We start from the raw sequence: 135,659 nt of genomic DNA, 5'->3' as shown, positions 1-135,659 counted from the left end.
TATGACTGCACACCGACATACAGCTCCAACCTCTTCATCAAGTTTGCAGACGACACAACTGTGGTGGATCTCATCAGCAACGGGGACGAGACAGTGAGGTGAGCCGCCTGGCCGGGTGGCGCACGGACAACAATCTCTCCCTGTATGTGGAAAAAAACAAGGAGATTGTTGTGGACTTCAGGAGAGCACACTCTCAGCATGCTCCCCTGAACATCAACGGTGCTGCGGTGGAGAGAGTGCGCAGCACCAAGTTCCTGGGAGTGCACATCACTGAGGACCTCTCCTGGACCAGCAACACCTCATCAATGGCCAATAAAGCTCACCAGCGTCTCTACTTCCTCTACAAGCTGAGAAGAGCCAGAGCCCCGACCCCCATCATGTGCTCGTTCTACAGAGGGACCATAGAGCGCATCCTGACCAACTGCATCACTGTGTGGTATGGAGCCTGCACCACATCATGCTGCAAGGCTCTCCATTGCATAGTGACGGCAGCTGAGAAGATCATCAGAAATTCTCTTCCCTCCCTGCACCCGCCTCACCCGCAAAGCCCTCCCGATAGCGGGGGATGCCACCCATCCGTCACACAGCCTCTTCAGTGTGCTGCCATCAGGCAGGAGACTGCAGAGTCTGTGAGCCAGGACGAGCCAACTCAAAGACAGTTTTATTCATCAGGCGGGCAGAAATCTGAACTTTCTGCCCCTTCTACCTCTTCTGTCCTCTGCTCACCTGAACTCTGACGCCCCGCAAACATGTAGATGCACACACACACAAAAACAGACACAATACACAAATGCGCACACTCACACGAGACTCAGGGTCACATCAGCCACTTTAACAGCATTGGGGTTTTGTCATTTAATTTATAAATGTTTTATTTGCCTTGGTTCTCTGACCTTGACTATGTTGCACATGTCACCTGACCTTTGATATCTGCACATTAAATTAATACTATTTATACTGTATATACTGTAGTTTATTTAGCTTTTATATTTATAATATTATTTGTACTGTCTTTTGTAGCACCGCGGGCCCTTGAGTAAAGTAATTTCATTCCTCTGTATGTTACACATATTGAAGAATTGTCAATAAAAGTATCTTGTACATATATAATTAACAGCAATTTTTACTTCTGTAAATTCATTATAATCTGTACTTGTTTTTACTTAAGTAAAGGAGTTGAATCAGTATTTACTTTTTACTATTCTATTTTCTTGAACAGGTATTTGCTGATTTTTATGAGCTCACACTGTCTTCACGGGACTTATGCCTAAACCCACATCCTGAAGTGCTAATTCAGTGTTTGTTTTAAAGAAAGACAGACAGACAGACAGACAGACAGACCGACCGGCCGGCAGGCAGACAGACAAACAAGAAAGAAAGAAAGAAAGATAGAAAGAAAGAGAAAGAAAGAAAGAAAGAAAGAGAAAACGAAAGAAACAAACAAAGTTTTGAGTGTCACAGTGTCATCAGCAGGATGTAACACAGACTGCAAGTCAAAGAATGAAATAGAAGACACATAATAATTTGTTTAAAAAAAATGTCGTTTAGCTTCTTATTGAAAAGCAAGTTATGCAAAAAGCAGTAAAACATGGACATGTGCATTCAAAAGTTTAAAGGAGGTCAAATTAAGCTCACCTGTAAATGTTACGGTGCCTTTTAGTTTAATCCTGAGATTTCCTACAGTGGCCTGGAAGTGCAAAAAATTGTGAAAAACTTTAACATTTCAAGAAACACAAAAACAAAACACTTGAACATTTCAAGACAAACAAAAACAAAACACTTTAACATTTCAAGAAACACAAAAACATTTCAACACAAGAACACAAAAACAAAACACTAACTTTTCAAGAAACACAAAAACAAATTGCTGGCACGGTGGATGACTGGTTAACACAGCTGCCTCACAGTTCTGGGGACCGGGGTTCAAATCCCGGCCCCACCTGTGTGGAGTTTGCATGTACTCCCTGTCCCTGTGTGGGTTTTTCTCCCACGTCCCAAAAATATGCGTGGTAGGTCGATTGAAGATTGCAGTCTAATGAAATGACAATAATGGTATTGCTCGTTTCCATTTTGCGCCGCCTTGTGGTCGATGACGTCTATAAAGGGCGTCTCGCGCTCATTATCGCAGGGGGAGGGAGCTTGCAGTCACTGCCGCCGGCGACGACACCGATTCTCCAGAGTGAAGGTGAAGGTGAAGGCGGTGGACGTGATGTGGAAGGTGATGTTTCCCTTGTTGCTCCTGCTGCTGCTCGGCCTGCTTCGGCCTTCCGACGCCGAGGGAGTTCCGCTCACTCAGGTACCGCCGAAATATGGTACTTCCTACCACCATAGACTTGTTAAGTGTTTGGCGAATTTCCAATACTAATTTAAGGACTTGCGTCGTGATAATTAGCAGTGGCGTTTTTTTATGGAAATAACGCAGCTGTTAGGTAAGCCAGGACAACTATAGAACCTAATCTATGACAGTGGAGCTTAAACTTTTTACACCAAGTATCACCTAAAAAAAATAAAATAAAAAGCTCCCCAAGCACCACCATCATGACCAACATTAAAATACAGTAGCGTACTTAAGCGTTCATGAAAAAAGGATGCAGGTGCTTTATTCCTAAAAAATAACTAATATTATTTTAAGCTGCTGTGACATTATGCGCAGTTTGAACATTAACACAAATATTAGCAAATGTTCCTGACAACATCAAAATGTTCCTGAGAGGTGATGATAGGGATTGGTGTCTCTGCAACAGTAGCACTGACTGTAATAATGACTAAGTAAACAAAATTGCCACAATGAGCTACAAAAGTCACAAGTGGCAACTGCTAGCCAGTGATAGTAGACTTGCACATTTTGCACATGGAACCACCATTGACTTTAAGTCCATCAAGTGAGGTCGGTGGATTGGGGGGGGAAAAATGAGTGCCAAGCATCAGCCTCTGGTGCGCCTTTGAGAGCCAGACCAAAATTCTGTGCACTCGTGACTATGGTGCACGTACCACACTTTGAGAATCACTACTCTATTACGCTGAAGTTCCAATGTCTCTTCACTTCAACACAAACCATTTGTGAGTTATTATAAAACTACACAAATGTAATCGAAAGGTACCATCTGGTGGCTAGTGATTTAGTTCAACAGAACAATCTGAATCAGAATCATCTTTATTTTTCCAAGTATGTCCTAAAAACACACAAGGAATTTGTCTCCGGTAGTTGTTTCCCTTGTCAGGTTTTAGGCTACTTAAGTTCAAAAGGAAGTATAAAAGAATAAATAAAATTAGCAATTACCAGTGAGCCATGTAGGCTGTTTGATTGACATTGGGGCTGATAGCACTGTGCCTGTGGACAGGGAGCCTATAGGAAAGGATGCCAAGGAAATTGCTCCAAAAATAACAACATAAGGACCATGAAACGCATTTCTGCACGCACACACAGACACGGCAAATAATAATTACGATCCCTCACGCCCTTCATCAATCAGAATTTGTGTGTGTGTGTGTGTTGCCGCCAGCGGTGCAACCCATCCGCAGATGGCACCATCTACAAATACCAGGCAAAGCCCCTGAATGGCAGTCGTGCCATTAACTTCAGCCACTACGCAGGAAGGACTGTCCTTTTTGTCAATGTGGCTACGTACTGAGGTTATACCTCTCAGTACGTGGGTAAGTGACTGTACCACAATTTAAAGTTAAGAATATAAGATTAATAATGATATTTGAAGTGTACCTTTTATCTGAATGCAGAGCTGAATGCACTTCAGGAAGAGATGAATATCCTTGGACTCACCATTCTCAGCTTCCCTTGCAATCAGTTTGGGAAACAGGAACCTGCGGAAAACCACGAGATCCTGCCAGGTTTAAAGTAAGAAATTGTAAAATTATACTTTTTGTTTTAAGTTTTGAAATAGTTTAAGAAGGGAAGCTCTATGTGTGCTGTTAGAATTTTAACATGACCTCACACTGCTAAATGTGAAAAGGAATTTTCAATTACTCTAAATCATGTCATTCAACAAGGCTTCATTTAACCCGCTTGCTAAAAATCAGTCATTGTCCCAGTGGCCTTTTGCTGGAGAATTCCCATCTCATATTCCACCAGTCATCTTCGAGGCAGGACAGCCTGTGCAGTAGACTGTAGCTAGGAGGGAATTTGGGCTGGCTTCCAGGGTGCAGCTCATGAAGTGTTGAAAGACTACTGTCTGATAAGCTTCTACATCTGTATTCCAGGCATGTCAGACCCGGCAACGGCTTTGTTCCAAACTTCCTGTTGTTTGAGAGAGGTGATGTGAATGGGAAAAACGAGCAAGGAGTTTATACCTTCCTCAAGGTAGGTTTTGCCAGCTCGCTTAAAATGTATTGTAGATGAGTGTGCCAAGGCATAGATTTTATCCATCCATCCATTTTCTGAGCCGCTTCTCCTCACTAGGGTTGCGGGCGTGCTGTAGCCTATCCCAGCTATCATCGGTCAGGAGCCGGGGTACACCCTGAACTGGTTGCCAGCCAATCGCAGGGCACATACAAACAAACAAACAACCATTCACACTCACACCTACGGACAATTTAGAGTTGTCAATTAACCTACCATGCATGTTTTTGGGATGTGGGAGGAAACCGGAGTGCCCGGAGAAAACCCACGCAGGCACGGGGAGAACATGCAAACTCCACACAGGCGGGGCTGGGGATTGAACCCCGGTCCTCAGAACTGTGAGGCAGACGCTCTAACCAGTCGGCCAGGCACAGATTTGACATTACAAAAACATTTGAAAAAATCTCACAGCACACCACCGAACAAAAATGACAAAAAGTATGAATACTGAAATAATAATTCTCGTCTCAATTTACTCACAACTTAGTGTGAAATATGGGGCTGTTTAGTTAAACACAAAACTAGTATTCACTTTTAATGGCAACAGGTGGAAACATTAATTGTACCTGGGTTTTGCAATCAAGTATTAGTTTTTCTGCATGTCACGATACTTTGGTGGCATAAATAAACAAAGATACATTTGTAGAAAATCAATCAATTTTTTTTGTAAAGAAAAGGTGGGGCTTTCTACAAGATGTGTAGAGATTCGTAAGAATAGTATAAATCATCATGGATGTTTAAGAGAGGGCCTGGCTCACAATCTGGTCTAGTTCATCCAAACGTTCTTTGAGTGAGGATGTCAAATTTTCCACACCAAATGTACCCAACCTAGATTATGCTTGTAGAGAAAAAGGGCCTTTTCCAAAACATTCCCACATGTGGAATTGTAGAAAAATATCTTGGGGAATCAAAATGTAACTAAGGAGTCTAGAACAATCCCTGGAACAGTTTAAAGATGTGTATCCCAAGACATTACATGCATGTGTACATGCATATGTTACATTATCTCTGGAGTTGTAGTACAGAATGTCACAGATGCATGGTGTAGTCCAGTGATGTCATTACCAGGGTGCTGTGGCATGCCAGTGTGCCTTGAGATCATCAGAGGTGCTGTGGGAAATGATGCAATTTCCCTTTGTTTGTCCAAAAGTTATCTTTGTTCGTCTATCTGGGCCAGTGACAGTGACAGGCAGAACACTTACACTGGGTACGGAAAATATACAGACTGCCTTAAATTTTTCACTCTTTGTTATATTGCAGCCATTTGCTAAAATCCTTTAAGTTAATTTTTCGCCCTCATTAATGTACACACAGCACCCCATATTAACAGGGAAAAAAAGTTAAATTTTTTGCAGATTTATTAAAAAAGAAAAACTGAAATATAACACAGCCATAAGTATTCAGACCCTTTGCTCAGTATTTAGTAGAAGCACCCTTTTCAGCTAATACAGACGTGAGTCTTTTTGGGAATGATGCAACAAGTTTTTCACACCTGGATTTAGGGATGCTCTGCCATACCTCCTTGCAGCTGCTCGCCAGTTCTGTCAGGTTGGATGGTGAACGTTTATGGACAGCCATTATCAGGTCTCTCCAGAGATTCTCAATTGGGTTTAAGTCAGGGCTCGGGCTGGGCCATTCAAGAACAGTTACGGAGCCACTCCTTTTGTTATTTTAGCTGTGTGCTTAGGGTCATTGTCTTGTTGGAAGGTGAACCTTCAGCCCAGTCTGGGGTCCTGAGCACGCTCGAGAAGGTTTTCGTCCAGTACATCCCTGTACTTGGCTGCATTCATCTTTCCTTCGATTAGAACTAGTCGTCCCTTTCCTGCAGCTGAAAAACACCCCCACAGCATGATGCTGCCACCACCATGCTTCACTGTTGGAACTGTATTGGACGGGTGATGAGCAGTGCCTGGTTTTCTCCACACATACTGCTTAGAATTAAGGCCAAAATGTTCAATATTGGTCTCATCAGACCAGAGAATCTTATTTCTCACCATCTTGCAATCCTTCAGATGTTTTTTAGCAAACTCCATGCAGGCTTTCATGTGTCTTGCACTGAGGAGAGGCTTCCGTTGGGCCACTCTGCCATAAAGCCCCGACTGGTGGAGGGCTGCAGTGATAGTTGACTTTCTCCCATCTCCCGACTGCATCTCTGGAGTTCAGCCACAGTGATCTTTGGGTTCTTCTTTACCTCGCTCACCAAGGCGCTTCTCCCCCGATTGCTCAGTTTGGCCGGATGGCCAGCTCTAGGAAGGGTTCTGGTCATCCCAAACGTCTTCCATTGAAGGATTATTGAGGCCACTGTGCTCTTAGGAACCATAAGTGCAGCAGAATTTGTTTTGTAACCTTGGCCAGATCTGTGCCTTGCCACAATTCTGTCTCTGAGCTCTTCAGGCAGTTCCTTTGACCTCATGATTCTCATTTGCTCTGAAATGCACTGTAAGCTGAAAGGTCTTATATAGACAGGTGTGTGGCTTTCCTAATGAAGTCCAATCAGTATAATCAAACACAGCTGGACTCCGATGAATGTGTAGAACCATCTCAAGGATGATCAGAAGAAATGGACAGCACCAGAGTTAAATGTGTCACAGCAAAGGGTCTGAATACTTATGGATGTGTGACATTCGTTTTTCTTTTTAAATAAATCGGCAAAAAAAATGAACTTAAATGATTTTGGCAAATGGCTGTAATATAACAGTGAAAATGGAATTCATACAATGGAATACGTCATGGCTTCTATGAGTACTGTATATCAGCTTTGCTTTGAATTAAACTGGCCTAGATTTCATTTCATTTTGTGAGTTAATTGAGATGATAACATAATTTTAGTATTCATACTTTTTGTGACATTTTTCTAATGTAAAATGGGCGCTTTGGCTCAGTAAAGGTTGTTATAGTCAATATTGTGGCTATTTGTTGATTCAGTGTACATTACCTCCAGGCAAATGTTGCTTAAGAGCTTCAGGATTTCTAGGTATATTAGCGTACTGTATACTTTGTTGCTTTCATTACTCACCTATGTACATCCGCCTCTCTACAGAGTTCCTGTCCTCCAGTCTCGGATAACTTTGGTAACCCCACCAACAGACTGTTCTGGGATCCGCTGAAAGTCAGTGACATAAAGTGGAACTTCGAAAAGTTCTTGGTGGGGCCAGATGGAAAAGCTGTGATGAGATGGCACCCGGCTATCAATGTTTCCGAGGTGCGAGCTGATATTCACGAATACCTGCTCCGACGTTACACAGAAGAGATTTTCAACTAGAAAGTCCAAACAGTAGTTTCCAAATGTAGTCAAGTGTGAAGAGCTGTAGAGCTAGCTGTTTCTCTAATTTGTGAAAGTAGCATGTTAAATGAAGAAGAGGTTTGAAAACACAAAGTCTGTGGAGCTTCTTTGGAGTCTGAGGATCAAGGCTAGCTTTTTAGTGCATTCAAGCTGTCTTGTGATCCCACAGCAACATGTTGTTTTTGCAAACCGGTAACTGCTGGCATTTACAGCCTCAACATCAACTACTTTTAATAAATGACAACAGCACACTTGTTTGCAATCTTTTACTGGAATGAAGATTATGTGTGAGGGGTGTGGAAATTCTGTCATGTTTCTGCCTTGAAATTAATAGTACACATAACAGGAGTGGGAGACATTATTGCAGTAATGGGCCATTTCAGTCCACTGAGAGCCATAGTAAAAATGATTGAACGAATGTTTGTTATAAACGTTTGTGGTTAGTTATTCCTGGTGGGCTGCATATGCCCCATGGAATATAGGCTCCCCACCTTTGTATACCTAGATTGTGTCACTGACAAAAGTGTGTTCAGATGAATTTAAACTAAACAAAAAAAGGGTGGCGGGGGGGGGGGGGGGGGTGTCATTGTCACCACAGACAAACAGAATCCTAGATTTCTACTTTTATTACATGTGAAATTTTGTAAATCATTTGCATAATCTTGCTGTGTCTAGCAGACAGTGCTACTGCTAACATACAGTAACTTCTTGAAGGCTGAAAAATGACAACCGGTATAGATGATCATACAATATAAACATTTAGAATAGATTTATTAAGCCAGTCAAATACAAAAGGCCTCACATGTGCTTTTGCCTACAGCAAAACAGAAAAAGGGCTGCAAACCAAGAAATACAACCGCCAGTAATAAAAGAATACCTTTTTGAAAAGTGCACATTTCCCTTCACTTTCCACCAATCCGATTCGGTTTCCTGTAACCTAAAAACTTAGTTAAAAAATGCTTTTTCTCAGATTCTGCACAATTTTAGAAACCCTTCATCTGACTACCTCATAACACCTTGTGAGCATTCGGTTCAGACATTGGTATTGATTTGAGATTGGGAAAAAAAAAAAAGAAAAAAAACCTAAACTGAAGTTGTCTCATGCGCATTATATCAGGGCTCTTGACTCAGTGTCATGGGCTAGTTGGCAAGGCAGGCATCAGATTAACCCAGACATCCTCTGTTGTGAATGTCTCTCTACTGTTTATAAGTTAACAGCTATTAAAAGATTGCAAAACTGTTAGGTACTACACAGGGCTAACATGTTCATGAGATTACTAGAGTGACATAGGCGGTCAAATAAAAAAAAAAAATTAAATCATAGAAGAGCTGTGTTTAATGAGATTAGGTCCATCATCATGGTGAAAAGAAAGGCTTATGTGTTGTATACTGTGTCTGACACAAACATGTCAATAGCTACAATTATATCAGGAATACACTAACAACATTGAGCAGCATTACTAAAAGACAATGATTCACACTTAGTCAATGCAACTATCAAAACAGCAGGTTATAAATAAATTATCAATCACAAATATGTTTTTGGTATGCTATGTCAAAATCCCCTCTACCTACCTCCCAAATGTTTGTATGCAACATTTTGAACACTTACACATATGGGACATTTCTATCACATCAATGTACTGTGGAAGTCTTCTGAAGTCAATTAACATTTATTTTGTAAATTCAGAGATTGAATTTGGCTACGTTGTCATCCATTGTTGGAATGATACATTTTGCTCATTCAGGGGAATGCTTGCTGTAACCCTACTAGCTAAATCAAGTTGTTGCAGATTATAACATAGGAAGTTATATATTTTCTGGGGGGAAAAAAGTGTGTTAAGTATATATAACAAACTATAGTACATGATTTAAAAAAAAAAAAAAAAGAAAAACAAATCAAAATAGTTCATGTTTATATTCAGAATAGTGAAGTGTTCCACAAATAGCCTTATAAAACGCAAGTATAAACAACATTACAATAGGATATCTACAGTTCAGTAGGAAAATTATAGATCAAATTACACCTTTTCAAATCAAAACATTGATTCCATGCTACAACCCAATTTCCATGACACGGTGATATTTCAGTGCTTTCCAGGATCTATATTTTGTCGCTCCCTTTTTCCAAATCCTCCTCCTGCTGCGGCCGCCGCTGATGCTGATGCTGCTGCTGCGGACTGGTCTGCAGGTAGAAACAAGGAACAGTACTGTCAAATGTAGATTGTGCATTTCCCCACTCTTTGCTACTTCTCAATAAAACATACTTTACCATTGTGTGGCATCACAGCAAGAAAATAAAAGACGACCGCTAATGGGCCGATGTTCGACTGATTACAGCTAATTACACTGTGGAAGCAGTGGAAAAGTATTTTAATAGCTTTTATCAGACTAACTGTGGTGAAGGCCTGTAATGCAGAAGGAGCAGACCCACCTCCAGACAGGCGCATCAATGCAATGACTTACTGTCATTTACTCAGCTTGCTTGCTGAGTAAATGACAGTTCTGCAGCTCCAGTTTCACAGCTCCAGCTCAGTGGTTTTTCAGTTTCTGATGTCAAAAATCTTTCCACAGTACTGGTTTTGATACTTTCATCAACCATTCACCTGACACCAAGGTCAGGTTTGATTCCTATTACTGCTGGCGAGCATTGTCACAATATTCACGATACTGCGGTATTAAAAGTGCCTCGATATCATCGTGGTCTTGGTATAAAACTGCTACAGCGCCCCGCTTCCTTATTGAAGAACAGTCGTGCTTAATTTTTTTGCATACCCTGTATAGTATCTTCAGAAATAAATGGAAATGTTCCAAACTTATATCATAAGGATCTTTTAATTGCCAGTCCAAAGTAATTTAACAAAGATTTTTTTTTTCCAGTTTAGACATTGTAATTTCACAGAAAAAGAAAAAGAAACAGAAAACTCCAAGTGCAGCAGAATTCAGCCGTCCCAAAGATTTTCAATTGGATTGAGATCACGACTAATTTCCAACCATTATGAAAGAGTCAATTTTTTCTATTTCAACCATTCCTGTATGCTTTGGGTCTGTGGCTTGCCGAAGGACCCATGATCTTCAACTCAAACCAAGTTTTCTTAAATTGGGTAAGGCATTTCGCTCTAAAATCTCTTGATAATTTTCTTATTTCATGATACCTGTGATACGTCAAGGCCTCTAGTACCAAATGTAGAAAAGCAACCCCACAGCATCATGAACCCTCCACCATGCTTGCCTTTTGGGAGGGTGTTCTTTTCCTTCTTGGCTTCCTTGTGCTCTGCAAGCATACTGTTTGTATGTATTGCCAAAAAGCGCTATTTTTGTTTCAACCGTCCATCAAATGTTTATCATTTGCTCTTTTGTATCAAAAACACATTCTCGATAGAAAATTGTTGTTTCACTTGTTTCATTTTATTCCAATAATGGTGAGCACGACTATGTACCTTTTCGTTTCCCATCTTTGTACGGTGACCTTGAGTGCCCTGAACGGGGTCTATAAATCATATGAATTATTATATTACTATATGCATCTGATTGGCTGCATATCTTGTGATCATGTGACAACAACAAGAAATACACTGATAATTGGCAGACTGGCCCACATGATCAAAAGGCTGCGTTTGGATGCCGCTGCTTTGCCGGATTTAACTGCAATACCGTGAGCTTTTCCCATGATATCGCAATAATCATCGTACTGTACCCAACTGTGAGTTCAGGATATTGTTACATCCCTACTGCTGGCCTTTCATGACAGAAGGACAAAAAATGTTTTGTGTTCTTAAATTCCTGTTTTACAAATATGGCTTGTCCTACTATACTGTATAGAGAGTGCCGATGTGAGTGGTGCTAAAACCTCTAACATACGCTAAAACGACAGCTGAATTAGCCGGCACACTTATTATATATAAAATGACTACATACACATGTGACAGGCTAAAATTGTGGCCAATGAATTAAGCCCTTCAGGTAGGGTGAATTCACGACAAGGCTGTGTTCGGAATCACTCCCTCGCCACTAGTGATTAGGGAGAAGGGAATGAGTGAATGATTTCGAACACCGCCTAAGACTCACGCACTTGGTCAGGGGTCGAAAACCCACAGCTCCAGAACCATATGTGACCCTTTAATCCCTCTTCTGCATTTCCCGGTGAGCTTTAAAAAAAGTATTCAATTTAAATTTAGAAAACATTATTGGATTTGTAATATTACAATAAACGTGCTTAATTTTTTGTAGCTCAAATTATGCGCAACACCCAGCATATCTTTCAGCCCCGATGTGCAGATACTGTGCGTTCAAGTTCAGGAGCTAAAAGCACATTAACCAGGTAAAACAAACATTTTAATTGGCAATTATTTTGCTAATACTGTACATATTTTACATTGTTCGGTGGAAATCTTTTTTTATTCAAGTTGACAGCTGACTGATTCAAACCGCTCTGAGTATTTAAGGTGACGACCCCTGCCCTGGCTACAAAGTGTTGATGTCAAGTTCCACAGTTTTTACCTGCATTATCTGGTGCTGGTCGTGAACTCTCCCCCACTGCTCTAGCTCCTCTGGGCTGTAGAAATGACGATGACTGCCATGGAAAACCCTGAAGACACAACAACAACGTAATTCAAACTACTAAAAATATATATACCATAATTTCTTGTATAATGCGCACCCCCAAAGTTGACCTCAAAATTCTGGAAAACCCTTCAACCTATGTATAATGCATTTTTACAATGCATGATTTTGCTTCTACCCATATGATAAAAAAAACTAAAAGTATTATCTGTATTTTGTTATTTTTTTCAAATAATTATTCTGAAGTACTTTATTTGAACACATAATACTTTATTTTTATTTACTTGCTCTTATTTTGAAATTCACAGTCCTACTTTTTAGTAAATGAGAAAACACAGTTGTGATCATATGTTTGGTTACCCAGGCAGAATTTGTAAGATGTGTACAATTCTTATAAGAAAACATTAAGGACCAAGCGAAACATTTAATTATATTTTAATGGGATTCAAATTAAACTGTCAAGCATTTCAGAAAAGCATTATCATTAAACAAAACATAACCATAGAGAAATTAATGATGGGTGTTGTTCAGTCATCAGTCGTATTTAAAAAAAATATATATACATTTCACAAATTCTGCCTGGGTATGTAAACTTATGAGCACAATTCTACATATATGCAGTCATATGTACCCTTGTCATATTGGAATGAAAGTCTAGTCTACACCTTTGTCGTAACCTCTAGGTGGGACACTAGAATGAAAGTGTACAACTTTTTCATAACCTCTAGGGGGCGTGGCATAGTGGAATGAAAGTGTACAGCTTTTTCATAACCTCCAGACATTATAAAATGTGAACGATATAGGAGAAAATGAAAGTCTATATATAATGTGCACTATTGACTTTTGACAATTTTGGGGGGTAAAAAATGCACATTATACACGAGAAATTACAGTACACTGCATTCACCACAACCAGTCTCCATCATAATAATAGATGTACGTAGACCCTCGTCAATCAGTATTAATCCGGTATATGCACAACGTACTTATGCATTCAGCAAAATGAGTCTCAGCGCTTCAGGTGAATTGGTGAAGGGGGCCGTGACAAAGTAACCTTATGGACTTTAAACGTCTACAATGCCATTTTTTTATTTTATTTTTTTTTAAACAAGATGTCACCACAGAGCCACCAAAGATATCAATATTCAATGTTTAGGCTTAATTTGTGTTTACATATCATATTTGTATAAATAAATGATATACATGTTTTTAAATTTTGTGCAGACACCAGCCATAAAATAAACAACATTTTAGAAAGTTCGGCTTCAAACAATCACCGTACTCAAGCTTGTTAGCATGGGATACACAAGAAGTATTCCTTTTTCCGGGTTTGGTCATGTGACATTCCGCATACAGCGATTTGGCGGAACAAAGACCTTATTCTGTCACCCAAGTGTTGCCCCCAACATAAAAAGGTCGGAGAGGTAGAACAGAGAGCCTGGTTCTGTCAGTGAGACAGACAGGGACCTTTGAGGACCCTTACCGGGGTAACAGGCTGGAAGTCTCGCACGTGGGGTGGAGCTGCGGCGGCTGCCGCCACATTGGGCATCCGCGGATGGAAGTGTATGGGCCACCCCTCAAGGCCCTGCGCTCCCACCTGCACAAAGGGACCACAGTAGGGGGGGCTCAGCGGGCCGTTCTTTGAGCCCGACGTGGGGTCTGAGGTACGTCGTTCCTGTTGCTGCCCCTACGAGGGATCACAAGTACACATGTGATCCCCAGTCAGTGCATGGACGCTAAACTGAGCGAGCATAGAGATGGCCTGGTTATGGTGTGGCCCACTGCTGAAACCCTGATGCACTGACTAACATGAGCACTGCAGTCAGCCTTTTGTCTCGACCCAGTACAATTAAGAATGGCTTCCACTGGTCACAAGAGGGCGCTAGTTTTCAAGCTTAACCATAAAATCAACCAGTTCATATTTTGGGGCTGTCCTGACGTACTCTATCAGGTATCAAAGCTGGTGGCACCCTTTCATTCAGGAGTCAAACGAACACACGCACAAACCTTTTCACACACTGACACTTTCTCACACTATCGCTCACGCACTCACACACACTACCTGCTTATGATGCTGCATCTGCAGTCTTTCTAGCTTGCATCTTTCTGTGTGTTCTCGCTGACACTCATTCTGTGCTTGATGCAGCTGAAGGACAACACAGGAGAGAACAAATTCAGTTCAGTGAGATGTGTTCCTGAAATCATTATCATCAACATCAGCTCACTCACCTGATTGGTCAAGTTTGTAATCTGAATCTGCAGTCGCTCCACTTGCCGCCTCAGGTCTTCTTTTTCCTCATTCATTCGCTCCCTGTCACTACGTTCTTTTCGGAAGTCTTCTTCAAAGATTTTAACCTGATTTTGCAAAAAGATAATAATAATGAATATCAGATGAGGATATGAACATATTATTGCAGCAACATTTTTGTTTTATATTTTGTCTGACCTGTTCTTTTAGAACAGCAATTTGAGTGAGTAGTTCCTGCTTCTTCAGGTTACTGGCAGCATCCTGACCAGGTTGTTGTTGGGAGGATGAAGGGGCATGCAAATTTAAGGCTTCTTCTAAAGCCTGGAAATAGAAAGAAAAAAAATAATTTTTCAGATTTTGTAAAACGCAAACCTGTAAAAATCCTGGGCCTCCTCTTGGATGTCCCTTTCACTTACCCTATTGAGGCGTTGGATTTCCTTCTCTTGGTACTCTCGCTGTTTGCTGAGGGGCAACAGCTGGTCCTCCAGGTAGCGAACTTTCTGCTTCAACTCGGTCGTCTCAGTATTTAGACACTCCTTCTCACCCTAAAACACAGCCCAAGTATTCTCAAAATCGGTGTCTTCAGACTTGGGTTTCTGCTTTGAATTTATTTCTGATCGCATGTTTACCTGCACATTTTCAATCTTGGACTTTGCCAGGAGCAACTTCTTTTCGTAGTCACGCTGTCTCTGCTCTCGCTCCGCCTCCAGTTCAAGCACAGTCTTCTGGGAATCTGCGAGCCTCTGTCTAAGGTCCGTGATCTGCGTCGTTGAGTTAAAAAGCATTTATTGTGAGGGTATCAAGTACTAGTATGTCCATTAAATACTATATTCTTGTCGCTTGACTGCCCCAGTCAAAGTGTGTGCCATTCTGTTAGGGATAAACATGAGCTAGGTAGTCAGGCAATTTGTTATTTGAATTAAACCACAGTAACAAACACATCTGCAATGTCATTTCAGTTTGTGTGTGAAATAAGAAGCCTATTGACGCAAATGGATATAGATAGGTTTTTGTGGTTTAACGCAAAGCAAGATGGCGTGCCCATCACAAAGAAGCGTCAAGTTTGTTTGTGATAGAGGGTGTATGATTATGTGCGTCTATCGGTCTCTGTCTGTGTGTGTTCACCCCTAACTGTACCACAGTAGGTCAGCAGATACAAGGGGAATTTTCACTGACAGCGCATGTGGTAAATATGCTCAGATAGCTTAGCTATTGCAAAAGTGTATCTTTTCCACTGTGCAAGAGCACAGCAAACAGGTGCTATACTGCAATGTGCTATTTAAAATCGAGGTGTCATTTATTCACTTGAGCCTTCAAAATGCAAGTCTAATAACGACTGTGCTATTAACATAATGTGAATTAAAACCATTACAAAAGGTCTAAAATGTAATTGTTGAAAAGCTGATAATGCTAATCTATTTTATAACAGAGCTTGCACTTGTGGTATTTATTTTCTCTCTCTTTGGGCAAAATAAAACAAGGCATACACAACAATATAGGATATAAGTTAAGACAAAGAACTAAACTATTGTCACCCATTCATAGCAACCAAATTTAATCAATATCATGGATTTTGTTTTGTTTTACTCCAGCTGGGTAAGGCTACAAATTAAAAACATTTGGACTAAATGGCCTTAAAAAAAAAGCTACAGAATATTACAGTCATGAATTTGAGTGTGGTAAAATTGAAATATGGGCTGTAACAGAGGGCACAGCAATGTTTCCTTTCACCCTCATAGCAACCTTAGTCATTACTGTACCTTCTGTTCAAATTGTGACTTCATTGAATTCCACTGAATGTCCCACTGCTTATTCACCTCCAGTACCTATGTAGTGTATGAGACAAAAACAAATGAGCATATATATATATATATATATATATATATATATAGGAAACTACATCAAATACACTTAAATAGTAGGACTATGACAAAAAGAGGCTGAGACTCACATCTTTTCTTTGCTTCTCTAGGAGCTTGATCTTCTTTTCATAAACCTCAACATCACAAGGCTTGCTTGGGCTTTTGTCAGCAGCTTTTCCACTCTAGAACATAAAGAACATTGCTACATGACATACACCCGACAGTGGGATCCATCATACAAAGAAAACAACTGAATGAGTTTGTTTTGAAATTTGTGATAGTGTTATACCGCACTATCAAAAGGTTTTTGGCCTGGCTACTACAAGCTTTCTGGTTTTAATTACATTAAAGGTTATTTGGACATAGTGAAAAACGTAAAAGCAGCTAGGGTCCTACAACATACATTGTTGTTTTGGTTCAATTGGTGTATTTTTTTCTCATGTACTTCTTAGGAAGGGTTCAGGTTTCTCTGCATTCTGTACATGTACATTATAATTATATGTTATCACTATGTACCTGACAAATGTGTTGTGAAAGGTCAAACTAAATGTAAAATCATCATCATTCTATAAACAACAAATTTTATGACCTGAGACTTTTGTATAGTATTGTCTGCAGTACACCATGAGTGACAGTTTAAATGGTAAAATAAATAAATAAATAAATAAAATACAGCTGAATCATTTCGTTTTAACTACCTTCTGAGGGGTGGAGGCTTCCACCTTTGGTCTCACCGTAGCACATTCCTCTTTAACTGGCTCATCTTTGGTGTCGGGAGCTTCAGTGTCAGACACTGCCGTAGATGATGAGGATGATGATGATGATGCTGCTGCAGCTGCTGATGTTGATGCCACTGCTGCTCCTCCTGTCACAAGTTCCTTCAGTTTCTGATTTTCCTGCCTGAAAACACCAGTGCATTGAGCTACTCAACAAACAAGGCCCTATTCCAGACTTTGGTCCAACTTCAGGATGTCTTTTGGTAATACCCTTAAATGCCCAAAAGGCACAACAACACCTGCACTGTGCTAAAATATCCCCCTACAAAAGTGAAAGCGGGCACAACAAGTGGCAACGCCCCACTAAATAAATAAATACATAAACAAACAAATAAATAAATAAATAAAAAGCAAACAAGAAGGCATGGGGAAGCGGTCACACAATAATGGCTGGAACTAAAATTTATTTTCTAAAAGTGGTTTGATTACACTGGTCAACAACCAATTTGTCAATTTATTTTTTTTTTTTTAGCCGATTGAGGACAATTTTGAAATGCTGAATCAAAAAATCACATTGGGTTTGCTCAATCGGGTAAACGTTTTGAATTATTGCCGCGTTTTTGTTTACATGTACAGGTATTTTTGCTTTTGAGGTAACATTTAATTTACATGTACTTACTTTTATCAATGTCTACTATTCAATTTACAGTAAGCAAGATTTATAACAATTAATACAATGCTAACAACTAAAAATCTGACCTGAACAAGAGAAACGGATGTCATTTTTTGATTCAACGATGCAAAATTGTCCTAAATCAGTTGAAAAAACAGACAACTTACAAAAAAATAATAATTACGTTTTATACAACGCTCAAGAAATCAGAACTGTCAAGAGGGGCCAACGGCTCCCTGCATGATGTCGTGCAGTTCGACACCACCGTAAATTACAAACACAAAAATAAACATATTGTTAAATAAACACTCCCCTAAGTGTGTCAATCATAAATGAACATGATTAATTTTTAAAGATACATACACTTCCATTGAAGCTCTTGCATTAGAGATTAGATTGTGAAGGTAGTGATAATATTGCAATTTATCAACAGTAATGAAGTGTTGCAGATTAATTTGATACTACTACTGAGTCATTTTTAAATTTATGATGACTTAAGATTGTTGTTGGTAAAAAAAATTACAAACAGTAAAAGGAACACAAAGTGCAGCCAAATTAAAAGAGGGGGGGGAAAAAACATTACCTCAGCTGTTCCAAGTCTCGATTCCTGATATGATGATCCTCCTCCATTTTCTTCCGAAGTTCATTGTTCTCGTGTCTGAGCTGCTCACACAGAGTCTGCAAAACAAATTTAGGTAGAATTCATTGCCAATTTGTTATATGTCATCTAGCTGCCAACACTTAAGAGATCAAACTTTAAGTGAAAGGCTGTATGAGCAAAATTAAGAAATGCCACCCAGCCTTATGACGTATGTACACACACACCAGCCTTCCTGTGACGTGCAAACTCCGTTTTTGCTCTATAATTTGAATACACATAACTAGCAAAATCCATTGAGCAATAAGAAAAAAAACATAAAAGCCTTCAATTGCAGCTACACAACTATTTTGTATTAATTACTATATCACCTGATAGTATTGCTACCGTGTTTAGAAAATGCATTATGAAGTACAAGAAAAATCAGTATGAATCTGATACAATAAATACAAACACAGAATCAGCCAACTAAAAGAAGTTAAAAGACAATCTGCCATTAAAAGTGTTCAGGACTACAGAGAAATTATGTCCTAAGCCAAAATGCAAAATAAAATATATGAACTGAGGACTGCAAGGCTGGTTTAAACATCACAGTATATCATACAACCACCCCAATAAATACCATGCAAATATGCCCCCTAGGGCTTTGCACAGAGGGAGCAATTTGGTTGGACACCAGGTGTTTAACGCCATACTCTTTACAAACAGGCAACACCCTGTCTCTTGTTAAGGCTCTGATACTGCCGCAGAAGGCAGAAAATTTCCAGGTCAACTTCATAAGCCCGTGTTTGTGGCAACTAGAACAGTATTTCCGAACCAATCGAGTGTTTGCACTGAGAATCGTAAAAGCTCATCTGACCTAAAAGAGCAGCACATTTTTCTCCAAGTTTTAATGTGTTTATCAACAGCAAAGTTATTCATGTGATAAAAATCACAACAGCTTTATGTGTGAATGCTCCTCTCTAATCTTTCACACTATAAACTAAGTATTTATTTTTAGCATTTGTGATGGTGGAGTTTCTTTATTTCTAAGAAACAAAGCCTGTCACATACCTGAAGGAGGGACGTCCTTTGTTCATTCTTTTGGACCTTAGAGGAAAGATGGTGAAACTCCACAGCCATTCGTCCCAGGTGAGCTAACAGCTGGTTTGGATTGGACTCCTCTGCGAATATGCTGAAGGAGCTCTCCAGTTTCTTCAGCTGGCTCGCTAGCTCGACGTTCTCCTGAGGCAGGAGGGGGATTACACCTACTGCAGATCGGGCCTGAAGATACCCACACCCACGTGGTAACAATCAGTCAATCTTTCCTTTCAAGCTGAATCAGTATTATATCATATACATTAGGAGTCATAGTGTTACTACTTCTGATAAGTCAAACCAGTTGAGTCAGCTGGATTTAAAAAAATACAAAATAAAAAAATAAACCGGAAGATGGAAGCAGATCACAGTGTGTGTGCAACAATCCAACCACAAATACACAGGTCACATGTGGTACTATTACCAAATTTAGAATAGTACCACATTGACATTTTACACCATATGTGTCTGTAGTATTCTGGTGGAGTATCCAATGACCACATTCCTTAGGATGCAGCATGTGACTGAATCATGTGTGATTCCAGTCAGTAATAATCCTGGACTTTCCCCAGGTTGACTCAGCCTACAACTGCCAGTATTGAATGAGTGACTGGGTTACTTCACTGGGATAGGTTTCTATTGTTGGGAAAATGGCTATTTAATAAAGAGTGTATATAAACACACAATAAAGAACACTTTTATCAGAGACATACAAAAACTTACGAGCTTAAGAAACTTAAGAGCTTACGGTCTACTTCTAAAATTGAAGTTAGTGTTAAAATAACATTGGTACATACAGTCAAGGCATCTGACGTCCTCCTGTCCATATTGACCACTTCAAACTCTGATAAGGCCTCCTGTAAAAACCTTATAGTTAGGCAACACCAGCAAAGACCCCGCAATAAAAGTTCCACCAGTTGAAATCCTCAAAAGTTCACACTTACACTAAGTCTGTTGGGCTGAATGGCCCTCGCTAAACAGCTTGCATCCGCTTCCTTCGGCTCAGCAGCGGGATACAAAAAAGGTTTACCTTTATGTTGGGAGGGCGGGGCAGACAGTCAATGCCATAGTTATGTAAATATACAAAAGCATACCACTTATCAGATGTTTTTCACAAAGATCAAAGCATCACAGACTGAGACGTACTTTGTGTTTCGGTCTGAACGTGTCCACCTGCGCAAAGACTGGCTGCAAAGCTGGAGGACTTGAGGGCCTCGTTGTCTCTTACAAGTTCCTCCACTCGCTGACGAAGCCTCAACGCTTCTAATTGAGATTCTTCGAGCAAGTCACCTGCACAGACAGAGAAGGCTGTTGAGTTTCACCAAGCGGAGAATTATCCCCTGAGGCCCTCACACACACTGCCACTCTGGAAGTATGGTATCAGCCACAAGAATCAAACAGGATACTTTGACAACAACTACCGCTAACACTCCTTCCATGAGTCATAGGCACGAGGATAGCCAAACACTACCCATGTTCAGGTTTTACTACATTTTTGTTCAACTTGCTGCTTGTCAGTCGCTCCTACATTTCATTCATTTACCTTTGAGGGAATCTGTTGTGACAGAAATCATCATCATGTGAGTGCAGTGAATGTCCAATTTCATACGTTTTACCATTTGATTCTCTCTCTATATAGCATTCAAAAATAAAATACTTTGTTTCCTTAACGAGAACATGGAAATTGAAATGAATTACAATTAAGATAAATTTCTGTTTAATTTGATCGCTCTGACATTGTCATAATAAGGTTATAGTTTGAACTAGAAAATACTAACTATAATCTGTTGTTAAGGGTCCCATGCCATCAGAATCCACATTTTGCTACTGTTTTATGCATAACATAGCCCAAAATGAGTCTGTGATCTTAAGTTTGACATCAATGCGGTGTGTAGATTGAATGCAATAGACTTTGAAGACCAAAACCACTGGCAAAGGACAGGATATGAAATCGCCAACGGTGTGACGCAGTTATGCCAATTAATAGTTAATGACCTGCCCACAACGCGGCTGCATCTTGTGCAAAGCTTAAACTTTACTTCACCTGCCAAAGTCAGAGGAGTTGAGAAAGGAATGCCTTCAATTTTATTTTGGGAGAAATTTGAACTATTGTGGATGCACAATAATAACTTATTTGTGCATATGGAGTAAAAAAGTAAAAACATGACGATAGCTCTGTATTGAAAAAGTGCATGTATAGTATATTATACTATTACTACTATATTTCTTTACTTATTAGGGTTGGGGTTACAATTACTATTTGCAGGGTTTTTAAGTAAGACGTAATTAAGCAGGATGTTTGCGGCATTGTGATAATTGCCGGTACTTTCTTTGTCAAACCCCATTAATTTATTGCCTCTGTCAACAAGTTCAGTATATTGCTCCGTGTGGCTTCTGTTGCAGGGGTCTAGTCTGCAGAACATTTAACACTAATTCTCACTCATTAGAAATGAAATGAGAAGTGAAGTTACTTACGTAGGGGTCAGCCAACTTCAACTCCAAAACTGCTGTCTTAAAGGCTCTTTCACACTCCACTTGGCAAGGCGTCTTAACGCCCTCGACTTTCCCATTCATTGTGTGTGCGCTGAAGGGGCGTCAGCACGCTTTGACATGACGCCGAGCGTCGCATCAATGCAGGGGGCGTCTGACGCTCAGTGTCGCTTCATCGGATAGAAAAAAAGTTCTAGTCGGGAGCAATGACGCGGTGACGTCAAAAAGCTTCTCCAACGGGAGCGGGGCTGGCGGAGTGATTTCTGAGAGCTATTTTGGCAGACTTGTACTGTAAATGGCAAGGGGGAAATGGAGGAAGGCATAATAGTTGCGATGTCCCACTATCCTGAACTTTGGACCAATAGAAAAAAAACTTCCTTTCAAAGCTCCCTGCTCAGCCAGAACTACACCTTGAAGCACTTTCCTGGCTTAACTCAGAGATGCAGCCGTGAAATTTAGTATTGGATATTCCCATTCCATTTTTGCTGCTGTTTCACCTCCTCCCCCTTAAAATAAGCAAAGTTAGGGCTTTCTTTTCAAACAATGAAAAATACAGATTGCCGACTTGCGGTCCACTCGGGGAAAGCCTTCCAACTTCCTTTGAGGCTGTTACGTCACCATTTTCAAATATGGGATGGCCACACCCCCGTTGCCGCCGTCCTTGTTGCGCTTTGACGCAGGGGCCTTTCTCACTTCAAGTGCAGTGTGAAAAGTTTTTAACTCTGTGTACAGTATCGTGGTGGCAACCTCTGACATGTTTTCGTATTGCATATCGTGGTTTGAGTCTTTTGTCCACTTCCGGTGGTCCAGATTTATAGAGGAATCCAAAATGCACCCAAACATCACATTTAAGTAGAAGTTGTTTGCTTTCACATTGCAGCTGTTGCTGCTTGCTTTAGTCACCATTTTGTTGATCGAGTCCGTACAACATGAATCACACACAAAGCTCCTCTCACTGGCCAGAAGGGGAATCGATTCAGAGGATTTGCTGAAGCGATAATGAATTGCAGGGGGATGAATTGCAATGCATTGATGAATCAATATTTTTACCCACCCCTAATATTGCATATCAATGAGAAATCCAGCTGTCTCAACTCCCAGGTGAATAGCTTGAAAAAAGACTTTCAAATAATAATAATACATTTAATTTGCATTGCACTTTACATACAAATATATAAATGCTACAGAGAACCAAGTAAAAATGTATCATTTCTGGGCATTTTCAACCCAAATTATCTTGCAAAGCCAATAAAAGGGCGTCAAAGATTATTAAAAATAAAAAATAAAATCTGATGGTATGGGACCTTTAAGAATCAATTCATTATATGCCAACAACACTGACTAATGACTCGAGTGAAGTTCGCCAGGCACATCAATAATCTTAACTTAATTTGAACGCCGCTTCCTAGTTACAACAGACTTCATAGAGCAGCAGGCATCCATAGTGGACACTCATATGAGCTTACCTAGGCTTTTAAGACCCTTCATCCTCTCCCTCAGCATGCTGTTCTCCTCCAGGAGCTGTCGATAGCTGCTTCCTCCTGCAGCTTCATCCCTGGACTTGACGTCACTCCCACCCGGATCGTAGATGCGGTAGGGGCCTTTTCCTTCCATTGTTTGGTTCACTTGCTAAGCATGACCCTCTAAACTGCAGAGAGTAGACAAAAGCATTTTAAATAATAAGCCATTGTATTAATGTTAAAGAGCCAAATGATGATACCAGTAGTATAAGACCAGAACGGTGATTCTTTACAGAACAAAAACACTAATAAGTTTCTCTATCACTTTGTCATAAAATACACTCACAGAACAAAAACACCAAGTTTCTCTATCCCTTTGTCATAAAATACACTCACTTTTTTTACGACGATCCTGTTTGATAACTATGAAAAAATACACTTACTGCAGGCAAACATGTTATCATTGAACTAGGGTTGAATACAAAAGCAGAATTACTCTAAGTTCTCTCACTCCATCCAAAAACTCTACTGCAGCCACAGCTTTTACAATTACAAATACTTTTAATAGAGCAATTGCATTTACACTATTCCCAGCATGCAATGAAAACACTACAGATCGTGTCTTTTCTTTCTTAGCACAGAAGGATTACAAGACCATTCATTTCAAAGCACCACAAAAACACCTAAATCTATAATGTAAAATCCTCCAAAGAAACATATACCTAAAAGGCCCGACACAAACTAGCTAATTGGTTGAAGCAGCCTTGATATTAGTTTTCGCTGTTGTCATGCAAATGCATAGCAACATCTCGTTAGCTGTCGGCTAGCTAACACCAGATAACAATGGGAGACAGGAAACAGCTCGCAGCTTTTAAGCCCTCCTATAGACACTTTTACCGAAGCGGTCCGTTAGTCAGAAAACGTAGAGTGTTACGTGACAAAACAACAAACAAAAGCGGTGTCCTTTGGCAGAATACCTTTCCACTAGCGGAGGCCTATCGTCTCTGTACTCAGACAACTACTGCGGAAGTGGTCTGCTGATCTATGCCGTAACATGGGAAATTCCACCTTGCAACGTTTGATGTAAACAGCGATGACTGACAGGCAAAGCGGCCAATCAGCGCGTACCAAGGAGGAGCGTCGTTTTTTTTTTTTTTTTTTTTTTTTGGGGGGGGGGGGCTGTGGCAGTTGGAGTTTTCTGTATAAAACGTTTTAACACTCGGATATGAAGTGGAGCAAAACAGTACCATAAACTGAGGTAGGCGTTTGAAAAATTGTCCCTTATTACCAGACAGTCCCTTATTACCCCAGATTACAAAACGATAAAGTGACTCGAGACGAGGATATATTTTCTTAGAGATTGAATTGATGGGGTTTGTAAGATAAGTGTGAATCTAGCCAAAGGCCTAAATATTTTAATTAATCTTTTTGTAATATTGTTCCATCCTGAAAATTAATACACCAGTTTTGTGGGAAAGGCAACAAATCTGATCAAGTAAAAAATAACATGAAGTATGGACTCGACTAAAATCTAATTGTAATGAGTGTCGAATTTGTAAAATGTCCAAGCTAGAGGAGTATATTACTGTGTCATCAGCATATAAATGAATTTATATGAAGAGATTTGTGGGAGGTCATTGATGACGATAGAGAATAATAGAGGACCTAAAGATGAACCTTGCAGTATACCTTTACAAAATCACTAAAATCACCTTACAGGGTCTCTGTAGACTTGACGATTCAGTCTTGAGAACGTGAGGCCATCTCTGATTTAAAAAAAATAAAAATAAATGTAATCGAACTGCATATTGTTGATGAACATTCATTAATTCATTCATCTTCTGTTCCGCTTATCCTCACTAGGGTCACGGGTGGGCTGTAGCCTATCCCAGCTATCTTCAGGCGAGAGGCGGGGTACACCCTGAACTGGTCGCCAGCCAATCGCAGGGCACATATAAACAAACAACCATTCGCACACTCACATTCACACCTACGGGCAATTTAGAGTATTCAATTAACCTACCCTGCATGTTTTGGGGATATGGGAGGAAACCGGAGTGCCCGGAGAAAACCCACACAGGTACAGGGAGAACATGCAAACTCCACACAGGCGGGGCTGGGATTTGAACCCTGGTCCTCAGAACTGTGAGGCAGATGTGCTGACCAGTCCTTCACCGTGCCGCCTGTTAATGAGCAGTTGAATTCAATTCACTTCACTCATAATACATTTTGTGGATAAAAGGCTTGGTGGTGTTGACTTCTTTGATTGCATCGAGGATTTCCACTGAACTACAGACTCAGCGCGATCATGGCCAAGTCAGCAGTACAGTATTTGTCATCAGGATGTAAAGATGTAAAGATACATGTGAAATAGTGATTTGACACTTTGTGCATCCTGTTCTGTGAAATGTCAGAATATTGCAAAATGAGGCTGACTTACATTATATCTTAGACTACATTCACAGCTGTAAGTTTGAGTAGTTGTTCTCAAAATATTACACCAAGAAAATGCTAAAAAAAAGAATGACCAATGTAAAAATACAGTAGCGTAGTAGGCCCAAGTGTTCATTTAAAAAAATTAGGTTTTATTTCTAAAGCGTATATTTCCTATTATTGTAAGTTGCTTTAACACTATGCTCGATTTTAACATTAACATTTATTCCTCTGGGTGGATCTCATCTGCCACTGAGGGGCTTTTTAACCATCATGGTGACCTCAACCCCACAGATAAGAGAGACCTCCTCAGAGACCCCAGACTCTCTTTCCTCGCAGGAAGGCCTGTCAGTGGAATTTAGGAGGTTGTCAAAGTATTTTCCCCACAGATTCACAACGTCCTGACTCGAGGTCAGCAGTGCCCTGTCCCCACTATATAAAGTGTTGATGGTGCACTGCTTCCCCCTCCGCTGATGGCAGATGATGGACCAGAATTTCTTAGAAGCCGTCTGAAAGTCATTCGCCATGGCCTCACTGAACTCCTCCCACGCCTGAGTTTTTGCCTCAGCGACCACCAAAATTGTGTTCTGCTTGGCCAGCTGGTACCCATGAGCTGCCTCCAGAGTCCTGTATGCCAAAAAGCACTCCTTCAGCTTACTGCTTGTGTCCACCAATGGGTTCCGAGCCAAAAAACTGCCAGGTGGTGTTCGGTTGACCGTTCAGCCCCTCTTTTCACTCGAGTGTCCAAGACATGCGGCCGCAAGTCTGATGACACAACCACAAAGTCTATCATTGAACTACAGTACGGCCTAGGGTGTCCTGGTGCCAAGGGCACATGCGCACACTCTTACTGTACTTGTCTGAACAGCTTCATTACTTTGTAAACCAAATAGTGTTATATAATCGTATGAAGTATAATATAATATCGATCCATGATCACCCAAAGATAGCTGGGATATGCTGCATCACGCCCGCGACCCTAGTGAGGATAACCGGTACAGTGAATGGATGGATGGATGGAAGGATTCATCCATGAGCCTGAGCCTATTCCTGCTTATCCCACTTGGTCAAGAGGTGGTGCAGATCCTGGTCTGGTCGTAAGCTAATTGCAGAGCACATATAGACAAATAAACATACCCACTATGGACAATTTAGCCTTAAATTAACTTGCATGTTTTTAGAATGTGGGAGGAAGCCAGAGTACCTGAAGAAAATTCACACAAGCACACGGAGAACATGCAAATTCCACAAAGGAAGAAGCCCGGAGCCAAGATTTGAACCAAACCTCAGAACTGTGTCGGACATGCTAACCGTCATATAGTGTATAATAGACATTGTGTCCTCATAGAAAACTGAAGCCTTATGGGACTTTATGTTAGTTTGTCCATGACTTTGTAAAGACACTGCATTGATATTTTATTTTATATTGAGACAGTAAAAGGTTGATAGTATGTTCTAAACTTAAATTAAGCCCAAAACTGGCATTTTGGAGCATTGTGAATCTTGTGAGAGTGACCATACATTATGGATCATTTAATACAACTGTGACATCTTGTGGCAATAATCAAATTCCTTTGGCTTAGTCCTCAGTGAGTTGCCAAAATTCCCATTCCACTGAAACTTCAAAACACACCAGAACACAGAATTGAACACACGCAGTATAATTTTAAGGTGAATTGTACAAGGTATTTACATTAATGTTATCATAAAACAACACACATTTCATTCTGATGCAAGTTGGGTCATGGTCCTGCTTATCCACAACGCCCAAATTGCCATCCATGTTGAGGAGGTAAACTAAATTGGAATAACACAGACTCAGGTAAAACACAAAGTCTAATATGACGAACACCGATTGGAAGTGTAGCGATACTGGAGTTTTAGGATAATGCTTATTGCTGCTTAAAAGGTAAGCACCTTCATAAACTAATAATGAAGTCAAAAATACAGTTCATCATAGATTATACAACCCCAATTCCAATGAAGTTGGGACCTTGTGTTAAACATAAATAAAAACAGAATACGATTTGCAAATCATGTTCAACCTATATATAATTGAATACACTACAAAGACAAGATGTTTAATGTTCAAACTGATACACTTTATTGTTTACATCACCTTTTCTTTTAACAACATTCAATAAACATTTGGGAACTGAGGAAACCCATTGTTGAAGCTCTGTAGGTGGAATTCTTTCCCATTCTTGCTTGATGCACAGTTTCAGCTGTTCAACAGTCCGGGGTCTCCGTTGTCGTATTTTACGCTTCATTATGCGCCACACATTTTCAATGGGAGACAGGTCTGGACTGCAGGCAGGCCAGTCTAGTACCCGCACTCTTTTAGAACGAAGCCACGCTGTTGCAACACGTGCAGAATGTGGTTTGGCATTGTCTTGCTGAAATAAGCAGGGGCGTCCATGAAAAAGACCTTGCTTGGATGGCAGCATATGTTTCTCCAAAACCTGTATGTACATTTCAGCATTAATGGTGCCTTCACAGATGTGTAAGTTACCCATGCCATTGGCGCTAACACAGCCCCATACCATCACAGATGCTGGCTTTTGAACTTTGTGTCCATAACAGTCCGGATGGTTCTTTTCCTCTTTGGCCCGGAGGACACGACGGCCACAATTTCCCAAAACAATTTGAAATGTCGACTCGTCGGACCACAGAACACTTTTCCACTTTGCATCAGTCTATCTTAGATGAGCTCAGGCCCAGAGAAGCCGGCAGCGTTTCTGGGTGTTGTTGATAAATGGCTTTTGCTTTGCATAGTAAAGTTTCAAGTTGCACTTATGGATCTAGCGCCGAACTGTATTTACTGACATTGGTTTTCTGAAGTGTTCCTGAGCCTATGTGGTGATACCCACATATCCTTTACACATTGATGTCGGTTTTTGATGCAGTGCCGCCTGAGGGATCGAAGGTCACGGGAATCCAATGTTGGTTTTCGGCCTTGCCGCTTACATGCAGTGATTTCTCCAGATTCTCAGAACCTTTTGATGTTATTATGGACTGTAGATGATGAAATCCCTAAATTCCTTGCAATTGTACGTTGAGGAACATTGTCCTTGAACTGTTTGAAAGTATTTTCTTACGCACTCGTTCACAAAGAGGTGAACCTCGCCCCATCTTTGCTTGTGAATGACTGAGCAATTCTTTTATAACCAATCATGGCACCCACCTGTTCCCAATTAGCCTGTTCACCTGCGGGATGTTCCAAACAGGTGTTTGATGAGCATTCCTCAACTTTCTCAGTCTTTTTTGTCACCTTTCCTAGATTTTCTGGAACGTGTTGTTGCCATAAAATTCTCAGTTAATGATTATTTGCTAAAAACAATAAAGTTTATCAGTTTGGACATTAAATATATTGTAATATATTTAATATATTGTAATACATAATATATTAAAAAGGTTATTCTTTTTTTTAATTGGTAGCATTATGAATAGGTATTATAATCATGAGAAAGTTAAAAGTAATAACATCGCATCGTGACAGATGCGATTTGATTACAGATTTGAGAAAAATTAAAGCAAGACTTTTTCAAATGTAATTTTTACATTTTTCTGTACCTAATACATTATCTTTTGAACAGTATTATGATTGTTAGTATATTAGAGGGCGACACGGTGGACGACTGGTTAGAGCGTCAGCCTCACAGTTCTGTGGACCCGGGTTCAATCCCCGGCCCCGCCTGTGTGGAGTTTGCATGTTCTCCCCGTACCTGCGTGGGTTTTCTCCGGGCATTCTGGTTTCCTCCCACATCCCAAAAACATGCGTCAATTGGTGACTCTAAATTGCCCGTAGGTGTGACTGTGAGTGCGAATGGTTGTTTGTTTGTATGTGCCCTGCGATTGCCTGGCAACCAGTCCAGGGTGTACCCTGCCTCCTGCCCGATGACAGCTGGGATAGGCTCCAGCACGCCCGCGACCCTAGTGAGGAGAAGCGGCTCACAAAATGGATGGATAGTATATTAGAATTGAAAAACTTATAGTATGTCGTTTTTGTAATCATTATATTTATTATCTAGTTTTATTTACAACACAGGAAACGTCCACAGAAAATACGTATTCAAATTTGTGGCGCCAAACATAATATTTCCCCTAAAATACTGAACCAGTCAACAAAATGAAGACTTAAGTTGATGTGTCGAATTTAGTTGTAAAGAAAGACAGTAAATTATGTACATTTTGACAGACAGGGGGCATAAACACAAGTCTTTTTTTGTATTTCTTAACAGCAGAAACAAGCAGCTGCCAGTCATTAAACATGAGCTGCTTGCCTTTTGTTACTGCATATATATAATTTTTTTTTTTTTTGCAGAATGTCGAATTTAATCTTCTTCCATGTAGTCTGGAGCACATAAATAAAAATAATTGTTTGCTATAAGCTTGGACAGAACATTCTGATATGTTACAGGGTTTGGAAAATGATTCTTAAAATGATCTATTTCAAATAATGAATTAAAAAGTTCTATTACAGCACATTAAAAGGTACTGAACAATACAAAATTATACAATGTATTTCTTTAACATACTGTACTATGTTGATTCAAAGAAAGAATAGAGCTAATTCAACAGAAGAGGATGAGATTTCTTAGAGTTCAACATAGACAACAGAAAATCGTGTTAGGTCATTACAAAATATTAAACTGGTACAAACAGCAACTCACCCAGTCATTTGGTTCGTGTTTGAGAGGCACTTTTTAAGAAAACTGGTGACTAGGGGGTAAACAATTTCACTGTGAGACTTGGGGAATTCCCATAACCAAGCAGAACGCCTGAGACTGTAGGCCCAGTGTGAATAGAACCTGGTGTGTGTCCAAACTTTGTCTTCTTCCTTCTGAGAGTGACTCAACACATATTGAAAACAAAGTAGTAAAGTAGTAGCTTGGGGCCTTAAGCCACGCTGCAAATACTGATGTGTGCATTTAAATGCATGAACAGAAGGGGCCACAATTACGTAATGGTAAAAATATGTGCCGTGTAGAGAGTTTAATAAAATCTCTTGTACATGTCAAAACCAAATTAGAATGATTGGGGAACTATTAGAACAACAGTACTTGCAATTGCTTCTAATTGTGCAACATGCTCACAGCGCTGTAATATAGTCCCCTCCCAAACAAATAAGGCAATACAAAAAAATTCTGCCCGATTTTGGAAAAATTGCATTTCATAATTCAGCATTAAAAGTCTATTTTATAATCTCACATAGTGATCATTGAATGGAGCATGGACAGGCCAGGGCATGACATTAAATGTTTTTTGGGTTTTTTTTTTTGCCTTGGATTTTGGCTTTCTGCAGGGGATTTCCTTGCCATATGTGTCTTTTTGTCTTCTTTCCTCTTTAACACAAAGAAAGGCTGCAGCAGCTGCACTCACACATGCTGCATGTTTGCAGTGACCTAGAGGAGAGAATGTGTTGGTCTAGTATCATGCTTATTTTTGGCAATCAATAGCATCAAAGTACAACAACATGCAGGGAATTGATTGTAAAATGCAAATATGGTACATTAAAGCAAGGTTTTCTAAACTTCAGTTTGGGACCCAAAATGGGTTGCAAGGCATTTGTTGGACTGGCACCAGGTAAATACTTTCTCAAGCAGGCACCTCACTTCTAAGTTTTTATTCATGTTTGTGAATTCTTGTCCGATTTGTCCTTCATTACAGTATGTTCCAATGTTAGTACACATTTGGGTTCCAGGGGACTAACATATTTCTGCAATATTAAAGTCTAACATTGTAATAAGCCCTTGCACATCTAATAACACTGTGTTGCTGTACTATTCATTATGCTTTTAATGGCCACTTCTTGATCTAAAAAAACCCATGCTCATACTTTCATAAACCTTTGGCGGCATATAATACAATCTATAAAGAGATACTGACTTAGAGGGAGTTTCCTCATGGCAAATAGTTCCCGTTCTGCTCAGTACAATGTCATTGTGCCAGTAGCAACACAATAAATTAATGAACTTCACGCTAATATGCAAATCTGAGCACTTGTTCTTTCTATAAACAGGATGTGATGAAAATAGACATTAGGGAAATTTGAAGACATTCAACTTCACTTATATCAATAATGTAAGACACCAGATAATATTGATTTTTATTTAGTTATACATACTCACAGTGATTTGATTTAATGTGTCTCGGGGAAGCACTGTTGCGCCTTCAAATACTATAGTATTATATATATATATATATATATATATTATATATATAGTATAGTATAGCTCTAGAATAAAAAAAAAGTAATGCAATGTCCTGACAGAGGATCTTCCACGTGACCAGAAAACTGCCTTGAAAGATGTGGACATATGGTAATTTAGTTTGGCAGACAAGTAGCACCAATTTAGTGTGCTGACAACAGATAGTGACCACCACATTTTCACTGTCCTGTTGGTGGCTGGCCTTGTCACTGTGGCCTGTGAAAGAAGGCTGTGGAGATGCGCTTTCTTTAATCCTCCCCTCCACATAGCACTAGCAGGGTTTTGCGATAATCTCCTGAAGTGTCACCCTGATAAAAGGAGGAGAGTACACAAAGTATTCAAATACATGAAAAAAATATTCATGCATCTCTGCTTATTATGACTACTCTCACAAATACACAAAATTTTCCCGGCATGCAGGAAGAAGAAGAATAAAGAACATACAGTACACACCAAGGCGCCAGTCAAGAAATTGTTCTAAACATATAATAAGGATCAACCTTTTTTTATGGTTGAATTAACACAAATTTAAAATAAAAACAAATACCTAACTAAAAACTAAAAATCAAAACCTTTAAAAAAAACAAACAAAAAAAAAAAAACAGTTTAGAGCTTTTATAAAAGACTTTCAAAACCCTTTAACCCATAAATACTCATATACTATACTGTAGTACTTGTTTTATCTTTGTTAGTATTTATTATGGCCCTCAAAGGACTTCAAAGTATCCCCGAGCCGTTTTATAACATTATTTAAAAAAAAAAAAATGTGAAGAACTTCAAAACTAACAAGCTACAATAAGGGTTACATAGCCCTGTTCGAATGGCAGGTTTTTTTATGATATAGAAAAGCTACCATTAACGGTCACATTAATATGACCCATAACGTGTACAACTCCACTGAAAAAAAATTTCCTCTTTTCGAGATGGGCGGTAGAGCTAAACAACTGAGATAATGTGGTTGCACAAGTCTGCACACATTTTTTAGAAATGGGTTGTGGCTATGTTCAAAATTAATCACGAACACTCATGTTAAATTGGAGTCAGCACACACCTGCCAGAATTTAAAGTGCCTCTGATGAACCCCAAATAAACTTCAGCTGTTCCAGTAGACTTTTCCTGACATTTCAACAGGGGTGTGTAGACTTCTTATATCCTGTGTAAGAATGAGAGTGCTTGCCAAAAAGTGAGCCTGGATCTGGATGCACTGCTGCCATTTGCCATTTATAAACAGTAGAAGCTCATGCTATTTTAACAGAAGAGATATAAAAGGAAAAGACTGAACGTGCTGAAGAGTGAGCCATCAAAATCGAAAAGTACCCATCTAACTATAAGTCAAAGTACTCCCTTTAATAGTCGTGTTTGCTTAATGTCAGTGTGGCCAACAATTTAGCCACACAACATAATCCCTTACACAATAACACTGTCTGCTGCATGATACACAGCAGCATCTGGAAGTGGTTTCATAATTGGAAAATACTTTTGCAAAGTCAATATGAAGCGATGTGCTTATTTGTTTGTATAAATGTCACAGTCATATCATTTGGAAGATACTATCGAAATGTTCCCGGGTACTTCCTGTCTCTAGAGTTTTCAGCCAATCATGCTAGAGCTATAGAAAGGAAGTTGAGCATACAAGGGGAATTCTTAAACAGCTAAACAGAAGCCACAAACCCACAGTCCATCGCAAGGAAGTTACAGATTACCGCGGTCCATCGCCGACTGCGTGAGATACTCTCACACAATGCAGCAGAACAAACGGTTGAGGACAAAACAAAGCAGAGGGAGTGTTAGTGAACACGGAAGAAGACTTACGATCATTGTCTCTACCTTGATGAATTCGTGCAGGGAGGTGTCCTGCGTTTCCTTGAACTCTTTACGAATGTTGAAAAGGTCAATCTCGCTACGGGACACCATGATGCGGATCAACGCTCTGTCGTCTGTGCCGAGACCCTGCCCACACACAATTACAACAGATATCAACTTTGATTTTACTAACTAATGTACACTATCTGGGCTAAAGTGCCGTTGGGCTAGACCTCTTAGCCCCCCTCCCTCTCCAGCTTTGGGAAGCGCTTTTTCTGTTCTGGCATGACTGCGCCTCAGTCCACAATGAATGAATGGCTGATAAAGACATACTTTGATACATCATGCACCATCACTAAAATATTTTAACCTTATTTTGCTATTGAGGCCACGAATGCGTCTCGTCATATTCAATGCACTGTGCATACCTTCATGGCTTTGTACAAACGGTCTGCAAAATAAGAAGGCTGGTTCTTCACACTGCGAACTGCAAAGGAGAGAGACTATGATGAGGTGTGGTGATTCCCAGAGGCGGGTGTTGCTGTAAAGCACTGATGGTTTATTGTTATTCATGTCAAAAGTCTTGCATTACCTATGGCATAAAAGGCATTTTTAACATCTCCTGACATTTCCTTCTTGATGATCTGCTCGATGTCCTTATTGGAGAACCGGACAAACTCCTGGAAAACTAATAAAGCAGCAAGTTATAATACCAAATTGGAGCCACTTTGCATTCGCTGAGCCCTGACTACATCGATTACATAGATCTACTGTAGAGTAAACCCTTGTTTATCACGGGGCTTATGTTCCAGAAAACCTCCGCTGTAAATGAAATCTGTGATGTAGTAACCAATTATTTATTGTGTTAGTATATATATTTATAAGTTTCTTATATGCATTCCAATACCAATTTGTGAAACTGCACTTAAGAGACAGGTGCAGGTAAATTATTTTTCAACTCGGGCTCACCATGCACACACATAACACAAGTAAACGCCTACTAGGCATGCCCTGCTTGAATGATGTGAACAACAGCCCATTTCCTGAGTTTACCATTATCATTGCTACTCACACTCACCTTCCTGGCAATGTAGTCAGCAAAAAGCATTACGGGTACCCAGAATTCATTGTGGTGATGTTTTAAACTGCAGTACTGTAGTTGTAGAAAATCAAGCTACACTTTGCTCCTTACTTGCATTTGTTCCTGTCGATATCGTTAAGCGTGTGTGCATTAGCTATTCGTCGAGCTCAGGCTGGTATTTGGGAATTTGTTTCATAAAACTCTGACTGTGGCTTGTGTTTCAAACAGATAAGGTAGTCAGTAAGTTTTATTTACCTGCTAGAATTCATCTTCTGTGTGTCGCTGCCACTTTTAAATCAACTGGCCTATAAAGCTGACTGAATCAGAGATCTGCAGATGGGCAATTTGCACTACATTGACCTTTTTAAAAAAAAATCTATAATGTAGTGAGGGATTATTGTATATGAATAAAATTTAACATGCGTCTTACCTTTCCTTAGATGAGTGAAGCTCCTGGTGCACAAAATACTCATGAACTTCATTACTCTGTCATCAGAATCAGCATTACATGCATCAGCAAGTTCCTGTTGATAGTTCAAATGGTTTAAAGGTCCCATGCCAACAAAATAAAATAAAAAACTACTGTTTTATGCATAACATAGGTCACAGTGAGTCTGTGACATGGTTTAAGTTTGACATCTATGCCGTATGTTGATTGAATGCAAAAGGTAATAAATGGTATAACACTTGCAAAACGGATGATTTGAAATCGCAATCGTTGTGACGTAGTTTCATCAATCACCATTCAAGTACCTGCCGACTACGTGGTGGGTACCCACCCACTCAACTCAGCTGAACAGCAACACCACATTTCCGGGTTTTAAGCGAGTAAGTCTAAGCTGCTCCAAAGCCATAAAAATACAGTCTATAAAGCATACATATGTTGTGTTTTCCATCAATACTTAACTATATTCCTAATTTATAATGTAACTGTGGATGAAATGCGAAACTTGCAATCATTGTCGCCAAAATGTCCACGAGCGATGAACGTTGGGAGCGGAGGACGAGCCTAAACCTCAAAATACCCTCCCCTCTTTTTATTTTCACCCACATCCCCTTTCAGCTCACTTTCCCTATTAGTGGGCCACAATGGTGCTTCACAATGATAGACCCCACATAGAAGGATCCAAACGCGATGCCACAAGCCAAAAGACGCTCTGGTATTACCAAGGATTAATCAGAGCATCAACCACCAACTAGAATAGTTTGAAAAAGGACATCCAAGGCATTTTCATCCCAAAATATCTTGCAAACCCCATAAAACAACATCAACGATTATGAAAAATTAAAAAATATATATATTATTGCATGCCCATTTTTACCTTTCTAGATCCATTACGTATGAAACTTTTACTCACCTGAGCATCTGTATTAGCCCTTTCATAATCTGCAGGGCCATCTTCTCTTGCACCCTAAGCAGGGTGAAAAGGATACATTGTGTAATCACACAGTAATGTTTTGCAACACAAAAGATATTTCCCACATCACCATTTCTCAAGGGAGAACAAAATGTTCCTGTCATTCAGGATGGGTGACTTATTATTCCTCTTAGTTCGCTCAACCTTTAATGGATAAACTACATAGGACATTTCCAATAAGATGGTGTCCTGAGGAGAGCATGGAAAGGATGTAATGATATTGCTAGAAGATCATACCACTTACTAATCGCACTGCTCTTACAGTAAATTATGCCAATGCTGTTCAGCCCTGATTTGCATAATACCTGGGTTGTGATAGTCTTTTCCTTGGACTTTTTAACATTGTGAAATCTTCTCAATTTCTAAAGGGAATAACCATTACTAGCACAGTGGGGTAGTGAAAGGGATTTCTCTCTCAAAGCTTTTGGTTCGAATCTCGGTTCTGGCCCTCCTGTGTGGAGTTTGCTAGTTTTCCCCATACTTGCGTGGATTTTTCCGGGTACTCCGGCTTCCTCCCACATTCCAAAAACATATATGTTAGGGTTAATGGAAAACTCTAAATTGTCTATAGGAAAGAATGTGAGTGTAAATGGTTGTCCATATGTGCCCTGCGATTGGCTGGAAACCATTCCAGGGTGTACCCCACCTCTCAGCCAAAAGTCAGCTCGGATAGGCTCCTGCTCACCTGTGACCCGAATGAGGACAAGAACTACAGAAAATAGATGGACGCAATAACCCCTACTAGTTAAGGATGCTCAGCTTTATTGAAAACTGTAATATTGTTGTTTCCACCACATCGTGTTACAATTGTGTCGAAATATGTAATGCAATGCATAATGATTAATAAGTGAGAGCGATCCTAATTGAACATTACCTGCACAAGCGAAACGAGGATGCGGCAGAAGTGACCTGATGTGTCAGATTGAATTGCTGACTCCATAGACTTCTTATAGGCTGTGAAGTTGAGGTGAGAATTAAGTGTATATCACATTTAAAATGATTCCAACACAAAGATGTCGTCATTCCTGCTAACAAACTCACCTTCCTGATAGGCAGCGTTCATGGCTTGTATTTCCTCATTGTTCCTGGTGACCAGGATCTCAATCAGCGCGTGTTCATCTGTGCCTGCGCCCTGTGGAAAATGGCGGAAACTCTCACAATGAAAGCAGTGTCTCGTCAGGTATGACAGCAGAAAAACAGTTTGAGTTTCACATCAACACACAGCCTATTGGGATTTTGCGTCATGTAACACACACAGCCAAAGAGTGATGGAATGGCACTAGTTCCTATTGTAACAGGAGACTTCATGCACTTTGGCCATTGTGTAATTGAAGGTAGGTTTGACAGACGTGAGGGGGAACCAGGAATTAAAGCAGATCTCCTGAGACATGCTGCCCCCTGATGTGGTTGCATGGTACTCTCATTGACCTGAAAGATGCATGTGTTTATTATTTTGCATGATTTCTCTGCCAACTTAAACACTATCAGAAGCGCTGACCTACATTTACAACCTAAATTATTTTTCAACTCCATTCCTTAGGCTTAACTGACACTTAGGGGTAGAAACAGCACGGATCACATATCGACACGAGGGCACTGTTTGAGGGAATTTAGGGAGTTTACATGAATGAAGTGTACGTCAGCCCTTCTGCGCCGTTGTCCATTTTTGACCTTTTTTGGACTTTGATGTTCTCCAATTATAAAACATATTTTTCAAAAATGTTTAAACCTTAGGTGTTAAAATGGTTTTCCGATGAATACTGAATGAATCTATACATTGGGGTGTGAAAGACATAAAAAATACATTTGGGGTGTATTTACACAACCAAAACCACCAAATGGAACCAGAGACCAAACCATTATTATTGCACATGCAAGCTGCTTATCTCCTATTTCTAATAGCTTAGAAATGGCGCCATGGTGCCACTTTATAAAGTTCAACTTGTTCAAAACTGTGTGGCCAAATTTCAGCCCTCTAACCTTTGATTTTAACTAATTGATCTTTAAATGGAAAACATCAAAGTCCCCCAAAAAATGTCAAAAAAAATGCACAAGGGTGCATAAGGGGTGGACTACAGTTCATTCATATATGAACATATATATATGTGTACATATATTGTATATAGAGTAATGTACAGTTTAGGCCAGTGTTCCCAACCTTTTCTATTCCCTGCACTCACTCTTGCACACCCATCAGTGTTCATGAATTGAGCTGAATTTATTCACAGTTTAGGCAAATGCATTTAAATGTAGACATCACCTCTATGGCTTTCCTCATCATTTTGGCATCAAACTCAGCTGGGGTCAACATAAGACCAATGATCAGTCTCTCCAAGTTTTTTGACAGTTCAGACTTGAGGTCCTTTATCAGATCCTGAAATCAGTTCACACAAAATTAACTCTGAACTGTTTTATTTTGATGCTATTACACATACAGTTTATATTGTAAAGAAATATACGGTATATGTATCCATTATGATAGGTTCATAAGCAATCATCTCTTACCCTCCCCAATAGTGATTTGAAGGTCTGTCTGATCTCTTGTCTCTGTGCATTACTTCTATTTGCAACTATGTCAATAATTGCATCTTCATCTGTTCCTGTGGGACACGTTGACATTACAGTAATGTTAGTTATTCTATATACATTTTTTAAAATAAATGTTTCAACTGTAAAAACAAGGTTACATACCAAATCCTTTCATGGCTTTTCTTAAAGCTTGTGCATCAGCAGCAGGGTCAAAGTTGGGTGAGGGGACAACTGTTGGCCTCAGCTGGTAGTGGAATTGTAAAAATGCACAAATTAGATTCTGGTTTAATAAACACATCATGAGGTTGTAGGTCAGACAAGGTTTAATTCTTTACCTTGACAAAGATAGAGGTGTTAAAATGGCAACCACACATACAAATCTTACATAAATGCACATTGGTCCCATGCTATTTGGTGAGTAGAATCAACATTCTGTATCAGCTCCTTAACATTTTTGGAAAACATGAAATCTTTGTTAGAGGTTAGAGACCATGACACAGCCAACAATGAAATGGGAGGCCCGAAAACCCAATTTTTTTAGTCAAAACTGTAGAATGTGGACTCTTCCAAGATAAAGCAAAGCAAGAGAACATTAATGCAAAAATATACAGTAACTGCAATTTGCTGACTCTATCGTAGCCTGTTTTCACAAGGCATGCATTAAGATTATTTGTTTTCACTGCAATAAGGAGATTACTGCAAGGCCAAGCCAAACCATGACAACTGTAGTTGCAGCACAAAGGAAGGCCGAACCTTGACTTTGGTCATGGAACTTGTTTCCCACATCTTGTAGGCTATCTGAGCTGCTTCAGGGAAGAACTCGCCAGCTAAACTGCAACAATCAGTTTGACACAACACAGCACACTGAGTATAGCTGGAACCTCATTTGAACCACTTTCAGAAGGACTCTGACACTTCATTTGTGGGGTTGTGTTTTACCACCCCCCATCAGGTTGCTACTGTAATTTAACATGATACATTTACTTACTCATCATCACCTCCACATAGATTCAACAGAGTCCTCTTGTAATCACCCGATGTGTCATCCTGTTTGCAGCAAGCACAATATTGCACATATCAGATAAGTACTCATACAAAGACAGGCTCTTCTGCTTTTCCATTACCTTGATCATGTTATAAAGTGACTTTTCATATCCCAGTCTGAAACACTCGCGAATATCCAACATGTCTATTTCAGAGCGACCAATCATGATCCTTATCAGTGTGTTGTCGGCTGTACCGAGACCCTGGTAATAAAGCACAGGTTTATTGTGTAGCCACAACAGTTTGACTTATGTAAAGTTGACCCTGGGCTCCAATGGGAATGATCAGACATTTTACTGTACAGTATATTTACCTTCATTGACTTGTAAAGGCGTTTGGCAAAGAACATAGGAACACTGCGTATGCACTGGACTGCAAGACAACAAATGAAAGTTTGTTACTTCAAAATCTAATACTGTATGTTACATTAGTAGTTGCTGTATTTATAAGTAATTATGGTACTTATATTGCAAATTAACCATCTGTGTTTTGTGTATTGTCTTACACGACTTCTGCACTACGTTTGAGTTAATTTTACCAAAACAATCACAGAATTATTCAGGACATTTAACTTTAACACATCAATGGCCTGTTGCGAGACAACAATGACAAAACAGACAGAAAAAAAACAAAACAGGCTTACTTAGTACCTTTGAAATTTCATTCTTTTTTCTCCACAAAATTCAATGTTTTTTTTTTTGCAGCCACAAATTACAATAAAATAAAAGTCAGTAGCTGAAGAAAACAAAAACCCTCTAACTATCAACCCGGCACAAATGTATTTTGTCTTTCTATTAAATCTTTGGCCTTAAACAATTTGAAAAACAATGTACTGTGACACTAACAACAACATGTAACTGTAACAATTAATGTACATAAATGCAATAGTTTTTTTCATTGCATTATTTTTTTGTCTTACTCTCAACACTGTTCGTTAACAGCTTCTTTCAATTATAACAGCAGAAGCTGAAAAATAAAGATCAGTCCCTTACCAACAGCAAGCATCAGTCTCTCGAAGTCTCCAGACAACTCGCTCTTGATGCTTTCCTCGATGGATTTCTCTGCAATCTTCTCGTATTCATCGAAAACTAAATATTTCAAGACACATAGTCCATTATGAAGGCATCTTATCTTTGAAATAATATAAGAAAATAGACACGTGTTTTTTTTCATTGATTTGCCATTCTTTAGGGCTGCACGATCATGGCCTAAACGATAATCACAATTATTTTGACAAATATCGCAATCACAATCATTAATCATAATTATTCCTCATGTTAGGGAAAATATCTGTATTCTTTTTGCACTACTGTTGTCAGTGCAAAATGAAACATTAAATAAGAATAAAAAGTACAATTTACCCCCATATTTCAAATTTACTATGTACTAACTGAATAAATATGCATTGCTATTACAGAGTGCAATCACAAAGTGCAACTCAAAGGAAGCATATACAGTTTATACAAAATAGGCAAAAAACTTTAGGTTTCAAGCACTGACTTTTCATATGAAAATCCCCGTCAATGTAGTGAATTGTGGAGAACAGGTATGGCTCCATTGTTTTGCTTGACTGTCATGGTCGCAAATAACTTTACAGTTGTGATTTCCCTCTTTATTTACTCCTGGCATTTTTCATACAGTATAGGTTAGAGCTGTGCAATATAGACAAAATGTTATATCCTGATAACGATATACAGTATATGCCAATATGGTATTTTTCATTTAAATTAAATTGTCATTGTCTGTGCCCTGCAGTTCCTTTTTTGGAACTTGGGTGGCGCTTTGTGCCTCGCCTTTCCCTCTCTCCCTCCCCAGCAATCAGCGCCTCCTCGTTCGCGCACCTGTTATCAGCACTCATCATTGCCTGCATATAAGCCTGTCAGATCCAGGAATCCCATGGCGGAGTATTTACGCTCGTTCGTGGTACACTGACTGACTCTCATGATTCCTTCTCCTTGGCTACCTTCAATTGTACTAATACCCTTGCGTCCTCCTCCGTCCCCAGTGCTCCTTCCGTGTCTCCCGCTTCGCTGCCCGCTCCAGCCACGCCGTCAAACTCTTCCACCTGCCCACGCTCCCGCTTCCTGCACCTTCCCTGTTCCAACGGACCACTATTACTCCCGTGATAGCCTACCCCCTGAGCTGTTAATTAATAAACCATTCTGATCTACTTCCTCCGCCTGCTTTTGGGTCCAGTCCTATTTCATACGATTACCAATCGTGATGTACATGATATAATTGGGAATTTTCTATTACCTTATTCCATTTGTTTATGAAACATATTTTTATAAAACACACAAAAATAATGAAATATTAATAAAACAAATGTCTAATGAATGCCGAGGGCCGAAATGGGTTGTGACAAAGCAACTGTTGGAACTTTAAACGTCTCCGATGTTTTTATTTTTATTTTTTTTGACACAATGTCACCACAGAGCCACCAAAGATTACAACATTTGATGTGTTTACATATCGTATATCATATATTTGTATTAATAAATTATATACATTTATTTTTGCACGAATGCAATATTTACAATGATATAAATGATATGATGACGAATTATAATATACACAAAATATACAGTGTATGAAACTGTTAATATCCATAATGCGTATGTATGTATTTCCATTGCATGTTGTCACTTGAAAATTATAGACATTAAAATAATGAAAAGTAAATGTACTCATCATAAGGTCACATTCTGCAGTCACATTGGAACAATGAGTGAAAATTGAGATGTATAAACAATAATGTAAAATAATACCAATTATTATTATCGTAGGGCTTTTCCTAACATATCTTATACAGTGAAGTATAGTAGTAGAGTCTGAAATTCACATTTTAGACACAGTCACACTACAAATGTCTAAATGCCGCATGTGCATGTTAATTCCCCTTGCGTGCACTCACCCATGCGGAGGTGGGTCACACTGCGGTTTCCCAGTATCATGATGAATTTGGCTTCATCTGTCCCCCACTGCTCTTCGCCAGCAGCATAAAGGTCCTTTTGTTGAAACAAGTGGGACAAGAGAAGGCAGGATTACAATAACACTTCATTACAGTACAGTCATAAATAGAGGTGCACGTTCCCAAGCCGAAAAGGTCAAATGTAAAAGAATTTCCTTTGTCGACAGGATTGAAAGCAGCTGATTTTCTTGTTTAATGAATGATGCGATGGTGGACACAGGACATTTGAGGGCTCCCGACAGTTTCAGGCCAGTGTAAACTTAAAGTACATAGGTACCTCTGAGGCGGCACGGTGGACGACTGGTTAGGACGTCTGCCTCACAGTTCTGAGGACAGGGGTTCAATCCCCGGCCCCACCTGTGTGGAGTTTGCATGTTCCTCCCGTGCCTGCGTGGGTTTTCTCCGGGCACTGCGGTTTCCTCCCACATCCCAAAAACATGCATTGTAGGTTAATTGAAGACTCTAAATTGCCCGTAAGTGTGAATGGTTGTTTGTTTATATGTGCCCTGCGATCGGCTGGCAACCAGTTCAGGGTGTACCCCGCCTCCTGCCCGAAGATAGCTGGGATAGGCTCCAGCACTCCCACGACCCTTGTGAGGATAAGCGGCTCAGATAATGGATGGATGGATGGAGGTACCTCTGAGGTAAAACACAGTGTATTCTGTGGCGCTGGTGGATTTGTAAGTTGGTTTAATTTCCAACCATTTTTCCCATAGAAAATTCTGGAAACTCAATTTTTTTTCCAGACAGAATTGTCCCATTATAAAGCATTTATCTAAGGTACAGACAAGCTTTTAGTAACATTCAAAATATAAACACAAGTTAACCACTGGATAATAAAACTAAGATAAGTTAAAACTATTCACTCTTTGAAGAAGCTTGACAAATACAAAATGGAGAATCTGTCACATTATTTAATCTGTATTTATGGAATTAATAAAGCCTCGTGTTATTTAACTAACTGTATTGTCAATGTTGTACAGAGCAGTAAGCTCGAACTTCCATTGCCAGTTCAACTGTGGTTATGGTTATCCTCTCCTTTTTTCCATCACGCATAACCTATTTATGGTGGGAACAAAAAAGCTAAGGCAAAACAACTTTATTGAGTTAATTCTTAGATGCTCACTGAGCTGAAGTCTCTGAAAATTTGCTGACCTCTCGTGTGATTTTGATTGAAACTCTTGGAGTTCTTGGAGTTTTAATTGACTTTTGAGACATATATTATTCTGAAAATGTTGGTTAAACTCTAAATACTGTACCACTGTTAGACTTTTTGATTATGTCATTTTCTAACACTGCAGTATATAAATAGTTCAGATTCTCACTTGTGCATCTTGCCCCACCAGATTTGCATCCACAACTCCCGACCCATCTCTGGTCCCCTGAAACCATGACAACAAGGTCAACAGGAAGCCACGACGACGTATTGCTGATCATCAGAGGATTTACTTACTGCTGACCACATTAAACCCTCAGATAACTGACCTGAAGTAAAACAACCATCATCTTCTTAAAGTGACCTGACGTGTCGCCTATCACATCCTCCTCCATGTTTCTGCCGTAGGCTGGAAAGACATGCGGACGTCAGAGTAAATATGGAAAAAAAAAACAACAACAACAAAAATATTTTTTTTAAATGTGTGTGTCAATAATGGACAAAAAAAGGCCTCACCATCCTGGTATGCTTGAACCATGTCATGTATTTGTTTGTTGTTTCTCGATGCCAGAATTTCAATCAAGCTCCTCTCGTTGGTTCCAGCTCCCTTATGACAAGGGTAACATGTTTAATAGAAATATGACTCGCCTTCCCTGACGTTGGAGTTGGCTAAGTGTCTTACTTTGAGCGCATCTTTTATTTCTTTGGCATCGTGGTAGGCTGGTGCTCTCATCAGACACACAATGAGACGCTCAAATTTACCCGTCAGCTCATATTTCAGATCCTCAATAAGATCCTGTAAAAACAGTGTTCTCACTTAGACAGGTTATTCTGGAAAACACATATGCTACTCACTCCAAGTTTGGGATACAGTGTTCAGCTTCCAGGCGAAATTTAAGGATCAATCTAAATTGCACTATGTCCTTTACAAGTGAACTTAAATATACTTACCTTCTCTAAACTTCTGAATGTACAATTCCAACTGTTCAATGTTTCATGACTTTTTGACATTCTTGCTGTTCTGAATGTCAAAATTCACAACATCCATGAATTGACCAATACATTTCCAGGAATGTTCACGTCTATGCCTTTCTGTCACTCATCCAGTTATTCTGTATCTCCAGTGCAACCTGATGATGACACTGTGGCACTCGAAGCTACAAAGTGAGACTCTGAACAGTTAGATGTGCATTAAAAGTTTTGAAAAGGTCAAATTAAGTTAACTTGTAAAGGGTAAAGTGTATTTTAGGTCCATCCTGAAATTTCACCCAAATATGTCCCTAATGTTTTGTGATATGACTATAAATATGATACGATGTACCTTTCCAAAGTTACATTTGTACGCCGCAATGACTTCCTGCCTCTGAGCATTGCTACGAGAGGTGATCAAGTCCAAAATGGCTTCTTTGTCACTTCCTGAGAAGAAAATCATAAACATGTGAGTCAGAGACTGTGGAAAGCACCGAATTACGGGTATACATCATGTGTACAGTTTGCAGACACTCACCCATTCCTTTCATTGCATTGTAGAGCGCCTCAGCATCGGCGCTGGGATCAAAATTGGGACCATCTGTTATTGTGCCTCTGAACACCTGAGAACAAATAGGCAGTTCAATTTAAGCACAACACAGTACTGTTCATGTGGCACATTTAATTGTCTATGTGTTTTTACTAGAATACAAAGATGGGCACATAATTCGATACATATTACAAATAAATACATACAAAAATACAAATTAACCAATATGAGATAATGAATTATTCTCTGATTGAATTATTTAGAATGTGATTCGAGAAGGCTTGAGCGGCAAAGATTTACTCACCTTTTCAAATACTATATAAATACTTTATTCGACCTCTACTGTAGCCCTGAGTGTTATATACTTATCTTCCTGTATGATAACAATTAATGAGGACTCGGGAAACAATTATGCACATCTGCATAATACAGTACATAATGTATCACTCTCCAGAATGCAACAAAAGCATTTCCCAACAGATTACATCAGGGGTAGAGGGAGTTGGGCTACGGCTATTTTGAAAGGACAAATTTACGCTGTACACAAAAACGTGTGTCGCATTAACTAATGCACTCAAATACACGATGCCTATTATGTTAAAAATGTATGTATAAGTAAAATAACAGATGGATGAAAAACACATAAGTAGTGTTGGGAATGTTAACCTTTTTTTATACAAATTGATTGAGAACAGATTTTCATTTGCAATGCCAACCTGGCTGCAGACAGCAGAGGGAAATAAAGCAAAATAAAAGAAGCAAAATAAGATTTAAAGAAGGGTTTAACTTTAAATCTGGCAGGACTATTAACCTGCTCAATACTACAGTACATTTAAATACAGGTACACCTTAGTATACCTCTGTGCTCAACAGAGCATAGTTTCTTTTTTACTGAAGTTATTATAAACTGTCAAAACAATAAATCAGTGGGGGGAAAAAAGAGAAATGTGTGTTGGTTTTCACAGATCTGTTTGATGTTTTCTTGTATTTTTTTTTCACACCGCAATATTGCTGGGTCCCAAAAAATTACAGTCATTTTTTTTCAAATATCCTGAAGCCCTACTGTATATGCTTACTAATAATTACACACATGTATACTTTGTGAAAGTTCATTGTCAAACTCACTATTGAGTTCCGCCCACCACTATTTCATCACCATCCCATGGATTTGGTTTTGCATTTGTAATCTTCAGGGGGCTCCTCTGAGTAATATGTGACTGGACATGAGCTGAAGCAATTTGCCGTGAAAGCTTTTGACCACTTGCAGCTGTCTGACCCCCCTTTGCAGAAAAACCTCCAAAGAATGTGTGTGTGTGTGTGTGTGTGTGTGTGCGTGGGTCTGTATGTGAGTTGGTGCAAGGACAAAGGGGTGGGACAGTGGGTGTGCAGCAAGGAGTCAGATTACACACAAAGCAGCTCCATTTGTGGGGGTATTTTTCAAATGTAATGAATACAGGTCCGAATTTATCAACAAGCCCCTGTGAAGACCATTCAGTTGTTCCTCATGGACATGATTTTAGCCCAGTGAAGAAGCTGCGAAGATAAATGCAAAGTCATCATGTGGTGCAGGAAAACCGAGTGGTCAATGCAGCAGCAGCCGTACAGATCGCTGCTGTTTTAGGGCAGTCAGCCGAAAGGCACTTTCCACTGCACATTCACAACCAACCGCCCTCAGTCCCCACGACAGCTGGACAGCTTCACTGTCATAGCAACAGGGCTACCAAACAAGCCCCCAGTAGCAAGCTTTGAACAAAATCCTTAAAGTGGGCCTTGCATGAAGAATAATAGTTAGGGTTTTCATCTCATGCACACTCACTGGACACTTTATGTGGTCTTCCTGTACTCTCTGATGAGTTGTATGTAAAATGCTGTCCTGTTTGGAGGTCATGTATCTTAATTAATACACCTGTTTGATAATCTAAATCAATACTGCGCATTACTAACTTTGTAAACACAGGATGTTGTGTTTAAACTCTGCAAAAATGCTACTTTAGGAAATTACTCGACAGGCGTGAAGGCTGACACCCTACACCACAGGTGTCAAACTGGTGGCCCGGGGGCCAGATCCGGCCCGCCACATCATTTTATGTGGCCCGCGAAAGCAAATCAAAATTGCTCATTGTGTTCTGGTGTAATACCATTGAGATATTTGCAAGCATTTTTTGTTACCAACCCCACTTTGAAAATAAATGTAATAGTCAAAAAACATGTTTTTATAGGCTTCTGATTTCAAAACTGGTTATTCATCAATGTGTTGTGTATACTGTATGTAATTACATTATATGAGGTAATCTTTCATTTATATGGGTTCACAGTTGTAGCGGCCCTCCGAGGGAAGTCATAACTACGATGTGGCCCGTGACAAAGATGAATTTGACACCCCTGCCCTACACCGTTGCCTTAATGGTGGCAGGTGGCAGAAAGAAAAGAAAACACTCCCACCTTCATTCATACAACACAAAATCCATCCATTTTTCCAGTTGTGTGGTCCAATCCACAAGAAGATGACACAATGCGAGAGCAGAGTCCACTTACCATTTTTAAATTTGCTCAGCTGTGTCTGCACTGTGGAGGGTTCAATAGCCTGGGGCCTGCAGAGAAATCCAGATGACAGCAATGCAAAAACATTCCTGCAGTCAAAGGTGTCATTCCACTTTGCATTTACTGCAATTGTAGTCATTATTGTAACATGCAAAGAGTCGCCATATGCACAGGGACAACCCCTCATCTCAGCGGAAATCTCATCTATTCACTGCATTGCCTCACACTTGCTTAATGGGATTACTTCTTAAATCTAGTGGAACACAGGAAAGAGAACATTTCGAATACAATATATATATATATATATATATATATATATATATATATATATATATATATATATATATAATTCAAAACTGAGGCTTTGGAGACAGGAAAATCCTTCAATGCAGTAAAATGAACATGTCATCTTCATCTGTGAGTGGATTATAAGCAATAAGTATCGATAAGTAAACTTAAACTGGTTGAGGCCGACTTGGCAAAGCTTTAGAAAAAAAGACAGCGATCCCTATAACTTTTCATGTGCAGCACTGTTTGCTTTAGACACGAGTGAGTCTTTCCAAAAATAGCAACAGAATGCAGTCTAAGGGTCTGGGCCTCTACTGTACATACAGAGCCACGCCCTTCCCAGTACCCCAATCCTTATGCATCAATAAAGTAGTTCTCAATTAGAAATCACCTCCAAGCACGACGGACTAGTTGTTTCAAATCTTTTTAAGCACAACTATCTTCCATGAGCTGCAACGTTTGCATGAATATACAGAAATAGCTGAGAGCAAGTTGCGCTGTATGTATTTTCTCGGAAGGAGTATTTAAATCAGAATAGATTACCTGTTCACGCGGGTTGTGGCGAAAATGGTGCAAGACTGGCTCGATCTTTGCGGACCGTTACGTGTCCTCCTCTGGTATGACGCAGAAACTGCGGCGCTCGCACGCACGGCCTCCCCTGTACGTGCGCGCGGCCGGGGGGAAGCCACGAACAACAGGCCAATCTACAGGCGCGCGCATTACGCACAACTTTGCACGTTACTTTACGGATCTTTTTACGCCCAGTTGCTGCGCAAAAAGAACATGAAAGCCGAGTTGATTCCATCACGTTTTATCTGCCACGTTTTATCTGGCACATTCAAAGACATCTAAAATAACTGGCACTTTAAAACAAAAGCTTCGAATTTCAGTTAGAAGTTGACCTTCGAGTAAAAAAAAAAAAAAAAAAAAAGTTTACAGTCGGCAGGAAAAATATGCTTAAAAAACAGATCCGACTTGGAATTTTGAGCTTGTGCTCACCTCACAGCTCCACAGCTCTCAAGTGTGATTTGCTTTTTTTTACTTTTTATTTTTCTTAACACACATTGCTATATAATGCCACTAGATGACAGTATTGCTGCGCAGATTTACACTTCCGTTCCTCCTGTCTCTATGAAGTCGTTCTCAAAGAGTGACTAGTTTTATTTATAAAAGCTGTATTTTTATTTTCTTAGGTGTAGTTAACATCTCTTCATGCATATTTTTTTTAATATCTATTTAATTGTTCTGAAATGCAACAAACCAGCATCATTGAACGGAACTGTTTGACTTGGGAGGTTCCACCCTATACAGTTCTGTGAAAAAGTATTGCCCCCCTTCTCAAATTCTCATAATTTTGCATAGTTTCCCCACTTTAATGTACATCACAAAGCAAATGTAAATATCAGACAATTATAACCGTAGTGAACTTAAAATGCTGATTTCATCCATCCATCCATCCATCCATCTATTTTCTACCGCTTATCCGAGGTCGGGTCGCGGGGGCAGTAGCTTTAGCAGGGACACCCAGACTTCCCTCTCCCCAGCCACTTCATCCAGCTCTTCTGAGGGGATCCCGAGGCGTTCCCAGGCCAGCCGAAAAACGTAGTCTCTCCAGCATGTCCTGGGTCATCCCCGGGGATGACCCAGCCACCTCATCTGGCTCCTCTCGATGTGGAGGAGCAGCGGCTCTACTCTGAGATCCTCCCGGATGACCGAGCTTCTCACCCTATCTCTAAGTGAGAGCCTGGACACCCTGTGGAGGGAACTCATTTCGGCCGCTTGTATCCGGGATCTTGTTCTTTCGGTCACGACTTACAGCTCGTGACCATAGGTGAGGGTAGGAATGTAGACCGACCGGTAAATCGAGAGCTTCGCCTTTTGGCTTAGCTCCTTCTTTACCACAACGGACCAATACAAAGTCCGCATCACTGCAGACGCTGCACCGATCCGCCTGTCGATCTCCCGTTCCATTCTTCCCTCACTCGTGAACAAGACCCCAAGATACTTAAACTCCTCCACTTGGGGCAGGATCTCATCCCCGACCTGGAGAGGGCACGCCACCCTTTTCCGACTGAGGACCATGGTCTCAGATTTGGAGGTGCTGATTCTCATCCCAGCCGCTTCACACTCGGCTGCAAACTGTAGCAGAGATGCAATACTGAGGCCACCAAACCGGACCCCCTCTACCCCTCAGCTGTACCTAGAAATTCTGTCCATAAAAGTTATGAACAGAATCGGCGGAGTCCAACCCTCACCGGGAAGGAGTCCGACTTACTGCCGGATATGTGGACCAAACACTTGACTCCGGTCGTACAGGGACCGAACAGTCCGTATCAGGGGGTTCGGTACCCCATACTCCCGAAGCACTCCCCACAGGACTCCCCGAGGGACACGGTCGAACGCCTTCTCCAAGTCCACAAAACACATGTAGACTGGTTGGGCGAACTCCCATGCACCCTAGAGGACCCTGCCGAGGGTGTAGAGCTGGTCCACTGTTCCACGGCCAGGACGAAAACCACACTGCTCCTCCTGGATCTGAGATTTGACTTCCTGATGGACCTTCCTCTCCAGCACCCCTAGGAGAGCTCGACTCAGAGAGCCCAGACTCTGCTTCCTCATGGGAAGGCGTGTCGGTGGACTGTCGGTCCAATTACTCGTGCACTCACTGTAGTAGTCTCGCCACTCTGCACAATTTGCATATCTGTTGTTGACCAATACTGGCCACTCATGTGCTTGAGAATTATCTGCACCATTTGCACAATTGACATTGACCCAGATTATTGCACTACTAGTCACTATAAACTGCATACATTTCTTAAAGTCTCTGCTCCATTTGCAAAATGGTCACTGCACCAGACTATTGTTCTATTAGTCATTTGAAACTCTAATTGCGAGACGACTCGGCATCATTTTGCACAATTTTCAAAGAAAAAATAATAATAATTGTACCGGCATTACCACATTATGTCTCAAAAGTGCGGCACGGTGGACGACTAGTTAGAGCGTCTGCCTCACAGTTCTGAGCACCGGGGTTCAATACCCGGCCCCACCTGTGTAGAGTTTGCATGTTCTCCCCGTGTCTCCGTGGGTTTTGTCCGGACACTCCAGTTTCCTCCCACATCCCAAAAACATGCATGCTAGGTTAATTGAAGTCTCTAAATTGCCCCTAGGTGTTAATGTGAGTGAGTATGGTTGTTTGTTTATGTGTGCCCTGTGATTGGCTGGCAACCATTTCAGAGTGTACCCCCCCTCCTGCCAGATGTTAGCTGGGATAGGCTCCAGCACTCCCGCAACCCTTGTGAGGATAAGTGGTTCAGAAAATTGATGGATGGATGTCCCAAAAGTATTCTCTGTCAATTGTCTGTTGTCGTACTAGAGCGGCTCCAACTACCGGAGACAAATTCCTTGTGTATTATTGACAGACTTGGCAAAAAAAGATGACTATAATTCCGATTCTGAAAATCAGTCAGTCTTTAGAACATGAGAGCATTGCGTTGGATTGAATTACATTTCAAATAAGGACCATTAATAAAACAATATAAATTTAGCACAAAAGCATTTTTGAGATTCTCACTGGGATATTTGGGTCACAGCTGTGACTTTGCAATAATGAGCACATTATGATCCCAACAATGGAGCAAGAAAGGCTACTTTGTGAGTAATTCCATGGAGTGGGAGGGTCTCGCTGGCCACTCTTGTATATATTGCAGTAAAAAAAAAAAATCATGTTGCCTTGATCCAAGTCAGCAGCACTGATACTTATGCCTGCCAATGGCAACTCCTCATGAGACAGCAAGCAAGGTACAGTACCAGGATATGCATGTCTGTAGAATGAGAATGTCATCTGCTGAGGAATCAAAACCTGTTTTTGATTTGCGAATGTGAATGTGATCTTGATGTGTCACGGGCAATCTTTATCTTATATAATATAATATAATAGCGGTGACAAAAGTATTTGTCACGTGTGCAGTTGTTGTTGTCAATAAACCTCTTATCTCGACTGTGGAATAGATAGCTCAGTAGATAGCAAGGTCAAAGGTAGACGGAAAGGTCTGCCCTCCACTCGCCTCAAGCCTGCTGAGGTGGATGCCAGGAGGGCTTAAGGGGGGCTGAAATCCCCCTGGTAGTGGATGTAGAGGCGAACGCTACTTCTCATGGGGAAAGTGTGCAGCCTGCATCAACATGACTGCTTTGTCCTCCTGTGTTTTATTAATATATGGACTCTCATGGTCATTACTTGGCATGTGTCATACATTTGAGTGGTGACATCCTCAGTAGAACTATCCAATTTCCTACTGAGCTGATAATCAGTGTCAGTGTTTATTCCACTGTATTTTAGTAATCGTATTGTATTTACGGCGGCACGGTGGCCGACTGGTTAGAGCGTCAGCCTCACAGTTCTGAGGACCCGGGTTCAATCCCGGGCCCTGCCTGTGTGGAGTTTGCATGTTTTCTCCGGGTACTCCGGGTACTCCGGTTTCCTCCCACATCCCAAAAACATTTACACAAAAAAAAGAGTATTTTTAGTGGTGCTTTTGGCAAGGCGTGATTGACAGTTGTGTTTACATGATGAAAGAAAAATGTGTCAAAAACCCAACATACACTTTCTTTTACTTTTGAAATGACACTGCATATTCACCACCCAACAAATATATATATATATATATATATATATATATATATATATAACCACTATCTCTCAGTGTGATCCTCATTTAATGTCTTTATTTGTTTACAGCTGTGATTAAACAAGTTATCCTGACTCCATCTGTGGTTATCTTCTGGCATGATCCGGCTGTGGTGAGAATATATTGTATTGTTAGCACGTAGCGGCACGGTGGCCGACTGGTTAGAGCGTCAGCCTCACAGTTCTGAGGACCCGGGTTCAATCCCCGGCCCCGCCTGTGTGGAGTTTGCATGTTCTCCCCGTGCCTGCGTGGGTTTTCCCCGGGTACTCCGGTTTCCTCCCACATCCCAAAAACATGCATGAATTGGAGACTCTAAATTGCCCGTAGGCATGACTGTGAGTGCGAATGGTTGTTTGTTCCCATGTGCCCTGCGATTGGCTGGCAACCAGTTCAGGGTGTACCCCGCCTCCTGCCCGATGACAGCTGGGATAGGCTCCAGCACGCCCGCGACCCTAGTGAGGAGAAGCGGCTCAGAAAATGGATGGATGGATGGATGTTAGCACGTATAAAAATAATAGGCTCATAAAAAAATTAAGTTGCAAAAGCTTGAGTGAAGGGCCTTTTTATAACACCTCTGTGAGTTGTGGGTTGGTGAGTGAACCATTCTTAGAACATGTGAGTAAAAATAAATGTAGGTTTTAATAAGTCTGTTGTATCTTCTATCATGTATTTAAGGGCAATATAAGAATAAATGAATTGATAATTGTTGCACAAGAAGAACACTGCAGTACATTTCAAGACTTAATGTAAATTTATTTTTCAAAATCATCAAGGAAATCAAATGGCTCTAGTGACTAACATTATAGTGGGGCGTACATTTCAAACAGCAAATGTTGTTTCTTGCCCTATACAGGGCTCCATAAATAGTATTCTATTGAGATGATGGCCTTTTATAAAGAGGGTGAGTCCTACCAGAGGTCTGCCCTGACAATTATTCATTGACACGTTGAATGACCCGCCCTTGCTACTCCTCTTTGCTGTCTTTGACTTGTTCTCTTCACTCCCTCCCTTCTTCCATGACATCCAGCTGCACTTGCACCTGCGTCTTCCTCTTCAAATCCGGCATCTTTACATCCTGAGCCTAAGCATGGCAGGGCTGAAGTCGTTCTTCGTGAGCCTGTCGAGGACGAAACCTCTGGAGCCCGATGGGGAGCAGTCCACCTTTAACCGATGCCTAACCACTCTGGACCTGGTGGCGCTCGGTGTGGGCAGCACCCTTGGAGCCGGCGTCTACGTCCTCACCGGCGAAGTGGCCCGAGAGACGGCTGGACCCAGCATCATCCTCGCCTTCTTCATCGCTGCCCTGGCATCCATATTTGCTGGACTGTGCTATGCAGAGTTTGGCTCCAGAGTACCTAAAACAGGCTCGGCATACCTGTACAGCTATGTGACCGTCGGGGAGCTGCTGGCTTTTATCACCGGATGGAATCTGCTTCTCTCCTATGTCATAGGTAAGTTTCTTTTATCTTTAGCAATTTGATGTGAACACTAATGGTTAATGCCGTGTGGTAGGGGAAATGCTTGATTGATTCATTTCCCTTTTTTTTCCCTATGTAATATATTCAGAGAGCACCGAACTTAAATGATAAACCATCCACATGTTCCATCTTCTGACTTTCCACCTGTTGTAGAAGCAGATTTTCCAAAGATGATGCACATATGTATAATCTTGTCTTACCGCCATGTAGATAAGACCATAAACCTCCAAAGTCTAAAGTTTAGCGGATGCCAGGAAATATCAACGTGTATTTTCTGACTTTATGACTGCAGTTACAGTCATCGGTTTATTGCATTAGCTCACTCACTTTCTGCTCAGGGACGTCCAGTGTTGCGATTGCATGGAGTGGCACGTTTGATGACCTCATCGGGGGTGTCATGTCCAAATACTTGGCAGAGAATGCAGCAATGGACCTTCCATTCTTGGCACCCTACCCAGATGTCTTTGCTGCTTTTCTTATAATGATTCTATCTGGTAATGTCGCTTTACTAACTCAGACTTGGACAGCAATATAAAAAAAGCATCAAACGTCAAATCTAATATCACCTCTTCTTATGTTTCCTCTGAAGGCTTACTCTCCATTGGCGTGAAAGAGTCAACCACAATCAACAAGGTCTTTACTGGGGTCAACATCCTAGTTCTGGTCTTTGTCGCCATCTCAGGCTTCATCAAAGGAGACATCGCTAACTGGCAAATCAGTGAAGATGATTTCCGCAACGCCACAGCACAGCTCAAGTAAAGTCAAAGAGTTACAGCTACAAGTCTGTTTGTGTTTGGGTGCATGTAGCATCCACTTGTTAGCAGATAAGACATTATCATCCTCCAGATTACAGAACATTAAACCCGCCGACGAGATAATGGGCTCTCTTTTGTGCAGTAACCTGAGCACCACCGCCAATCTGACAAGCAACTTTGGAGTCGGTGGCTTTTTTCCCTATGGTTTCAGTGGAACCCTGGCTGGGGCAGCAACATGCTTCTACGCCTTTGTGGGCTTTGACTGTATCGCGACGACAGGTGAGAAGACCGCTTTCTATGCAGATGCAACAACATGCTTCATCCATCAAATGTGGTTTATTAAATCTATATAAATCACTTTATTGCATATTGCATCACTAAAGCAAAACAATTACATACAAGCTGAACATTCTGCCCCCCCCCCCCCCCCTCCCCCCAAAAAAGAACAATTTAATTACATGTCTTTGCCTGGTAACCTCGACTCACCTGCTGTACTTAATAATCTGTAAAATTGTTGAGCAAGATACTCTTGCTGCACTAGCATCAGTTCTAATGTTATTGTTAAATCATTTCCAATGCTTGTAGTGTAGGAAGATTTTGGGAAAAGTCAAACATAATTTATTCCTGGATGCTCGTGGTCCTCCGAATGGATTACATTTTGATTTCTTTTCTACATGGGAAGTCATGTAAATCTTGGTTTTAAGAAACTTTTTTTTTTAATTCTTCACTATTGTACAGGTGTAATAACTGTCGGCCTGATTGACCAATAATGAAAGTGAAGAGGAAGAGACCCGGTTGTGCTTTGGAGTCGAGTGTCTTCACATAAAGATAAATACAGCTTACTTTCTGGTGTACATTTCATTTTTCTCATGTTATTATTTTTATCAACTTTGGACCGGGGAGCCACTCTCCTATGTCACAATAACCTCAGTTTCCAGTTCGATGATGATGATCGCACGTTTGCAAAAATACACTCACAAAACACTTGTTGAGTTCCTCTTTTACTGAGCCGAAGTCAGCTATGTCGAGGTCTCTCAAAACGTCATTATCAACTCTGACTTTTTTAACTTCTTCCTTCTTTAATCATTGGCTTTTTATTTAGTATAACTATGTCTGTTTTCGCGGCTCTTTCTTTCAATTGTTTAAATCAGTTAAAAGATTTTGCTGAGAATTTTACTGGCATCGGTGTGCTACTCTTAACATGTTATTAAGGACATTAGATTAGAATAGAATAGAACAGAATGGAATGGAATAAGCCTTTATTTATCCGACAATTCGAAAATTCTGGTTTTACAGCAGCAGAGTGGACAGAAGCAGCACGCAATAATAAGTATAGTAAAAAATGTATATACTTACTGCACAAGGTACCCTGAGCAGAATGAGAGCAGTATGTGGCAACAGTACTTGAATAATAGATATATGCACGATGTCTCTTAATAAATTGGATTTTATTTCAGTAGTTAAATTCAGTGAAATTCCAATAATAAATAGCTTCACTACACAAATAGGTAAATATTGCATGTTTTAAAATTGTATCATTTTGCTGATATAGCTGACAACGAATGAAAAACAGAATTCACACTCTCAAGAGATGTAAATATTACATAAGAAACCGAATTTGATATAATTGGCCTTCTAAAAAGTATTTTCCTATTTATAATGAATCTGTATAATGTATGAGTAGTTTCACTTTTTTAAATTGATTTTTTAAATGAATTAACATTTGTATATTTGAATCTATTGAGCTGTGCCTGTATTATGTAGTAGATGTAAAACACTTGCGATAAGTAGATTGGCAGCTATACAACAATGAATAATATTTAAACACTACTAGACTATACTATACTATACTATACTATCCTATACTATACTAGCATCTTTAATATTATTGTGACTTTTTTCTGTTCCTATTAGGTGAGGAGGTAAAGAACCCTCAAAAGTCTGTTCCAGTGGGGATTGTGGCCTCTCTACTTATCTGCTTCCTGGCCTACTTTGCTGTTTCTGCCGCGCTCACACTGATGATGCCTTACTACATGCTCAGCAAAAAAAGCCCCCTTCCCGTGGCCTTTCAACACATCGGCTGGGGTGCCGCCAAATATGTTGTGGCTGTGGGGTCATTGTGTGCCCTGTCCACAAGGTATATGCGCAAACTCGAACTTTCATTTTAATGTTTGATTGTCACTGATAACAACAACACCCTGTTAAGGTGTTTATTGTTTAAGACTGTTTTTTATTGGTCTGCGCAGCCTTTTGGGCTCCATGTTCCCCATGCCCAGGGTGATGTTCGCTATGGCAAGAGACGGCCTTCTTTTCCGACCGTTGACCAAAGTCACCTCCAGGGGTAGTCCTGCTGTGGCTACCATATCATCCGGAACTGTGGCAGGTAAAGATTTGTATGAGGGAGTTAGGATTTCAATGCTTGCGTACGATGGTGTTTTATATATTTAAAAAAATTTTAAAAAAATGATGGCGTACCAGCTGCATATTTTGGCTCCATTACTCTCTCTTACTGTCTGATGTGCTTTTCCATTTTCTATTCCAATTGCAACGTGATGAATAACGCAGACAAGAAGAATCCTTCATCCTTTCAGCTCATGAAATGTCGATGTTAACATGGATAGCAAAATAGATACTGTAGATAGATACAGACAGATACAGTTCACATCAGTGGCAGGCTGTGCATTCGGTAATTTAACCTTTAGTGGGAATTTACCCACCTTTTAAATCCACCAATATCATGTCGTAAATATAGAAAGTTTTTATACCACACAAAAAGACAATAAAACAGCATGCAACTGTGCCACATGCATCATCTACAACAGTTCAAAATCAATATTTATCTAACAACATGGAAAAAAATAAAATAACATACTCACCTGAGACTCACCTGATTATTAAATGCATTCATGTGTGCAGGTGTGTTTTGCTAGTCAAACTAGTTGGCTGTAACAAGGGTTTTACTCAATCAGGGCGCAAAATGCTGACGTCATCGAGAGGGATTCATTTGTAATCTGACTCATTAAACGTTCCCATTGATAATGTAGCAAGCACTACTTTTATGAACGGCCCTGGGCAGATTAGATTGAAATAGTAGAAGCACATTGAGTCTAAAATCTGACTGGACAAAAACATCTCACTTTCACTTACGTACAGGAAGCAGTGAAACCAAAGAGAAATTCTACAAAATAAAGAGAATAGACTGTTGGGAATGGAGGAATAAAATTTCATGGAACAAATATTAGGTCAGTGCTTCTGATTTTTCTTCTGCGTTTTTAGGCTAGCAAAGAAATGGCTTTGCTTGGCTCTTCATACTTGATAGACAGGACAGGAACTAAAATTTGGAAATACAAAGAAAATTACTCCAAAAACAACTTTTTATTTTTTAAATTTTGCAATTGAGTTACTACTTTGTGTTAATTCTCAATTACACATGGGAAAAGAAGAACAAAAACAGCGCCACCTACTTAACGGGGGAACTACCACCCCTTGCTCCAATGTAAAGTCACATCCACAATATGAACTGTATATATTTAATGAGTTTTACTGACTGACCTTTCTTTAATTTTCAGCCATCATGGCTCTGCTGTTTGACCTGGACGCCTTAGTGGAGATGATGTCTATCGGGACCCTTTTTGCCTACACACTTGTAGCGATATGTATCCTAATACTGAGGTGATTATATCTTCATTAATACTATGAATGCTTTGAACGACATCCTTTCATGTTGTGTATGTGTATGTATATGTGTCATTCAAGGTATCAGGTGACTCCATCTGATGACGGACAACTACAAATCATGGAATCCAACACCAAATTTGGCTTTATAAAGTCTCCATCGTCTCCAAATTCAGACACGTCAAAAAGAGTCACGAGTCTGATTTTAGTCTCCAGTAAGGACGTGCTCTTTTTTATTCTTATTTCGGTCCTCGGCATTCGTCATTGTGTTTCTTATGTTGTCTGGGTACAGTTGTGTGTGTGGCTGCTCTGTGCATCACCCTGAGCCTGGCTATTGATGCCTTATACCGCGTGGAGGCATGGAGTGTGGCGCTCGTCTGCATCCTTTCCATTATCCTGCTACTTGCCGTTTTTCTCATCTGGAGGCACCCACAGAACTCCCAAAAGGCATCCTTCATGGTGAGTGCATTTTAGAATATAAATATGAGTAACCAAGCGCAAGATCTCAATGTCAACACATGGATATTCATGTGCTCAATAGGTGCCCTTACTCCCTGTACTGCCCATTGTGAGCGCTCTTATAAACATCTACCTCATGTTCCAGTTAGAAGGCGCCACGTGGTTACGGTATGCCATCTGGATGGCAGTAGGTGAGACTACACTTGTGATAAGAAAGACGTACAGTGTAACCTCCAAAGTCGAACCCCCCAAAAGTGATATAATGTGTGTTGTTTTCTAATGTCACTTTGAAAAGGATACCAGTGATGGCAAAGAGGAAAAAGGGTCATGATAACCATAAAACAGCTCAGTGTAATATGATGAGTAGTGCACAGTTATCCATTTTGTGCCCCGTTTGCCCTCATAGGGTCACGGGTGAGCTCTCCATTAACTCATTCATTGAAAAACGTACTTGACAAATATGTATATTCATCAGTGGCAGTAAATGGTTGGATTATGAGTGAATTAACATCACAGAGCTGATCGTGTTTAACTTTGGAGGTTCGAGTTTATTCTTTTGGTCAAGTCAATGAAGCGTAATATTTCATCTTTGCAGGCTTGGTCATCTATTTTGGCTACGGGCTGCATTACAGTGTTCAGAACCAGCGTCACAAAACCAACCTTTCAGCAATCGAAACCATCAGTGAAAAAACAGACAAGGACATGTTAAAAGATTGCCGATTATGAGTGCTCGCGGGATAGTGAGAGATGTATAGAGATGTTACTGTGAGTCACTGTTTTGTAAATGTGAGTTAACTATAAACACCACTGGCGTTCCTTCTTACAGTGTTAAGCATCTGTGGTTCACAATGACTTCATCACACGTCCGTGCAGGTAGAGCTTCCATGCACATTTTATTTAATTTTCTCCACTGTCAGGTTCCACAATATGTTTCTTATTCATCATATTTACCTGTATTGCCGAATTATTGTGAAGTCGTTCCTGCACCCATCTGCTTCATAAACTGTAGAAAATGTAAGCAGTAAAAACAAATCAGCTGCTAATTTATTTGTACTTTTTAATTTTGTTAAGATTATATGACGTTGTAATTCGGATTTATAGATATCATTTTTTACACAATTATTTTTATCACCCGGCGGACGTAAGAGGTTTTTCTGATTTTTGTTTTTGATGTATACGCGTTTTAGTATGTTTCCTGTATCAAAGTGGAAATATGAAGAGTTTAAATTGTGAATGTATACTTTAATTAAAGAGAAACTAACGTCCTCAAGATGTTTACAGTTTTTTTGTCCCGCTTGTGGAGCATTAGGAGTAAAAGTTACTAGGATAAAGAATTTACTCCACCCACACTCAGATTTACTGCATAACAATCAAACCTTTCATTTCAGATTACCGACTGCATGCCATGCTCAAAGCTGTTGCTTAGTTTCAAAAAACGATTTCCATAGTTTCACTTGGGTACCACATGGCGCCAACCAAAATGCAAAACATCCTTGAAACATCGGTAGAAACAATGTCTGGGCAGTGATACTGCCACGTCCCTGCTGCCAATACATTTTCTCAGGATCCAGTTCCATGTGCAGATTGATTTGAATTTGAACCACTTATTTTGAAACAACACCTTTCTTCAATGCAGGCAGCGTGGGTGAATGGTTGTCTGTTTTTAATATACTGTATGTGCCCTCGGATTGATTGGCGACCAGTCCCGGCTGTCTGCCTTTCACCAAAAGTCTGCTGGGAGAGGCTACAGCTCCCCGCAACCCTGAACAGGATAAGGAATTATAGAAAATGGATGGCTATTTTGTAACAGTACGTATCATATTTCAAAATGTTTTGTTTGGTCGTCTGGAAGGCAGCACAGAACCCTCGTGGTTAGCATGTCTGCATCACTGTTCTGAGGTTCGGGTTTTCAATTTCAGCTCCGGCCTTGCCGTATGGACTTTACGTGTTCTCCACTTGTGGTTTTTTGAGCGGGTACTTAAGACTTCCTCCCACATTCAAAATACATGCATGCTAGCGTCATTGAAGAATAACTACTTACAATCAAAACATTTTGGGGGGCTTAAGACATTTTTTCGGGGTGCTTCAGGCCCCCTAAAATAGGCCTAGCGATGCCACACAGCTGAAATCAAAATAAACAACAAGGCTAACTGAGGAACACAAATTACAATGTATAATGCCTGGAGAAAAAGGAAATTCCTTGGGGGGGCTGGGGGGGGGGGGGGATGCATAGCGGTGTCACCGGTGTGTTGCAGTCTGTCACAATGTCGCCAGTACAAAAAAACAACACGACAATGTCAGAAGGCATTACTCTTCCAGCACACCAAATGCTTTGAATAAATCTCATCTGGCTTGTGTTCAGTGTTGTCGTGTCATGCTGCTCACAGACTTCCAGCGCAGCAGCTAAGCAAACAGCCTGTGCGATTTCACATGGAGAGGCCTCTGCTTTTTTTTTTTGCGTCCTCATTGGTCCAGACAAGCTTGAAAGCCTCCATTGAGCCAGTCGGCAGGAATTTGGGGTGCTAATGCCACGCTCAGGAGGCGGAATTTGTGTGATTCTAGACACGAGCTGACCATTCACTTTGCGAGTTCTGCCCACCTCCTCCTGTAACTTCTCTCGTTCCCTCCTTGCTCCTTTTTACTCAATTTGTGTCGAAGTGTGTGAACTAACAACCCGCTGACGGCTTTGGTAATCCAGCATCATGACTTTGACAAACTTGTTTGGGCGGAAGTGGAGGCTGGTGCTGAGTGCTCTCCTTATTTGTATCGTCATCTCCGAGTTAGGTAAGTGAGGCAGTTCCATTACTAAGCAGTTCTGTGAATGTACACTACTGTGTAGAAGCCAGAGGCCGCCATCAGATTTGTTAGCAATGCTACAATGGGAAAATTGAAATACAATGTTACTAGGTAGAATGCAAACCTCCAGCAAGGCCAAACAGTTTACAAAAGTTATACAAATTAGAACAGAGCTCTGTATTTATTTTGGATTGTCCATCTGTTTGTTAGCTAGCAAGCTACTTCCTGGTTCATTGAGCATGATGAACAGAAGTAGGATATTTCATAGAAATCAGTCTTTTATATTTTGCGTAATCCTGCGAACCGAATCGGCCCTACTTCTCATTTACAATATCAAAATGTTCTGGGAGAAGATGATTACCTCATTGCCTGTTCTCTGATGCCACGTATTGTTGTTGTCGGCCACTATTAAAGATAGTCATGGTTATCACTGTAGCACCTGTGTATGGGATGTTTTATGATGTTCTGATTGCTATCTAGCTTACTGTCATAAAGATGCTCGAGAGCAGAGGAGGAGGCCAGGGAGGAAGGCCAAGCCTGGCAAACCTAAACTGGCCAAAGCAGCACAGAAAGGGACCCTGGGTTCAAAAGCTAAACCGAAAGTTAAAGCATCGACGCAGGCTCAGGCCTTGCTTACACAGGTAGAAGCCCTTCTTTAGACGCGACCCATTACTCTTTCAAAGTGAGTGACTCTGGTTTGTATCTGACACCCAAAGGTGATTAACAGAGGTAAGTTCATCAAGGTGGAAGAGAAAATAAGTGTGCACGTTGGAGACGCTCTGGAGTTGAGGTGCAGGGGTAAACCCGTCCAGTGGGGCGTCCCATCGTACCTGGAGGAAGATGATGATGGCAGGCTCAGGTAGGCTTTATGCTTGATAAGTCTTGAAGTGATCTTAAATAGACGAATACACAGAAGAAATAGAACTAAATAGGGTTCATCTGTTCCACGTGACTGACAGTGTGGTGGTTCCCTCACCTGATTAAATGCAGACAGTGTGAATTCAGTTCCCACTCAGTGACTGCGTGAATGTGAGTGTGAAAGGTTGTCTCTCCTGTATATGAGGCCTGTGATTGCCTGGTGACCGGTCCATGGTGAAGTCTGACTTTCACCCACATCAGCTTCAGCTCCCAGTTATGTCAACATAATAAGTAGAAAATGAATGGATAGATAATCTGGTCTAAGTTTAGACTGTTGACATCATCCATCCATCCATTATCTGAGCCGCTTATCCTCACAAGGGTCGCGGGAGAGCTGGAGCCTATCCCAGCTATCATCGGGTAGGAGGCGGGGTACACCCTGAACTGGTTGCCAGCCAATCGCAGGGCACATATAAACAAACAACCATTCGCACTCACATTCACACCTAGGGGCAATTTAGAGTCTTCAATTAACCTACCATGCATGTTTTTGGGATGTGGGAGCTGCTGACATCAGTAAACCTTTATTAACTTTACTAACAATGGTTCATTGTCTCAATTTAAAAGAATTCCCAGATGTCTGTGTCAGAACACGCCAAGAATCAAGAATTATTGCACACATCCTGTCTGATGCAAGTGAACGACTGTATACCCCACACCAAAAACTGCTTGGCCAATGACGAGTCTGACTTTTGTTACCTTGACGACTGAGGGCGGACTGTGTCATTGGGGCAGAGTACAGTCCAGACTGTTGGGGGGGGGGGGGAGCAAGCGCCTATAAAAACAATAAATACATTTATACTCATTGAGGCAGCAATTCATACACAAAACTGTGTTTGGGTCACATGGACACAAATACCCCCACCATTGCATCGACAACTTCACCGTGCAATCAAGTATGCACTGCTTATTTTAAAAAAAACACAGTACAGCTCTGCTTACCTTTTGGCTTTGAAATTATAGAGGCTGTGGAGGATGTGGATGTTTTTGCATAAAAGTGCCTCTTCATGATGGTGTTTTACGCAGTGCAGTCTGGAAGCCGGACTTGAAAGTGGCTCTGGACTTTTGCTAAGCCTAGCTGATCTTTTTATTTGTATTTTTATCCTGTCCTATTCAGTTATCTTTTTATTTTTATTTTTATCCTGTCCTATTCAGTTATCTTTTTATTTTTATTTTTATCCTGTCCTATTCAGTTATTTGATCATCCAATCCAGTGTGTCTGCCTTTTTATGCCGAAACAGTTTTTCTGTGCAACGGGAGTGGTTTATATACTCATTATGTGGTTATTTGTATTTCAATGGACATTTTGGGGAAATTCTCTTGGACAGAATGAGATATGAGAGGGTACAGACAGAGGGGAAAAGTGAGAACAGAGGGGGGGGGGGGGGGAAACAACAGAGAATGATTAAATTATAACAACAATATGTGACAAACATTATACTGTATAAGAGTTGGATTTTATCGATATGTAGACTAGGAAGGCAGTGTCAAAGTTTAAATTTTTTAAGCTTCCTACCTGCCATAAACATTTTTAAAACGAATTAAATCCCTGGTAGTAAAACTCACCCTTTTATGATGAGCGAAATTTGCGGTAATGAATTAGGAGAGGGAGGATTATTGAAGGCAAGTGCCCTCACATTTTTACATTGTCAATAGTCAAACAAGTTAATTGTTGTTAATAGTCAAACAATAACATCCATAAATGGTGAGCTAAGCTTTAACTTTGATGATGACGAGTGTACTGCTTTCCTCCGTCCTAAAAATTTGGAGAGATTGGGTTTCCACAGTATTTTCTCTTTCTCCTCCACAGGATTGTCCAGCATGAGCGTTATGGTGTTCTGACACTAGTCAACACTACAGGTGCAGACACAGGGGAGTACACCTGCTACCCAATGTTCTGTGAGGACACAGATTGCAGAAAGAAATATGACAAAGCTGCCAAAGTCTTTGTTTTCTTCCCTGGTATGGTTAAAAAAAAAAAAAAAAAAAAAAAACATCTCAATAGCATTAAAGCCCTTCAATTCACCACGACAATGATACTGATTCTCTGTTTACTTGTCTTGTCTGTACCAAATAGACCCTCAGGAGCTTTTCGTCCCATCGTCTGACTACTACGAGGTAATCCAGCTGAGAACCAACTGGCCGACTCGCCTGCCCTGCCAGGTGACATCGCCCGCTGCCAATGTGACGCTGCACCGTGAGTTTCCGCCAGTGGAGGTGGCAGTGGACGGGACGGAGATCTCCTTCGATGTGCAGAAAGGTTTCACCATCCATCGACCGCGGCCCCATCATGCCGGCGCCTTGTACTGTGTGGCCAGCCTGGGGGGCCTGAGGCAGAGCTCCACCAAGTACATGCTCATCTATGTCAACTGTGAGTGACATATGACTGACTTAGTGTTATATATTGTTGTTTAAAGGACTAATGAGGAACGAAACAAGTGAGTCATCATAGCTACAAAGGGCTGGGATATCCCTCAATCCATTTTCTACACCACTTAGGGTGGCGGGTGAGCTGGAGCCTATCCCAGCTAACATTCACCAAAAGATTGCAGGACAAAGTTAAAATGTTGACAGATAGAATTTAGTTCAAAGTAAAAAAAAAAATAATAATTAACAGGTCAAGTTTATTTATATAGCCCTTAATCGCAAATTAATTTTACGTACAATTAACATAAAAAAAGGAAGTTTAATGAAAATGTGTCATATAGTTTTATATGAAATTGTAAATATGTTTGAATGTTATAAGATGTCACACCATTTTTTTAATGAAAAAAATATGTAGACATCACACTAATAACCATTGGCCCACCATGCTGGGATATCTTTAGTGGAAGAGCATTACATAGTGGATCTTTTTCTTCAAGGTGCGTCGACCTCCATTTTATTTGGATTTATAAAATGAAATTTTAATTAAAGCTGCAAACAGTGATGAACGTGCCTTCACACTCAACAAAGTGGTGATTAATTTAGCATTTCCTATCTGTCTAGAATAGGTAGTTCAAGTGGGTAGAAATTGTACAAAATTGTTTTTGAAGGACTGCTAAATGGCCAAAATGACTGCAAACTGCTTACTTCAAACCAAAATTGCAGAGCTTCTTTGTCTTTTTTGTGGGTCTACTCAGGATAGACATGTTTATGAAATTTATGTTGCAAAGGGAAATCGGAAACGACAAAGCAATTTCAACATACAACAATTTTCTCATAGGAAAATAATTTTAAAAAACAAATTATCTACCATCATCATAAAATATACAGTACAAGCAATGTTTTAGGTTACACTTTAACATTCTTAACTGAATACAAGTGTAAAAACTAAGCTTCTGCAAATATCATAAAAAATTTGGAGAGATTAAAATTCAGTTGTTTTTTTTTTACCATAAATGAAAATCAAAACAACAGCCAAATTGTACAATTTAGGGGCGTTGGACTTGTGTATTTCAAAGCAAGAATCGTAAAGGATAGCTAACCTACGGTCTGTTTGTATACATACTGTAAGTATGGAAACTAACGTTTAAACCCTTAAGTCATTGAAGGCCATTTCCTGTCAACAAAGATGTATGTATTTAAAGAACTTATTTATAAGATATATACTTTGCACACTTACAGTACTTCTATATTTTTCTGTAGAATGGTGAACTGCTGATTAGGGTTTGTAAGCTTTCCAGTGGTCCTTCAACGTGTCTGGAAAAAAATAACATACTTGTAAAAATGCCACCATATCCTTGTACGATACTACAATTATGTCATTGTACAGAATCACAGCTGACGTTTTTCCTGGGCAATGACTCATTGTGGGTACACCAAAATCCCAACACAGTGAGTCTGTTCTTCACATTTAAAGGGAAGGATAAGATGTTGTTATCCAATGCTGTTGGCTTTTAAAATTGACTTTGTTCCTTTGGAACATGTAGTAGAATTGTGTCTGTGTTTAGCACATTCTAATATGCCATCTTAAACATTTGTTTTAGACCCCAGGGCACCCCCCGCCCCAGTGATCCAGTCCAGTTCGAGCTCTTTGGCAGCTGGTGACAATCTACGTCTCAGCTGCACTGTGATGGGAGAGAGGAATGTGGCAGTGGAGATCACATGGGAGTACCCTGGACAGCAGGTCACTTTGCTACATATCAAAAACATTTTGTGCTTGTTAAAACGGGTACACTCAGTTTATTATTGTAGATAATATAATAATATTGAAACATGGTTGATTGAGACTCACATACTGATAAGTAAGAGTTTGGCACCTATCCAATCTACGGCTTCTAACTTTCTTTCCATGTGGTTTGTATGTATCATTTTACCGGTTTTGGGAGCAGATAGGGAGGCCTCTGTACACGCTCGAGAGCATCAATCCTGTCGGCGGGGGCTCAGATGGACAGCAGACTCAGTCCATTCTCCTGGTGGACGAGGTGAGGGACGTGGACCAAGGAGCATACACTTGCACTGCTGAGAACCTGCAAGGATCCAAATCCGTGTCCACCACAGTCAAAGTGCTTCCCAAAGCTAAACCTCCCAAACCGTGAAGAACTTCTTGACTGACAGAGGGCAGCATGTTTCACTTTTGTATCCAACCAGTCCTGGGAGGACATAATCCCAGCAGAAAAATAGTGGGGATGCATGTAGTTGTTCCATTGAAATGTATATGAAATATTGTGTATCGCGAGTTTAGATATTAAACTGCTTTTCAGACATGGCTACTCTTTCAACTTCTTTGTACTTTTTCATGATTCTTCATTGACTAACAATAGTATTTGTTTTGTTATGAAAACAAAAAGGTGCTTAATTCATGTCTTTATGAAGTCTCCTACGCTACGCACAACACAACGCAGGGGTTGCTCCGTTCTTTAAGCGGCCCACTGTATTTTACATGATCAAGAGTCGTGTAATATTTGTTTGCATTAATCTAGCATCCCCCAAAAATGGGTAAATATTTTTGAGTCATTTATCGCATTCAAAAATTGGTTAGTGTATTCATTGTGAAGAATCAAATGAGAAATAGTTACAAATATATATATATTTGTAATCATTTGAAAAACAATATAGTAAACAATTTTACAAATACATTATATATTTTTATTTGATTCATAATTGGTTGATTATTATTCAATTAATTCTAAATAATGCAATTCAAACAGAGTGAATTAGTATTATATAATAATAATAATAATAATCATCATCCCGTGAGCACAAGTTTGCCCTCCCCTTAAATAGTGTAAGTACAGCTCTGGACACTAGATGTCGCCCTCCCCTCTTCAAACATTGCGCACAGCCTCTCGTGTTTCCACTCTGTGCAAAGGTTTGAGAGGGAAACGCTTCTTCGTGCCAGCGTGTGTGTTGCTGCAAGCACCAGGCAGCCTAAACGCGCTCTGCTGCATTTACAGACTCCGGGAAATTATCGTTTTATTTGAATGGTGAGAGAGAGAGAGCCAGGCCGAAGAAGACATGTCCTGCATGCGGGATATGGTGAGCGACAAACTTCTTTATCGTTTGATGTGCTTCCACGTCTCGATCGCAAATGAACGTGTGCATGCGTGCACTGTGCTGGATGATGGAGGAACGTTACGTTACGATCAAAGTGAGCGTCAAACTTAATCAAGAGTAATCAGTCCTTCCTTGATATACCCTATATTTAACCACGTCTTCTGTCACTTATTAAGCAGTGTTAATACTACTACTACTAAAAGAAATAATCATAATTTTAATTATAATGCTGTGTTTCCTATCTTTTATTGACAGCAACAAACAAAAGTGTCACAAAATTATAGGCTGTATCCTGAAAGAATGGTGATAGGTCGTGGTAAAAAGAGCATTTAATTGTTGTGTTTGTCGCTATAGTCGCTGACACAAATAGATGAACAAAGATACATTATTTGTTGGAAAGAATTCTCTGAGCAAGTAAGTGGAATTGGTTTGTTACTCACAGTGGTTGGGAATCACTTCTGTAATGTGTTGAAAAGCGTTTGCGGTGCACAGCTGTAAATGTTTGGATTGAGCTCTCTCACACACGCACGCACAAACGCACACAATAGGGTTTCTTTTGATGCTCTGGAGTTTGGGGACAAAAGTTGTGTGTCACTCACTCAGTGTTTGTGTGCGTGTGTGTGTGCTTGGGGGGGGGGACTCAGTGTTGGGGACTGCCAGGCTGTCGTCGTGGAAACCAGAGGCCACTGGTGACCTCTGACCAGGAGGGCTCTTGGAGCGTCTTTTGAGCGAGGTGGCTATGTGTGTGTGCAGGCTGACGCTAATGAAGGATCAGCTCGACAATAAGGCACAATGGATGTTGTTTCGAAGAGTGTGTAGTGTAGTCGAGGGTGGGCTATAGGTACTTTTCCTGCATGTTTGGCCATCACGTGGGGGGGGGGGATTTGCCTTCAAGTTCTTTATCCCACTCAGTTAATGCAGCGGCAACAATGTGTGACTGTAGTGACCATCACGTTAATATGTTCTTGCCTTAAACATCTGCAAACTGCTGTTTATATTGGTCTTTACCATAGGAAAATCCTTATTGGAGTAAAATGTGATTTTATAAAAGTCATCAAGGCCTGTTGTAATAAATTCCTGTCTGTTTGGTTTAAAAGGAGAGATGATGCATTCCCATCAATTTAAAACATTTCCCAGGTGTTTTAATAACATGTCTGTAACTTGCTTCAATCAAAATATGCCAAGGATCAAGAAATATAGGATGCTTTAGACCGCCTATTTTTGTCTTGCTGAAAATAGACCGCTTTAGGGGTCAGCACAACTGTATACCCTTCCCCATATTCTGCTGGGCCAGTGGCAAGTTTGGCTTTCTTTACCTGGACGACCAGGGGCAGAGTGTGAGTCTTACGTGTGTCTTCTACTTGCCCAGAGTGGGGGGAAAAGCGAGTACCCATAAAAGACAACAAAGGCATTTTACTTGTGTAGGCAGCACTTTATACACTACACTGTGTAGTGTGGCCATCTAAACTCCCAGGTGAAATAGACTCAACTTGAATAGCTTGAAAAAGAGCATTTTCAACCCAAATTATCTTGCGAAACCGGTTAAAGGGCATCATTTAAATTTTTTTTTTTTTTAAAAGTCATCAAGTGGAGTAGTTTTTCTAAAACTGAACTTAACTGAGCATTATTATCATTGTAAAGGCAGAATATTTGAGGCATTTTTTGTCTAAGGATACGGATGGTGATGAATATCATATTTTTCAAGTTTACCTGTTAAAGTGGCCATGACATTACTGTGTACGTGTCAATACGATGCTATGTGTTGTCAGTTTCTCAAGTAAATGCTTCCTTTAATTCACTACTAGATTGGGAATTTACTGCAGGTGCCATAAATCCAAGGATGACAATGACAATTGATTCATTGTGTAATTGCAGTCTTGTGCTAAACAGCAGAACATTTTAGTACTTGAGAGAGTAGGCTTTCTTGCAACAACTTTGACCATTAGTGCATCCTTTTTCTGCAAGACAGCTGATGCTACGTCGTCATTCAGCTGTAAAATGCCCCAGGGACTCGTGCCCGCGTGTGTGTGTGTGTGTTGTCCTGCTTTAAACACCAACAGCTGATGTAACATTGTCCTACCGACTGTTGATGCCCGCTGACCATTTGTTTCACAAACACAAGCCTCACAAGGGGGTTATTTGAACTTGTTGACTTTCATTTAAAATCCAGAGACATATTCGTAATTGCCAAGTTGCATGCACGTGCACATCAGATCATTCATGCATCCTTGGAGTCCAGCAGATGGTCCAATCTCACTGTGGTGAGTCAGAGAGGTTCCCCCCTCAAGCCAGTCAGCAAATCAAAAAGGCTAAGCAGCCCTTCTTCCCCACCTCCCGTTTCTTTCTCTACTTGGCCCTTCCGCTCCTTTCAAATCTTTTTTTCTAAGTGTTGGGCCTTAATCCTGAGGTTATCCTCATCTCATAGACTCTCTCTGAATGTAAAACTTTCCACTCTTTGGCTGCGTTCATCTTTTTTACAACTATCTGCTGGTGTGCTTAAAGAATGGCACTGTGGGAGTACTTGGCCTTTTGTACACAGTGCTACCACCATTAGACATTCCACTTTAAACCATCCTGGAAGTTCGGTTATGGTTGGTTTTCGTTATGACAGATCAATTCAGGTATTTTTTTTTAGTTGCATGTCTATGAAGTTATAGAGTTATTTGCAGCATCTCGGCAGTAGAACACGCCTAAGTTAATCATTATCCTCAAATAGCAGGCGTTTCCTTATAGCTAAAGAAGGATGTTGACACTCCAGCGAGTTTCTTGTCTGGAGGGAAGACTGGACAAGCACATGAATTAAGATTAGAGGAATTAAACTTGCACTATTCAGGTCAGTGAAATTTAGCATAATTTGCAACACGTTGTAGTTATGATATGAGGGAAAATATGCAATATGTGAGTGACTGCAAATTCTCCCTCTAAAATGTCACGTCATATAGAGTACCTGTTCATTCAATCTTATGTTGATTTTAACATCAAGTGTCAGCGTCTTGGGTGCAGACTGCACAGTGTGAGTGTTCATGTCTGGGTTTGGCATGCTGAAGTGACCCAAATGTTCATTTCCATCCATCCAAGCCTCTTTCGGCAGAAGAGGAAGCAGATATGAAGACACAGCAAAGTAAACAATTGAAACAAAAGTGATATGGGACAGGCAGGACCCACTGACCGTCAGTGTGTATGTGTGTGTGTGTGGGGGGGGGGGGGGGGTCTGCAAGTGCAAGAGGGCGGACAGACCCCTCACTGTGTCCTTTGTCCCAAATGTAACCAACTTCAACGAGAACATCTCATTGCACTAAAACTGACAGCGCCTCATGCAGGGACTATTGTCTTATTTTCTCTATTGTGTCATTAACCACAGTAAGCCTCAGTGTGTTTACCTCAGTGCCGCCTTATCGTCTTTGGATTTTTATTGATCTGCTTTACCTCCATTAGAGGTGTGCCTCCACTCATGTGCCTCAGTAGCAGCGACGGTCACTCACTGTATTGTTTGAGTAAAAATCCAAGCAAGATAATAAGTGTGTCACCACACTGTGAATTGCACTGAAAGCAAAGCATGGTTGATTTCATGATGGGTTTATCTCAAACCTGCAGCATGTACTTGCTGGTTGGGGTCAGCTTTAGGTCATATGTCTCCATTTATCTGTGTGCCTAGCCTTGCTATTTGCACAGCAACTGGTTCTAATAAATGATACAATTTGGGCTGCAACTAATGATTATTTTAATAATTGATATATCTGTCAATTATTTTTTGATTAATCTGACTGGGATTAAGAAAACCAATTTCCATCCCTTTATTCAAAAACAGGGCATTATTTCAAATGGGCAGTGCAGAAAATGCACAAACATAAATTGATTATAATTGAGGGACTGGTTTGGTCCGTAATATGTCAGAAAATGGGCAAAAATGTTGATCATTGTTTTGCAAAGTAAAAGATGTTTGCAAATGTCTTTTTATTTTTTGGATGAAACATAAAGATTATAAGTCTGCTTTCATGGAGGAGTACAAAAATCTCAGAATATTTACTGTTGAGAGGCGGAAATTCTGAGAATTTTTATCATTTGAAGTAAAACACAGTCTCTAAACAATTAAGCGATTACCCAAATAATCCATCCATTTTCCAAGCCATTTCTCCTCACAAGGCTCGCGGGAGTGCTGGAGTCTATCCCAGCTATCTTCGGGCAGGAGGCGGGTTACACCCTGAACGAGTTGCCAGCCAATCACAGGGCACACATAAACAAACAACCATTCACACTCACATGCACACCTAGGGGCAATTTAGAGACTTCAGTTAACCTACCATGCACTAAATGGACGTGGGAGGAAACGGGAGTGCCCGGAGAAAACCCATGCAGGGACGGGGAGAACATGCAAACTCCACACAGGCGGGGCCGGGGATTGAACGCCCGGTCCTCAGAACTGAGAGGCAGATGCTCTAACCAGTCGTCCACCATGCCGCCTATCCAAGTAATGGTCAATTAATTTGATAATCGATTCTGTTCGAGCCCTGATTGTCACAATTTAGAATTGTTCCCCTATTATCTTCACACAAGTGGAAAAAGTGTAAAAAGCGGACATGTGGTTAGCACGTCTCCCTCCCAATCTTCAGGTTCTGGGTTCAGGCCTTCCTTTGCAGTTTTCTACGCCTACATACTAAAGTGCACCCTCCGATTGGCCAGTCCAGGGTGTTGAAGGGAGCTGGAGTATATCCCAGCGGACTACACTCTGGAGTGGTGGCCAGTCAATCACAAGGCGCATATGGAGACAGATAGCCACACTCGCATTCACACTGCCCTGAATGGAAACTGAACCCACGCTGCCTGCCCTGAAGTCAAACGAGTGTACCACTCCACCCTCAGTGTGTTCAATGTCAGTCACATCAAATTTTAAATACAATTATTGCGCAGAAGATCAGCGTGATCTTCACCACTTTTGATCATACTGTGATGGCTTCGCTACAGTGGGTTTCTGACCTAGGCTAATGTTATTTCTCAATCACCAGACAGCCTATCTACTTCCTGTAATGTTATTGTCCAGGGGAGCTTAGACAGAGGAAATGAGTCCAGACTCTCCTCTCATCTCGATGACAGGTCCAACAGGTACAGAATCTTTAAGCAGGCTTCAACAGAACCATGTCTTGAGTGTCTCCTTCTATAGATCTCTGCATACATTCTTGTGTCAGGCTGAAAGTCAGTCTGGCAGATGATAATCTCTCGAAGCACAACTGTATGAGCCTGTGGGGCTCAGAGGTAATGATAGGGGTTCAGCATATCATTGCAGGGGTCTTTTCATGTAGTATTTGCTTTTTTTTGTTGTTGCTTTTTTTCAACCTAAAATCAATCAAGCCCAAGAATGTGTTTAATAGCCTGCCAATCTTGGCTTAGCGTTTTATTAACTAAAATTCCTGCATGCCCACCCATTGGTGCCGTCTTTATGAAGTCAATATAGTCTAATGAGCTCTGCTGACCCACACCACCAGTGAAGAAATACAGAAGTAGTTTCTCTGCAGATTTAGAGAACAATGTCCTCTCTTTTCTTCCCTCTGGTTTGATTCATGTAACCTGATATGGTGCCGAACCCATCCGGTAGCCCATCTGACAATCTGACTATTGTCCAGGAGTGCAGGCTGGGTTCACCACTTTGTGTACCACTTTTTGTATTTTCCTTCATTCCTCTTGTGGCAGTCTTTTAGCCCAAGTCAGATCCTTCATCAGAGAGTAAATATGCTTGTGCGTTGGTGTTGTTTGTCCGATGAGGCTGTGTGTCGTTGGTGTTGTTTGTCCAATGAGGCTGCGTGTGTCAATGTTGGCTCTGGACCGTCTTGCCTCCTAAGCGGATCCACGTGCAGGACTTTTGTCTGCGGGAGAACAGGCAGAACAAGTCCGACCACACGGGCCCCTAAACTGAGTACACAGTGCACAAAGCGATGAGCAGGTGGAGAGCTGGAAAGTACCAGGCACTCTATAATAGCCAATTTAGTTGACTTGGTGTTAGGTTAGAACAAAACGTGATTCTGCACAGCCGTCAAGTACAGCTTAAAAAGTAGCTCAGCCTCTTCTTTCAAACCGTGAAGTCCTCCTGCAGGTGATTGTTTAGGGCTATGCAGCTCCTTCCCTCCCATCACACTGACAAACAGGATGTCATGTGACCTGGTTATCAGTCGGGGAAACACAATATAGGATAAGTCGCAGATTCAATTGGGCGAACAGGTAAAGTGATTTATTTTCATGCTTTTTACTATATCACACTCACAAATCAAATGTCCTCAAGAGTTGTAGGTCACACAATTCAACACAATTGTTTTGTTTGCTTTATTTTGTTGGTTAAAGACAAACAAGTCAAGCTTATCCAACATTAAATTAACTTTTACTAGCATGAATAATAATGTAAAAAAGAATGTGTCTTTATATAGTAAGTATGAAAAAAATGTTGAATAAAGTCCACATACATTATTTATGTTTTTTTTGTATTGACAACATTGGATTCTGTGAAAGCTTACAGTGAATTAATGTATATACTTGGAATAGCAAATTTTACATTACCTTTTTTTAATTCCATGCTGTTCAATCTTTTGAAATACAATGTATTTGATTACCGCACTGTTAATTTGATTTGTAATTACAATGTTGCACAAAATTGAACTGTGACTTAATACAAAAATATTCAAATTTTAATTAGTAAGTTAATTAGATTTGGTTATTTGTTTCTCTGCCAGTTTATTGTTTAATCAACAAAATTTAAAAGCCTTTATTTACCTTTATTTTTGTGTGTGTTGTGAGTTGGTCATTTGTGCGTCCCACTATTTCATTCAAGGTCTCAACTCTGAACATGTGCATGTATTTTAGACTGTTTGTGGAAATACTTATTGATATGCCAATGAGATGAGCACAGTGAGAAGTCACGGAGCAACGCACCAATTTAGCCGCAAAGAATTGTTTGTAGAAGAGCGCTGAATTAGAATGAGTAAACTTTGACTTTTGAAGTCATTCCTTGCAAGCAGATGACACACTAAGCAGCCTCCCCATTGAATTAACATGCAGAGATATGCCTTTATTTACATTCTTTTGTGTGTTTTTATAAATAATTCCTGCTCTGATGGTCTAGTTGTGTCTTTGGAATTTGTAATGTATTTTCTTCTACCCAAGGTGTCTCAGTCATTAGGTTGCTTTTGTTGTAACAGTGGTTTCCATAATGGTGCAGTCTCATGCTCACTGTACTGTTGACAATAGAAACAGTGTGAAGAACTTTTTTCGACTTTGCTGTTTCTCAGCACAAATGACTAAATGCACAGCAGTAAAAAAAAAAAAAAAACAACAACAATGGTGGTATTGTGGATGCACATTCACTGCAGCTGTGGACTGAGCAGACCTGGTTCTGGTGTGATTCGATGTGGGAACCGCACACGATTTGTGTTTCCACAATTATAAAACGGTAACGTCTACGTGAACCGTTCCAGAGAACAAAGAAACTTTACAAAAGGGAAGGAAAACACCCCACACTCTCACTAATGAATTTAATAAGAAGCTCAGCTCGCTCTCCCGTGCTTTTGTCTAATCAGTTCAGCCCCCCAACAGCCCCACCCACACAAACTCACGCACACACATAGTATGATTATCTGGTAAAATGACCAGTTATTAGATCTCTCTTATTGCCTATGTGCGGTTCTCATGGGTCTTTGCTTTTTTGAGGCCATTCTTAAATGACCCAACACACAGCGCAAGCCTCCACTTTATTTTCAATGGCAGTGTTTGGGTTACATGAAGGCCCATTAATAATTAGCCAGGGAGAAATGCTAAGAATGTGCATTTCTTTTCTCATATCGCTCTCTCGGTTCAAATTCTTCTCCCTGAACAGCTGCTTATTAACAAAGTGAACACAAACCACATACTGGTTTGTATATTTATTTATAATCATTTTATTCTGTTTTTATTTACATTGTACACAACGCCCCAACTTTATTAGAACTGAGGTTTGTAATATCAGGCAAAATATTAAATTTTTGCTGCACAATGTGTTACAAGATACTGAATTTTTTTCCCCACCACAAAGCGCTATAAATCTCTTTTGATTATTCAGAGAAAAATGACATTAAAAATGTTTAAAAAAAAACATTTTTAAAAAAGGCGGCAAAGTGAACGACTGGTTAGCGCATCTGCCTCACAGTTCTGAGGACCAGGGTTCAAATCCCGCCTCGCCTGTGTGGAGTTTGCATGTTCTCCCCGTGCCTGCGTGGGTTTTCTCCGGGTACTCCAGTTTCTTCCCACATTCCAGAAACATGCATGGTAGGTTGATTGACGACTCTAAATTGCCCGCAGGTGTGAATGTGAGCGCGAATGGTTGTTTGTTTATATGTGGCCTGCGATTGGCTGGCGACCAGTTTAGGGTGTACAGCGCCTCGCACCCGAAGATAGCTGGGATAGGCTCCAGCACACTCGCGACCCTAGCGAGGATAAGCGGTATGGAAAATTAATGAATGAATGTTGTAAAAAATACAAAAACTATTTATTTTATTAAAAACCTAGCTCAGTCTGAACGCGTTCAAAAACAGATGATAGCATCTGTACACAATGAATGTCATGGAATGATGAATCTTGTTTTAAATTTTAAATTCTTTTTTTCTCCTTTTGGAAAATAGCTCTTCAAACTCACATAAATACCCAAGCCTTGAAGTTTGATGAAACTTGACTTGCGCAGTTGTACCTAATGAAATATCCATTAAGTGTATGTTGTAAAAACCTACTGTTCCTTTGTCTTTAATTGTTTAAATGGTATAAACGCATAATTGCCTCTATAAACTTTCACTCTACTCAATTAATGTCCCTAACATGGCTCAAACAACCCCAAAAGCACATTTCAGAATATCAGTGACAAAAACAAAATCACAATCAATAATATATACTTACGATAAACCGATAGTACAATGATTTGAAAGGAAAATGTGTTGATTGGGTAAAATGCATTATAATAATATTAATAATAATTATTATTATTATCATCATCATCATCGTCTTTAATCATAGTCAAGTGGTAGTAGTAAAAAAGGGATCTAAATATTTGATGTTGGTACTTTGTCAATGATACTGAGAAATGTATCACACTATACTTGAATTGATGTATGTTTGGTGGAGTGGGTTGTTGTCACACCAGTGTGATGTAGTGGTTAGCACGTCTGCTTCACATTCGAGAGCTTCTGGGTGCATTCCTGCAGTTTGCGTGCTTTCCCCTTGCTTGCGTGGGGTTTCTCTGTGCACGGCTGTTTCCTCCCACATTCCAAAAACGTGCATGGTTCAATGTAGACTCTAAACTGGCCATAGGTGTCAATGTGAGTGTGAATCCATGCTTGTTTGTCTATTGGTTCTCTACGACTGGCTGGTCACCAGTCCTGGGTGTACGTTGCCTCTTGCCCAAAGCAGATGGATGGAGAAATGCTTTGTTTTCACCACTTAGGCTGATTACTGTAGAGTAGTCCGCGTGTGCCTGTGGGATGGGTGCAAAGCAAACAAATGCCAACCCTGGGGTCAGGTACTTATCCTTATGCCCCTAGAGCTAATCTTACACATGTGCGCGCGCACACACACACACACTACATGGGGATCAACGCTCATTATTTCAAATTGCACCAAAGTCAGGTGTAATGTAATTTATCCTCTCCCTGCTGGAAAATAAACAAGAGTGCACGTGACTATTGCCATAAATAAGAGTGCATGTCCTACCTACGCTTTCTCGAGGGAGCCACCATCTTACACTAAAACAACCTTACGTAACATTTGTCGGATACATATTAATATGGCTCCATGTAGTAGCATCAGATCAACTAGCAGTTACCCCAAATAACCCCACATGACTTCTGTTGGCTTTTTTGCAACACTTATTCTGAAACGCCGATGGTGCTAAGAGAAGAAGAATATCTACGATGCCATGAACCAGAAATGGGGACCTACAGTAAGTCATTGCGACTTGGACTCGAGTCAACTTGAGTCACTGTTTTGATGACTTGTGTCTTGACAAAAACTAAGACTTGATACTGGACTTGGACTTGGGAGTTAAAGACTTAAAGACTCGAATTGAGATTTTATCCATACATGTAGGTTAGAGAAATTGGCCACTAATATCATTATTTGACCTTATTGGGCTTCCCTCTTAATGAAGACCAGATATTGCAGGTAAGACTGTGAAATTGTCCATAGGTGTGATGTGAGTGGGAACAGTTGTTTGTCTCTAAGTGCCCTTTGATAGGCATGGAACCAGTCCAGGGTGTATCCCGCCTCTCACCCACTTTGATAGGCATGGAACCAGTCCAGGGTGTATCCCGCCTCTCACCCAACTGTATGCTGTTGTATTATGCCAATGCTGCTAGCAGCACTTTGGGAGCATATTTGCATGGTATCCGGGTTGTTGTGGTGTTATAGTCATCAATAAAACATCTTTCTTGTGCATTTTGACATTTGGCTTTGATCAATTTCAAAGGGAATAGATATGATCAACACAAGTGATCAGCCTCACAATGCTGAGGTTCTATGTTTGAATCTTGGCGGTGGCCTTCCTGCGTGGAGTTTGCATGTTCTCACTGTGCTCGTGTGGGTTTTCTCATTAAAGACTAAATTGTCTTTAGGTGTGAATGTGAGTGTGAATGGTCGTTTGTCTATGTGCCCTGTGAATCACATGCGACTAGTCCAGCCTAAAGTCAGTTGGGATAGGCTCTAGCTCACCCACGACCCAAATAAGGACAAACGGATGTAGATGGTAGATGGATAATAATATATGGAGATAGGCTTTGACCACAAAGTAGCTGCCAAGTGACTTTCTACTAGAGCTACGAACGAGTCGGTGGTGAGTCAAATCAACTCACGAGTCCAACCAAAAAAAACAAACGCTGAATCAATATTTTCGCATTCGAATCACAACAATTCAAATAACAAAATACTACTTGTTTTATTTTGATGAGAGCTGCAGTTATTGCCTCACTGCATTTACTTTAAAAAAAGAAAGAAAAAATTACACGTTGGTCTGCCTGTGTTTACAGCCGCCAATTTGACTTAGTGTGCATCGCTTCTGCAGATGTACACATTGTAGCTTCATTGAGATATCCGCATATAGTTCATTTAAAAAACAGGGGAAAAAAAGCTCTTCGCGGAAGGAGGCAGCGCCAAGGAGCAGCACGGATATTCACGGAAGCGCCACAAGCGAAGCCGGAAAGGGGCCACTGGACGCCGACCACAGCAGATTGAATTTGAGAAAGTTTATCCAACACAGCATGAAAGATGATGAGAGCCAGCTAGCTAGCCAGCAGGCTAGTTAGAAAGGCGGCAGTTGTCCAACTAAGGCAGCGAGGATTTACGGCATCTAAACGGGCGCAAAACAAATACGGGCGTATACCTTTGGCCAAGGTCTGACGAAGAATCCTGGTTAAAATAAGCCATTTTAAAAATAAAACTCCAGAGGGGGACGTGGCAGCTGAAATGTATCAGCCAAAACGTGCCAGCAGATTTTTCATTTGTAGGACTATTATTTCGGAATAGTACAACGAGTAACGATTCGGTTCTGATTCGCTGGTCAAATAGCCAATGGGGATTTAGAGGGCGAGTAGATTCTAGTTTTCTAGTTTTGCATTTTCAAAAACGGGCAATTGACCTCACCGAGGGCCTACAAGCAACATCCTCGACAGTCGAACAATGTGAAAGTAAAGTGTGATTTGATCATGTTCTTACTGTCAACACTTGTCAGAAGCAGCAGAATGAAGTGCGCTGCAGGCTTTGGAGAGAGCAATCATCTCCTACATGAGGCCAACGAATGCTCCAATGTGCGAATGAGTGTTGCATGCGAACGTAACCGTGGGGCAGGACTGACGAAGAGTGTTCAGTTGCAGCCTCTAATTGTTAGCTAGTTATTCATTATGGATGGGAGACACAGACGAACCATCTGGCTAGAAAAAAAGGACTTTGAAATGCTTCTTCTTTGCATCTGAGGCCAATTTGTATGTCGTGTTGTATGTGTGAAATATGACATGACACAAGCTACACACGTACATGGAAATGCGGTGAGGGACGCCTGTGGCTAAACCGAGCCAATGTCGTTCTCGTCTTGGGAGTGAGCAGACGCCACTTGGCACAAGCGGTTCGCTACCGTTGCAAAACACAGAAGACGAGAAGCAGCCTTTGTGGGAGACACGGAGCATGACTCAGTGGTGGTCAAGAGTGGTGGCGTTAAAGCACAAGTGTTCTCTCTCACACTGTCTTCATTGATGGCGTCTGCTTGAGTCACTACAGGGGTCAAACGGGTCGTATTTGTTCATCGCTGCAGAGAAAAGCTGCTATTGAGCACTCGAAGTGTAGACGCCAGACACAAAATTGGGAAGTGGCTATTTTAAGGTCCTGGCAACTACAGTGGTGTTTTTATATGAGGAAAAAAAAAATGGCAGGACCCCAACCATAGAGGTAGGCTATAACCAGGAAAGGAAAAGTGATCTACTTTTTCAAATGACTTTCAATATCTATTCCAATGGCATTTTTATTGCGGCTACAAATGTTATTAATTATTTCTTTTAAAACTTTAATCAAATGTTTCATCTCTCAAAATGTTTTGATTAATTCTGCTCAATATGTGTGAAGCATGCTTCTTGACCTGCTCAATATGTATAGGGCCATAAGACCACTTTTGTTGTGAATTGCCACAATATCAATAAAATTGAATTGAATTGAAAATTAGTTGCTGTGTCCCCACCCTTCCTTTCCTGACAAAGGCAAATAGTTCCCCCTATTAATTTTCAGTTTGAGGTCTGTCTAGCTGATACAGCAACATGGATCCATAAAATTCTTTGTCCTGGTTACACGTATTCTGCCGGCCTCATGGTGTTGCAATCCACAGTTCTTTGGGTATAGTAAGCCTAACTACTACATTTAAAAAAAAATTAAATCTCTCCTGCCAGACTGTTTGAATGTCAATGTTTGCTTATATGTGCCCTGCGATTGGCTGGCGACGGGTTCAGGGTGTACCCTGCCTCTCGCCCAAAAGATAGCTGGGATAGGCTATTAAACCCACGACCCTAGTGAGGATAAGTGGTATGGAAAATGAATGAATGAATAATTTTAAGTTTGAATTCATTGTTGTTTACAGATCAGCTTTGGTGATCTTAATGGTTTACTGAGTGTTGCTCTTGATGAGTGCACCAAAATTGTATTTTGTACGATGTATTATCATTATTTTTCTTATTGTAATACGACTGGATCATAGTCTGCCATGCAGACTGGCGTGGACACTGCAGTAACTAAATATGGTTCCTTGCAAGATAAAGTGTGGAACATCTTTAAAACGTAAGGCATACAGTGGTCAATGAGAGGGAAAGTAGAGTGATGAAAAGTCTGACAAACTCACCATAAACCAAAAGTATGGAATGTTAAGGAGCAACCAATAGAGAAAACCATTTTACAGGTCTTAGATACCACCCACATCGGAGATAAAAAAAAAAAAAGCTGTCCATTGACTTTCCATTGCATGAAGGTGTTTGGCTCTTTTGTTACATCTGAAAAGTGGTGCAATATACTGACATCAAAAGGCTGAAGAGATAGTGTACACCGGTACAGTAAGTGGATGAACGTTATGATCCTGGTTAGGGTTTTGAACAATGCACCAAAATCACTAACTTTTTCTGTCCCCCTTCCCCAAAAATGGTACAATTACGTGACCTTACATCATCCTGCATTCAGCACATTATGATTTGTTAGACTTGTTGTTTATGTTATGTTTTAGTTTATGTTTGTGTTTAGTTTAGGAGTAACTCGTCTGTTAGCAGTAGATGTTTGTGTGTTCCTTTCATTGCCATCTCCTGTTTAGTTCTTGTTTTGAGGACACGCTGTTCATTGCAGAATTTGACAATGTGCAAATTTTGTTATCAGTTCCACCTTGGCTGGGCTCCTTGCTCTACTGAGTGCTACTCAAGTGTAGGTTGCAATCATTTACGAAGGTCGTATACATACAGTTGCTATTGTCTCTTGTGACTGTCTCTGTGTTGTTAGTTTTTCTGTAATTGTGTTGTGGTTAGGGAAGTGAGGAGCCAAATGGATAAATGATCATTTCTCATTCAGAATGAGATGACATGGAACTAAGTGTAGCAATATTGTTTAGGTGGAACAAGGAGGAAAGGACGATATATTGTCTCAAAAGCTATCACGATAAACGATAATGTTTTTTTTTTAATGCTTCTGAAATCATGAAAAATAAGAACCATCCTTATTATTTTTTATTTTAGTTTTTACTTTTAAATCGGTATTGATATTATTATTATTGTTATAATTTCCTTTCTTGTTTCTCTATTAAATTGTTTTTCTTTACTCTGTGATATGGATCTCCCTGGGTCTGAAATAAAGAATAAAGAGCTGCAAGACTAGCCTGGTTTACATCGAGCTTTCTATTCCGATAATAATCGGTTTAGAAGCCCAAACCGAATGAAAATGCTCCATATAAACACCTCAATCGGCATATGCAGGCCGAATCCGAATGGAATTTCATTTGGTTTCACAGGGGTGGGATATTTTTTTCCCCAAACCGATCAGAAGTACATTTTCTCCATGCATGCCGTCATTTGGAATAGAACGGGGGAAAGCTGTCTGCCCATGCTTCGTCTCGACGTGAATGCGTGGTGACGTCATCGTTTACGCATGGTGTAAATATGACGCCTCCCAACAGAACTCGTATGTGACGGAGATCTTGTTTTAACTACTTATGAGTTGTTTTTATCTTGTGGGGTTTTTTTTACGTCATTGATCAGATCGCCGAATTATGACATTAAAGCCGATCAGGATAAAATGCCAATTATCGGCTGATATCGATCAAGCCAATCAGATCGGTGTAAAGTCTAGTTACCAGTTGACCAGAGATGTTCAATCGGAATGATTTCTGGTGTAGTTGTGTCTATCATACTCGTCTAATATTCCTCATCTTCCCCTCATGGGGTTTACACATAGTCTTCATCATCCATCCATTTTCTATACCGCTTATCCTCATATTTATTGTCAGTGTTGACCAGCATGACTAAATCTCACTATATCACTGTAGTTGTTTGTGGAACAGATTAAGTGAGGCCAGTGGATGATTTGGGTTTTAGCACAAGGTCCAGCCTTCACAGAGCTCATGTGATATAACCGAGTGTGCGCTTGTGTGGGAGGTAACCTGCAAAGTTAACCCACAAATGTAAACAAACTTTGATATGAGGCAGGGGAAGGCGATCTTCATGGGGGTAGAGAATCCGGAGCTGTTTTTTTGTTTTGTTTTGTTTTTTGCTGAATGATCCGCACGCATTAACCAGTGTGAGTGAAGTGTCCGTGGGAGTGAGCGTTCGGTGCATCCAAAAACCCGACAAGTTGGAATTTTGCTTACTCTGTGCGTTGTCGTGGTGCTGCTGACTGACCCAAGTGTCTCTGAGCGTCTGAAATGTCCTCTCTTCACAATCAAGTGTCAGACCTATTTCTGCTATTTTAGGAGGGAGTTTGTCCTTGAGAACCTCCACTTGAAAGCTGAAGGTTTTGTCATCTTTGTGCTTGATGTAGATGTGGCAGTTGTGTGGGTTGAGGTCAAGAAACCAAAATTTCCATCGAGGAAACCATAGTGAATTTTTTTTTTATACACTAGCTATGTAATGAAATGCTTCAAGTCCTCTGATTTGTGCACATTTAAAAACATTTAATGAATTGTCCATCAGAAAATATGAATTAACGCAAGTGTCTTAGTAATATTTAAAAATGTTCACTCTCATCAAGTGTAGAAAGAAGTGAGCCACTATATAGTAAAACATTAAAATCAGTAAATTGTGAACTAACACTTTCATAATGCTGACAGATGCAAAGCATATGGGGTAGTATGCAAAAACGTTTCCTACTGTCATACAATTGTAAAAAAAAAATAAAATAAAATAAAAGCCTGCTATTCATCACTTTCATATACTGTTACTCTGATTTTTGTTGGATCAGAATGATCGCAGAGTGGAAAACCATACTGCCCTTTAGCAAGAAGCATAAATCAAGAACAAAACACTTTTTTTTAAAGTTGGGATGTGTTTGATGAAGTGTGTTGTTTTTTGGGGCAGGGCTTGGCTAGTCCGGGCTAGCTTGCTGCTGTAAATCTTGCCATGTCTCTGTCTGGTTTGTTCAGGCTAAAAAACTGAAGTATTTTCCCTTCAGTTTTTTAGCCTGTGGATGCAAATGTCTTCAGTCCACCAAAGATTGTGCAGCTGATTCTCACCCTCACATCTCAGCTTCCTGTTGAGCATCGATCGGCTTGTGGGTTTTTTAGCTTGGTACTTGCTACGAAACCAGTGGAATATTCTACCTAAAGATACTGTCAGTGTCAGACCTTGCCCAGGCTCGCAAAAAAAATATAATAAATCTTCAAACCGGTAACATTTAGTGGTGTAGTAACACTCCATCACTTTTCTGGGGTAGCAAGCTAACAGGTCAGCACAAGGCTGCAGGGTTGTGGCGAATGTGCCTGTGAGTGAGTGACAAATGAGACTGACACCTTGGTGAGTCACACCTTCTGGCTCTGATTGGTTGTTTTTACTCAGGCGCAGTACTTTCTTGGATATCAAATTAGACTCACGAGACTCAAGATGGGGCCAGCAGATTTTTTTCACAGATCATATTTATTGTACTACTGTCAATTCACAGAGAGTGTTTCATAAATATGACAAGAAGTGCTTTTTTTTTTTTTTTTTTGGTGGATGGGTGAGGGGGAATTGCAAACTCAACCTTTCATCAAGTCAGCACATGCGCAGTAAGAAGATGGACTAGTCTGTTGCAGGACGGTTAAAGGGGGAGCATTCAAAACGATAATGATTAAGAATTTTGGTGTGTTTTCAAGATATTGATTTTTCAAGATAATTGCTTTAAATCGAAGACAATCAGTTTTTATGAGACATTTGGGGCCTCTGGAAATCTTGTGTGTGGGGGAATGGGGGGGGGGGGGGGGGCAATTGCTTGTGTTTGCCTAATGGTAAGTCTCCCCCTGAGTAAATTAGATTGTCAACTACATTTACACTGTACATTTTTCAGCATTTTCAGCATTTTTCAGCATCTGTTATCTCAACTTATTAGCAGCCGGTTGCTTAAGTACAAAGTTTTACATGGCAGCTGCATGTATAACAACATAACAACTTTGGTCTGAATCTGGCTGAGTTGCCTGAGCAGAGTAGGCTGACGTTGCTGCAGCGCTCCTCTTCTCCCCCACTTTTTTAACAAATATTTGCATAATGGTTGACTCTGACGAGGGCGGCAGTGTAATTCTCTTGATAATGTATTAGAAGTGAGCGATGCCTACTAAATCTGTACTGCATTTATATTTTAAGGTACCAGCCGCAGCACGTTGAACTAACAGTCAGCACTTCTGCTTCATAGTTTTGAGGTTTGGCATGTACGAATCTCTGCTGTAGCATGTTCTCTCCGTGCTTGCATGGGTTTTCTCCGGGTACTCCGGCTTCCTCCCACATTCCATAAACATGCATGTTAGGGTTAAATGAAAACTCTCAATTGTCCATATGTGTGAATGTGAATGCGAACGCTTGTTTCTCGATATGTGCCTACAAGAAATCTATCTTGGAGCTAAAACAAATAATCATCTTTATAGAATTAATGCTGCTTTTATACATAACTGTTTCAGTTGTTTATCAATGGGGGAGAAGGGGAAATTAATAGACAATCTTAATGAGGTCATTGCAAAGGTAGTGGTGGTGGGAACAAGGTTAAATAGAAATAAAATGCAGTTTAAGATGTACTACCGTTCCAAATAACATTTTCTGGACAGATTTCTCAATCTTATATGTTGAGTCTGTCCTTAAATAATAATGTGTCCTTTAAAATGCTTCTTTTCGGCAGTCTCCCAATCCACTGCACTTCATTTATATTAAGATTGAAGCTGATGTTTGTTTTAAGTTTGTTATGGATTACACATATCAGTGTCAAATATATGTCTGAGAAAAAATATATATACCATCAAACTATACGATAATTTCCCATGGCAGCCAATTTTACATTTATCTCAGTTCGTCCCATTTACCTGACATTGATAGATACAAGAAAAATCTAAAGAAAACCGTTTGTGTTTCAGCTCATGAATAGATAGATAGACCATTTTACCTTAATGAAAGTCTACCACATTCTACAGACTGCAAGCATTCTGTCAATGGTACATTGGACACATGTGACTTTCGTTGGGTGGCAGGACATTTGCAAGCAAAATAAGCACCAGATTGAATCGTCCACATGGGCTCAGTGAAGGATCTTTTCCCCCGCTGAGCTCTGCAGTTGTAACCTCGTTGGATCAGAGTTACGCAACAGGCTTGTGATTTGACGTATGCTGCTCGACCTCAGGATAAACATCAGCCTCATGTACTGCATGTTAGATGCTGCCGGGAGAGCCAGACGCGAGCTCCTGTTGAGTAAAACCACTACTGAAACAACTGCGAGCATACAGTGGGTATTTTTGAATAGCTGTAGGATGTGTGTTCTTATTGCAAAAGTGTAATTGTCTCATGCGTTGTTCTCTGATGGGCGATGTGGATGGGCTTGTGTGTGCGTGCATGTGTTTAACCTCCAACTCGGCTCTGAGACAACTGCATGTACACTCACGAGGAGCACAGCTGATGACACCCAATCAGAGTAATAAAAAGAGGTAAAAGGTGGAGTGGAGCAAAAAGGATTGTGGGAAAATAAACCAAAGTGAGCATGTAGCATTTAAAATGTCAAGACATAAAGTGTAAATCTTTACACATTCATCTCAGGCAGTGATTTTTTTTCTTTCTCTTTTCAGGGCACCTTTCCTCCCCTGTGAGCCGTGTAACCAATGGCAGCCTCGGTCCAGACACTTCCTCGACCTAGTAAAAACTTCCAAAGCCCATTCCCAGCGCCGTCCTTTTCACCCCGCTACAACATGGGAAGTGTCGGCAGTCTGGTGGAGAGGCCCGACGTGTCTCCTACGAAAGTGAACCAGGCCGTTCCCCAGGTGAGGCCCAAACCGTCCAATGGCCTACTAAAAAAAGGTTTCACCCAGAGAGAGCTTCTCAACTACCTCAACATCCCCAGGTGGGTGACGCCAATCGGAGGAAGATGTCGTCATGGTACATTCCCAGGCTGTTATCACATTACATGGACTATGTATCGTGTTCCCCAACAGAAAAGAGCCCAAAGCCAACCAGAGGAGTGGCTCCAACAAGGACATCATCGCCTCTGTCGGCGCGCATAAGGAAGAAAACCTGTATGCTAAGGTCTTCCACAAAGATGGCACAGAGATTGATTTGACAAAGAACTCACTGCCAAGTGGGAGCAAGTATGAAAAGGTCAATGTTTATTCAAGTGCACTATTTAGTACCATCCTTAACTATCATACAAGAGTAAAAAAATTAACTGCTGTATGATTAAAAAAGAAAAGACAACTCACCCTTTAATGCTCCTGTTGCGCTAGTGCTGGGCAAAGTATGGCCCATGTGCCACCTATGGCCCGCTTTGACCTTCAGTCCGGCCCACCAAGCACTTACATGATCAAGAGTCTTGTAACGTTTGATGTGTTAACTTAGCATTTCTTTCCTAAAATCGGTTAATTGAAATGTATTTATTCAATTATTTCAGTATAAAATGGGTTAAATGATTTATTGTAAATGGTAAACAAAAAAAAGTAAAATAAACAATTTTACATGTGCTTTACACATTTTTATATAAATTGTAAATTCATCCATCCATTTTCTGAGCCGCTTCTCCTCACTAGGGTCGCGGGCGTGCTGGAGCCTATCCCAGCTGTCATCGGGCAGGAGACGGGGTACACCCTGAACTGGTTGCCAGCCAATCACAGGGCACATAGAGACAAACAACCATTCGCACTCACAGTCATGCCTACGGGCAATTTAGAGTCTCCAATTAATGCATGTTTTTGGGATGTGGGAGGAAACCGGAGTGCCCGGAGAAAACCTACGCAGGCACGGGGAGAACATGCAAACTCCACACAGGCGGGGACGGGGATTGAACCCCGCACCTCAGAACTGTGAGGCTGACGGTCTAACCAGTCGGCCACCGTGCCGCCTAAATTGTAAATTCAATACAATTTAAATATTTTATAAATCAAGCAATCAAACCGAGAACTTCATGTGTTATTTTATGATTACATACTTATCTACAAATGACCTGGCCCATGTGTACATTTTATGAATCAAATGTGACCATTGCCCACCAATATGTTACACTGTGGCTCAAACTGACCAATTTTAAAGTTCAAATCATATGATAAAGACAATTTCTTGTATGAAACTTGTTCTGCTTTGCGATTGATTAAAAATAGTTTCTCAAGACTTATGTCCATATCATAGCAGATAAATTATTGAAGCACCATGTAGAGGGTGATTTGGGAACGCATTCATGACTTCCAAGCAGTGAATGTGGATGTTTTATATTGACAAACAGCTAGTGGCTAACTGCCAAGATTGTGCTAAATGGATCAGTATCATATTTTTACCAGTCAAGATACATCCTTCGACATCCCGCAACCTGTCGGACGGCATCTGACACTCATTGAGCTTGGATTCGTTACTTGCAATAAAATCTAGCAAATTGGCGTTCAGTCAATCTATGCTGAGGATCTTCCGCCTCTGTTTCTTAATGTGATTTTGCGTTTTATAATCCAGCAATGACCAACGTGATTTCCGTAAGTGTCTTGACTTTTTTTTCCCCCCCAGGCTCACTTTAGGTCATCTGCCTTCATACCTGTCACTCCCAAAAACTTCAGTTCCATGCAGAACCTGTGTCCATCTTCCAAATCAGAGAACCAGGTGGACCACGGGCTATCTAATGGGCTGCACAAAGCCTACGCCCATGTCTCTAAAACTATGTCCAGTTCCTCTTCCTCATCGTCGCCCTCTCGTCACGGAGGGTCAATCACTGGTAACAAGGTACGCTGTGTGTTCCATTATCATTCACCAAACTTTTGCCTCATCCCAGTTTAGCGCCAGAAAGTGTGTTCATTTCACAAAATCTCTTTAAAAGCCAGGAAAACAAATCAGAGCTAGAACGGCTCTCAGTTGGGTGCAAATTTACTCCAAGGTTGAACCATTCAAAAATGTGTGGAAGTTTGTTTATTCATGTGATAGCAGCAGGTGACTTCCTGGTTCACAGAGGCTGATGGTAGATGACAGGACCATACCAGGGGAAAAAAACTTCAATTGAGACTGAAATAGCAGGAAGAAAAAAAGAAAATTGGTGAAACAATAGTTTACATTACAAACACTGTATTTGTGTTGGTTCATCCATTTCTTAGCTTGCAGGTGACTGACTTCCTGGTTCATGGAAGATGATGTTGGATGACTGGATATTACAAATCATCTCACTTCAGTCTGTGGCAGGCCGTGCATTTGGTACCTGGGCCTTCTGTGGGGTCTTACTCCACCTCTTCATACCACCACTCTCACGTCACAATTATGAAAACCATCAAAACTGTACAAAAACGCAATATCACAGCACGTAACTGTGCCACATACATAATATGGAGCAGTTCTCAATCATTCATTCATCTTCCGTTCCGCTTATCCTCACTAGGGTCGCGGGCGTGCTGGAGCCTATCCCAGCAATCTTCGGGCGAGAGGCGGGGTACACCCTGAACTGGTCGCCAGCCAATCGCAAGGCACATATAAACAAACAACCATTCGCGCACACATTCACACCTAATTTAGAGTCCTCAATCAACCTACCGTGCATGATTTTGGGATGTGGGAGGAAACCGGAGTGCCCAGAGAAAACCCACGCAGGCACTGCGAGAACAAGCAAACTCCACACAGGCGGGCCCGGGATTTGAACCCCGGTCCTCAGAACTGTGAGGCAGATGTGCTAACCAGTCGTTCACCATGCCGCCAGTTCTCAATCAATATTTATCTAATTACAAAAACGTAAAACATTAAATAAATCGTACTCATCAGATGTTGATTATTAAATAAGTTAATGTGTGCCGATTACTGCAAACATGTTTTTCTAGTCGAACTTGGTTGTAACAAGTTTTGCTCTGATCAACCACGCAGAAGATGGGAAAAAGCTGGTTGGTTAAAGAAACTGTCCGATTGCTACTATACAGTAGTTTAAGTTGCATTGGCCAGTACTACTGATGAGATTGACCTGGCAGCATATTGAGTCTGAAATCTGATTGGTCAATAAAATCTTAGCACCCACATATTGTACAAGTAGCAATTCACCATCAGCTCCACTAAACACTATGAAATATAGAAAACAGACTTTTGAGAATAAATTACCGGTAATACAATTTCATGGAACAAATATTAGAATTTAGGTAGGAAATGTAGGTCATTGCTTCTGTATTTAGGCCAGTAGAGAAGGCCTCGCTGGCCCAGATGGCCCCTTTCCTGACTTGTTATGCTATGTTAAAAAATGGATTGCGTTTTAGTTTCATGAGAGAAGAGGCAGAGTTAGGCGGTGTAAAGAAATTGGAGAAGCTTTGACCATGATTATGACTGAATTGATTGGTATGAAGCTGTAAATCTCTAAGGAGTTGCAGAAAAAACGGTAAAAATCTGAAATCCGCTTCGACGTCAACTTGACGATTAACTAGATCCTCGCTTGATTTTAATGGGTTCGGCCTTTGGCAAATGCATCACCCATCTATAAAGATTGTGAGTAATCCTGCTACTTTGGGGGAGAGGCCCTTGGCGGAGGTAATAATAAACTTTGTCGGTGTTTAGCATGGCATTTACACAAAATTTTTATTGCTGTGTAGGCTCCTTCTTCCATGCGCAAGACGAGCCAGGAGGATGACAACCTGTCGGACTCGGGCCATAACTCCATGAGCAGTCTGCCGCCGTATCGCCCCTCCTTTCGCCCAAACCTGGCTCACATCAGGTCTGTGTTACTGCCTAGCCTTCAATAAAATCTGTTATCATAATCACTGCTTGAAAAATACTTTTCGATGGCCTCTCCAGCGCATCTATGGGCCACATCAATACTATCGGCTCCCTGGACCGCACCTCTATTAGCGCCAAAGCAGTTGGGTCAGGAGGCGGAGCCTTAGGGGAAACGCCATGTCGGAGCATGGCAACCCTCAGCCGCCTGGTGCCATATGGAGGGGAGGCTCCACCTCCTTATGACTGGACCCTCTCCGTGTCTGTAGAGGAAGTGGTTAGTACAATAGAAAAGAATAGAATGGCATTTAAAAATAAGAAAAACTATGCTTTTACAGCAGCATACAATAACAATATCAAAGAATCAAAAGGTTAAAGAATATACCCATATATGTACGTGTAGGAAACATCAATCAATGACACTAACCAGAATGAGTCCCTGAATAATAAATATTAAGATAATTGGGATGGAAATATGAATAGATAGGAATAGAATGATGAACATGAATATCTGGAGGATAAATGTCTGGAGGATAAAATATACGTGTCAATAAATATCCATCCATCTATCCCAGCAATCTTTGGGCGAGAGGCGGGGCACACCCTGAACTGGTCGCCAGCCAATCGCAGGGCACATACAAACAAACAACCATTTGCACTCACATTCACACCTACGGGGAATTTAGAGTCTTCAATTAACCTACCATGCATGTTTTTGGGATGTGGGAGGAAACCGGAGTACCCGGAGAAAACCGGCACAGGCACGCGGAGAACATGCAAACTCCACACAGGTGGGGCTTGAACCCTGGTCCTCAGAACTGTGAGGCAGACGCTCTAACCAGTCGTCTACCGTGTCGCCTGTCAATAAAGTCTTCTGTAAATGCAAGCAGTTCAGCTTCAAATAAAATGAACAACAAATAACGTACAGACAGAATATATAACAAAAACAAAATCAGCAAGAACAGGCAGCCGCACTTAACGAACTTTTGCTCTGTTCATTTTATTTCCTGTTTGAAAGTGAGCTTCAGATATGCTGCTCTAGTGTAGTGGGAAAAAAATGGAGCAACAAAAGTCATGTAATGCCCTCGCATGTAGGTAAGGAGAGCCTTAGTCCAGTTTATCAAATGTGACAAACAGTCAAAACACACAAATCAAACTGAGAACACTTGCAAGTAGCTGCTGTAGGACAAAACTCACGCCTGGACACTCCCACTCAACTAAAACCATCCATCCATCCATCCATTTTCTGAGCCGCTTCTCCTCACTAGGGTCGCGGGCGTGCTGGAGCCTATCCCAGCTGTCATCGGGCAGGAGGCAGGGTACACCCTGAACTGGTTGCCAGCCAATCGCAGGGCACATAGAAACAAACAACCATTCGCACTCACAGTCATGCCTACGGGCAATTTAGAGTCTCCAATTAATGCATGTTTTTGTGCAACACTCCTGTGTGGAGTGTTGCACATTCTTCCTAAAACATACTTCTTTGGTTGCCCGAATTCTATTGCCCACAGATATGAGTGTGAATGGTTGTTTGTCTATATGTGCCCTACATTTGGCTGGCAATCCGTCACAGGTGTACCCTGCCGTTAACCCAATGAGGACAAGCCATATAGCAAATGGATAGATGGATGGAGGGATGATATATAGCATTCAACATATGTTTATGCCATGTAGATCCATGTCCAAGCTCATAACATGACCTCCTCCAAGGTGCGGGATCTGGAGGAGCGGCTGGTGGAGAAAGAACACGAGCTGAAGCAGATGAGAAGAAACCTGGATGAGAGCGAGGGCGCCATCGCTCAGGTGAGTTCTCTCCTCTGGCTCATCAACGGATGTCGTGCGTCATGTTTGATGCCTTACCTCACTCACGTGCTTGCTCTGTGTAGGTGTTTGAAGGCAAACAGCGTCTGTGGGAAAACGAGGTGGAGGAGCTGAAGCGCCTCTACGCTGCCAAGCTCCGGCAGGTTTCCCAGCATGCCCAGCGATCCCAGCATGGTTTCCAGGTGCAGCTCTACAAGGTCCAGCAGGAGAAGAGCCGACTGCAAGAAGAGCTTGAGGGGCTTAAAAGAAGCCAGGAGGGCGGAATCAAGGAGAAGCCAACTAGTCCGACCCTAGAGGAGACACAATGGGAGGTGGGCTACCCACTCACTTTGATGTAATTACAGAGGAGTTATGTGAATTCCAGTATTGTTTGTCCTCATTTATATCTTGAAGGTTTGCCAGAAGTCTGGAGAGATCTCCTTGCTCAAGCAGCAGTTTCGAGACTCTCAGGCTGAGGTGACCCACAAGCTGAGCGAGATCTTCCAGCTCAAGACGCAGCTCCGGGAGACCCGCCTGGAGCTGCGCAACAGGGACAGCCAGGTAGATGCGCTGAAGCTCATCTTGCATGGTTCCCAGCGTCACAGAAGACCCTCTCAGAGCACCAGCGACCACGGGAAAGGAGATGAGAGCGTTTCGACTGGGGCAACAGGTAGCGTTTTCTGATAAAATATAGACACATTGAATAATCTTTAAAAATTCTGTATGGGAATTGGCGTGAATAGATGGGATTTTAAAGGAATCAACTGGTAATTTGCTCAGGAAAATATGGAGTTGGTCTCCCCGCCCTTTGATTTTGGAGTGTCTGTGGGAATTTCTAACATCTCTGTTCTAGTTGATGGTAAATGTGGTTGATTGGTTAAATCAGGCTTCTCTGCAAGTTCTTCCACACCAAACCCATCTAATCATGCCTGCATGGACATTGTTTTGTACAGAAGAACAGGAAAAAGTCCTTCTCCAAACTGTTCCCACGGTTGTCAAATACTTAATGAGTAGGGGCCACTGAGGGTTCTCGTCCAACCCTCAATTGATAGAGAAGTGTGTCTCAATACCATCCATCCCTCCATTTTCTACTGCTTATCTGAGGTCGGGTCGCGGGGGCAGTAGCTTTAGCAGGGATGCCCAGACTTTCCTCTCCCCAGCCACTTCATCCAGCTGTTCCAAGGGGATCCCGAGGCATTCCCAGGCCAGACGAAAGACGTAGCCTCTCCAGCGTGTCCTGGGTCGTCCCCGGGGTCTCCTCCCGGTGGGACGTGCCCGGAACACCTCATCAGGGAGGCATCCGGGAGAGATCCGAATCACATGCCCCAGCGACCTCATCTGGCTCCTCTCGATGTGGAGGAGCAGCGGCTCTACTCTGAGATCCTCCCGGATGACCGAGCTTCTCACCCTATCTCTAAGGGAGAACCCGGACACCATGTGGAGGAAACTCATTTCGGCCGCTTGTATCCGGGATCTTGTTCTTTCGGTCAAGACCCACAGCTCGTGACCGTAGGTGAGGGTAGGAACGTAGATCAACCGGTAAATTGAGAGCTTCGCCTTTCGGCTTAGCTCCTTCTTTACCACAACGGACCGATACAAAGTCTGCATCACTGCAGACGCTGCACCGATCCGCCTGTCGATCTCCCGTTCCATTCTTCCCTCACTCGTGAACAAGACCCCAAAATACTCTAATTCCTCCACTTGGGGCAGGATCTCATCCCCGACCTGGATAGGGCACGCCATCCTTTTCCGACTGAGGACCATGGTCTCAGATTTGGAGGTGCTGATTCTCATCCCAGCCGTTTCACACTCGGCTGCGAACTGCGCCAGTGAGAGTTGGAGATCACGGCTTGATGAAGCCAACAGAACCACATCATCTCCAAAAAGCAGAGATGCAATACTGAGGCCACCAAACCGGACCCCCTCTACACCTCGGCTGCGCCTTGAAATTCTGTCCATAAAAGTTATGAACAGAATCGGTGACAAAGGGCAGCCTTGGCGGAGTCCAACCCCCACCGGGAACGAGTCAGACTTACTGCCGGATATGCGGACCAAAAAGGCCCGATAGGACTCCTAATTCAGCTTGACGGCATCCCTCACCGTTGGTGTACACCGACCACCTTACGGCACAGCTCTGGTCGGCCGCCTCAGCAATGGAGGCACAGAACATGGTCCACTCGGACTCGATGTTCCCCGCCTCCCCCAGAACGTGAGCAAAGTTCTGTTGGAGGTGGGAGTTGAAACTCCTTCTGACAGGGGATTCTGCCAGACGTTCCCAGCAGACCCTCACAATACGTTTGGGCCTGCCACGTCGGACCGGCATCTTCCCCCACCATCGGAGCCAACTCACCACCAGGTGGTGATCAGTTGACAGCTCCGCCCCTCTCTTCACCTGAGTGTCCAAGACATGCGGCCGCAAGTCCGATGACACAACCACAAAGTCGATCATCGAACTGCGACCTAGGGTGTCCTGGTGCCAAGTGCACGTGTGGACACCCTTATGCTTGAACTTGGTGTTCGTTATGGACAATCCGTGATGAGCACAGAAGTCCAATAACAGAACACCGCTCGGGTTCTGATCGGGGGGGCCGTTCCTCCCAATCACGCCCTTGGTGCGTAGGCACAAACAACAGTCAGGACCCGTCCCACCACCCGAAGGCGGAGGGAGGCTACCCTCTCTCTGAATGTACAGGCGCCGAGCCGGGGGGGCAATAAGTATACCCCCACCTGCTCGGCGCCTCTCACCATGGGCAACTCCAGAGTGGAAGAGAGTCCAAACCCTCTAGAGAGGACTGGTATCAGAGCCCAAGCTGTGTGTGGAGGCGAGTCCGACTATATCTAGTCGGAACTTCTCGACCTCACACACCAGGTCGGGCTCCTTCCCTGCCAGAGCGGTGACATTCCACGTCCCTATAGCCAGCTTCTGTAGCCGGGGATCGGATCGCCAAAGTCCCTCCCTTCGGCCACCGCCCAGCTCGCACTGCACCCGACCCCTATGGCCCCTCCCGGAGGTGGTGAGCCCATGGGAAGGGGGACCCATATGTGTGCAGGCCTGACCACCAGGTGCTCGCCTTCGAGCCCCACCTCCAGGCCTGGCTCCAAGAGGGGGGCCCCGGTGACCCACGTCCGGGCAAGGGAAACCTGCGTCCATTGTTTGTCATCATCATAAGGGGTCTTGTGTTTGGTCCCTCACCTAGGACCTGTTTGCCATGGGTGACCCTGCCAGTGTCTCAATACTTTTTTCCATATAGTGTCTTTGAGGCATAATGATGATCATAGATCACTTGGTTATTTTGAGACAAAAAATGAGGTTATTACCTTATTACTGTCAGCAGGTCAGAAGCAGACAGCTCCACTGGATTGAAGATGAAGCATGTGACCATCTTTTGCTTTTAGGAGGGTCTGTAGGCCCGACAGAAGAGCGTCTGCGCGCCGAGCTACTACTGGAGCGGCGCCAGAGTGAGGCTCAGGCCGCGGCTTTCGAGGAGGAGAGGCAGACATGGCAGACAGAGAAGGACAAGGTCATCCGCTACCAGAAAGAGCTGCAGGCCAGCTATTTAGAGATGTGCCACCACAACGCAGAGCTGGAGAGGGAGGTGCAGCAGTTGAGAGCCGGCCAAGAGAAAGGAGAAGGAGGAGGAGGGGGGAGCAGAGACGGGACTTTGGAAAGAGAAGAGCAAGAGCTGAGGAGCAAAATGGTAAAACAAGAGGACAGTCCACCCTGTGGTTTGCCATGGATTGACAGAATGGAATCCTCTGAAATTTGAACATGACGATGATGAGGCAGGCTGTGAGCAAAAGTTAGAATAGGAAAACTTTTAGATTCAAGTTATATTACGTGGCAACCATGATTGTACAATTCCAATGAAGCGGAGACGTTGTGTAAAATGTAAATAAAAACAGAATACAATCATTTGCAAATCCTTTTCAAAATATTGTATATTCAATTGAATACACAGCAAAGACAAGATCCATCCATCCATCCATTTTCAACACCGCCATGCTGTTGTAACATGTGGGTTGGCATTGTCTGATTGAAATAAGCAGGAACGTCCCTGAAAAAGACGTTTCTTGGATGGCAGCATATGTTATGTGTTTTTTGAGAATTCCTCAACTTTCCCAGTCTTTTGTTGCCCCTATCTGAGCTTTTTGGGAATGTGGTGCAAACATCAAATTAAAAATAAAAGAATATTTGCAACAACAAAAAAATAATAATAATCCATCCATCCATTTTCTGAACCGCTTATCCTGAAGCGGGTCGCGGAAGTGCTGGAGCCTATCCCAGCTAACGTTAATAATGATAATGTTTATTTGTTTGAACATTAAATATCTTGTCTTTGTAGTGTATTCAATTGAATATAGGTTGAAAATAATTTGCAAATCATTGTATTCTGTTTTTATTTATTTTGTACACAGTGTCCCAACTTGATTAGAATGGGGGTTTCTTCTCACCAATCTAAGATCTTCTTCCATGAGGTGCTAACCTCCGCCAATTCTCAACAATCCACATTGAATCAGCAACACACTGCACACTACCTTTTTAGATACCTGTGTACCTCCTTCATATGTTCTGGGATTTTGTCATTACAATTCATGCATTATCCACTATAAATATAAGGAAATTGTGGATATGAGTACTATACTTCTGGCATGATATTGCTCCATATACTCTTTGGGAGAGGTAAAACTTTGACATTAAAAAAAGGAAAAATACTGAATATTTCTACTTTTAAATCACAGCCTTTCTATTTTGTTGATTGGAACGAAACAGTCTGAAACAACAGAAGACAGAATTATAATCCTGCAGTATACAGTAAGTCTTCCTAAATGTGAATCTGTACATAAACAAATGATTGTTGTGAGAAATGTTGTTGTTATTCTACCTTTGTTGTACAGTTTTGACAATAACCAAAGGATTTTCAAGGGATTTAGTTAGGGCCTGAAAAGCTTTTCCGGATTCAGGGAGAAAAGCTGCATGCTGAGGTTCGGTATCAACAAGAACTGATGTTTGGTGCCAAGATTTAATACTTTTTTTTGTGAAAACAGCCACTACGTATTAAACAGATTATGTTGAAAGTGTATTTTATTTCTCAGTTTCATGCCCGATTGATATATTTTGTAAATAACTGGATTGTCTTTCACATCACTGTACTCCAAGCACACCATTGATATTTCTTTCTATTTATGACACTGCCCTGCTTAATGATATGATTTGTTGTACTCTTCTGAACAAAAATCCAGTGCATGATGAACTATATTTTTTACACATAAAAGCATTCAAAAGCCAGTTGTTATTTGAACTGAATAAAACTGAATTTTGGCGTAAAAAAAAAATCCAAAAAGTTAAGAGGCTTTTCTGATTAGTGTGGTCTGGACTGGAGTGAGCAGAAATCAAAACGCTTGGACTGCACCCGAGGATCCAGACGTCTGCCACTCCTTCGGAGGGCTTAAAAACCAGCACAAAGCGTGCCAATAAAAGGCGAGGAAAAGCATTTTATTGCAGAATGAACAAAAGCGCAGCAGAGGCTTTTGGAACTAATGTGGCTTTTAGAGGTTTAGCCTTGGACCCTTATCTCGGCCTCTCCCGCCTTCACAGTGAGTCTCCTGCAAGGGGAGGGGGGCGGGGGTGGCTTGACTGAGATGGATCCCTGTTAAAAAAACAAAAAATCTATGATAGAGTAAGAATTGTTTCACAGACTGAAAAATGGCATTATGTAGAAGGATGCAGGATGTAATGTGAATAGCAGAAACTGACTCACCAGGTCCCTCCCTCGACATTTAAAAAATATTATATAAACTGTGCTTAATATAACTGCAGAGCTCAGGAGATGTGGAGTGATTTGCTGAAGTGGGATGAGAGGAGAGGACATTCTTCACTCTGTAGGAGGCAAGCACCACTAAGGGCTACTCATCAGATGTACTGCAATGATTTCAAAGCTTGAATATTTAATGTAGAAAATGTTCGTCATTTTAATTGAATCACGTAACTTGAGAGACAATGTTTAAGACTGCAGGGGGTCTTCAGTTTATAAAGGTCCATACGACATCACATTTCAAAGTAACGCAGTGCTCTCTTTTATGCGGCAGCTTAAGAATACGTTGTCATGCTCAGGGGCCCCCAAATGTCTGTCTAAAAACTGATTCATCAAGTTTTCTTTAATTTAAAGCAATTATTGCTTGTTGTGCCTTAAGGCTTACTCTATCTTGATCATTTCAATTGCACCCCCCCTCCCCCTGCCACTTTCTTGTGCAATGCACTATTCCATCTTACTTCTTGCTTTGTGAAGAAAATGAAGCAGAGTTATGTATTTCTCAGTGAAGCCGAGGAGGGGAAAGGAAACAAAGAGGTTTTGTCAAAACTACTAAAGGTTTCAACCTTATTCACAGTGACACTGAATGTGCGTAACATCAGCCAGAGTCAGACTCTCTTGCCAGTTGCGATAGGGCTCCTATCAGTGTCAGCCAAGAAGGATGCAGTCAAGGTAACGTGGCGAGAGACACAAGTGTCGCTTTTCATCACAAAGCTGCATGAGTGCTCCAAAAGGTAAACAAAATGTTAATGTTCTTAATTACAGTAAAAGTGTTGTTGTTTGATAATAATCCTCAAGAATGACTTAAGATGTTATCTAGCTCAGGAAATAGAATAATTTTCTCAAATTCACACAGTTGACGATAGAATAAAATAAGTCCTTTGTTTAACCAGGTAAGGCAATTGAGAACAATTTCTCATTTACAATGGCAACCTGGAGTCAATTTAGGGTTCAGTGTTTCACCCAAGGACGCTCTGACAGTGCGAAAATCAGAGCCGGGATCCGAATGGCTGACCTTTGTCTTGGGCCTCCAAATGAAGTACTCCCCTGCCACAGTATAGTGTTTTTCAATTTGATTGTATTATATCGACGGCACAGACACATTTAGTGTAATCCTGACATATCTTGTTTTGTGTAAATTCACAATTTCAGACAAATTTAGGTTAGGTCGCCAATGGAGGAAGGGAACACCTTGGTGTACCGAGGACCACCTGTCATGACCTCAGGATAAACAGCACCAGTGTCACCTAGTGGACATGAAGAACATCCTTACCATTCAGATCTTCAACTACCGGTATATGAAAAGACTGGAGGAGGAAAAAAAAAAACATACATCCATCCATCCATTTTCCGTACAGCTTATCCTCACTAGGGTCGCGGGCGTGCTGGAGCCCATCCCAGCTGACTCTGGGAGAGAGGCGGGGTACACCCTGAACTGGTCGCCAGCCAATCACAGGGCTCATACGAACAAACAACCATTTGCAATACGGGCAATTTAGAGTCTTCAATGAATCTACCATCCATGTTTTTGGAATGTGGGAGGAAACCCACGGGGAAAACATGCAAAGTCCACACAGTAGAGGTCCCCCAGAACAGATGTGCTATCACCGTGCCGCCCAGGAAAAAAAAAAACATAACCCATAAAACGTATACTTACCTTTAATATTGAACCCCATTTGTGCCCTATATTACAGACGTTTACAGGAACGTCATTCAAAAATCTATTCACATAACAGTCATCTACCATTACAGACTTGAGGCTCTTGTGTAGTGCAACTGAAGGTTTTGTGACTTTTCTTAGAATTAAATATACAATATGTAACAAGGCTGTCGAGTTCCATGATTCTTTCTATAAAATGTAATAACAGTCATCAGTCATCTTAAGGAATAAGGTAGTCAAGTTCCACAATTTTTTTTTTATGTAATAAGAAATCGAAATGGATTGATAATCATAAAATGGAGTTATGGATGAAGGCCATCAAGTTCCATAACATTTTGTTATTATTTTACTAATAAAATGTAATAATAAAGTCATTTTATGGAACAAAGCTGTTGAGTTCCACGGTAATTTGTTATACAATTTAGCCATAGAAGAAAATGCAACATCACTGTTTCCTAATAATAGTTATGCAACAAAGTGGTCGAGTTCCACAAGTTTCTTCTAATATTTAATTACAAAAAAAATTAAATCATCTTCGATGTAAACGTGACAGCCGTATTTTAAAAATTTTTGCATTTCAAGTTTAAACATGGCGGCACGGTGGAGGACTGGTTAGAGCGTCAGCCTCACAGTTCTGAAGACCCGGGTTCAATCCCCGGCCCCGCCTGTGTGGAGTTTGCATGTTCTCCCCGTGCCTGCGTGGGTTTTCTCCGGGCACTCCGGTTTCCTCCCACATCCCAAAAACATGCATTAATTGGAGACTCTAAATTGCCCGTAGGCATGACTGTGAGTGCGAATGGTTGTTTGTTTCTCTGTGCTCTGCGATTGGCTGGCAACCAGTTCAGGGTGTACCCCCCCTCCTGCCCGATGACAGCTGGGATAGGCTCCAGCACGCCCGCGACCCTAGTGAGGAGAAGCGGCTCAGAAAATGGATGGATGGATGGATGGAAGTTTAAACATTGTTTTGTATTCTGTGCAATTTATAAATTCATAGGGAACAAAATTATCAATTGTTCGTGACCCAATTTATTAGAATTCTAGACATTTTAGAATGTTCAAATGCTTTCAGGGATTTATTTCTATGACTGATGCTTTCTGATCATTCTGGTCTCACTGTAATTATACACTTTGCCAACTGACCTGGAGTATAAAGTTTTATTTATGATGCCAATATATGAAACATGTCAGGTTAAATATTTACAATAAACTCACATCACACACAGAAAAGCAGGAAATGCAGACAGAGAGTGCTGGGAATTACCCTGAAGGGACACTCTTATGAGGCAATGAATATTTCTCAACCAAAACAAATCCTCTGAAGCTCCACACACATGCACACGCAATGAAAATAAAACATCTGCTTTGATCCATTGCAAATAACATCCCGATATGCATCATGTAATACTGAATATACTGTATATCAGTGTGAGAGCTATGCTGGTTGCTTGCAGAGCTAATAAGCCTCACCAATGTGATCACTACTTCCAGGACACAGGGAGCATGCATCCAGATTAATGCCTTGGAGCATTGTGTGAGCGTCCCAAAGATCTGTAAATTCTGATTCTGTTCATAAACACTACCTGTGTGCTGTGAGTATGAGCCCTGAGGAAACATGTTTTTTATGATGATTCTATTGCAATTCTGTCTTAAAAGAAAACCAAATCTATGCAGCAGAGGCTTTTTCTATGAATATAATAAACAGCGGCCACAATAATGAGTGGACATCCCTGCCCACGATGAGTAAAGCTGAATCACGAGCCTCCGGGCAGAGCACACGGCGACCGTCACACCACTTCATACCTCCAAGTCACACGGTGTGCCAGCATTAGGATACACAGAGCGTTGGCGAGCTGTTAGTCGTGTTGCACTCGTGTCGATAACACGTTCACTTGGCTATTTTACATCAGGCTGTTGCGATGAAGAACAGAGAATACATTTCACAGTAGCGTATATTTCCTTGGTGTTGTGTTTGTTACATACATAAATGGAACAAGACAAATGGCTTCTATCAGGAGGAGAATCTTGCTGGTGCAGTTTATCACATGGGGGGGAAGCTGTTCCATCACCGATGAGAGAATCCGATCAAAGTGATGCTTGAGGCAAAAGTCTCAGTAAATAAATAATAGGTGACTTAAGTTCTACTGCACATATGATCTAAAAGGTGTTCTCAAGAAAGATGTTTGTCAGCCACTTGACAGTCCATTTTGCCCACAATGCATCCATCCACAATCATTCATTTAACCACTTTGCCCCCCAAAAAAGAAGAAACAGAAGCTGACTCAAAAAGGCCCAAAGAACAAACACTATAAATAATAATAATTATCACAATATTTCAGTTGCAAAGTTCGAATGAATGATTCTTAGTCAGTGGCGCTTCTTTGTGAGGACATTCTCATACAACTCCTCGTTTCACTGCATGTCACAGTGGGACCCTGGATTCTACAGGGTGGCCAAAGGTGTCCCATTAGCACAGAGATCAAACCTTAATGCTTACAAGAACGGGTCGTGAGCCAGGGAAAGAGGAGGCGGGCCGCACCAAATGGTTCTGGAAATGCAAGGCGCTCCAGGGAACGTCATCCTCTCTCCCACACAGGAGGAGTTTGCGCTATCAAAAGTAGATCTGCTTGGCGTGTGAGGGATTCTGCTCCATGGGGCAGTACGGGCATTTCAACCTGACGAGACACAAATACACAGTAAGGATGTGAGGAGGACAAAATGGATATACACAGTCAATACAGCCCTGTCAGAATGTCAGGTTTTTGAGAAAACACACAGGGCCAGGTAACTTTGAAATCACCATTTAAAAACAGCATTTTCAGTTCACTTAGGTTATATTTGTCTGATAATTACATTTGTTTGATGATCTTAAACATTAACGTTGGGAAACTATGCAAAAATATAAGAATTTGAGAAGGGGGCAAATACTTTTCCACGGCACTGTAGAGCACATAAAGACGACACGCAACATTCTCAAAATCATTGAGTGTGAGCAAAGTAAGATGCTGATAATGATAAGAATACTTTTTACCATCAACATTATCCTTTTTTACGACATTCACATAAGACTAATTAAAGCTAAAACCAGCAGCAAATGGGCCCTCGCACCCCCTTTTTCATGGCAAAGCCTCAAAATGATAAAATTTTACTTCCATGCTCCGCCCTAATCAGAGGTCGAAAGCAAAAAAGAAAATTAAAAGATGGGGAAAAAAAGACAAACTGTCTGGGATTCCTTCTTCTGACTCGAGCTCATTTGGGTGAATTCTCAACTGGGAGTTTGTCAACATACGAGCCCTGGAATTCGCCCAAACATGTTGCTACAAACCAAAATGACTGACATCCTGTTCAATTTCACGTCCACTGAATTTCATGGAGATCAGTCAAACTCATGTCAGGGGGTTTCTCCAGGTGGCACTACTGAGAGAGTTTCATGGTGGTCATGTTTAGGGCTCTAAAATACATTTATTCTTACCAAGTGGCCCCCAAAAAGAAAAGAAAATAATAGTGATTCCAAGATAATATAATGAACAATGAGAGTTTTAATCATTTGTTTTTTTTCTTCTTTTGAAGTAATTTCTTCAGTAATTTGGACCTAGACAAATTTTTACATTGAAATAAAACTTAAATGACAAAATTGAGTAATAGTAGATAAATACTTGGGAAGGTGTATAAGATCCAAATTGGTGGAGGACCATTTAACTCTAAATGGTTCGATCCTGTATAAATACGATGAAAATGTTTCACACAAAATACATCACAGGGGTGTTCACTTACTTCCCAGCGTTGGTCAGTTTGTTGAGAGCGTCTCTTGAGATGACATGGCCACAGATTAGCTTCATGGGCGGGTTGCTCTCTGAAGTTTGCTGTCTGAGGATGGGGCAAGCGAACACAGAGTGGTACCAGCACTTCTTGCCGAGGTCAATTTCAATCTGTAGAGGAGAGAGGTGGGATCGACATTAGCAGAGGACTGAGACGAAATGGGGAAATGAGACATTGGGACGGAGAATAAAACTCACGGGCAGCTCGTCTTTGTGCGTCCAGACGCCGCTGCATTGCCGCTGTTCGATCACCTGCTTGATGTTCATCAGCACAGGCAAAGCCATGCAGCCTGAAGCAAAGCTGGGAGAGTAAAGCATCACGGATTTCGTCACTTTACACCGCCTCATATAAAACACATGAAAATTTTAACATTTTACTTAATTACCATCGAATGACACAGAGGACTCACCTAACACTAAGAGGAGATTCTACAGAGAGACCAAGTAAAGCGCAGGCGTCTCTGGTGAAGATATTACAAATCTCTGCCCACTGATTGGTTTCCAGCAAACTACGGTATGGAGAGTTCTCAATACCGTGACGCAGGTACACCAGGCTGCCCATTAGGATCTGAATATCTGCAAGTACAACACAAAGGAGAGAGCTGAAACAAACACAATTTACAAGCTTCAGTATTTAAGTGCTTTCCATTCAGTTTTACAGTGAACACCTGTTCATCACGGGGGATATGTTCCAGACGCACCCGCAACAGGTACAATTATTGCAATAGAGAGAAAATATTAAAATCAGTTTTTGATAGTTTGAAACCCTCAACACACTTTGAGCAGATTTGAAGACATTTTCTAACACATTGTAAACATTTCAACACACAAAAACTGCAAGCATAAATTTAAAAAATACTGTACATGTTATACTGTCTGTGTGTTAGATATGTGTCTTTGAGAGGCAGAGCCTGGATGGGTGGCGTGTGACATCAGTGAGTCTGCGTATGCGCGTGTCTGGGTGTTGAATTTGGCTGACAGAGATCATTGTGTCTGTGTTTTGATGTTCTTCTACCATTCAATAAAAGGCTTAAAAGTGCATCGGCAACTATGGTTCTCGTTGCCCACATGCGAGGGCTTATACAGCAAGTACATATATTGTAAAAAAAATAACATAAAAAAGATTGTTCTGAACTGCAGATTTAGGCTATTCTGACAAATAGAAAATCTCCACCAAAAATGTGCGATATAAGAGCGGGCACGCACAATGAACCGATTTAGGAATCTGCAGAAAAACTGACTTGCCTACTTGCAATTTTTTTCTGTAGAACCTCACTAAAACTAGCTCATGAAAAAGATGAATCCGTTAGCAACTATTCACATATTTTCTTTGTGGTTTCTGTCACTCCGTGAACAGCCGACCAAACACTGTGCTCCTTCTCAGGCGGAGTAGCTAGGATCGACCACCACGTGTGAACAACAGCGTGAAGGAAAATTCCAGAGACAGGCAGGCGAGGCTCTTTGTGGGGTTGACACCATAGAAAGCAGAATGGTAAACCTCGCAAGATGATGCAGAGAAAGGTGCGGATCGCTATTGGCAATGGTGGAAGTCAGCAGCCTATCAGCTGGTAAAATCTAGCTGTACAATTTATGGTACAATAAGTGCCAAACTAAGGAAAGAAATGTTTGAAGAATTTGGATTAAAAAAAACATGACCGCCCCTCGCTCGAAGATAGCTGGGATAGGCTCCAGCAAGCCCGCGACCCTAGTGAGGATAAGCGGTAGGGAAAATGGATGGATGGATGGATGGATGGATGACTCAAAAATATAAATAATAAGGAAGTAGTAATTGGGATTTTTATGTTGCGAAGCAGCGACAAACTCTCCAGGGTCCTTGCATTTCCAGTGCATTTCTTTCAAATTAAAATATGAAAGTTATTTACTTTTAAACTTTATGTTGTTAATGTTGCTAAGATGGCTTTGGAATGACATTTAAGTGTTTTGGCTTGGTCCCTAAACCCCACGAACAGCAAGGGTTCACTGTATTTACTATAACATAAATCACGATCAGAAAGTTTGACTGTTCTGAAAAAAAGAAAAAGGACGACATCAAAAGTTCATCATCTTTCACTGCACTTCTTACCTCGCTGGTGCTGCGAGGCAAAGGGCTGGAAGTGCCTGGCATACTTGAGTGCCTCCATCTGGTTACTAATGCCACCACTAAGCAGGCTGATGAAATACAAGCGGTGCAATTTAAACTCTAAACTGCTGTTGAGGTCCAGAAGACGCTGGCGATTTGTCACTGCCCACCTAAGGTAAAGCAAAATAAAAGTTAGGGTTCAACAATGTACACAGCTCACTTTGCAGTGTGCAGAATGTGGTATTATTCTTCAATTCAATACAGTACTGAGCAGCCAGTTAAGACAGTTTGTTACGGCAAAATCGCAATATGGTCCATTAAAGTTTCTTTGGATGTCATCACATTTTTCCTTTTTGCCATAACTGACACTCTTCTGCAGTGGCGTCACAAAAAAAAAACTAATGAGTCAATTCTTTTGAAGCTTGCGAAAATTCACCAAAATTGCTGAAGTCTCATGTGACATCATGCATGATAACTTATTTTTCTGGGACTTTAGAAGCAGATATGTCATGTTTCCAAGTTTTATGCGGTTACAAGCAGTGCCAAATTAACTGAGAATAGAATTGTAGGTAGTAAAAGTGGAATGAAAAGAAAAACGGTAAAAAAAAGATAATTTAATTTTTTAACCATTTCTTTCCCATTATTATTTATTTCCTAGTGTTTTTCTATACAAATCATTTACAGTAATTATCACCCTACTTGCACAGCGGTTATCACATCCATCCCACAGTCATTTTGTGTGGTGTTTGCTAGTTCTCCCCGTGCTTGTGTGTTTTTTTTACTCACACATTTCAAAAACATGCATGTTACTGTTAGGTTCATTGAAATCTTTAATTGATCATCAGTGTGCCTTGTTCCAGCGGACCCGTGAACCTAATGATGACAATTAATATAGAAAATGGATGGAAGCCTTTACTACTGCATTAGTATAGGTGAGTGATTGCGAACAAAATGCTCCACCAGACTGGGGTTAAGTCAGCGTCATAGGAACAGAATTCAGTTGTAAACAGAGCACCTTGCATATGTTAGATTTTTGCTAACACGGTGTATTTCCTGTAGGTTTGAATCAGCGATTGACACTCTCACACCTACAAACTTGTTGCAAAAAAATATTTGACCCTGGTGTTCTTATTGGGAACCAACATTCTGAAGTGCCACCTATTGTTTTATTAAACCACAAACAACATGGTGCAACTGTCAAGTAAAAAGCAGATTGCCCTGGCTCCATCGGCATAGAATACAAAAACAGTAAACGGCCAAAAAGAAAGGACAGACCGTGGGATAAAGTCCCACAAACAATTCCTTGGGGATAATAGAGGCATTTTTATTATCTTGTCACCAGATTTCAAGATGGTGATCCCGCATCCTTGGCAAATTTTCCAGCGAGCATCCGTAAATATTTAAGAGGCTGCTAGCAATGATAGCCCCATTTATTGACTGCGTAAACACAAACTTTCATGCATGTGTTTTGGTGCCAGAAAAGATTCTCCATAACGCTTTGCTTTTAGCACCAGGTACACATGAAATTGTTAATATAGTGACAGATTGGGTCTCACTTGGTACCCAAAAACTTTTTGTGGTGAAAGATCACGTTATATAACCTGGCCTTTTGATCGGCCGTAAACGTCTGTGTTGGAATTTTGGAAGTTGGAATCGCAGCCAAAGTTGTTGGCAGATAGTTGGTAACCAATGAAAACAAATTGCATAACCCCACACACTGTGAGGCACAAGTGAATTGTTAATTGCCGTTCTGTCGCGTCGCTCGGTGTGTGGCTGGCTTAAGTTCCATCTATCCATCCATTTTCTGAGCCGCTTCTCCTCACTAGGGTCGTGGGTGTGCTGGAGCCTATCCCAGCTATCATCGGGCAGGAGGCGGGGTACACCCTGAACTGGTTGCCAGCCAATCGCCAGGCACATACAAACAAACTCCACACAGGCGGGGCCGGGGATTGAACCCCGGTCCTCAGAACTGTGAGGCTGACGCTCTAACCAGTCATCCACCGTGCCGCGCTGGCTTAAGTTGTATCGACAAAATGAGCAGAAAGCTCAGACATCTCCACAAAAGGTACCAGATGATGAATGTGTAATCACATTACAGCCAACATACTCGAGTGCTGGCCTCAGGTTCTGCATCCTCAGAGCTTCAAGGATCCTGTTGAGTTCCAGGAAAGGCTGCTTCATGCTCATATCTATAACTACGCCGGACTCCTACAAAACAAAGCACTTTTGAGTTATGAAATGGCTGCTCATGTGGAGCACACACATGCATATCCAATAAAAATGATGGAGGTTTGATTCTTTACCTGACAAAGATCTTCTGCTACACTGAGCATGCCTTGTCTGTACAGGTGTTCCACTATGGTTTCACTCAGGTGTTTTTGTCTCTCCGGAGTGTCCCACACAGTCTCTGCGACCACCGCACTGATCTCTGCATCAAAGTTCTGTCAAGACAGATAACACACGTCAGGTGACTACTCGTCACTTTAAACCGCATTCACTCCTTGAAGTCTCGGCGCCCTTTGCACAATGGTCATTGCACTGGACTATTGGAATATTAGTCATTCGAACTGCTCTAAGTGCTAGAGGACTCTGCATCTTTTTGCACAATTGTAAAAAAATAAAATAATGTATCGGCATTACCAGCTTACCAGATAACTAGCAACCCTTTACTGCTCAGTGACTGTTTTTTTTTTTTTTTTTGTCAATGTCTTTATGTCTCAAAAGTGTTCTCTGTCAATAGACTGTGTGTCGTCGTACTAGAGTGGCTCCAACTACCGGAGACAAATTCCTTGTTTTTTTTTGGACATACTTGGGAAATAAAGATGATTCTGTTTCTGAGGTATCTGTGCAGTCTTTATTAGCATATTCAATCGCTGTTTTTTTACCCTGTCAATGGCTTTGCCCACTTTGGACACGCTGCCGTGAATGTCCTTATGTCGAGAGGCCAGCATCTGCACAGTCTCTTTGATATTCTTACAACACTGAGCCATAGTCTGAGAGAGGACCGATAGATCTCCATCTTGGACTCCTGCAAAAGATAAAAAGTCATTAATGACAAGGGGGGGAAAAAAGACCAATATTTATTCAATGGAAGTTCAGTTTTCCTTACCAAATGCAACCAGCTGTCCTCGTATCTCACAGACGCTGCGCAGGAGCTCGTCCAGCCTCTCCTCAGACTGATGTCCGTACATGACGAAGCGATGGAGGACTTTCTCCAGCTCCCGCTCCACACACGCACACTGTTCCATGGTTCACACGGGACACACACGCACTCACACTTGCGCTCCCAAAACACTAATTAGGAGAAAAACAATTGTGAAAATAAATTTTACATCCATTTCACCCTTACTTTTTGTTGTAGATGCATACGTTTTCATTCCAGCTACATCGACATTTGTTCAAGTAAACCTCCGTCCATTGATTTTCTATAACAATTTTTTTTTAATCGGGGTCGCAGATGAGTTGGAGCCTATCTCAGTTGACTTGGGCTGAGAACAGGTATACACTCTGGACGGGTCACCAGCCAATTGAATGACACATGTAGACAACCAACCATTCGCACTCACATTCAATATATGGACAATTTTGAGTCTTCAGTCATCCAAACATGCATTTCTTTGGAATGGATGAAGCCCAAGCATGGGGAGAACATGCAAATGCTACAGAGAAAAGCCAGACGTGAGTAAAATAAACTTGCAGTCTTGGCTGCCAAAATCATATTTGTTTCCTTTTGGTTAGTCTGACCTGTATGTATCAATTGTCTAAACCAGGAGAGTGGTTTAGACAATGGCACATCGCATGGGTCAGCATGTGAAGGTAAAGGTAAAATTAAATACTGTGGAGATTAAAGATTATGTAATATTCTTTTAAGAAGGAGCAACTATACAGAAAAAAGCAGGGTACTGTACACAGTTGTTGTTCCAAGAATACAGCTGTAAGCTTCCCTTGTATACCTGTGTTAGTCACACCCCATTATCTTCACTAAATATGGACTCCCGGTATATATGCGGTCTCTCTGACTTCCAGAAGTTTTGTTTCACAGGAAGATGATCTTGTCTGATTTAATCATCCTCCGATTCAATCTAACAGGAACTATCACGTTCAGGATCAGACATACTCAACAGTCTAATCAGTCATTAGTCAGTATTAAGCAAGTCATAAATGTAAGACTTACAGTTATGCAATAATGTAGATAAAGTAATTTAGGTTTGTAGACATTTTCCACTAAAAGCCCCAAAACATTTAACCCTTCTAAAAATCATCAATTATCAAATCACTCAACAACTATTTTGATAATGGATTAATTGTTTAGCGCCATTGTTTAACATAAAATTGTCCAAATCATCTGATTTCAGCCTATCAACAGTAACTACTCTCTTGAATGTTGTAGTCCTCCATGGAAGCAGACTTGTGTTTGATCACAATAAGACATTTGCTTTTACCGTGGAAAACAATAATCAACCTATTTTCTGACATGTTACGGACCAAACCATTAACTGAATCATAAGCAATTGATGGAAAAAATTATTGTTTAATCTATTATGAAAATAATAATTATTTGCAGCCATGATATGAATAACCTGTAACTGACATGTAGTTGAACCTGAAGCAGCCTCAGAAGTGTATTTCAACTAGTAGCGTAACAGTGTTGTAATCAAGAAGTAGCTCTGTTTAAAAAACGTTGGGGAGCACAACACTACTCCCCGTCGTGTGATATTCCTTAAATGTTCTTCATTTGGTTTTATTTAATCATTAAACTATCAAACAAGAATAAGGTTAATAAATAGCATGTGGGAAAAAAATATTTTGCAATTAAACTTTAATGTAAAATTTATTTTTACCCGATTATTCGATCAATCGCTGGAATAATCGATAGAATAATATATTCTAAAAATATTCCATAGCGGCAGTCTTACCAAGGACATATAAGTGCTTCACATTCATTATAATATGGATGTTTTTTCTAAGATGACTTAAAGAAAAACTGAAATTAACCGATATATAAAACGGTTCTACTATCCATCCATTTTCTGAGCCGCTACTCCTCACTAGTGCTGGAGCCTATCCCAGCTATCATCGGGCAGGAGGCGGGATACACCCTGAACTGGTTGCCAGCCAATCAAACAAACAAACTCACATTCAAACAAACAACCATTCGCACTCACATTCACACCTACGGGTAATTTAGAGTTGTCAATTAACCTACCATGTATGTTTTTGGGATGTGGGAGGAAACCGGAGTGCCTGGAGAAAACCCACACAGGCACAGGGAGAACATGCAAACTCCACACAGGCGGGGCCGGGGATTTAACCCCGCTCCTCAGAACTGTGAGGCCACCGTGCCACCACGGTTCTACTACTGCTATTTTTATTTAAAAGAAAAACTTTAAACAAAGCTCCTGACTACAATTGTTATATTTAATTTTAAACAGATTGTGTTTCATTAACAAAACTGCGTGGAACAGGTTGACATAAAACATTAATCGCAATGATAATTGAATTTTAACTATTTCTTGTGGTATATAGTTCGAAGTGAAAACTTGCATCAAAGTCTTGACATTGAAAGTTAAGTAGCTCGACCAGGTTATGAATTAACAGACACACTAATATATATATATATATATATATATATATATATATATATATATATATATATATATATATATATAATTATTTTTTTTTTTTTTTACTGGTATACAATGAGGTTTGAACACGAGAAAGAAACGGGCAATCTAAAGTGATGCTGTTTAGACGAAATACTGCAGTCTACGCTAAGGGACACTGTCTATCTGCCTGCGGCCTTGTGTTTACTACTGGCAAAAAACCTAGACATTGAAATCATCGGGTACTACATGAAATGGCAGAACGTGGTAATCGGCGTTCTTAGCCTTTTATTATTAGGACTGCGTCCCGGTGTGACCTATTGTTTTGAGTGCAGGCTAAACACAGTTGTTACACAAAGCTAGCCGACGTTCTTGTAAGCTATATTTCGATTAAGTTGCTTTGTACATCAAGTGTGACGTGACAACAGTTGGCTTAATGCCTTCCCAAAAATATACGTCTTTCACTGCGAAAGAGTGCATAGGAACGTCGTAAGAAAAATGGTAGTAGTAGTAATAATAATAATAAAGCGTATACAAACAGTATCAAAGCTAGTCAGCTAACAGCTAATTTCGGTTAGCCGGCAGGTAAGTGACTTGACAAGGCCTAAATTGTCTCGGGAGGGAATGGCAACGTAGCCACAATTATCTGCTAGTCATTTATCCAACTGTAGGCGAATGTAAAACCGTGACTGGATATTAGTACACGTTTGAAACGAAACCAACTTACCTATCTGGATTAGTTAGCAAACATTAGCGTTAGCCACTTGTCTGCAGTTGGTAGCAGTCCGAATGCGGATGTTCCTGGGTCGCATCATCAGTTCACGCGATCACTTCACAGTAAAAGTCTTGGACGTGCCACTTTTCAAATCCAACAACGTTGCTGCGTTCACGTTAACCTGCATGCAAATGGGAGCTATTCCACTAATGATATGACTTTACTACTCTAGAAAGTAGTTTGTATTTGTTATGTGGGTCATTCTTGGCCTTTTCCAGCACCTCTGTGATCTTAGTGAGGATAAGCGGTTCAGATAATGGATGGTTGGATAGAAATCCATCCATCTTTCGTTCCCCTTATCCTCACTAGGCTCGGGGGCGTGTTGGAGCCGATCCCAGCCATCTTCGGGCGAGAGGCAGGGTACACCCTGAACTGGTTGCCAGCAGGGCACATAGAAACAAACAACCATTCGCACTCACATTCACACCTACGGGCAATTTAGAGTCTTCAATTAACCGACCACGCATGTTTTGGGGATGTGGGAGGAAACCAGAGTGCCCGGAGAAAACCCATGCAGGCACGGGGAGAACATGCAATCTCCACACAGGCGGGGCCAGGATTTGAACCCCGGTCCCTAGAACTGTGAGGCAGATGTGCTAACCAATTGTTCACCATATATATATAGATAGATAGATAGATAGATAGATAGATAGATAGATAGATAGATAGATAGATAGAACCCCAATTCCAATGAAGTTGGGACGTTGTGTTAAACATAAATAAAAACAGAATACAATGATTTGCAAATCATGTTCAACCTATATTTAATTGAATACACTACAAAGACAAGATATTTCATGTTCAAACTGAGTGAGTTCCCATCAATCCACATTCCAGATGTTCACTCTTTTGGAGGGAACTTAAAGGAGCAAAAAGTAAGGTGAGTATAAAGTTTCTGTCTCCCTTTTTATGTAAGTTTTAATCTTAATATGTATGTCCTGCATCAAAATTTCCACTGTGTTAAGCTAATATATGGTGAAAGTAAACTAAATCACAAACTTGTTTAAAATATATAGTAAAGTAGTTTTTTTTGTGATCAGATAGCTAACTGAAATTTGCGGATTCACTGAACAATGGCTAATTTGAATGAAAAAAAATCTTAACAAGGTGGAAATTCTACGTGTTCCGACTGAGATACAAATCCGGGTTAAGTCAGTAACATAGGAACGCAAATTATCAGTGTGACAAGTGGATATTAATTGTGCTATATCAATTGCATTGTGTATTTTCACCGACTAATGTCAAGAGACCTTTTATCAAGACACCTGGGAACTGTTTTAAATGGTAAAAAAATGGATTTGCATTTTAAGGCTCCTTTAAGGGGTGTTGGATTTAATTCCAACGGTTTCTCTTTAATGATTTAGTTTCAGTGTATGACACGCCCCTGTAATATGAATTCCCTCCTGAGATTTCTTTGAGGAGATCTGATTCCTTTAAACACTAGTTCGTAATGAGTATATATCAAATTAACTGATTTAAAGCTGTTGTGTCCAACGCCACGGTATAAATGTGTGTGCTTGTTGCAACGTCTTGACTGGATGGGAGCAAAGTGGACTAAATATGTAACTACTGCACTTCCCACTGCTGAGTGAAATCATTGTGCACTGAGTGAATAACTTTGGATTTGGCTGCAGTCAAATATTTTCCATTAGCATGTGTTGAATGGTCAAATGATTGAGATTTAAAGCTCATCTCATGAGGTATTAGGAGAGAGACAGTTGTCCAGGCAACCTCGTGTGGCTCATCACGAGTCTTCTGCCAACATAAATACATGCAATGAATTGACCACCAATTCAGCATTGGTTTAGTGCGATATACAGAACTCTACCTGTAGTTAAAGATCCAGACATTAAAAGACAAACCTGTCTCCTCATATTGCACAAGAGCAGAGTTCACAAGCAGCCTGTGTGTGACCTGTTGAAGTTAGATGGTCTGTAGCAACCTTTGACCTGTCCTCCCTCCACCTAGATCGAGAATGAATACACACACTCACATTCGCATTGAATCTAAAGGGTCAACTTTAAGAGAATGCCCAAAATGCTGTCATGAAGTATGTGGTCCATACAATGTGCTTTATATTATTTGCTTTTCCTTCTTCCCTGACCAAGCAGCTAAAGCAATGCCTATCAGCTTCAGATAGTATGCTTCTATATATAGACGGGCCTTGTGACTTAGCTGGCCCTAAGTGTCAGATTCCAGTCGCACTCATCCGTTCTGGCTGGATCAGCACCTGCTGCTAACTATAAACCCACCCGGCCCGATGTTCACAAGAAAGCCAATGCCCGCCCGCACAGCTCAGCTTGAAGAAGAAAAGTGAGGAGCCAGGGTGGACTCAGAAGGCACTTTGACCAAGGCCAACTCAAAAGGGAGGGGCAGAAATGGAGACAGGAGCACTGGAGGATGCAACATGTTGGCGAGAGATGCCCCTCATGGCTTTTTTATAGTGTAGCCTGATCCATACCACGGCACTGACCTAAAGCAGTGAGGCTCAGTCACATTTGGGCTTTACAAAGCTGCTCGTTTTCATTTGGTGAACTCTTTGAGACATGAAGAGTCCCGTGGATTTAAGAGACACTTCACTGGATGACTGGCAGATATTGCTGTACAGTGGAACTTGATGCCCATTGGAAAAGACCCATCTTTGGCCAAAGGTACAGTACCAATTATTCTGTCTTTACATTTATGTTTTGAGTTGTTGTACAAACAGTAACTTTCATTCTTGTTGTGAGCGATAAAAAAAACAAAAAAAACAAAACACATAATTGTGATACAAATATTTCCGAACTTTAACAATATTAATATATATTATGGGTGTGTCTGTGTTTAACTGGGTTCATTTGTCTTATTGTTACTGTTCCTGTAATACAATACCTTGATTTACAGTTATGCTATTTTAAGACCATTTGATGGTTAAATGGTGGTTTGTTATTAGTACACTATGATTACAGTATTATTATAATGTTAATACTAATTTTAAAAGTCCACCAATCTCAACAATAATAGTCACTATAATCAAGGTTCTACTTCTTCATGTTATATGTCTGTGGTAATACAAGGTGAATGAGCTCCACATGATCCTGTTGACCCTATTTCATTTTCAGTCCAGGAAGACACCCAAGAGCAAACTAGAAGAGACACACTGGGCGGCCACGTTGAGACTTTGGTGCTTGTGGACTAGTGATGGACAGCTGGACTCTTCAGGGGGACAGCTACTCATTGCTGCACAGTGCACCCTGCAGACCATTTACCTTGTGCCATCGGGACGGCACCCCTAACCACGTTGAAATATTTGACATCACAAGTTCTCCAAGTCAACGCAGTGCCATCTCTGAGACCACTTGCCTGTGTGACATATTTGGGGATGACTGTGAGTCACCCTCGGCCTCCAGCAACGCTGCGGTAGGATCGTTTGTCCATTCCCAAACCGAGGTGGAGAGGACAACGGTCGTATCACCCCTGGTGGATGATTTGAACGACTCCTCAGGCTCGTACCACACAGCTCCAGGCTCCACTGAAGGAGAAGAGGGGTTTGAAGACCTAACAGAGAGGATTTACAGCCCTGCACTGCAGGGTGAGTCCACTGAGTGTGAGCAGCTTGAGCAAACCATAGTGAGCTCAGAACTTTCTAAAGATAGTAGCTCAAATTTTGAGTTGAAAAGTAAATCACCCATTCCTCAGCTAAACGCAGCAGGCCCTTTATCTGAATTTGACAACACTGACTTTAGGGAGAGGACCCCTTCTCCTGGACACAATAGTTCCTCTAGCCTCTGTTCACAGGAAACATTTTTGTGTTATTCCTCTGCTGAGACGAGCTGTTCTCCGCCATTACTTCATCCAGGATGTGAACAAGGGAGACTCACCCCTGTGTTAAAAAGCACAATAAATAACAGCTTGCCACATCAATTTCTAACTCAAAGTCCTTCCTGTGAGCCCATGAACTGCAGCACCTCATCCTCCTCAGAATCAGTCAATACCCAATCTCAGCTGAAAGAAACAGAACCTCAGCCAAGGAGCACACACCTTAACAAAAACATCAGTGCATCACCTGGCCCCACACACACTGATTATGCTTCTCAATCTTCAAATGTAGAGTCCGTAGCTGCCCTTTCATCTCATTTGCCTTCCTCTGGATATACAGAATCCCAGTCAGGAAAAGCGCTGCTCTCTTCTGAGCTGAATTATAGTTCCTCCTTAGCTGACACGCAAGCATCATCTCCTTTAAATAAGCTGAGAGGAAGGGTCTTCCTGCCTGATCTTTTGAGCAGAGGCTCCACGCCAGATGTAGAAATAGAAAAGTCTCCCCATAGCTGTGAGTCGACAAAAGATCTCAGTACAACAGAAATCAACTTTAAAAGTTCTCAATTTGGTACAAACATCCCAACAGCTTCCCCAAGATACACCCCCCCCTCCCCTGTTATATCAGTGAGCCCATCTCCTGTGGATAGTGGTGTTGTGCCTGAATTAAAGCACACTTCTCCATCACCTGACCTGCTGAGTGCACCATCAGCACTCCACAAGAGTGGGTCAAGAACTTCCTCACCTGGACTCTCAAGCCATAGTTCAGCATTTTCTGAAGTAATCACAGAGGCCTGTTCATCTGTGATCAATTATAGTTTATCTCCATCTCCTGGGATCAAAAGCACCTGTTCTTCCATCGAGAGCACATGCACAGCTCCTTCGCCTGAGATCAGGATCACAGCATCTTCACCTGAGATCAAAAGGAGAGACTACATCTCTGAAGAGCAAACAATACCAGACTCTCCTCTTTTCGAGAGTGCCCCATCAAGGAGTCTCACTTCCTCCCCTCACATCACTGGGATATCTTATCCTGCAGTTCGATCTGAGGAGGGGATCACTCCCCCGCTTCCTGAGCTCTGTCGTCTCCCCACGCCTGGGTCTGATATTACACGTACATCTCCTATGAGAAGGAGCACCTCCCCTAGTAAAGCAGGTACACCACAATACTCTTCTCCTGTATCAGGCTTCTCAGGCTCTGAGCTACACACTGAAATAACTCATTCCAGGTCACGCACATCTTCACCTCAGTCAATGCGTTGCACTCCCTCACCTGAGTTGAGATACCAAAGTCTAAATTCTTCATCTGAGCTCAGAAGTAGAGATCCATCACCTGCTACACCCTCTCTAGCGAACAAATATAATCAACATTCACTATCAACACTCTGCTCTAAGTACAACGCACATTATTTACAGCCTACTCCTCCCTTGGAGACATCTGAGGGAGTTACCTCCTCCTTACCCAACCAACACATAGAGTTGGAAACACAGGGAGTTCAACGTGCATTTGAATTGGATAAAGAAGATAAAGCATCTGAAACCAAAAGCAGTTCCCCTGTTGTGCTAATTCAGTCGCCAGTATCTAATTTACCTTTCTTAACTGAGGAAAAGGTTGACCATGCATTGATTCAACAACACCCACAGGACAAACTTACACAAAACAAAGTACCTGTTGCTGGTTTGGCATCCTTCTCTGCGGAAAATCTAGACACTGGCCCTATTAATCATTTTAATAGCCCTACCATTAAATGTAAGTCATTTCCTCCAAATTGTCTGTTTACTAATAAGGGAAGGGCTCATCGTATTTCTAACAAGGCTAAATCACTGCAAAGAGAAGAAAAAAGACTGAATCAACACACATATAATTCTTTTAAATCAAATTTTACGTCTGATCATTCAAGACAAAAACTCGGTGAAAGAGCAAGGTTTGCGCAGAACATGGCCCACCATGTCAACAGGAGAAAAACTCCCTCTCCCCCATTAACCAGATTTACTCCTGTACACATTATAGCACCTGAAAAACCACGCCGACAGTGGCAGAACAGATGCCACTCTGACTTTGTAGCATCCTCACAGGGTGGTTATTTAAAGAAGACTGTCTCAAATAGGGAAAGCCCCGACATTGTCCCTCCTGATAATAATAGTCAGCTCCACAGTGTCCAACTTGGGAAGCAATTGGAAGTGGAGAGGAAAATGCAGCTGGAGAAGAAGAGAGAAAGGGAAAGGGGGATAGAGAGAGAATATCACAGGGAGGGGCGGGAGATTGAAAAAGGGGAGGAGTGGCAAAAGGATGTCAGTTACAGGGAACAGGTTGAGCTGTCATTCAATCCCAAGAATAGAAAAGGGCCTGCAAGTCACAGTACAGCTCCCACAAACACAGAGAGCTGTCAGGGACTGTCAACAGTGCATTCCTATCCAGAGAGTTTGCTTACCACCAGACAGCCACAGGAACAGGAAAGTCGACTTAAACTTGCTTCTCAGCGAGACAAGAGTGGTGGTCCACCCCGGCGATTTCAGAATCCTGCACTACAGAACAAGTTCAGTCCTCGATCGGTCACAAACAGGCCTGGCCGGAGTTCAAGCTCTAGCATGGGGAGTGAGTTGGATGAGGCAGACAATGAGGTGAAGTGGCTCACAGACGTGGCTTTTCGTAGCCTGTCCAGCCCTGAGGTAGATTACCTTGATATGTATAACTCCAGTCACCGATCATCTACCAACATCTCCCAGCCCTCTACTCAGGAGAGCCCAGCTGGGATCATTGGTGCCTGGGCGACCTATGCTGATTTCAGGGGTTCTGCTTCAAAGCTGGACAGTGATGACCTCTCATTCCAGCAGCAGTCTCTGTACCATTCTGATGGAATTGATCCAGCCCGGTGCTATGAGATGGGAAGCTTTGAGTGTATAGATGTGGCTGTGGAAAGAGAAGACACTAGGAATTTCAGAAGAGGAGTACCAAAGAGACAGATCCAGCTGAAGAGAAAGGAGCGCGTGGATGACGGCAGTGAAAATACCAGTCCTGGACTCCCTGCGATGGAGAACAGCCCCTCACTTGAAAGGCATTCCAAAGAGGCATTGTTGAGACAGTATAGTACACCAGCAGCTGGCCAGGAAGGCTATGGTGGGCACGATGGTGGGCACCATGATAGAAAAGCCAAACTTCAAAAATCTATTTCTCTGGATGAAACATCCTCTAAGACAAAGATGGCCACTTGCCTTATCAAGAGTGTTTTGTCCAAGAAGATGCAAAGTGCTGATAAACAACTCCATGATCCAGATGGAGATGAAGTGAACACCACTTTTGGTCAAAATAACATCTATGAGGAGAACCATGAATGTGACAAATTAAATTCCTCTCTGTGCTCTAACTACAGTAATCCCTGTGAAGATTTTGCTATGAAAGAAGAACAAAGCCAAAGAGATGACATCAGACCTCCAAAGAGCTATGGAGAGAAATCCAACAGACCGAGTTCAAACAGCAGAATTAAAATTTCTAACCTTTCACACACTGACAACCAACAGTGGGGTTCTCAAGACTGCAATACAAGCGCAACATCTGAAATAAGATCCAAACTTAGAGTGCCATCGGATAGCTCTCAGTCAATAGGTGGAATACAACATGTAGATGACAGTAAAACATGGCAGGGAAGAGAGAGTGGAGACTCAGCAAATACCATTGCCGGGAACAAAGGAGCTCCTTCTGCTCTCGGAGCCTTCAGCACACAGACCAGGATGACAAGCCAACATCAGGAATGTGAAAACACAGAGGTCCATAAACAACTGCAACAGGGTGACAAGAGCCGCCACATGACACAGGAGAATAGACTTCAAGGGGGCAAGAAAAAGAAAGCATCTCTCAATGTCTGCCTTACACCGGAAGCAGAAAACAATCGAGACAAATCTTCACCAGATATGCATTTCAAACAGCAGGAGGAAAAGGTCAAAGAGACCAATGTGGATCTCCAAACAGAGGAAGAAAATAGGAGTGAGGATAACAAACTGAAGGGCCCCATCCACAAAGTTAGAGACGTTAGGAGACTTGTAAAGAATACATATAATCTGTCTTTCAAAGCACCCAGTTGTGTATCACCCTCAGATATCACTGAAGAAAGGATTGGACATTTGGATGAGACAAACAAGAATGAAATTAAAGAGAATGTGAAAGAAAATCTCAAGGGAAGAACAGTGGAGTTATGTGAGGAAAGGACAAATAAGTGTATGGGGGAGAGGAAAGAGGCAAAAAAGGTGGAGGGGAAAGATGAAAAGTTGTCTACGTTACCCTCAACTCTGCAGACTGAAGGGAAGCCTCTATCTCAACTACAACCAATGCAAATACAATGCAAGGCAGTTTGCTTGAAAGATGACAAAAATAAAATACAAAGCCATAAAGATATAGGGAACCACGGTGGCAAAACCTTGGGCTCTACAAACACAGAGCAAGACAAGAACCCCTCTAAAACAGACACAGAGGGGGGGATGCAGGAACCATCAGCTAGAGGAACAACTACCAAATCGCAGCAACGCAATTTTAATATGGACGCAGAATCACTCAAGACAGACAGTGAGGAAAGGTCTGTTCTGGTAGGAACAGACACAAAAGATCCCATGCTAGGAAGTCTCCCCAAACTGCCCAGTAAGGAAAGAGAAGTTTCCACTGCTGTTGTGTTGATAAGAGATGGATCCAGCCAAGCAAAAACATGTGCACCACTTACTCAGGAAGAGGTCCCCACCCTTCTCCAGGCCGCATCCTCACCTGAGATCACAACCACTGGCAGCACCCCAAGCAGTAGTAGTCACTCGGTTTCCATGTTATTAAAGGAGAAAGGCTACCGAGCTGACATCGGAGCAGTGGTGGGTGATAGCCAGAATAGAACTGGAGGAAAGGGGGTACCACATAAACATGTGAACTGCTTGGAGATCCCTCTACAGATGCCTTCAGATGATGGAGCTGAGCCAAATCGAGAGGAAACATTCTCTGCTTCGTCCACTGTGCCCAGCCCTTCGTTGGTGTCTGACTATGTAGATAAACCCCCAAAGAGCAGAGACAAAGAGGGGGGTTGCATCAAGGAAAAAACAATCAGCCCACAAGGAAATCCACCAGACCAACTTTCAACTCTAAACAAACACAAGGAACACACAGATTTTGAAGTAATGAAAAGACAGGACCCAACTTTCCACCCGAGGTCACCTGCGATAAGAAGATTCAAACCTCAGCCAATTGAGGTAAAGTCCCTTTCTAAAGAGACACCAAAGCAAGAGATGATCACAAAAAGCCCTATAAACAGGCCGCAAACCATCGAAGTTAAATCAATTGCTAAAAATTCAGAAAAGCCAGCCGTACCCCCAAAACCAACTTGCAAATTTAAACCTGCAGATTTAGGAGCAAAGACTAATGAAGTGCCTGCATCAGCTATGCCAAACGTAAAACCTCAGATTGAGGAGAGGCCTCAAACAATAGTAGTGTCATCCCCCACAATCTACAGAAAGATCCCCAGTGAGTCCTCCTCGATGTCTAACCAAACGAGAAAATTAGCTGTCTCTGCTGTATCCAGCCTTAAACCCCCACCAAGCAAAATAACAAAAACGACAGTGTCGAGTGTCACTAACCAGACTGCATCATCATCAGGCACAGAGGCTTCCAAAACCCAACAGCAGCACCCATGGACAGCGCATGTGAGATTGGCACATGCTACAACTGCAACATCCATTCCTTTGCCAAGCATTCCCTCAATCGAGGGTCCAAATTCTGATCCGGTACCAAAACATGTGCCTGAACCATCTTCTACAGAACCCAGACATACAAGCCAACCCGTTGTTGTGGAGCAAAACCTGCATGAAGCAGCTGTGACAACATCTTCAAACAATCCCAAACCACCTGCTGCTGTCTCCACAACACAAGCCCTAGGATACACACATCAGCAATACTGTCGGTCATTATCTAGTGAACACACCCAAAGGGCCGGTGACCCGCATTTTTATGCCTCTGATGACCCTCCAAGCTATGATGAAAGAGAGAGCTTTAGTCCCCTCATGCCAGATTTGACTCACCGGCGTTCAAATCGCTATCAAAATCGCTCCTACCCTCCTTCTTGCTCCTGTACAGCTGGCTGCCCTCCACAGCCAGCTCTCCCCCCGCCTGCACCCCATCATCACCACAGCCCACACAACCTCACCCCACCAGCGCCTCCACACTCCCCAGGTCATGTGTTACCATACCAGGCCTCCCAACCTCTTGTCCGTCCCCACCAGTGCAGAGCTGATCCTCAACCCATGAGCTTCCAGCCCAGCTCATCACCAAAGCCAAGTCCTCACGGTCCAAGCCATCCGCCCACCATGTACCAGCCTCTTCACCTGCCTCCCCCATGTCCTCCCCACCCCTCCCTCATGCCAGTGGACCGCACCATGCCCTCTGACTCCCGGCGGCTCCCTCCCCATAGATCCCCCCAGCAGCACCAGCCACCAAGCATGCCAGGTGCTCCTTATAGTGATCCTATCCACAGCCACTCCCCTGGCCTCGCTCCCATGGAGCACCAATACATGTGTGGGCAGTATGGCTCAGAGTATGGGGGTGACACCTCCAGCTTGTACTCAGAGAGCAGCTATGGGCCGACACCTCGAAGAGTCCTGCTTGATCCTGAAACAGGGAAATATTTTTATATCGAGCTGCCTATGCAGCCCTTAAGGAAGATGTTGTTTGACCCAGAAACTGGCCAGTATGTGGAGGTTCTCATCCCCCAGCAAGGCGTGTCTCACTCAGGCCTTTATCCTCCATCAGCAGCCCCATACACATCTCTCCACAACACCAATATGTATGGCTCAGCGCCACAGTACATGCCCTTTTCCGCTCCCCCTCCCACTGCTCATCCCCAGGCTCAACACCAGCCACCACGATATCCCGAGGCTTTATCTGCGGCGACAATGCACCCAAATGGGCTTAGTGGTAACTACAGGAGTTGTTCTGGTCAGGGATCCAAACCAGATGCCACAAGCCATCTGCCGCTGGATCAGAACTACCTGGAGGGTATGTATTATGTTCCTACAGGGATCAATGCAGGCTCCAATACCACCCTGCCAGTCTACTACCATAAACATCCACCCAGCCTTCCCCCATCAGGGGGGAAAAAGTCCTGAAATAGCGGACATGGGCCGTCTTGCTGGAGCCTGTTTAGTTTTAAATACACACTGTATAAAGTGAGTGCCTAATGTTAGCTTGTAATGTTTGAGTTTTCATGTTGCAATTGAAGACAGCAATTCAGTTGTTTTTATTCACTGCCTCTTGTTGTCTGCCAAGCTGCTATATTAGAATAAGAAACAGTTTTTTTAGATGACGCTTTTTAAAACCTGAATGTGGGGGGTTTGGGGGGGGTCTATATTAGAATTACCTAAACAGATCCACAAATACTTTGTCATTTTTGATACAAGACACTTTCAACTGCCAAAATGCTAAATCAAAACAGGTACCTATTGTGTGTACTCGAACAATGAAATGTTTCCCCAAAAAGAACCTCAGTTACTTTGTCAGTGTATTTCTTTACAAATAGAAGTTTGACTATGCCAATAAAACATGTCATGTCAGTGCTTCTTGTTTTCCCTTTCATTCTTTCTCACATCTCAGTGGCATGGTAATATTGTACTATACTATATTATCCATCCACTTTCTATAGCCCTTGTTCAGGTTCGTGGATGAGCTTTGGCCTATCCTAGATGATTTGGGGTGGGAGGCGGGCTACACCCTGAACTGGTCAGCAGCCAATCGCAGGGCAAATATACACATTATATTTTACATTTATTTTTTATTTTAGTAAATCAAGTCAAAAAGTGAAACATTATACAGGTTAATTAAACACAATAAAATACTTTTCACAAGACATATCCCTACCTAATTTCTACGTTAAAATTTATTTTGATTGTTTCTTATATATCACCTCTGTGAAGTTTGCATGTTCTCTCTGTGCCTACGTGGGTTTTCTCCGGGTACTCCGGTTTCCTCCCACGTCCCAAAATCATGCATGAATTGGAGACTCTAAATTGCCCGTAGGCATGACTGTGAGTGTGAATGGTCGTTAGATTATTTGTGCCCCGCGATTGGCTGGCGACCAGTTCAGGGTGTCCCCCGCCTGGGATAGGCTCCAGCACGCCCGCTACCCTAGTGAGGATAAGCAGTATGGAAAATGGATGGATGGATGGATGTTTCTTGTAAAAAATATTCTAGTTTCTTGAGAATTTGGGGTTGTAGTTAGCTGTAAACTACAATCAAAAAAATTAGATTTAAAACGTCATGAAATGTTTTACTCTGTAGTGAATCTATAATACACACACACACATATATATATAACTGCGGGCAGGAGGCGGGGTACACCCTGAACTGGTCGCCAGCCAATCGCAAGGCATATAAAATAATAGTAATAGTATAATAAAAAATAAAATAAAAATTAATGAGTTTCACTTTTTGAATTCAACTATTGAAATAAATAAAGTTTTTCACAACATTCAAGTTTATTATACTTGTATATTCAAAGTTCTACATTTAACGTTCAATTATAAACTTCTAGTTTGTGTTTGAGTCACAATGTGCATGAAAGTGCACTTGTGGATTTTCATCACGGTCAATGTGCCTGAGTTACCACTAGAGGATGCCACAGCCTAAAGAAATGTATTATCATCACCCATCCTGGATAATCCTGATCCAGGCAAATTAAGCAACCACCCTTTCGTGAGAAGCTTCAGTCACTGTTGCGCACTCTATTTCGGCTCCCTACTTAAAACGTGACCCTGGTAATTGAAAGCAGACGCATTTTGTTTGTACGTGAAGAACAACGTGTCTCGACTTTGATGTGAGTGAGTGGCAGTAAACTAAATGGATGCGTAGGGCCTTTAAAGTTGTGTTATTGTGTCTGTGCCTCAGTAGAAAACACAATTTCATCTCAAAGGCAAAAAAACACACACACACACAAGGACTCAAGATCAGCACTTACAGGGCCACAATATTGGCTACTGCTAAACAATATAATAATATCCAATGCTAGAGCTGCATCAAAAGTAATGCTCAGTTTTGATTGACACAGGAAGAGAGATATTATTTAAGCAATGTTTATTGTGTTTGAAGAGTGCATTGGTGTGTATGTACTAATAACAATACATATAATCATCATCATCATCATAATATTCATCCATCCATTTTCCATACTGTTTGGTTGTGCTGAAGACTATTCCCACTGACTTCAGACGAGAGGCAGGGTACAACCTGGACTGGTCGCCAGCCAATCGTAGATAATAAGAATAATAGTAATAAGTAAAGAGGAATTTGTTCATAGTAATATTATAAATTGAATTAAGAAACAAATGAAAACAACATTTCAGTGTACACCATTGTGTGGAATTGCATTACATCATAATATGATTTTTTTTCCTCATATTTTGCTTTCAGAAAATAAATATGAATACAATAATAATAATAATAATAATAATAATAATATCATTTATTATTATTATCCAGCCATTTTCTGAGCCGCTTCTCCTCACTAGGGTCGCGGGCGTGCTGGAGCCTATCCCAGCTGTCATCGGGCAGGAGGCGGGGTACACCCTGAACTGGTTGCCAGCCAATCGCAGGGCACATAGAAACAAACAACCATTCGCACTCACAGTCATGCCTACAGGCAATTTAGAGTCTCCAATGAATGCATGTTTTTGGGATGTGGGAGGAAACCGGAGTGCCTGGAGAAAACCCACGCAGGCACGGGGAGAACATGCAAACTCCACACAGGCGGGGCCGGGGATTGAACCCGGGTCCTCAGAACTGTGAGGCTGACGCTCTAACCAGTCGGTCACCGTGCCGCCATTATTATTATCATTTATTATTATTATTATTATTGATTCAAATATAATGATAGTTAAACAAAATGTAAAATTAATAAAAAGCTGAAGAAACAGCATGGAAACCACTGTCAACATAATGAACATATTGTCAAAAATATTACATAACCAATAAACTTTGATCCAATCTATCACGCTGCACGCTTCTGGTTAAAGTTCATTCAAAGCGTAGTGCCTTGATCTCGTACTGTCGCCATTTTGATAAAGGAACCACACCTTATGAACACAGACTTTCATCTTCTTCTGACACGCCTTCGTGCACAATCACTTCAGCACACACAGAGGCAAACATGCTTAGGGTACACACGGGTGATGAATCAATTTATCATTTGAAATAAATTCCAGAAAAATGTTGCATTACTGTACCAGTACTCCAAACACTTCTAAAAGTCGAAATATGTGAGTCAGCGTGACCTTGAGCCATGCAATTCTTACCTTCACGAAAGCATTTACAGTACATTCTTGGACTGATTTGCATTGTCAGATAAATGATTGAAATAAGCTCTAATGTCACTTCTTTTGCCCCTTCAATTGTGTTTGCCTTGCACCCAGTCCCGGAGCCTCCTTTATTTGGACCGTATTAGAAATTTAGTCAACAGGACAAATGGAAAAGTCGCCTGTCCACGTTGCAGTTTTGCTATCAGGAATGTGAAAACGTGTAGGCGGCATGGGCCAGGCCGTACGATAATGAACCAGTTTAAAGTGATAATTGGACAATGGTTTGGATAGTGACATGTAGTTCCTTGTGTTTTTCAATGATCACCTCCTTCTTTTGTGGAGGACGTCAAACGTTTGTACACCCCAACTGCCGATTACTGTATTGTTGACTCAGAGTGAAGTAAAGCAGCTTCTTGTCATTTGGTCTGTGATGTGTTGTGTGATGTATCTATCACAGGAAGGATATTTACACACCAACAAGGATTTAAACACAAGGGCATTGTTGGTTTGTTTGTCAGTTAGCAGGATTACACACAAATATGTAACAATTTGTAGAGGAACCGATTACATTTTGGTGAGAATCTGGATATCCAGTGGTGTGAAAAAGTGTGCTCCAGCACACCCGCGACCCTAGTGAGGAGAAGCGGCTCAGAAAATGGATGGATGGATGGATGTTATTTTTCGTGACTTTGTTTTAATTTTGTTTGACTCACAAAAGAAACATTCTTTCCACCTCAGGATGAAAAAATGGTATGATCCAACTTGCATCAGCCTCTGTTCACCAGGAAGTGGCCTGCCTTTATCCATTATCAATTGTCTTTGCTTGTTTGTTTGTTTGTTTGTGGGAAGCCTGGATAGTAGACTAGCCTTTCTATATGTCCCCTTTAATTGATTGGCTAATAGTCCATGGTGTAGTCTGCCTTTTGCCCAAACTCAGCTGTGATAGGCTCCAGCTCCCCGCAACTCTCAACAGGATAAATGGTATAGAAAATGCATCAATGGAAAAGGCTGTTTGATTTAATTAAAAGGCAATGAAAGTTTTAATTGAGAGTGAAGCAAAAGTAAGATTTTGTTATTGGTGATTAGTCTTGTGTTGTTTAGGATTTTGTGGAAATTCCCAAATTTCTTGAATGCTGCATGATATATGTACGGACAAGGAAAAACACGGCCCTCCAAGATTCCCCCTCTCGCACCCCCGCCTTTGGTAACAGTCCAACCTTGGCGGAGGTCTGTGCTCTACTGAGTCACATTCATTTTTTCTTTTCTTTTTTTAAATAAAAATGTCCCCAACAGACTCAGAACTTTTAAGACTCAAAGATTTTTTTTTAAATTTATAAAAAATTACAAACCGTTGTGCACAGGAACATTTTGTGAATGAAGTAGCGTCTACCTGTGACACAGTGTCTGGGTTGCCACCTATAAGGGTAAATCACCTTTACCCGAGATCATAAAAAAGTAAGAGTCATGTCCGTTGCTATGTCACTCACTTTGTAAGAGAGGAGAGATTGCCTTCAGAACAAAATATAGTGTAACAAGCAAGTGAGGAGGACCCACCTGAAAGGCTTGCATTACATGCATGCCCATAAAAGGCAATCCACTTCCGCAGATACACACGCATGTGCCAGCATGTATCATTGTGACAGTCGGTGAGTGAGTAAAGCAACAGGAGAGATGAGAGAAAGAGGTGGTGGCTTGTGAATACCTGAAAACACGCCTTCCGGCGTTCATTCTGTTGCCTAGCAAATGCATATCCTTATAATAATAAAGATGCTTTATTGCGAGGCCTGAATTCTGCAGCAGGTGGTGAGCCTACCTGTATGACAGCTAAATGCACATTATCCCCTTTTGGAATGAGCTCATCCTCAACTCCTCTTACAAATACTCATTGGTCGTGACTCATCTGTACACAGCTCAGGTCCTCTCCATGAGTTTGCATGTTCTCCCCGTGTTTTCGTTGGTTTTCTGCTGGTACTTCGACTTCCCATGTTCCAAAAACATGCAGGTTAGGTTCACTGAAGACTCTAAATGGTTCAAACTGTAAACATGAGTATGATTGCTAGTTTGGCAATACTGTATGTGCCCAGCAATTTGATGGTGACCAATTCAGGGTGTACTCCGCCTCTCGCCTAAAAATCGACTGCTTGGAATACGCTCACCCGTGATCCCAATGAGGATAAGCACTATGAAAAATGGATCGATACAAGACAGCCCGGCTATAGACCGATCAGTTCAATCTATCCATCCATTTTCTGTACTGCTTATCCTCACAAGGGTCGCAGGGGTGCTGGAGCCTATCCCAGCTATCTTCGGGCGAGAGTGGCGGGGTACACCCTGAATTGGTCGCCAGCCAATCGCAGGGCACATAGAAACAAACAACCATTTGCACTCACATTCACACCAGTTCAATCTAACAGGATCCAATACAAAGCCATCTTCATACTGCAGGTCAATTCCAATTTTTGGCCCATATGCGACATGTATTGATTTTTATTTTATTTTTTTTCATGTCAATGTGAACATTACAGTTCGGATTTTTATCAAATCCACCACAGGCCTCTTTCGTATGTGGATATAAATCCGATATTTATCCAACACAACTGTAGTCTGGACGCTCATCCGATCTATACGTCAGTCACCAAAATCACAATTGTTCAACAAAACAGACACGTGCGAAAAGCAATGGCGGACGAAGGAGCAGAAAACAGTCAGTGGCGAAATGGATATACTTTAGAACTGATAAATATATGAAAATGTTGTCTCCGGTTGCACAAATTCTAAAATTGCCACAGATCTACACCTTCTACCTACCTACACAACGCCATATCTCCTTCCGTAAACACACAGCGCCATGTCATGTCATGTTTTGTACACATGCAAGTCTCTTCACGGACGCATTCCAGTCACATTAGAAGCATTTGTTTTTGTAATGTGAACGACTACATAGAAAATTTGGATTTAACAAAAAATCTGACGTGGTTATCATACCCTGCAGTGTGAAAGTAGTGCAATATTAAAAAGTTTTTTATTTTTTGAGACAATTGCAACCACAACATTAAACATGTTAGATTAATATTTTTCTGCCAGTGTAAATCCAAAGTAAACATTATTATCATTTTAAAGGCAGAATACAGCTCCTGTGTGTTATCTTCTGAGCTACATTTACCCTGGCCAAACTTTGGTTTAAAAATTTATTGTAAATTGTTCAATGTTGTTTATTAGGGATCAAAAAATAAAAATAAAAAAAAACACAAAACTGTTAAAGTACTTTTTTGAGACATATTAATGGGGGAAAAAATATGTACATTGTTTTTCCACTTTATCCCTGATCCTATGGGACAATTTTGAGGAAGCTTAATCTTTTGCACCATTCCGAAGGATTAGAATATCAGTTCTGGTATAGTAGAGCATTTTAATCAACATACTTTTAGAACATTGGCTATGCCTATATTGAAAAATGCATCCATTCATTTTCTGTCACAAAAATAAACATATCCCAGTCCTTCTTGATTCATTTCCAGCTAAACGACACAGATTCATTCAATAAAAATGCACTTTTACTCGAAATTTTGCCAAGGCATGAATAATTTGGGGATTTGGGAAAAGAACAATGGAATGAAATGTTGCAGTGGAAATCATAAGTCTAGACGCGTCTAGTCCCCCTAGCATCCCCGGACCCCCTAATGTCTAGAAAGGAAATTGTTACTTATACTATACTCACGTGCCCCATCACATCAACCCACTTGCATTATCCAGCGCTAAGAATGAGGTAGCTCAAAATGATGTCATGGCCTGATCACTTTAGCCGAGCACCTCGCAGGGGCACAACGTGCATGGCAGATCAATGAGGAATGGAAGGAATGGGCGTCAAGGGAGCGAGCACATCGCGGAGGCACACATGACTTACGGACGGGAACAACTCCACACCTTCTATCACTGGTGACATGTTTATTGTCATTGTAAACATATGCGGTGACATCTTCGAGATAGTGAGTCTGCTTCATATTAACGTGAGAAATCCTCGAGGGAGGTGTGCCTTTTGTCTCGCTCAGTGGTCAGGTCCATTATAGGTCACTGGATTCTTCCTGCATGAGGTACAAGTCATGAGTCATGCACACAAGGGTGGCCCTGCTCTCACAGACATCACTCATTTAATAATACTGTATGACCATTAGACATGAGCGCACAAACACATCACCCTCCTGCAGTTTTTCTGGAAATAATATTAACAGGCCCCTCAAGTCGGTGAGAGGAAACTTCAACACGACCAGAACAATCCACGGGATGTCAGTGGGTACTTGTGGCTGTACAGTGTAATGATGTACAGTATAGTGACGAGAAGATGCTGGGGCTAATACTTGGGTGGCAAAGAGGAACACTCACAGTCATTTGTACTACATATCAGCAATTAAAGCAGTAATTGAAATAGTTTTTCAAAATTTTGAATCATCATCATTACTGTAATATCAACAGAGGTGGGTAGGAACGCGCTACGTTTACTCTGTGACGTTTAGGCAAGTCACATTTTGGAAAGATTTTAATTGTCAGAGTAATTTTAATGAACCATACTTTTTACTTTTACTTAAGTATTTATGTTAAGAAGAGATGGTACTTTAAACTCTGTTACAGTAATCTACATGCTATTCGCTACTTTCATTTAACAATAATTGTGTACCCGATCTATTTTTAGATTTCACTTTCAACTTGCCTTCACGTCGGTCTCCGTTGCTCCAATCCAACGTCATTACCACAGTGATGTTGGACTCAAATTCACCAATCAAACGACAGAAGAAAGTCACATGTATGTCCACACACAAAGTCTTCTATTCGGCTTCGCGGGCCAATCAAAGTGAGTCATGACAGCCGCGCACGACTCATTACATTACAGACTACGAAAAACAACAGCTTTAACATGCAGCGTCGTTTTGTCACTGCCCAAACATGGATATTTCAGCCCACTTCTAACTTGAGAAAACACTTTGTGGTAAGTTGGAGATGATTTTGCTGTTTTAGCTGTGCAATGGCAAGATTAGCACTATTTTAGTGTCACAAGCACCCGTCAAACTTGCATCTTCTGGGTATGTTCTGTTTTCTCTCTCTCTCTCTCTCTCGCTCTCGCTCTCTCTCTCTCTCTCTCTCTCTCATACACGCACACATGTACTAACACACACACGCACACATTTTATCAATAGGTCTGGTCAACAAACTGCTTCTTCATTCAGTCATTTTACTGGATAAAGCAAATAATGTGTCTGTAAGGCCCTTTGCATGTGTTGTTGTTTTTTTCCCACTTAAAAAATTTAAATGGGGGCAGGTGTGTTTGGACTCCCATTGAACATGAGTTTGAATGTGAGCTATTACTTCTGGACACAGCCACATGCCAGTTATAAGAGGGAGCGCTTCCTTGTGCAACCAGATTTATTTGTATTTATTTTATTTGAGCTTTATTTAGCCATGTAAAAGACCAGTTAAAACATAACATCTCTTTTGCAATGTTGACCTGGCCAAGAAGTTGAACGTCAAGTCCAAGTCAATTACATTAAAGTTTATTTCCGTTATTATTTTTACGCCCCCTCTCAAAAAGATAAAAAATAAATTAAAAAAAATAAAATAAATCAATTAAATTGTACAAATTCTAGGTCACAATAATGGTGGAAAAAGTTTCTAAATTATTTATCTTGGTCAAAATTCTTTTACCACACAAAAACCTGGCATTTGAACAGGGGTGTGTATACTTTTGATATCCACTGCAGCCTTGTTCCTGTTTTTGTAATCCCGGTGAGCTCATAGTACTGTGCTGTTTAACAAGTAGAAACAAGATAGTAGAACCGATTCGAACCGGGACTGACATTCCGGTTCTCCAGGAATCGTTCAAATTTAAAAATTTCGGTTCTCAATTTCGATGCCTAGAGTCTGCCAACCCCGAAGAAGAAAGTGGCAAAAACCAACGAAGAAGCGTCAAAAAACAATGAAGAATAACACGCACGAAGACATCCTTGTGCCCAACTGCGTCAGCAAACAAAAGTGTGTCTTAACTATTTTAAAACAAATGACCAGTTACCTCAGTGCAACACTTGGAGTAAGATTATATTGTGCTAAGGAGGCTTTCACAATATGTAGAAGTCTAATGCGTTCCCTCCTGCTTCGAGCCTCAGCCTACACCACACGGAACTTCACTGACGTCAATTGGATGAGTGTGAAACAATAAAATACGTCAGCTAACTAGTTAAATGGTAGTTTGCACTCTTGCACTGATAGTTTTTAGTCTTCAAACCAACGTAAGAGCTGATGACAGACACAAAAATAAAATATAAATTACTTTACCATACTCAAAAGAAAGTAGAAACAGTCACATTAAAAGCTTAACATTGAGCTAAAACTTCACTAAAAGACCAACTAGCAACATTACATCTTAATGAATTGGGACAAAATTCACCCCAAAAAAATCTCACAGTATCTCAAACACTAACTTTGGGTCTCATCCATGGGTAGGTAAAGGAATCAACGTTTTACTGAGTATTTGGTTCAATACATTACTCTTTTTCTTGCGTCTCGTTTTACTTTTGTTTTTACCGGTGGTATTTGAAGTTATTTTTCGTGCCAAAATGGTGAGTTCCAGTGTGTACCTTTCAAAATAAGAGGCTACATGCTTACAACTGTAAGTCAAGTTGAAATTTTCAGATATAAACAATGTGACGTGATAAAACAGTCACAAATAACAATTTTAACAATGCTATAGTTAACTTTTAACAGAAACATGAATTAATGATAATTAAGTCAATTGGGTTAGTTCCACACATATTGCCTTTTAGTACATAGGTTTGATATTGATACTGGTTATAAAGAGCCCAGAGTCAAATGCTAATTTATGCTGCGGGCTGCTAAGAAAATGGATGTTCATAATTTGGACAGCCTTTCTTTAAACCATGCAAACTGTTTTGACCCAGCCCCCTAAAAGAATCAGAATCGTGAAACATTTGTACCCAGAATCGAAATGAGGAACCGGAATCGGAGCTGGAATTGCTCAAATTTAAACGATGCCCAACCCTACTAGTTACTCAGTATTTGAGTAGTTTTTTTCACTGAGTACTTTCTTACTCTTACTCAAGTAATTATTTGCAGGACTATCCATCCATCCATTTTCTGAGCCGCTTCTCCTCACTAGGGTCGCGGGCGTGCTGGAGCCTATCCCAGCTGTCATCGGGCAGGAGGCGGGGTACACCCTGAACTGGTTGCCAGCCAATCGCAGGGCACATAGGAACAAACAACCATTCGCACTCACAGTCATGCCTACGGGCAATTTAGAGTCTCCAATTCATGCATGTTTTTGGGATGTGGGAGGAAACCGGAGTGCCCGGAGAAAACTCACACAGGCACGGGGAGAACATGCAAACTCCACACAGGCGGGGCCAGGGATTGAACCCGGGTCCTCAGAACTGTGAGGCTGACGCTCTAACCATATTTGCAGGACTACTTTTTACTTTTACTTGAGTCATATTATTCTAATGTAACAGTACTCTTACTTGAGTACAATATATGGCTACTCTACCCACCTCTGCTAATCAGTATAATGTCATTTGTATTACATTGTATTTAATTCAAACATTTTTGCTATTGGCTATAGTAAGGTGTTTGTAGCCCATTTTGGGGTGTGCTGAAGCACCTTTAAAATGAATCCCAGCACACCTAAAAGTTGAGAGATTAAAAATAATGTTTGTTCGTTGTAAGCCTATGTTGTTTTTAAACAACCTAGAAAACTGGAACAACCATGCTGTACTTGGTTGTAACGTAATATTTTAACAACAAACATAAAGCACTCCCGCCCCCTCAAAAAGGTTTGTTCTGCCCAATCCTACCCACCTCTCCCCTACTGTGCGCTCTACCTGTGCAGAGCATTAGTACGCTGACTTCCAGTGATATACAGTAGTGTAAGTACCTGCCTTAAACCAGGATATATGGCACATTTCTCAACTTCAACTACTCACTATTATTACCAGTTCTCATTTTTGCTTGACTTAATTGTAGGACACTGTTAATGTTTGTGAAAATTCAGCTGCTGAATCTAGAAAATGATTCAGGTGGTCAGACAGTACACTGTCCCACTGTCTTCTGTTTGAATTGGATTGAGAGAAGTTCGTTGTTGTGTAATTTGCTGCACATGTGATAATATTCAAGCAAAAGTGCTACTAAATAGCTTATTGACTGGAAGCCCATTAACATTATTACTCCTTTTAGTACAGAGAGAGAGAGAGAGAGAGAGAGAGAGAAAGAGAGAGAGAGAGAGACGAGCAAAGTATTCACAAAACTCAATTCCTATTGATGTGTCTGACATTTTATGTATTATGTTTCAAATAAAAGTAAAAAAAGGGGCACGGTGGCCGACTGGTTAGAGCGTCAGCCTCACAGTTCTGAGGAGCGGGGTTCAATCCCCGGCCCCGCCTGTGTGGAGTTTGCATGTTCTCCCTGTGCCTGCGTGGGTTTTCTCCGGGCACTCCGGTTTCCTCCCACATCCCAGAAACATGCATTAATTGGAGACTCTAAATTGCCCGTAGGTGTGACTGTGAGTGCGAATGGTTGTT

General features: G+C 41.3%; 8 protein-coding genes across 20 annotated transcripts; 5 read left to right on the top strand and 3 right to left on the bottom strand.

Annotated features, from left to right (window-relative positions):
- The first annotated feature begins 2,108 nt into the window (after positions 1 to 2,108).
- On the top strand, positions 2,109 to 7,888 carry gpx3 (glutathione peroxidase 3). The gene is made up of 5 exons (XM_061787530.1): positions 2,109 to 2,296; positions 3,504 to 3,654; positions 3,736 to 3,853; positions 4,216 to 4,315; positions 7,395 to 7,888. Exons 1-5 carry the CDS (start codon positions 2,210 to 2,212, stop codon positions 7,614 to 7,616), a joined length of 678 nt encoding a protein of 225 aa, XP_061643514.1. The 5' UTR covers positions 2,109 to 2,209; the 3' UTR covers positions 7,617 to 7,888.
- A 503-nt stretch (positions 7,889 to 8,391) lies between these two features.
- Positions 8,392 to 24,422, bottom strand: tnip1 (TNFAIP3 interacting protein 1). Of its 6 annotated transcripts, none has more exons than XM_061787523.1 (18): positions 24,302 to 24,422; positions 23,331 to 23,512; positions 20,521 to 20,664; positions 20,319 to 20,404; positions 20,172 to 20,231; positions 19,351 to 19,560; positions 18,283 to 18,377; positions 17,009 to 17,210; positions 16,400 to 16,492; positions 16,209 to 16,274; positions 15,078 to 15,209; positions 14,865 to 14,993; positions 14,647 to 14,769; positions 14,430 to 14,555; positions 14,263 to 14,346; positions 13,684 to 13,887; positions 12,138 to 12,225; positions 8,392 to 9,822 (listed from the first exon to the last, which is right to left on the bottom strand). In XM_061787523.1, the coding sequence occupies exons 2-18, from the start codon at positions 23,476 to 23,478 to the stop codon at positions 9,725 to 9,727; spliced, it is 2,088 nt and encodes a 695-aa protein (XP_061643507.1). In that variant the 5' UTR covers positions 23,479 to 23,512; positions 24,302 to 24,422; the 3' UTR covers positions 8,392 to 9,724. The 6 variants fall into 6 exon arrangements, with proteins under 6 accessions (XP_061643507.1, XP_061643511.1, XP_061643509.1 ...); XM_061787527.1 differs by having other exon boundaries at positions 13,684 to 13,797; XM_061787525.1 differs by having other exon boundaries at positions 17,045 to 17,210.
- Positions 24,423 to 31,368: 6,946 nt separating this feature from the next.
- On the bottom strand, positions 31,369 to 49,013 carry anxa6 (annexin A6). Of its 2 annotated transcripts, none has more exons than XM_061787498.1 (25): positions 48,863 to 49,013; positions 48,026 to 48,081; positions 45,479 to 45,563; positions 45,293 to 45,387; positions 44,654 to 44,767; positions 44,488 to 44,578; positions 44,301 to 44,380; positions 44,141 to 44,197; positions 42,759 to 42,852; positions 40,837 to 40,932; positions 40,158 to 40,216; positions 39,925 to 40,047; positions 39,789 to 39,847; positions 39,554 to 39,632; positions 38,963 to 39,044; positions 38,777 to 38,871; positions 38,532 to 38,645; positions 37,313 to 37,403; positions 37,146 to 37,225; positions 36,212 to 36,265; positions 35,284 to 35,377; positions 34,365 to 34,460; positions 34,201 to 34,259; positions 33,782 to 33,919; positions 31,369 to 32,277 (listed from the first exon to the last, which is right to left on the bottom strand). In XM_061787498.1, the coding sequence occupies exons 2-25, from the start codon at positions 48,026 to 48,028 to the stop codon at positions 32,218 to 32,220; spliced, it is 1,998 nt and encodes a 665-aa protein (XP_061643482.1). In that variant the 5' UTR covers positions 48,029 to 48,081; positions 48,863 to 49,013; the 3' UTR covers positions 31,369 to 32,217. The 2 variants fall into 2 exon arrangements, with proteins under 2 accessions (XP_061643482.1, XP_061643483.1); XM_061787499.1 differs by having other exon boundaries at positions 33,797 to 33,919.
- Positions 49,014 to 52,047: 3,034 nt separating this feature from the next.
- LOC133484627 (cationic amino acid transporter 2-like) lies at positions 52,048 to 60,644 on the top strand. Of its 2 annotated transcripts, XM_061787502.1 has the most exons (13): positions 52,048 to 52,120; positions 53,058 to 53,119; positions 54,035 to 54,458; positions 54,824 to 54,979; positions 55,075 to 55,240; positions 55,383 to 55,519; positions 57,155 to 57,377; positions 57,487 to 57,623; positions 58,810 to 58,912; positions 58,997 to 59,130; positions 59,208 to 59,374; positions 59,457 to 59,565; positions 59,970 to 60,644. In XM_061787502.1, the coding sequence occupies exons 3-13, from the start codon at positions 54,095 to 54,097 to the stop codon at positions 60,098 to 60,100; spliced, it is 1,827 nt and encodes a 608-aa protein (XP_061643486.1). In that variant the 5' UTR covers positions 52,048 to 52,120; positions 53,058 to 53,119; positions 54,035 to 54,094; the 3' UTR covers positions 60,101 to 60,644. The 2 variants fall into 2 exon arrangements, with proteins under 2 accessions (XP_061643486.1, XP_061643485.1); XM_061787501.1 differs by lacking the exons at positions 52,048 to 52,120; positions 53,058 to 53,119 and having other exon boundaries at positions 53,973 to 54,458.
- A 1,076-nt stretch (positions 60,645 to 61,720) lies between these two features.
- LOC133484676 (platelet-derived growth factor receptor-like protein) lies at positions 61,721 to 67,774 on the top strand. The gene is made up of 7 exons (XM_061787621.1): positions 61,721 to 62,158; positions 62,651 to 62,811; positions 62,887 to 63,029; positions 64,899 to 65,050; positions 65,166 to 65,459; positions 67,057 to 67,196; positions 67,402 to 67,774. Exons 1-7 carry the CDS (start codon positions 62,077 to 62,079, stop codon positions 67,606 to 67,608), a joined length of 1,179 nt encoding a protein of 392 aa, XP_061643605.1. The 5' UTR covers positions 61,721 to 62,076; the 3' UTR covers positions 67,609 to 67,774.
- Positions 67,775 to 68,389: 615 nt separating this feature from the next.
- On the top strand, positions 68,390 to 98,524 carry n4bp3 (NEDD4 binding protein 3). 6 transcript variants are annotated; one of them, XM_061787757.1, is made up of 10 exons: positions 68,390 to 68,548; positions 87,363 to 87,634; positions 87,726 to 87,888; positions 89,275 to 89,487; positions 91,317 to 91,438; positions 91,519 to 91,714; positions 93,148 to 93,240; positions 93,324 to 93,569; positions 93,652 to 93,907; positions 96,634 to 98,524. In XM_061787757.1, exons 2-10 carry the CDS (start codon positions 87,396 to 87,398, stop codon positions 97,002 to 97,004), a joined length of 1,899 nt encoding a protein of 632 aa, XP_061643741.1. In that variant the 5' UTR covers positions 68,390 to 68,548; positions 87,363 to 87,395; the 3' UTR covers positions 97,005 to 98,524. The 6 variants fall into 6 exon arrangements, with proteins under 6 accessions (XP_061643741.1, XP_061643747.1, XP_061643746.1 ...); XM_061787763.1 differs by having other exon boundaries at positions 96,573 to 96,709; XM_061787762.1 differs by lacking the exon at positions 68,390 to 68,548 and adding an exon at positions 71,333 to 71,399.
- Positions 98,525 to 101,848: 3,324 nt separating this feature from the next.
- rmnd5b (required for meiotic nuclear division 5 homolog B) lies at positions 101,849 to 113,236 on the bottom strand. Its single transcript, XM_061787764.1, has 10 exons — positions 112,933 to 113,236; positions 109,712 to 109,896; positions 109,488 to 109,630; positions 108,906 to 109,043; positions 108,710 to 108,810; positions 106,606 to 106,772; positions 104,933 to 105,098; positions 104,721 to 104,823; positions 104,479 to 104,633; positions 101,849 to 103,379 (listed from the first exon to the last, which is right to left on the bottom strand). Exons 2-10 carry the CDS (start codon positions 109,848 to 109,850, stop codon positions 103,316 to 103,318), a joined length of 1,176 nt encoding a protein of 391 aa, XP_061643748.1. The 5' UTR covers positions 109,851 to 109,896; positions 112,933 to 113,236; the 3' UTR covers positions 101,849 to 103,315.
- Positions 113,237 to 113,842: 606 nt separating this feature from the next.
- On the top strand, positions 113,843 to 124,347 carry si:ch73-43g23.1 (uncharacterized). Its single transcript, XM_061788397.1, has 2 exons — positions 113,843 to 115,631; positions 116,082 to 124,347. The coding sequence occupies exon 2, from the start codon at positions 116,161 to 116,163 to the stop codon at positions 123,901 to 123,903; it is 7,743 nt and encodes a 2,580-aa protein (XP_061644381.1). The 5' UTR covers positions 113,843 to 115,631; positions 116,082 to 116,160; the 3' UTR covers positions 123,904 to 124,347.
- The last annotated feature ends 11,312 nt before the right edge of the window (positions 124,348 to 135,659 follow it).

This window comes from Phyllopteryx taeniolatus, chromosome 10 (assembly GCF_024500385.1).
Source record: "Phyllopteryx taeniolatus isolate TA_2022b chromosome 10, UOR_Ptae_1.2, whole genome shotgun sequence".
In the NCBI taxonomy this organism is placed as follows: domain Eukaryota; kingdom Metazoa; phylum Chordata; class Actinopteri; order Syngnathiformes; family Syngnathidae; genus Phyllopteryx; species Phyllopteryx taeniolatus.
Note: the sequence above shows the minus strand (reverse complement) of the source record. Positions and strands in the feature narration are given on the sequence as shown.

Bases quoted from the DNA above. Each gene is read 5' to 3' on its own strand.
- rmnd5b (XM_061787764.1), bottom strand. From the start codon at position 109,850: ATGGAACAGTGTGCGTGTGTGGAGCGGGAGCTGGAGAAAGTCCTCCAT. The intron at 109,044-109,487 runs GTAAAAAAACAG...CTGTCTTGACAG, and splicing joins TGGGCAAAGCCATTGACAGG to AACTTTGATGCAGAGATCAG. The intron at 104,824-104,932 runs GTGAGTCCTCTG...TTACTCTCCCAG, and splicing joins GAATCTCCTCTTAGTGTTAG to CTTTGCTTCAGGCTGCATGG.
- anxa6 (XM_061787498.1), bottom strand. The intron at 40,217-40,836 runs GTAAGGGACTGA...GTTGTCTTGCAG, and splicing joins GAGACTGATGCTTGCTGTTG to TCCAGTGCATACGCAGTGTT. The intron at 34,461-35,283 runs GTAAGACGCATG...CTGCTTTATTAG, and splicing joins CTTCACTCATCTAAGGAAAG to TTTTCCAGGAGTTTGTCCGG.
- LOC133484676 (XM_061787621.1), top strand. From the start codon at position 62,077: ATGACTTTGACAAACTTGTTTGGGCGGAAGTGGAGGCTGGTGCTGAGT. The intron at 63,030-64,898 runs GTAGGCTTTATG...TCTCCTCCACAG, and splicing joins GATGATGATGGCAGGCTCAG to GATTGTCCAGCATGAGCGTT. The intron at 65,460-67,056 runs GTGAGTGACATA...CATTTGTTTTAG, and splicing joins CATGCTCATCTATGTCAACT to ACCCCAGGGCACCCCCCGCC.
- tnip1 (XM_061787523.1), bottom strand. From the start codon at position 23,478: ATGGAAGGAAAAGGCCCCTACCGCATCTACGATCCGGGTGGGAGTGAC. The intron at 14,770-14,864 runs GTAAGTGAAAGG...TTCTATTTCCAG, and splicing joins AAATCCAACGCCTCAATAGG to GCTTTAGAAGAAGCCTTAAA. The intron at 14,347-14,429 runs GTGAGTGAGCTG...GTTGTCCTTCAG, and splicing joins TTACAAACTTGACCAATCAG to CTGCATCAAGCACAGAATGA.
- n4bp3 (XM_061787757.1), top strand. From the start codon at position 87,396: ATGGCAGCCTCGGTCCAGACACTTCCTCGACCTAGTAAAAACTTCCAA. The intron at 89,488-91,316 runs GTACGCTGTGTG...ATTGCTGTGTAG, and splicing joins GGTCAATCACTGGTAACAAG to GCTCCTTCTTCCATGCGCAA. The intron at 93,908-96,633 runs GTAGCGTTTTCT...TTTTGCTTTTAG, and splicing joins CGTTTCGACTGGGGCAACAG to GAGGGTCTGTAGGCCCGACA.
- si:ch73-43g23.1 (XM_061788397.1), top strand. From the start codon at position 116,161: ATGGACAGCTGGACTCTTCAGGGGGACAGCTACTCATTGCTGCACAGT.
- LOC133484627 (XM_061787502.1), top strand. From the start codon at position 54,095: ATGGCAGGGCTGAAGTCGTTCTTCGTGAGCCTGTCGAGGACGAAACCT. The intron at 55,241-55,382 runs GTAAAGTCAAAG...TCTTTTGTGCAG, and splicing joins AACGCCACAGCACAGCTCAA to TAACCTGAGCACCACCGCCA. The intron at 59,566-59,969 runs GTGAGACTACAC...TCATCTTTGCAG, and splicing joins TGCCATCTGGATGGCAGTAG to GCTTGGTCATCTATTTTGGC.